The following is a 121,896-nucleotide window of genomic DNA, read 5'->3' as shown; positions in this document are numbered from 1 at the left end:
CTTTGAATTGATTTATATCAGTGAAAGATCATTAAGCTCTCAGGTTTACCGGTAGTGGAAGTGAAAGGTGCTTGCAATGCAGACAGATTTATTTTGTAATTTTTGGAACTGAATTTGCTGGTGTTTTGAAAGAAAAACATTTTAACACGCAGCTTTGAAAAAGGAGGGAGAGTTAGCAGGACCAGTGGGTGGAGTCACAAAACGACAGGATGTGCACACTAATTCCTTCCTCTCAACGATATATCTAAATTGTCCTATTTTAATAAGAATGTCCTTACATTACCCAATCAAGCTTATGGAAGACCAGCTATCACCAGCTATCTTCCACACTATACACTTCCTAGATGATGCCCATTGACCAGATTGTCCAAGTCTGTTATCACAAATAAAACTTTCCTGTGTGGTTCTCGGCTTGCTACAAAGGATCACAAATGCCCTGAGCCTGATTCTAAGTGTGCCCATTTTAAGTTGATCAACAGCATTTTATTTTGTTGTGACTATCATGCAGAGAAGCTGATGAATCTGAAGAATTAACATGGGGTGACTTTTAACGCAAAATTATTTAGTTTTGATGCAACTGGTCCACGTCCAGGCTTTCCCTTGGCATACAGATCCTGGTTCCTATCTTATCCTGTTGTCTTCATTCTCTAGGTCTATCAGCTGCCAAACTCCTAACAGAGAGGGGCCTGAAAGTGGTGGTTTTGGAGGCTAGAGATCGTGTTGGCGGAAGAACATACACTATTCAAGTAAGTCATGAAAATTACTCCAACTTCTATGTTTCAGGAGTTGCAGATATTCCAGAAATTAATTTAGGAGTTGGGTTACAGGAATCAAAAGGACCCAGGACATATTCTGTGGAGGAGTAATTCAGAATCTGGGCCATGTTCTGTGGAGGATTAGGTTATGCACTGGCTAATGTGAAGGATGTTTGGTTAGCAATGTGGCCCATGAGAAGTACTTGCAACACATGCTTCAGAAGGACTGATGCAAATTCTAATATTTTTTATGCAAAGTTGAGGTTGGAACTAGAGGGAAGTGAGTATTGGAACTGCTAAGAGTGCAGTCATTTGCATGTTTGAACAATAGCACAACCTATTTGCCCAGTTTGTCAGCCATGCAGGCAGTAATAGAGCAGTTCCTTGAAAACCATATTTCGGGAGACGAGATTGAAACCCTGGGAGGTGTGCCGTCATTGAGGCAGTTCGAGTTGGAGCAGCTTTGAAGGAATTCAGAGGCTTGATATTTTAAAGTGAAAAGTTTGAAGTTAAAGTTAAACATTGTATTTGTGTCACCTAGTGACTCAATTGGATAATAATGTGATTAGTGACTTCTGAAGTATTGTAGTGCTTTGAACAACAGAGCCTCAAATTATTGTACACAGAGGCTTATTCAGCACCCAATACCCTTGCTGCCCTATAATATGTGCTGACCATGAGCCTGTGAATGAAAGGACCATGAATGCATTGTAATTGAAGCCTGATCCCCATTCTGCAGCAAAAGCCACCTTTGCAAACACAAGGTGGGGCCACTCGCTAATTTGGAAAAAAAATTCTGGCTGTCCCAGTCATTCCATTATGTTACCCGGCTTAACTGAAGACCTTGTGTTCAAAAGGCCAGTGTATTGTTAGTGTCAATGTCTTTCCCCTCCCTCAGTAAAGGAATGATTTAGTCAATTGCTTGAAATCCCACCCTCATGAACTCAGGACTCTTCCTGAGGTGAGAATGACTGCCATTGATATCAAGGTACCATTTGACTGAGTGTGGCATAAGGGAGCCCTAACAAAACTGAAGTCAATGGGAATTGGGGGAAAACTCTCCACTGTTCAGAGTCATACCTTGCAAAAAGGAAGATGGTTGTGATTGTTGGAGGTCAATCATCATAGTCCCATGATATTGCTGCAGGAGTCCCTCAGCGTAGTGTCCTACTCAACCATCTTCAGCTGCTTCATCTATGACCTTCTCCCCATCATAAAGTCAGAAGTGGAGATGTTTGCTGATGATTGCACAATGTTCAGCACCATTCGTGACTTCTCAGACATTGAAGCAGTCCATGTTCATGTGCAGCACGGACAATATTCAGGCTTGGGTTGATAAGTGACAAGTAACATTTGCGCCACACAATTATTATGATCCTAGACCAGACCCCCAAGTTTTTGGGAAGATCTGGTTAGGGACCAATAACGTTTTGTTTAAAATCGACAAAGTTTGAAATTCAAGACACTTGCTTCGAGAATAAAGCCACAAGATTGCATGGGTTTTGGACAAACAAAATTAAGCTTTACCATATAAGGTCAAAAAGATAAAATAATTTACAATATCTATGTTATGCTCTAACATTCAGGGCTAATATGAGGTACATGTGATTTAACAGGCAAATTGTGGTTGAACATATGACACTGTACAATACATAGTAAATGCAACCAAGACAGATCCCACAGACTTCTCATCAACCCACCCAGAAATCAGCAAATACTGAGTCAAACAAGCTCGTTGAAACTCTGTGTCCCTCATGCAGGACTCCAAACTTTTCACTTTCAAATATCAAGCCTCTGAATTCCTTCAAAGCTGCTCCAACTCGTACTGCCTCAATAACTGCACACCTCCACGGTTTCAATCTCGTCTCCCAAAACTCCATCCCTTGGATTACCGAGGCTGCACGCCAGCCTCTATTTACTCGTGCAATTTCAGCTCTTTAATAGCCGGCTAGCTTCAACAGGCTGGCACTGCCCTGAATTTCACCAAGTTCCAATCTCCCCAGCTACACCATGCTATAAGTGGCTCCCAGGCTTCTTCTGAGCCCTAACCCTTTCTAGCAAGGAGGCAGTGACCTTCTGCCACCTTCTCAGCTCCCCTGAGCCCCAGCTGCACAAAGCCAGCCAACAGCAACACTTTTGCTGCCAGGAGCCTGCGAACAACAGCATATTTTTGGTGTGGCCTTTTCCCCTGCTGCAGAATACTCACTCCCCCAGCAAACACACAGATAAATTGAAACCATAGAACTTTCTTAAGCTCCACCGATCTCCATGAAGACATGGCCTTCCAGGGCTCACTGAATGCTTTTAAATTAATGGTAGCTTTAACTCCCTAAGCAACACAACTCTTTGGGCTGCATTTCTTTGCAAGCAGTGTCGACACCTTGTTTCCACTTCTCCAGCTAAGTAAGCCCACCTGCTGTTTCGTGCTCTTAACCTTTCCAGCTGTCAACATGGCCCCAACCTTTTTGATGTAACAGTCTTCAAGTTGCTTTAGTTGCATTTATCCCATTTTCTACAGTTAAACTTTAATCATCCAAGAACTAAAAATTACCTCTAAAATATTACTATGAACTATTAACTAGGTATTTATAACACAAGTGCCAGGCAATGACCATCTCCAACAAGACAGAATCTAACCATCGCACTTGACATCCAATGGCATTACCATCACTGATTCCCTCACTAGAACATTCCCGGGTTACCATTGATCAGAAACTGAACTGGACTAGCCATATAAATACTGTGGCTACGAGAGGCAAGTAACTCATCTCCTGACTCTGCAAATCTTGCCGACCTTCTACAAGCCATAAGTCAGGAGTGTGATGGGATATTCTCCACTTGTCTGGGTGAGTCCACTTCCAACAACACAAAAGAAGTTCTACACCATCCAGAACAAAGCAGCCTGCTTGATTGGCATCCCATCCACCACCTTAAGCATTCACTCCCTCCACCACCAAGGCACATTGGCAGCAGCAAATATTATCTACAAGATGCACTGCAGCAGCTCAACAAGGCTCCTTCAACAGCACCTTCCAAACCCGCTACCTCTACCACCTAGAAGGACAACAGCAGCAGATGTAGGGGAGCTCCGCCACTTGCAAGTTTGCCTCCAATTCACACACCATCCTGTCTCGGAACTACATCACTGTTCCTTCACTGTTGCTGGATCAAATTGTGGAACTCCCTTCCTAACAGCACTGTGGGAGTGCCTACACCACAGGGGCTGCAGCAGTTCAAGAAGGGAGCTCACCACCACCTTCTCGGGGACAATTAAGGATGGGCAAAATATGCTGGCCTAGTCAGTGATGCCCACATCCAATGAATGAATAAAAATTCTGTTCTCAGTGTGCTAGCACCATCACTGTGCTCTGGGCCTCCTTCCCTTGATTTCTTTCTTATCATCTCTCCCTGCTTTAACAAACCTTCCCAAGCATGCCTTTTCAGCCAAATTCTCTTTATTCTCCCTTACTCCCTCCTGCTAAGGCCTGCATCCTCAAGGTAAAGCTCCTTGTGGTATTTCCCTGCACCTTAGGAGAGAAATGGGAATGCAAATGATTATTGTTGCATTAGCTGATTTGCAGCTTTCGAAGCTGGTCTCAGTGTCATTGAACTGAAGAAGATTCCTGATTATGCTGGAAAGCATATATGTGCAAATATCATGCAACAGAATCTGTCCTGCCTGTGATGCCCACACTGTAAATAGCTTGTCAACAAATGTTGCCTAGACTTGCACTTGCAAAATAGCAATTCAATGTAGCAGAGGAATACTGACACCCAAATCAGCAGGAGTCTTTGCCATCAGGATAGCAGACAAGAAACTAAGAAGAAAAATGCTACAGATCATAATGTTATTGATATAATTATTCCTCATAGGGTCCAGAGTTCCAGTACGTTGACTTAGGAGGAGCATACGTTGGACCCACTCAAAATCGTATTTTGCGGTTAGCAAAGGAGCTGGGGATAAATACATACCAAGTAAATGAAAAAGAACAGCTGATTCATTTTGTGAAGGTAAAATATTCTACTTCATACTAATTTTTATAAATATGATGTTGAAAGGAAGAGATGTAGTTCTGGAGATTGAAGTTGTTTTGCACGTTTTTTTGTCACTGGTGCTGCAACACGTAGACATTAAGTATAGCATATGGTGGACATTTCAACCTTCCAGACTGTGTGCCTTCACAACTTCACAGCTTTGGGGAGTCAGGAGGTGAGTTACTGCAGAATTTCTAGCCTCTGACCTGCTCTTGTTTGCCTTCACCAAAGCCATAGAGGCAGTAATCGGATAGCCTTTGTATGCAGGTGGCTGTACCCTAGCTGTGCACATAAAGCTTAAGGCGCCCAGGCTATGGCAAACAAATTCCTGAGTGCTGCTAAAAACTTTTAGTGTTTTAGCAAATTAATATGTTCAAGACTGAGGTTATGTTTCAACCAGCACCAGATACATGTTATGAAGCACCAAACAACCATTGATGACATCTGCTTTAAGGCTGTAGAAAAATTCTCATTGGTAGTGTGCTGTCTAGGGATACCACTGTATATCTATGCATACATCCAGAAGGCATGTTCTGCCTATGGCTGACTCCATGATAGTGTCTGGAAGCAGCATGGCATTAAGCCGAAGACTAAATCAAACTCTACCAGAACATTGTCTTTGTCACCCTGTTGTATGGTGCAGAACCCTGGGTCTGCTAAAGGTGCCACATCAAAGCTCTGGAACCCTTCACCAAAGACACTTGAGGTCTACAATGACAATTCGTTATAGGTAATGTCCTCTTTTGGTGGACTCCTCGTTTGTTCGAATATGCCCAAGGAGTAAGTGACTTCATCGTCCTATAGCAGATTGTGAACATATTACCCATATCAGATTGCAGTTAAGGACAATGACTGGTAGAGTTCGATTTTAGTCTCCAGCTCAATGCTTCCAGATACAATCATGGAGTCAGTCATTGGCAGAACGTGCTTTCTTGCTGTGTGCATGGATATTTAGTGGCATTTGTAGACAGCACACCACCTAAAGCAAATTGTAGACTTTAGAGGTAGGATTTTCAGCTCGGCGTGCGTGTGCGCGCCCAACACGCATGAATGTGAAATAGCGCGCGATGACGTTGGGCGAGCATCCCGAGGTCATCACGCACTCGCGCGATATTTTGGCTGGCAAGCGCGTGCGGGAGTCGACAGCACATCCACCGACAATTAAGAGGGTTGTTAAGCCCATTAATCAATTAAAGTGAAATTTTCCCTGCCTGTCCAACCTTATGGCTGGCGGGCGAATAGGCCAAGCGGCCTTTGCATTTTTTGTGAAACCTCATCCAAGGGCAGGATGAGGTTTCGAACAGTGATTAAAAAAACAATAAAAAATTTTTAAACTCATTTTTAATATGTCCCTCATCATGTGACAGAGGGGACATGTTTTCCTTATTTTTGAAATCTCTATTTTTAATGTCAAAAACCTTCAGCTCCCTGAGGCAGCTCTGTGCCTTCAGGGAGCTTTCCCTAAGTGCACCCCCGCACATGCGCACACTTCCACGCTTACGCTCCCCCCACCCCTACCCAGGCAGCATTGAGGTTATCAGCACACGTTTCACGCTGGCTGGCCATTAATTGGCCAGTCAGTGTGAAATCACGGTCAGGTTCTGATCACAGGCGGTGGACCGTTGCGCAGCCGCTCCTGAGCCTGTCTGCCGTGCCCGCCCGACGAGGTAAAAATTCTGCCCTAGGTGTAGCGGATATGGACATTGCCAAGATCTTGGCCACATCCCAAAAATGAACATCTAGCCTGCTGCAGAGGAATAACTTAAACTGAACTAAGGTGACATTACCTTGTGTTCACATGGCAGAAGTCTTAAGCTTCTCAACAAAATTCTAAACTATACTTGAGAGTGCCCCCGATTGGCCTGAGTTGCCTTCAGTAATCTAGTAGCTAGTGTTACACTGCTGGAACACAAATTGTTGGCGGTCTTAAAAACCTTTCACCAAGATAAACCCTTCAGGGTAAAATTTTGACGGCAGGATCTTCCGATGTCCTACCGTAACTTCAGGGGAGATTGACAGGAATACCATAGAAATGGCATAAATGGCCCCTAAATATTGACAGCCTAGAACGTCCTTGTTCAACAGCACATGAATCCAGACTGGAGAGACTGAAGAAATTAAAAGATGGAATTAATTAAGAAGCAGTAAAAAAGGAAGTGGGAGAATTCTTTGTGTCTCTGAGGATTTTTTTACTACATTCCCTACCCCTCCTTGACACTGCCAAAGTATTTTTGTCAGACTTGTTTTTAAGTGTGCAATCTGCAAATTTCTAAAATGTAGTAGAACAGCAAAAGCCTAGTTTACAAATCAGTGCATTTTATTATTAATATCTCTAACTTATGATGTTGTGAAATTAATTCTAAAAGTTATTGATGAATTTTCAAAGGTAGAAAAAGCATTGGCATTCAAGCCAGGATCCACTCCCAGGCCTGGTACATCCTACACTGCTAGAGTTGGTAAAAGGTGCAAATCTTATTTTAAATTATAACACCTGGATTTTCACCATGATGGAGAGCATCTCCATTGTGGTGAAAATGGCAGAAGTGCCCACAAATTGTTAGTCCTGCTGCTGAACATGGCACTCCCCATTTTCGTGGGAATGGGGGTGGTTCACATTTCGTGCATGCATGATTCACAGAAGCAGCTGGCCATTTAAATCATCAACTGCCTCCACTGAAGTCAGAATTTGGTAGCCCAGGAGTGTGAAACTTGAAGTGTGCAGAGCTGTAAGAGTAGGTCTGAACTTTATGCATTTCTTTGGAGAGGCAAGGTAACCCTTTGGATCTGGCCCTGGGACACCTTTGGGGGAGGCCAGCTGCGCTTTGGAATTGTTAAAATTAGGCATGAATGTGCGTAAAAATTGCATAAGCTCATTAACTGTCAAGTTCACTGGAACTGTTAGCAGACTTCTCAAAATGAACTGTCAAGATTGTCAAAAGGACGTATTAAGGGGACTTGTCAAGAGGACCTATCAAGAGGACCTGACAAAAGTATCAAGAGGAACTGTCAAAAGCTCCTGTCAAAGGGGGCTGTCAAACTGTCAAGGCATGTAAAAGTCCAACCATTTAAATCTTTGAAAAGAATGTCTGGAGTGTTTTAAAAAAATCATTGCTTGGTATTTCACTCTGTCTGTTGACATAAACCCGTCGTTCATTGATAACTTGTTGCTTACTTTAAAAAACTCCCTTTTACTACAGCCCAATAAAAGTGTCAACCATCTAGACCCTTTAAAGCATCAATAGCAGAAACTACATGCTCTTGAAACTTCTTTATTGTGTGTAAGTGAACATTGTGAAATTGACAGCATAGACCAGAGAACCAGAGCTGTCAATCAAGTAATGTTTTCTCTGGGGCTCAGGAGTTTCAACAGGCTAATGGATTTCTGTACTCTCGGCCAAGCTTCATTAAGTATTCTTGGGAGTGGGCATAATTTGGCATGGGGAAATGAAGGGCTGTAGGGGTTGTTTGGGAGCATAGCCTGGCATGGAGACATGAGGGGTCATAGAGAATGTTTGGGATGGCATAGCTCGGCATGGGGGGACATGAGGAGGACCTTTTGAACTTCCCTTCCAAAAGGTCCCATCCTGCAGATTATGATTTACAACACCTCTGAGGTGCAATCAACCTCGACCCTTTGATAAGCTGGCCCAACTCCATGAAAATTGTGGAGCACTAGGACAGGATTATCTTCACAATGAAGCTGGCAAGGTCGGGAGTGCAGGTTGGGGGCTTATGACTTGAACCAGCTCGAACCCTTAAAAGACTTCCTGAAAATCAGAAACTGTGGGAATAGGGTCGGGAATTGGATCATGGTTGCTTTTTTTAAAGGGCTTACGACTCCTCCCAACTCGGTGAAAATTTAGCCCTTAAAACCAGGTTTGCGGAGCCGGGAATTCTCCCAACTCTGAGCACCCAACTCACAGACAAAAATCCAGGCCTAAAACTTTGCAGTATAGACAAAATATTAATCTTTATGTTAAACCATGGCAATGAGCTATTGTTAATGTGACAGCAGCTATCAGCCTATTAAACCCATCAGGAAATTTTCTTGTATTCTACTTTTGCCTGCTTTTAGTATTCTTCATTTTAATTATTGATAAAATGCTTAGTATTTTCATCTTCTTTTGATATAAATGGCAATGTGCTTCTATCACGGTTTTCCAAAGAGAGATTGCCCTTTCTGGCTTGTATTTTTCTTTTGTTGTCATGGATACACCGCAAAAGTAAAGCTCCTGAAGGTAGGCTGTCATCTTTAATACATCTGTTTGGGCGAACTGATATCAGGCTATAACCTTTAGAAGTTGCTGATTGCAAGAGTCATTGCATTTACTGGCTCTTACAGGATTATCTATTTGAGTAAAACCTGCCCCAAAATACATCTAGGTCTGAGTGTATATCAGTACACAAGAGATGATCATATAACACCAGCTGATCTCACATGTAATTTGACAATGCACTGACACAATTGCTACTTTCTTACATGTATTGCATGTTTTTATATGTTCTCCTCATAAATGATGCTTCTACCTGCCCTGTAATGAACACTTGGGGCAGGATTTTCGGGTTGTTGGGCAGGCGCAGTGGGCGGGCCCAGGAGTGGCTGGGAAATGGGCCAGTGGCCGCCATCATCCCCTGACTGCGATTTCACACTGGCTGGCCAATTAACGGCCGGCCAGCGTGAAACGTGCGCTGAAAGGCTCAGCGCTGCCGGGATGGGGGCGGGAGGAGTGCGAGCACTGAAGTCAGTACGGGCACAGAGGAGTGCGGAAGGAAAGCTCCCTGAAGGCAGAGAGCTGCCTCAGGGAGCTGTAGAATTTTAAACCATGAAATAAAGATTTGTTAGTGCAGGAAAAAATGTCCACTCATCAGACTTCTTCACATGAACATAGAGATTATAAAAATCCAGGCAAAACATTTTAAAAAATTATTATTGGAAACCTCATCTCGCCCATGGATGAGGTTTCCTCAAAGCTCCAAAGGCTGCTTGGCAGATTCGCCTGCCCGCCCACCATAACGTTGGACGGGCAATGAAAAATCGCACTTAATTAACACATTAATGGCCTTAATAGGCCTCTTAATTGTTGGCGGGTGTGCTGCTGACTCATGCATGTGCCCGCTGGCCGTAATATCGTGCGAGTGCACAATGACGTTGGGACGCTTGTCTGATGTCATCGCGTGCTATTTTATGCCTGATCGGGTCGGGCACACACCTGCCCGTGGGTCGTAAAATTCTACCTTTGGTGTATTGCACTATTTTATAAGCATGGAATTTAGGTTTTATACAGTATAGTTCTGATATACAATATGGTGACTGACCGGCTGTTCATGATAACAGTCTGTTGTGGCATGATTGATTGAACCCTACATTACTCAAGCTCCTTGCTGTGACTGAACCTTATGATAGTGTAGTTTCTTGTGTGAATGATTCAATGTATGCCTTGATAGTACTATCCTATTGCATACATGCCTACTGTCAATGTTTCGTGCAGCATTTTGAAGCATTATAGTCCATGCATCACTACTTGCTGACAAAAGTTAGTGCAGCTCTCCCCCTACCTCCTGTACCCAAGTCCCACAGCTGCGTAAATTCAGTGACAATGTGACAGTGAGAATGTGTTTCTGTCTCCTCTACATGCTGTGTTCAATGCTACTGGCCAGGATTGTGACCTCTGTGTATTGAATATAGACGTACAATATACAAAGACTCTAAACCTGGCTATCAGCACTGGCAGCAAAGAGGGGAGGTTACAAATGCCTATTATAGGGTATCAAACATGGCCTGTGTGATCTGCTAAAATCCAAATTATGCCTTTACTTATGTAAAACATATTAAGTGTGAATTATAAGTGCTTAAAATGTACCAGAAAGCGTTCATTAATCTAAAACATTGACATTTTCTGGGGTATTATGCTCCCAAACACCCCTAGAAAGCAGCATCAATTTCATGTCATCAGCATTTACAATTCCCTTCAATCTTTCAAGTACTAATGTTGTTTTTTCTCCCTGATACAAGTGAATATCTAACTCTTAAGTTTTAAACCTGTGTAACCTCTTGATTTCACAAGGCGTGTCAGGTTGTTCTTGACTTCTCAGCTTTTTTTGATGCTGTTGGTCAGCCCTTGCCTGTTGTTCTAATTTACACCACTGCTGTCAAACTAACCAAAATCTACAATAGTCTGTGACTGACCGTCTGACCCCTACAAAATGTCTGTCACTATGTGACTGGCTGGCCGAACCCCACCTTAGTGAAGTCCTGACACTGTGTCAACGACTGTGATAATGTGGCATCAGTGAAAACTTGTTTATATGTTTTCTATGCATGAACATGAATAAGAAACACAATAGAGAAGTAAAATTAGCGCAAGCGACATGATGGCCCCTCCGTGATGAATAGTTAGGATGTAAACCATGGACAGTAGCTAAATTGGGATGTGGAGTTATATACAGCAGTGAAAACAGGAGTTGATCTCCTTTCTGAGCTGCTGTTTCCCTGCTGTGTACTTATAGAGTCTCATGTTTCCAGACAGGCACATGGTGTGTTCGCCAAGGAGCTGGAAACTTCCTGCTCACTGTATCCACTGATAAGATGCTACAGCTGATGCCACGTCATGTACGGTGACATTTATGATGATAACATTGTTGAAATTTCTGATAGATTAGCGTCTGTATCCTGTTGCCTTTGGAATTGATCTTTGTTCCTGTTTGAGAGAGAGCACAAGCATAGATTTGTTTGACCAGTGTTCCAATGCTACCAAAGATTCATTTCACAAACAATAAATGTCATCCTTGCATTTTCTTACATTATTGTACAAATTACAAAACGATAACAGAAAAAATGTTTATGTTTCCAATGTTTCCATATTTTAGATGCAGGGATGAATTATAATCTCTCCGACCCAGTGAAAACCAGGCCAAACCTGTTAGGAAGTGAATTCTGGGTCAGAAGAGGCCCAGAAATGCAAGCTGCATAAAAAAAAACAATTGGTTTCTTTATGGGTCAGGAGGAATGTGAATGTTCTTCTGAGTTGCAGAAGGAAACCTGAAGCCTCCCCTGCCCCAGGCTTCCCTCCACTTTTAAACAACATCCCAAACATTTACTGCTGGGGACTGATCATTCAGATACCTGGAAATGGCCTTTTGACATGTGAAATCCCATTCCCAGCCACTGGCCACCCAGATCTTCCTGACAGCTTAGGTGGGAGACTTCCTCTGATTTTATAGATGAGATTTGAAAGTTGCAGAGGGACGGAGGGCTTCCTGTCTGCCTTCGTTCTCAATTGCACTGATCCCAGTCATCTTTAAAATCACCTTAACACTGATCGCTAGACTTGATTATCATTGTGAGAACTCAGGAGGTAGTTTGTTTTCAAATTATATTACTTAGGATCAGATAGGATACATGGCACAGAAACAGGCCATTCAGCTCAACCTCCCATCTTTCCTTATCTGAATTTATCATCATACCCCTTTATTCCCTTTTCCCTAATATGCTTGTCTAAATTCTCCTTAAATGCATTTATACTATTCATCTCAACCACTCCCTGTGGTAGCATGTTTCACATTCCCACCACCCTTTGAGTACAGAACTTTCTTCTGAATTTCCTGCACTTCTCCACAAGAGAAAACATTTCCTCTGTATTCACTCTATCAAAACCTTCATTAAATTTAAAGACCTCCTTATTTTCACCCCTTAACCCTTTTTCAAGAGAAAAGAGACCCAGCCTGTCGATTCTTTCTTGATGGTATACCCACACATTTCTGACATAATCCTTGTAAATCTTCTCTGCACCTTCTCCTGTGCCTCTATACGCCTTTAATAATATGGCAATCAGAACTGCATTCAGTCCTCTAAATGCGGTCTAACCAAGGTTTGATGCAGATTTAGCATAACTCCCCTACTATTCAATTCTATCTCTCTAGAAAGCTCAGTGCTTGGCTTGTCCTTTTATGCTCTTGCTGACCTGTGGTGCAACTGGTGTATTTGTACTTTGAGACCCCTTTGTTCCTCTACCCCATCTAGACTTGTACCTTCCAAGTATTAAGTGATCTCCCTATTCTTCCTACCAAAATGTGCTACCTCACATTTGTCTGTGTTGAACTTCATTTGCCAAATATTTGCTCATTTTGCAAGTTTATTAATGTCCTCCTGTAACTTGTTGCAGCCCTCCTCAATATTGCCTATCCTCCCACAACTTGGTGTCATCCGCAAATTTAGAAATTGTGTTTTTGATTCTGATGTACAAATCATTAAAATGCAAACTGTAAACAGCAGTGCTCTCAGCACTGATCCTTGTGGAGCACCACTCCCTATTTTCTGCAATTCTGAATAACTGCCCTTTACTCCAACTCTCTGTTTTCTGTCTTGTAGCCAGCTAGCAATCCATCCTGCCAGTTGTCCCCTGATTTCACACTCTCTGACCTTATTCATTCGTCTCTTATGGGGCACCTTATTGAAGGTGCTAATTGTTGGTGGGCGCACTGCCGACTCCCACATGCGCCCGCTGACCGAAATATCGTGTGTCATTTTACACTCGAACAGGTCGATGTGCATCTGCCCACTCGGCTAAAAATTCTGCCCCTGGTTTTCATCATACTTATGTCCTTCTCTTATACATCCCTTGTATTACCATTGTCTACTATCTCTGTCACCTCCTCAAAAAATTTAATAAGATTGGTCAAGCAAGTTTTTCACTTTTGAAACCTATGCTGACTTTTCATTTTTATATTTCTGATTTCTGGATGTTCTTCTATTCTCTCTTCTGGCAAGGACTCCATTATTTTTCCTACCACTGATTTTAAGCTGACCAGTCTGGGTATATTCTGTCCCAATTCTTAAATAAAGAAATTACTTTATCTATTCACTAATCCTCTGGCACTGCACCTTTATATAATGAATTATTAAACATGTTTAATAATGCCTCGGCTATCTCTTACCTAGATTCTTTTAAAATATATGGATGCATTCTTTTTATTTTAAACTCTTTGAGTTTATTTAGTTTATTCAATGCACCCCCTTTTTTATTTTAACTGCACTTATCTAATTTCTCAGGAAGGACATAATAGCTCTGGAGAGAGTGCAGAGGAGGTTTACAAGAATGTTGCCAGGGTTAGAAAAGTGTAGCTACGAGGAGAGATTGGATAGGTTGGGGTTGTTTTCCTTAGAACAAAGAAGGCTGAAAGGTGACTTGATTGAGTTGTACAAAATTATGAGGGGAATAGATAGAGTGGACAGGATAAAATTATTTCCCTTGGTGGAGAATTCTAGAACTAGGGGACATAGATTCAAGATAAGTGGCAGAATGTGTAGGGGGACATGAGGAAGAACTTTTTTACGCAGAGGGTAGTGGGTGTCTGGAATTCACTGCCCAAATTGGTTGTAGAGGCAGAAACTCTAAACTCTTTTAAAAAGTACCTGGATCTGCACCTTAAGTGCTGTAAGCTGTAGGGCTATGGGCCGGGTGCAGGAAGGTGGGATTAGAAAGGGCACCTGGGTGTCCTCGGGCTGGCATGGACAAGATGGGCCGAATGGCCTCCTTCTGTGCTGTAACTTTTCTATGGTTCTATGGTTCTCATCTCATTATTCTATGTTGTATCCACTTATTCTCTCTCCCTGGTAAATATCAAAGTGAAATAATTATTTAATATTTCTGCCATCTATAATTACCTGTGGCATTATGTTCCTATTCCCATCACAGCCTTCCTTTGTTTTATTGATGCGCCTGTAAAATATTTTACCATTTTGTTTTATGTCCCTTGATAATGTAATTTCATAGATTCTATTTTTTTTTTAAATTTTTCTCCTAATCTCTTCATATTCTCTTTTATTATGCACTCCTCTGCTATCTACGTACTCAACATATGCCTCTTTCCTTATCCTCTAATGTTCCTTTAGATCTTAATTCATCCATGGAGTCCCATGAGTGTTTAGTTCGTTTTCCTCCCTTTTAGTGGAATATATTTTTCCAGCGCTCTGTTGAACACTGTTTTAAACGTTTCCCATGTTGTTCTACATTGTTGTTTACCAATATTGTTGCCCATTTTATTTTCTCAAGTTCTATTCTCAGCTCCTCAAAATCATCTTTTCTCCAATCTAGTCATCTGGGGCAGGATTTTTACCTCATTGGCGGGTATGGGGGGCGGGCCCAGGAGCAGTCGCGAAGGTTGGACTGGCAGTGAAAACTCCCATTTAATTATTACTTTAATGGCCTTAATAGACCTGCTAATTGTCGGTGGGTGTGCTGCTGACTCCCACATGTGCTCGCCGACTGAAATATCGTGCGTCATTTTACGCTCGAACAGGTTGGGCACATACCCGCCTGCTCGGCTAAAAGTTCTGCCCCTGGTTTTCATCATACTTATTCCTTCTCTAGCAGCATCTTAAAGAATATTATATCATGGTCAGTATTGCCTAGATGTTCCCCTATTTTTTATTCTCTTATCTGATCTGGTTCATTTCCCATTACTAGATCAAATAGCAAATCTTCCCTTGTTGGACTCTTTATATATTGGGTTAGAAAAGAGTCCTATACAATTTGTGGGAACTCCATCCCCTTATCCTCTTTACCTACCTTTTCTATCCAATTAATATCAAGGTAGTTGAAAATCCCCATGAAAATGCTGTCATCCTGAGAGAGGTCCATGCTTCATGAAAACACTCGCACTCCCCTGGTGTGGTGCCTCAATAGTCCTAGTAATCTCTTGGAGGACAGATTGTTGGATTGCTGTGAGCACCTGAAAGCCCCTTTGAGCATTGAGATGCGCAGCCATAATGACAGAAATCTGAGCCTTCATGGCAGCACAGCCTGAGCTATCCCTGCAGCATTGAAATGTTGGGTGTCTTTTTCCTGTACTGGCACCCCGGCGCCCCTGAAGCCTGCAATGCAATAGGCGACCTTGGCGAGCTCTGCAGAACGTTGTTTGTGCTCACCCCGCCCCACCCCCCGTTCACCCAAAATGCAGGCCACCAAGTGCACATCGTCTGTGTGCTGTTGTGAAACATGTCGGTGTGCTTTCCCACCAATGTGGACAGATGATCCAGCGGGGGAGCAAGAGCCTGGCGGGATGGCCTGATAATGATATGCTGGTGTATTACAATGACTGATGGAGATCCCGATGACCGATGGTGGGAAACGTGGCCCGCCATTGGTGGGCTGAGCGGACAATCGCGACCTGCCTTCCCGCTGTCATGAAACCGATCGCGTCATGTTGTCAGCTCATGCCACCTATCAAGCCCACCGCTAGCGGGCAAGGAAAATTCTGCCCTGAATGTAGGATAATTGCACATCCTGACCCATGCACCCAAAAAGAGGAGCAATTCAATTTTTAGCCTGTTGACTCTTGCTGTAAGTGGAAATGTTGACTTCACTCCACCCCTCCCTAATCCAAGGGCACCAAAGTGCATTACAGTTCACCGTTGCCCTGAAGATATGGTACCTCAACTCAGACTGCAAATAAAACCTGGGGCTTTCTAGTCTTTGTGCCTTTGTAATATATCATGTGTTCAATTTACCCATTAAGCCTTTGGAGGAATGCAAGTTCCATTTTATGAGCATGTATTAGCATGGATCAGAAACAGTTAAAAGCTGATATGAATAGGACACTGAAAAATACTGTATCTCAGAGTAATGGATGCATTTCCAGAGCTGTAGTGAGATCCTCTGAGCAACAGGTACATATCCAGTGCAATACTCTGTATCCCTGAGTAATAGGTACATATCTGATGCTATATTTTGCATCTTTGAATAATAATTACATAGCCAGTGCTGTAATGAGAATCTCTGAATATAAATATATTCTGTACTGGGTCTCTCTGCATAACAAGTATATATCCAGCAGAGTACTGTGTATCTCTTGCATAATGGACACACATAGCGATGCTATATCTGAGGGTTGGGTACATAATCAGTGCTTCATGGTGTATTCTTGAATAACAAGTATCCATCCAACAAAGTAATGGGTAAATTGGTATGTAACCAGCACAGTACTTTATATCCCTGAGTATCATACACATATTCAATGCAATACTGGGTATGTCTAAGTAATCGATGCATATCCAGTACAATACAGGGTATATCTGAGTAATGGATATATATCCAACACATTGAATTGAAGTTTCTGTTGCATTTACTGTCATTTTTTGCAGGGAAGGTCTTACCCCTTTAATGGGCCATTTCCTCCTGTCTGGAACCCTATTGCTTACTTGGATTACAACAACCTCTGGAGAACTTTGGATGAAATGGGAAAGAAGGTGACAAGCTTGCTTCTTTCTGGAAGTATTCTGTGTTGGAAAGGTCACAAACATTTATTTTCCTGTCTGTCAGTGCCACATTTCCCCTTCTTGTCTCTCATGTGGATATGTAGTTAGTGACATCAGAAGACGTGCTTTTCTAACCTGTGCTGGTCATTAACCAGGTACTAGACTTACTAAGAGCTACCTGGTAGCTGATTGAAATTTTTCTGGTTGATATAAATCTGGGATTTACATCTGGGGAACACAGTGACATAAGGATGCAATCAACAGCCCTGACAATCCTGGGGAATCTGGCAATTCTGAAACGTTTGAGGGCCCACTGAATCATCTGTTTGGGGACAGTATCAAATTGAGTGGACTGAGACACCCTGGCATTGTTGTCATGTTTTACAGGGGAAGGCACGACAAATTCGCTGAACTGATGGAATTTAAGTCAAAAATCCTCTTGTGATTCCCTGGGATGAACCAGTGGCAAAAAATTCAACAGCTGTGGTCATGTTCTGTACCACAGTGAGAGCTGTCTGCACTGTGATTGAAATGCAGCCGCATGAGGCAGAGCTCCTGAGAAGTGTGTTGGAATGCACAGATTGATATATGTGTCCTACTGGATGGATAGTGTTAGGATGATCAGGCTCTTGTCTGGTGCTACCTGGTTTCCTTTATGGTCTCCTACTCCTCTTCCTCCTTCAGTGTATAGATTAGGGTTGCCAATCTTCTAGGGTTAGCCCAGAGTTTCCAGGAATTGGAATTCAATCTCCAGGACACTGCTGTATGCAACCCTGGAGAAAATCATAGCAACATTAAAATAGGTTGTCTTTTTTCATAATTTTCTTTGAACATTTCTTTTTACCGGATCGAAACATTGAAAATGGGGGGGAAAGATGCTGTTTGGCATCAAGCATCATCCAATTGGGTAATGCATCTTTTTGCTTTCCAACTGGTGTGGGAAGCCATTGGGCCATAAGTTAGATGTGTTGGGGGACTAATGGCTGAAGCATGGGGGAAAGACATGTGATGAAACCTTCAGGAATACATTTAATCACAGATGGCAACACTAGTACAGATCCTGTCAATTGTGATTCCCATTCAGAAGTCTATCATATAAGCCCTCAGATCCTAGCTCAGTGATTGTGAAATTGAATAATTTCCAAGAGTAATGAAGGCTTCCTTAGCATAAAGTGAGTAAAATTTTCCAAAGCTTGCTGCAGGCCCCAAGAGATGGTCATAAACAATCTCAGTTCCCTTTAATCAATTCCAATTGCCTTGATGAAATGGTCCCACCAAATTGTGCCTTTTAAACAGTTGCATACATTCTCAAAGGGAAATGGATAAGCAGAGGTTATACAATCTTCTCCTAGCTCCATCATTTGCCTGTGGCTGCTATTGTGAAGACAGGCACCTCAGTCTGTCTGAATCAGAACAGAGTTTAGACCAGTACACTTCTCCAGCGGAATCTTGACCCTGCCAGAAATTCCTGGCCCACAAAAGCTTTATTTCTGACTTTTGCCCCCCTGGACTGCTGCAGTTTTGGGGCCAGTTGCTTTCTGCCTTGGCAGGATTTATATCCCTGAGAAGAATGTTATAACATGGATAATATACCAAAGTTGGAGGCCTTTGTTCATTTCTCACTAAGCAAATCTTAGAAGTGAAGAGACAGTATCCTGACTCAGCCCCCTATTGTCTGCATATTGTAATGATTTTAAATTTAATACTTTTAGATTCCTGCAGATGCACCATGGAGTGCTGAACTTGCAATGGAGTGGGATAACATGACCATGAAAGAGTTAATTGACAAACTTTGCTGGACAAGGTAGGTTGCTCCTGATGGCCTAGGTGGCTAATAGTTAGTGACAATGATCCCCTCATCCCTCAAGGGTCTACAGTTTCAAGAAGTTAAATTCAGGATCATCCTGAAGATAGTCAAGCGTAACTGACCCGAATTGTAACTATCTTCTGTAAACAGCCTGTATCTTATTTTTTTTCATGAGCTTTGTGCCTGTTGAGATAAAAGATATCAGAATGCCAATCAGGATCATGGAATCACATTACCAGGAATAACATAGATTTTATAGGAACCTAAGAAATAGGAGCAGGAGTAGACTGTACAGCCCCTCGAGCCTGCCCCACTATTTAATATGATCATGGCTGACCCTCTGCTTCAACTCCACTTCCCTGCCTGCTCCCCCTATCCCTTGATATGCTGAGAGATTGAAAATCCATCTATCCCAGCCTGAAGTACATTCATCAATGGAGCATCCATAACCCTATGGGGCAGATAATTCCAAAGACTCACAATCCCTTTGAGTGAAGAAATTTCTCCTCATTTCAGTCCTAAATAATTGACCTCTTATCTTGAGATTGCCTCATGTTCTAGATTCCCCAGCCAGGGGAAACAACCTCTCAGTGTCTAACTTATTAAGCCCCTCCAGAAGAGATCACCTCTTATTCTTCTAAACTCCAGAGAGTAGAGGGCCAATTTACTCAATCCCTCATCATATAAATGACTAGGCTGAAGGGACCGAAGGAATGGTTGCTAAATTTGCTGACGACACAAAGATAGGTAGAAAAGTAAATTGTGAAGATGATGTAAGGAGGCTACAAAGTGACATAGATGGGTTAAGTGAGTAGGTAAAGATCTGGCAAATGGAGGATAATGTGGGCAAATGTGAAATCATTCATTTTGGCAGGAAGAATAAAAAAGAAACTTATTACTGAAATAGTGAGAGATTGCAGGGCTCTAAGATTCAGAGGGATCTGGGTGTCCTCGTGCATGAATCACAAAAGGTTAGTATGCAGGTACGGCAGGTAATTAGGAAAGCTAATAGGATATTATCATTTATTGTGAGGGGAATTGATTACCAAAGTAGGGAGGTTATGCTTCAGTTGTTCAGGGCATAGATGAGACCACATCTGGAGTATTGTATACAGTACCGGTCTCCTTATTTAAAGAAAGATGTAAACCCATAGGAAGCAGTTCAGAGAAGGTTTACTAGACTAATACCATGAATGGGCAGGTTGTCTTATGAGGAAAGGCTGGACAGGGTTAGGCTTGTATCCGCTGGAATTTAGAAGAGTTAGAGGTGACTTAATTGAAACCTTTAAGGTCCTGAGGGGTCCTGACAGGGTGGATATGGAGAAGGTGTTTCCTCTTGTGGGAGAATCTAGAACTAGGGGTCACTGTTTAAAAATAAGAGGTTGCTTATTTAAGACAGGGATGAGGAGAATTTTTTTTCTCTCAGCGGGTTGTGTCTTTGGAACACTCTCCCTCAAAAGGCGGTGGAAGCACAGTTCTTGAATATTTTTAAGGCAGGGCCTGGTTAACAAGGGAGTGAAAGGTTATTGGGGGTAGACAGGAATGTAGGGCTGAGGTCACATTCAGATCAGCCATGATCTTACTGAATGGCAGAACAGGCTCAAGGGGCTGAGTGGCCTACTCCTGCTCCTAATTCCTATGTTCGTATCATAGGACAACGCTCTCATCTCAGGAACCAATCTAGTGATGCTTCTTCAAAACTATTTTATTGAATTATTCCACATTAGGTATCCTGATCAATCTCCAGAAGAGAAAAAAAGCACCAATCCATATTCTTTTAAAACACATGTGGGACCTTCCACTTGAGATTGAACGCCAGGGCTCTTGGTGTGGAGTGATAATAATGGCCTTCTCTGAAGATGCAGGAGTTTGATAGGTGAAACTGTTGGTAATAAAAAATGGGGAGGGAATTAATTTTCTTAAAATTCCCTCTTTTATTTCTACCAAACATTTGGTCCTGTTTAAAATAGGATGGCGTAAACAGTAAAGTGCAGTGGAAGGTTATTGTATACTTTAACCAGGAGCCTTTACCCTATGTGTTTAACTGCAGGGCGGCGAGAGACTTTGCAACACTCTTTGTCAACGTCAATGTCACTTCGGAGCCTTATGAAGTCTCTGCTCTTTGGTTTCTGTGGTATGTGAGACAGTGTGGAGGGACAAGGAGGATATTTTCTACCACCAATGGAGGCCAGGTTTGAGATGTTCCTTAGAGTATCAGGGGCTGTCACTTAAGACAATTAATACCGCCCAGAAAATCCTGTCAGATTCACTTGATTAATTTTATGAATTGATATTTTCAATCCAATAAAGGTATTTGGTGGCCACTTTCAAAACGGAATTGTGACAATTCCTTAGCTTCGAACTTTAAATTCTTTACCGAGATTGAATAAAAATGTAATCACTTTATAATTCCACATCACTTTAAGGTTCATTCACCTGATTTATGCTCCACTTTTAGCATCATTTCAAAGCGGGTTTGACTTTACACTGACACTAACCTTCTCGTGTGTTACAGATTCAAACCAATGTGAAACATTAGCTTAATAATTATCATTGGTGATAATATCATACAAATAATTAACACAAAACATTCTAGTTTAAGATCATTAAATGTTTGACTATTAGATGTTTGACCACTAGTATTGCCGACAATAATTTCTAGACTATTGATAATTCCTGAAGTTGAGTGTGACAAATACTCACGTTAAAAGAACCATCTAAATTGAAATCCTTGCAATTTTGGTCAAGAAGGTCAGGAAACAATGTTTGAGTTGCTGAAATGTTGACTATTAGGTCGCTCACATTCACTTAGGGAGATAAGTGTTGATTTTGTGCAATAGTGTAACACAAATAAGAGTGAGTGCCAATTGGAGTGAATGGAAATAAAAATTGGGATGTAAAACAGGCTGCCAATCCATTATGACCTGTTTTACACCACACCACAAAGTCAAGGTGTACCCAGGGTCTTATGTTGCCACAATGCTTTGGGTATGACAGTGTATCACTGCATCTTGGCCCCCTTTTACATAGAATTTATAAAGGTTTACAACATGGAAATAGGTTTCTTGGCGCAATCAACCCATTGTGGTATTTATTGTCCAGGCAAGGAATAGTCCTAATCCCATCTATCTACCTTATTTCCATCCCTTTATCATCGTTCCACCAACATAAAATGTTGTTACATGTAGTGCATTCCATAGCCTCACAATCCTCTATGTGAAAAATGTTTCCTCTGTTCTCTGATGCTGAGTGTAGCAATATCTTAGCTGTTTTGTTTGCATTTAATGCTACTGCTTTTACCTTGATTTTTCTTTGAAGATGCAGCACATTGAACTTAGCCTTTCATTTCATCAGGAAAGGAAATTTATTGGTGGTTCGGGGCAAATCAGTGAGCGTTTGGCTGAGAGAATGAAGGATAATGTGAAGCTGAACAGACCAGTGGTGAGAGTGGAACAAACTGAGGGAACCATCCGTGTGGAGACATTGCAAGGAGAGGAATATGAGGTGTGTGAGCAAATGATTACATGTGAATGTTGTATTGAAGAACACCAGTTGTGTCAATCAAGTCCCTTGATTTATTGTAAAAAATATTAATGGCACACTCAATCTGCTAGCTTTAGTTGTTTTATTAAAGTCAGGATTTGTCCATTAATACCCTTTAACACAAATTAATCATTTAAATAGCGACATCCCATCTTTCCACTAAGCTCCAAAACCAATGCTTCTTCCAGTAGTTCAGATAGATGCTCCCAATCCCTTGGCACTATTCAAAAAGGAACAGGGAGGCTTCCCAGCTACCTGACCAACATTCTGCCCTTAACCTATACTGACAAATTCTGTTAACTGGTTATTCATGGCACTACTTTGTAGGATCTTGTTATAAGAAAAGTGGCTGCTGTATTTGGCTATGTAACAAATAACTTCTTGTAAAATATTTGGGATATTTTTGAGAAATGTGCTGATGAACCATTCATGAACACAATGCTTTTTTAAAGTAATAATTTAAAGGGATAGTAAATGACGTTTTTTTTCTCAACTTGGAGAACCAATATCAGCTTTGCACACTTCGGAAAAGCATTGCTTTACTTATGAGCTATCTTGTGACCTCTCTTAGTTTGATGATGTTGGTGCCAAATGAAGGGCAGTTTTCTGCTGTGTGTTTAGACTCATTCGGTAATAAATTGAGATTTTCCAACAATTCATTTCACAGCCAGCAGATATAGAAAGTTCCAACTGTTTATTGGAAACTCAGATTCTCGAGTTGGCAGTACATTGCACCAAGCTACAAAGCTACCCAGTCTCCTTAATGAAAAATTGTTGTGAACAACAATCACAATCATTAAACAATGGAGTATAAAGTGATTTTATTAATGTTATTAAAGTTCCTGACCATGAGAGCTTTTCTTTAAGAAGAACAGTGACGTTAAGTGAACGTTTGAGGCAGGGAATGGAAAGAGTCTAAGGCTTGAGCATTCTGAGCTGGAAATCACTGGTCTTCTAGAATTTTCCAGTTACTACAACATTTAGAAGACCAGTTATTGACTTCAGCACCCATCACAAGCTCTGCTCTATTCCCTTCCTGGTAACTCAGGTTGAACCAGATTGCTACAATCTCAACATCCCAATCGACCCTGAAGTTGAGCATCAGACCCCATATTCTCTCCACCACATAGACTGCTTCCTTCTGCCTCCACAACATTGCCCTCTCACTCTACTTCAGCCCCTCTGCTACTGAAAACCTTACCTATGCCTTAGTCACTTCTAGACCTGACTACTCTAACTCGCTCACGCCTAGTCTCTCATCCTTCCTCCATGAATTCCAATTGGTCCAATACTCTGCTATCTATTACTTAGTCTTGCAACGTCCTCCAATCCTATACCATGAATACTGAAGCAGTCCATGTCCAATTGCAGCAAGGCCTGGACAATATCCAGCTTGGGCTGACAAGTGACAAGCAACATTCGTGCCACACAAGTGCCAGGCAATGACCTTCTCCAACAAGAGAGAATCTAACATCGCCCCTTGACATTCAATGGCATTACTATCACTGAATCCCCCACTATCAACATCCTGGGGGCTAACCTTGACCAGAAACTGAATTGGACTAGCCATATAAATACTGTGGCTATGAGAGCAGGTCAGAGGCTAGGAATTGTGTGATGAGTAACTCATCTCCTGACTCCCCAAAGCTTGTCCATCATCTCCAAGGCACAAGGCAGGAGTGTGATGGAATACTCTCCACTTGCTTGGATGAGTGAAGCTCCAACAACACTCAAGAAACTTGACACCATTCAGGACATAGCAGTCGGCTTAACTGGCACCCCTTACACAAATATTCATTCTGACCACCACCGAGGAACAGTGGCAGCAGTGTGTACCATCTACAAAATACACTACAGGAACTCACCAAGGCTCCTTAGACAGCACCTTCCAAACCCAAAATTGCTACTATCCAGAAGGACAAGGGCAGAAGATACATGGGAACACCACCAGCTGGATGCTCCCCTCCAAGTCACTCACCATCCTGACTTGGGAATATATTGCTGTTCCTTCACTGTCGCTGGGTCAAAATCCTGGAACTCCCTTCCTAACAGCACTGTGGGCGTACCTACACCACAAGGACTGCGGCAGTTCAAGAAGACAGCTCACCATCCCCTTCTCAAGGGTAATTAGGGATGGGCAATAAATGCTGGCCCAGCCAGCAATGCCCACTTCCCGTAAATGAATAAAAAAAATATTTGTGAAGTGCTGCTCTATCAACATACTGTTGAGGCCCATTAGGGAAATGGCACCTTAGTATTCAAATACAATGATATTATTGGCAGTATCATTTTGGACACCCTGGCACGACCATGTCGTTTTTGGTATGGTGAAGCTGAATACAGCAAGAACACAATGAACTTTGCTCCTTTTTCATTCATCATTTGCAGATTCTTTCCTCGCTCCTGCAATACTTTATCAATTATTCTAGAGCATTCCCTACAGTCTTCTCTGTCGGTTGTTAATATGTTCTCATTAATTTCTTTTGTGCTGCTTCTAGGCTGATTATGTCATCAGTGCTATCCCACCTGCCCTGACTCAGCAAATTCACTACAGCCCTCCACTGCCTCCATTGCGAAACCAGTTGATCCAGCGCGTGCCAATGGGATCCATCATTAAGTGTATGGTTTACTACAGCCGAGCTTTCTGGAGGGAGAAAGGTCTGTATCTGTTGAGAGATGTCCAGTAATCAGAGGCAGAGAGAGTCCATACTCAAAGCATGTGCTGAGATTAGAAAAGATCTTGCATTTATTCACATCCATTGGATATCCCAAGGATGCATAGCCAATAGATTACTTCTGAAGTGTAATCGCGGATATTACAAATAGCAACTGAATAATTAACCAGACATTGTGTTTTTGGTGCTGCAGCCTGAGGGGGAATGTTGATCACTATACTGGGAAAGCTTGACTCTTCCTTGAAAACTGCTTTAGGATCTTTTAGATTCACCCGAGCAGTAGATGGGGTTTCAGTTTAATATGAAATAGATAGATTTCAGGACAGAAATTGGTCAGTGTTGACACATTGACTACACTTTGTTTCTTGTGCTATAAACCTACTTGAATATTCTAACATGTTTAGTGGCAATGCATCATCTTTATAACACCTGGGGCAGAATTTTCTGCCTGTCGGGCGGGCGGGTCCGACCCAATCTCCGGCAGGCAGGGAGCCGATCCCCGCTGGAGAAGTGGGCCCCGCTGCCATTTTAAGTGGGCGGGCCATTTAAGGCCCACCCAGCGTGACGTCCGGCGGGAAGCGCTATGCGCTTCCTGTGCGGGCGGGGGGGATTCCCCAAAAGCAAGAGTGTGCTCTTTCACGCATGCGCACGAAAGAGCGCACATCTCCCTGAGGCTAAGGGAGATGTGCTCAGGGAGATCACTGACAGTTTGAAAAAGATTGAAAATAGAAAACAAAAATCCTTAACATGTCCCCCTCATGTCACAATGTCACATGAGATGGGACATTTTCATAATTTACACAATAACTTTATTAAACTGTTTAAAACCCTGCATGAAACCTCATCCCGCTGCTGGATGAGGTTTCATCTTTTTTCTAGTTGCCGCCAGGGCTCCTGGCCGACCCGCCAACCTTAAGGTTGGACGGGCAGGTCCTTTAATTGTTTAAATGATCCAGTCAATGGCCTCAATTGGCCATTGACAGGTCGGCGGGCCCGCAGCTGATTTTGCTGAGCCCCCGCCTTCCTGAAAATTTAAATGGGGTGGGTTGACGTCGGGGGTTCCGCCTGATGTCATCCCGTGTCGGCGAGCGGGCCCCGCCCCCCTGCTCGCCAATGGCAAAATTCTGCCCCTGGTGTGTAAAGCTGGAGGGCAAGAGAAGGGCTGACAGCAACAGTAATGTAACTTCACAGGCACTTTTACTAAATGCAAGGCCCCCTCATACCTGACTGCCATGATCTCAGGTGACTAGAATTCCATCCTGTCGAGCAAGTTAATTCAGCTGTTTTGAAGAAGTTTTTTTTCTCTAAAACAAATGCACTGACCAATATGCTGTTAATGGCTTTTTAAAGCGCTTAACATTGCAACAATTTTTGCTATCAGAAATGAGTGACAACACATCCCTGTTTAGCATAATGTGGCCACCCATTGGCAAGCTCTTTCTGCTCAGGTGGGTTCTTGGCCAAAAAATGGCATACATGGACAGAGAGTGGGTAACACGATAGCCAAAGGCAATATTAACGCTCTAAAAGTTCCAATGTCATTCCGATCCTTGCAGAATAATAATTAAAATTCTGGGGTTTTCATCTTCACTAATCAGCCCTCTAACATCACTTGATGTCAGATTGGTTGACTAATGGTGCCACCCACTGGACACAGAGTAAAAGGGTCCACAATTGTATGATTGTGTTTGTACCAGTCTAACTGATGTGGCATTTTCCTGCTTTTGCTGGTGCTGTGGCCATTGATTGTTTGGCTGTGGCTGTGTAGAAGGGACAGGCTATAAGGAGTAGCATTCCAGAATGCGTGCATGGTTTGAGTATTTTAATATTTGTGGCAGGCTTATTGATTTGACCTTGTTCGTCACACTGAAGTGTTGAACCTATGGAAGCTAAGCACCAGCCATTGTAAAGTGGAGCGCATGGGTGAACTGCAACAATTGTTTATTCCTGTCTGGCGCAAAAGTAAAACAGGAAAGGTGGCCAAACCATGGCTTACAAGGGAAATTAGAGACAGTATTAGATCCAAGGAAGAGGCATACAAATTGGTCAGAAAAAACAACAGACCTGAGAATTGGGAGCAGTTTAGAATTCAGCAAAGGAGGACCAAGGGATTGATTAAGAAGGGGAAATTAGAGTATGAGAGTAAGCTTGCGGGGAACGTAAAAACTGACTGTAAAAGTTTCTATAGGTATGTGAAGAGAAAAAGATTGGTGAAGACAAATGTAGGTCCCTTACAGTCAGAAATTGGGAACAAAGAAATGGCTGACCAACTAAGTACATACTTTGATTCTGTCTTCACAAAGGAGGACACAAATAACACACCAGAAATGTTGGGGAACACAGGGTTTAGTGAGAGGGAGGAACTGAAAGAAATCAGTCTTAGTTGGGAAATGGTGTTGGGGAAATTGATGGGATTGAAGGCCGATAAATCCCCAGGGCCTGATAATCTACATCCCAGAGTACTTAAGGAAGTGGCCCTAGAAATAGTGGATGCATTGGTGGTCATCTTCCGAGATTCTATAGACTCTGGAACAGTTCCTACAGATTGAAGGGTAGCTAATGTAACCCCACTATTTAAAAAGGGAGGTAGAGAGAAAACAGGGAATTATAGACCAGTCAGCCTGACGTCGGTAGTGGGGAAAATTCTTGAGTCCATTATAAAAGACTTAATAGCTGAGCACGTGGAAAACAGTGGCAGAATCAGACAGAGTCAGCATGGATTTACAAAAGGGAAACCATGCTTGGCAAATCTACTGGAATTTTTTGAGAATGTAACTAGTAGAGTTGATGAGGGGGAGCCAGTGGATGTGGTTTATTTGGACTTTCAGAAGGCTTTCGACAAAGTCCCACATAAGAGATTAGCGTGTAAAACTAAAGCGCATGGGATTGGGGGTAGTGTATTGAGATGGATAGAAAACTGATTGGCAGACAGGAAACAAAGAGTAAGAATAAATGGGTCTTTTTCCGAATGGCAGGCAGTGACTAGTGGGGTACCGCAGGGATCGGTGCTGGGACCCCCAGCTATTCACAATATATATTAATGATTTAGATGAGGGAACTAAATGTAATATCTCCAAATTTGCAGATGACACAAAGCTGGGTGGGAGGGTGAGCTGTGAAGAGGATGCAGAGATGCTTCAGTGTGATTAGGACAAGCTGAATGAGTGGGCAAATGCATGGCAGATGCAAAATAATGTGGATAAATGTGAGGTTATTCACTTTGGTAGCAAAAACAGGAAGGTAGATTATTATCTGAATGGCTATAAATTGAGAGAGGGGAATGTGCATTGAGACCTGGGTGTCCTCGTACACCAGTCATTGAAGGTAAGCATGCAGGAGCAGCAGGCGGTAAAGAAGGCAAATGGTATGTTGGCCTTCATAGCCAGAGGATTCGAGTACAGGAACAGGGATGTCTTGCTGCAATTATACAGGGCCTTGGTGAGACCACACCTGGAATACTGTGTGCAGTTTTGGTCTCCTTATCTGAGGAAGGATGTTCTTGCTATAGAGGGAGTGCAACGAAGGTTTACCAGACTGATTCCTGGGATGGCGGGACTGACATATGAGGAGAAACTGAGTCGGTTAGGATTATATTCGCTGGAGTTCAGAAGAATGAGGGGGGATCCCAAAGAAACCTATAAAATTCTAACAGGACTAGACAGGGTGGATGCAGGAAGGGTGTTCCCGATGATGGGGGAGTCCAGAACCAGGGGTCTCAGTCTGAGGATATGGGGTAGACCATTTAGGACTGAGATGAGGAGAAATTTCTTCACCCAGAGTGTGGTGAGCCTGTGAAATTTGCTACCACAGAAAGTAGTTGAGGCCAGAACATTGTATGTTTTCAAGAAGGAATTAGATATAGCTCTTGGGGCGAAAGGGATCAAAGGATATGGGGAGAAAGCGGGAGAAGGCTATTGAGTTGGATGATCAGCCATGATCATAATGAATGGTGGAGCAAGCTCGAAGGGCCGAATGGCCTAATCCTGCTCCTAGTTTCTATGTTTCTATCAAGCCTCCTTAATTTCAATATCCCGCCCCTTTCTTTCATTTGATTTGACACACGCTGTGGTACCGCTGAATGGGTTTAGGCCACCCCTTTCCCCTTAACTCACCCAAGTGGCTATTTTTTCTTGTTTGTGCCCAGATAATGGAAGCAAGTTATTCAGCTGCAGGAGGAATTAGATTTGGGCTGATCATCTTCTCACTGACATCCAGGTAGACACCAGTTTGCAGAATGAGTTACTGGATTGCTATCAGGAACAGGATCTTGGCTGGTGTTTTTGCTCTTCCTTCATCCAGGGGAACTGTGAGCAATTATAGTAAAATAAAAGCAAAATACTGCGGATGCTGGAAATCTGAAATAAAATTGGAAAATGCTGGGAAAACTCACCAGGTCGGGTAGCATCTGTGGAGAGAGAAACAAAGTTCACATTTCGAATCCAATGACTCTTCTTCAGAATCTGAAGTTTGATTTGTGTTCTGAAGAGGAATCATTGGACTCGAAATATGAACTCTGTTTCTGTCTCCACAGATGCTGCCAGACCTGGTGAGCAATTGTAGCTTCACCATTGACACTCTGGCTAGAATCAGCTAACTCAGCTCAGACTTGGGATTGAATCTGAGGCCTTCCAGTCTGTTTGGCACAGCTCCACATTGTGCAATATTGATTTTAGATTGCACCTTCCACCTTCCAGGGTAGCAGGAAATGGCTCTGCTCTTAACCTCACATAACAAATATGAAATTACTAGCTAATAGGAGTGGTCCCAAACAAGGATATTGTCATATTAGATCACTCTCACATCAATCTGGCACCACGTCCACAAACATTCACTCCCTCCACCACCGACGCACAGTGGCAGCAGTGTGTACCATCTACAAGATGCACTGCAGGAATTCACCAAGTCTCCTTCGACAGCACCTTCCAAACCTACAACCACTACCATCTAGAAGGACAAGGGCAGCAGATAGATGGAAACACCACCACCTGGAAGTTCCCCTCAAAGTCACTCACCACCCTGACTTGGAAATATATCGCTGTTCCTTCACTATCGCTGGGTCAAAATCCTGGAACTCCCTTCCTAACAATACTATGGGTGTACCTGCACCACATGGACTGCAGCGGTTCAAGAAGGCAGCTCACCACCACCTTCTCAAGGGCAACTAGGGATGGGCAATAAATGCTGGCCCAGCCAGTGACACCCACATCCTGCAAATGAATGAAAAAAAATCTCTTTATGGTCAATAACTCCATTGTATCAGTAGATGCTTAGGATCAGACTACCTGTTTGTCCCTTTGGCTAAAGGAAAGAAAATAGATCATGGGAGTGAGGTACTCATTTTCAGGACAATCATTGCCACTCAATTATTGTCTTCGTGTTTAATTCATTTTTTTTCAGTATAACACTCTGAAATGATACATTCTATATCAGTGATACTTTCTATACTATTAATAGGAGGGCACAGAGTATGGTCAGAGGGCACAGAGTAAGGTCATTGACAAAAGAACCAGAGATGACCTGAGGAAAACCATTTTCATGGAATGAGTTATTAGGATTTGGAATAGGATGATGGATACAGATCTAATAGTGGCTTTCAAAAGGGAATTGATAAATACTCGAGGAAGAAATGATTTGCAGGGATATGGGGAAGGAGTGAAAGGGTAAGGCTAAGACCATCTTTCTGCTTACAGGTTATTGTGGTACGATGATGATTGAAGATGAGGAGTCGCCTATTTCCCTGACATTGGATGACACCAAGCCCGATGGTTCCCACCCTGCAATTATGGGGTATAGTTCGCAGAGCTAAAGAAATGCACACCGCCAATATCTTATGTGATGTTAAAAAGATCAAAATTAGCACAGGGAAACTTTGAAAGGTACCTGGAGGTGATCTTAGACTCTCCACTTTCATTGTCAAGATGATATGGAGAAGTAAGTAAAGAGCAGATAAAATGCTGGGATATGTTGCCAGAGCAGTGGAATTTAAGTTTACAAAGTTATGCCAAATATTTATAACACACGAGTCAGGTACCATTTGCAATGTGGAGTTCAATTCTGGTTGTCATAAAACGAACATACATACATTGGATAGGCTACAGTGAAGAGCAACGAGAGTGATTCTAAGTATACCAGGAATGAACTACATAGAAAGATTAGAGATGCTTTCCAGCCTAGCCAAAAAGCCAATGGGCAACTTCATTGTAGGTACAGTTTTATGCAGTCGTGCTTTTGTTATAGCCTTGTCTGCCAGCCTCATATACTAGGGAACCTACCCATAATTTCCCAATATTTTCTCATGGTGAGTGCAGTTCTGTGGCAGCAGCAAGCATGCTTAAATCCTTCATACAAAGTACTATATGGGACAAATAAGATATAAACAAAAACAACAACTACTTGCATTAATATAGCACCCTTAATGTAGGAAAATGTCCTAACACACTTCATAGGAGCATTATCAGACAAATTTTGACACTGAATCACACAAGGAGATATTAGAACATAGGGCCATAACCTTGGTCAAATAAGTAGGTTCTAAGGAATGTTTTTTAAAAAAAGAGGGAGGTGGAGAGGTTTAGGGAGGAAATTCCAGAGCTTAGGGCCTAGCCAGCTCAAGGACAATAAAATGTAAGGACATAAATGTAAATTGGTGAAAATAAAATTTTAAACAAATCTTAGAAAAAGAAAATCAATGTTCAACGTCTTGGTGCATGGTTGAAATGGACGACCACATAAAGTAGTTGAATCAATGGCATTAGGGCCTTCAAAATGCAATTACATTCTAGGCAAGGTGAGCTGACATACTGGAGGGATGAGATTGATGGGCAATTGACCTTTTCTCATTCTTGACTTTTCCTGATGTTTCTTTCCTTACAGCATTTTGATTTCAGTATTCTCTCAGCCTACTGTGCTCTAGAATCCCACGTAAACTGTGAACTGTGAATTAGTTAATCCCAGAACCAGCACAAGTCCAGTAGACTCTGAGCTCTGTCCTGGATCAATCTCAGAGTCAATGAGAATCTGGCTGCACATCACTCTCCCTGTCATTAAACAGCTGAAGAACGTTGAGTAGAAATTTTAAAATAATCTTTCATTCTGCCTGGAGCACCAAACTGTGTGCTATAGGAAATATAATCCAGCTACATTTATTATCTGGAGTGCCAGGATATCCTGTGATAAAGTATATAGCTCTTCAGATTTACTGCCATGCTGTCACATTACATTCTACAGATGAAGATTTCCCACCAACTTAATACAGGAAATGAGTTGTCCATTGATAGTGCAAGAAGCTGTGCTAGTGATGAGGGAGGCAGTGTTTTAGACCTTGGCCAAGCTTCACATGGAGGTAATGGTTATTCATCTATATCCCTGTTATTAATTCAGATGCTCCTGTAGTTGGACCCCATGCCCCTTATGTGCTAGAGTTGGCTCACACTGCCCAATATCTACTTGTACAATAGCATTTCAAGGGAAATAATCGAACTTTGGCATACAAGCTGGATGCTACATCTTTTACGTGTGCCCACACACACGCTTCTTTAATCTTTTCAAATGTTGACCGAGAAAATACATCATGGGCAGAATTTTCCTGTTGGTGGGCCCCGCACGCACGTGCATAAAATTACACGCGGCGACATCAGGCAAGTGTCCAGATGTCACCGCGCGCCATTGCGATATATCGTTGGGTGGGCACGCAATGATGTCCGATGCGCGCCTGCCATTAATTAAAGGGCCACTTAAGGCCCTTGACTCACTAATCGATGCTGATTTTTCGGTGTCCATGTGATCTTCACGTCGGCGCACGGGCACAACAGGCAGGCGGTTAGGAGATATTTGTATAAACCTCATTCACGGGTGGGATAAGAGGGCTTAATGGGGTTGTGAGTGTGCTCTGTCAAATATTTATTTTTCAAAATTATTGAAACTTGCCTGTGTGATCTGCAATACTTCAAAACACACACCAGCTGCTTTGTCTGGACTCTTAACCCTAAAGTCAGCCCTCTGCAGTGAGGAATCTTTTCTGGGCCTGCAGGTTTCAGGAAGCCTTCCCTTAGCCTGAGAATGGGAGCTGAACTCCACATTGGAGTTACCTCCTCTGATGAGGAAGGGAGGGCTAGAAGGGGGAGGAGGCTAGGAATGCACATTCAGCTTCCAGGGGAGCCACCTTTGGGAGGACAGGCGCAGGCATAAGGGGTGCAGGGCTAAGTGGTGGACCAAGGCGGAAGGGACCACAGAAGACGCCTCTATCCTGCTGCCAGGGTTTACAGGCAGCGAAGCAGCTACCTCAATAAGTCTGAGGTGCAGTGCCGAAGGGGGCTCCATCTCTCAGGGGAGACAGTCAACTATATCTGTCAGATGATTGGGCCTGACATCTCTGCTAACTGTATGGGTGGATACCCCATGCCAGTGGCTCTGAAGATCACAGCTGCCCTCAACTTCTATGCCTCTAGCTCCTTCCAGGGCTCAGTGGGTGATCTTTGCGGTGAGTCCCAATCAGCTGTCCACATTTGTGTCAAGCAGGTTACAGATACACTGTTCAGGCGTGCATTGACCTTCATCCACTTCCGTTGCGACCAGGCAAGTCAGGCACAGCGAGCCAGAGGCTTTGCGGCCATTGCTGGTTTCCCCCGCATCCACGGTGCAATAGACTGCACACATGTGGCCATCAAGGCGCCAGCAGGTGAACTCGGTGCCTTCGTCAACAGGAAGGGTTTCCACTCCATGAACGTGCAGATAGTGATCACAGGATGCTGATTCTACAAGTCTGTGCAAGGTACCCAGGCAGCTCCCACGACGCCTACATCCTCAGACACTCCCAGGTGCCGGGGCTGTTCAGTGCTCCAGCCCGGCTGGATGGATGGCTGCTGGGTGACAAGGGCTATCCCCTCAGAAGGTGACTCATGACGCCTCTCTGCCATCCAAGAACAGAGACTGAGCAGCGGTACAATAGGAGCCACGCCTCCACAAGGACTGTGGTGGAGAGAACCATCGGTCTCCTTAAGATGTGCTTCCGATGCCTGGACTGCTCAGGGGGCGCACTCCAGAACCCCCCAGATCGTGTCTCGGTGAAAGTGGTTGCATGCTGCGCTCTCCACAATCTTGTGCTGGAAAGGGGGGACGCTGTGGATGATGAAGATGTCGACGCAGTGGCTGCAGCTGCACATGATGAGTCCAGCAGTGAGTCCGAGGATGAGCATCCACAGGGAAATGCTGAGGGCGCTGACCCGGGCATACTGCAGGGAGGCAGGGACACCCGGGAGGCTTTCATCCAACGAACTTCAGCTAGCACACCACAGATGGACCCCCAGGACAAGCCTGAGCTGTAGGCTCCATACTCGTCACCTAAGTGCAAAATCTGCCAGGTTAGGAACAGTAACTAAGGGCCTTGTTAATAAAGCTGAATGTCCACCAAAGCACTCATTACAGTTTTGGAAACCTTACACATACAGAAGAAAAGCGGCAGCCTCAGTCATGGTCACAAATCTGAATTTAATCTGTCAAGCAAACCAACTTATTCCAAAAAAAATGAGCATCGTGTTACCAATCCAAACAATCATAAGGACCTCATCTCAGGCCAACACAAAAGCACCAGTGAGAAACCCGTGGTGTGCCTAAGGTGCCTTATGTTTTTGTTTCCGGGTGCTACGTCTTGGTGCTGCCCCATCGCTCGGAGTGGCATCTGATACAGCCTGCTGACTCTGCTGTCCTGTTGGCCTCGATGACCTTGGTGGTCGTCCTCTGGCCTGTGGAGCTTGTGCTGGCCCCGCCTGGGAGGGAGCTGCCATTTCAACAGCTGGCATCTTCCCAGTCGTCGCAGCCTCACCGGATTCTATGGTCACTGGGAGAGGGGCGGAGGAGCTGCCGCCCTCATCGGAGCATCCTGAGAGGTGCTCGCAGAGACGACAGGCAGCTGCTGCGCTGGCGTGAGGTCGTTTCGGACGCCCCTGCTCGCCGTGGATAGATGGGCACTGAGCTGGAAAACTTGATGTTCAGACCATCAAGGACTGCAGGGGACCAGGCACATGCTCAGCCAGTGCCTGATGATGTGCCTCTGGAGTCGTCTGCGACGCAGCAGGGGCCGGATATTTATGCCCAACAGTGAGGTCAGCATTGTTCTCCCAACAGCCATAGCACTGCTGAATGTTAGTTGATTTAATTTTGCAAGATGGTTTGACCATTGGTTATGGAAGGATAAGCGCATAATGATCTGGGAGACAGGGATAAGCTGGAAACCATGTACATGCAGAAGAAAAGAGGCAGCCGCAGTCATGGTCACAAATCTAAATTTAATCTGTCAAGCAAACCAATTTATTCCCAAAAAAAGAGAATCGTGTTACCAATCCAAACAATCATAAGGACCTCATCTCGTGACCAGCTGAGGTCAATGCCGATGTGAGAGATTGCTGGTCACAGAGCATCCCCAGGAAGCCCTGATGGGTCGCCTGGGGGAGCCTCTCTCCATGGAGGACGCTTGGCGCTCGGACATGAGGCTCATTGCTTCGGCGATCGTCCGCGTAGACTCTTCCACCATGGAGACCAAGCCCAGCATAGCCTCATGTATCTCCCCCAGATGCTCCCGCACACCCGGCCGCATTTCCTGCACCTGCTGCGTCGCAGAGACTCCAGAGACACATCATCAGGCACCGACTGAGCATGTGTCTGGTCCCCTGCAGTCCTCCGACTGCAGGCGCCATGGGCACACTCTGTCTCTGCCAGCTCCTCCAGTGACTGTGAAGTGCCCTCACCGCTGTGCCCCGGGACACTAGCCAATGTTCTAATTCCCACTGAGGTGCTAGTACCTGCGCTGGTGTCTGCCTGGCAGAGATGGTGTGACGCTGGTCAGGCCCCTCAGGTGTGGGATGGGGCCTCTGCTGCTCCTCCCCCCAGCCCTGCTCTGCTGATGCTGAAAGGAAGAACAAGGACAGTGAATCAGTTAACATGGAGACAATGACAAAGTTCATCCCTGTCCCCCAGATAATTATGCGCTTATCCTTCCATAACCAATGGTCAAACCATCTTGCAAAATTAAATCAACTAACATTCAGCAGTGCTATGGCTGTTGGGAGAACAATGCTGACCTCACTGTTGGGCATAAATACCTGGATGTGGCACCCCAGCCTCGCCGACACCATGGCACCTCTCCAGATCCAGGGCCTCCTGCTCAAACCGGCTAAGAATGGCGATCTGCGCCTGGCCACCTCCAGTCCTCACACGCTGTGCCGCATTATGAGCATTCTTCTCCTGAAAATAAGAGACAAACATTGATTTGTGCAAATTGCACATGGACTCTCTTCGCGCATGGCCCACCCCAACCAGACTGGGACATATCAGGGCTCCAGAGCCTCCTCACCCCGCTGCTGCCAAACACTCACACAAAGATGCGAGGCCTGTTCCCTACCACCCCATCCTCCTCCCTTGGACACATGCTGCCTATATCACATTAGGCACCACGCGGTCTGTCCTTCTATAGCAAGGAGGCGCAAGTGCAAGGAGTGCAGAGGACAGCAGATCGATCGGTGCCACGCCACCTTGAAGCTCCCCTCCCAGCATGTCATCACCCTGACTTGGACATGTCCTGGAGTTCCAGCACAGCGCCTAGGTGCAGCTCCTCCAGGCTGCCCCCAAAACAATCATGTGGGAATCAGTGTAACACATGCTCCGGGGGCAAAACACATCTCTTCATCGCTCTCTCAAGCTGACCTCAGCGTGGGAAGTATCTGCTTACCCACCCAGCTAAGGACAAATGCTGTCAATGATTCAACGCAGTCATTACACTCAGACTTGGGGTGAGGGGCGGGCAACAGAGGGGTAAGCTGACCTGTTGGGTTAAATGGCCAATGCCAACATTGTCCTCACCCCGCCGGAGCGCAACAAGTCATTGAAATGCTTGCGACACTAGATCCACGTGCTCCGTACCACGTCGCGGGAGCTCACCACCTCCTCGCAGGCACGTTTAGTCATGTGGGGGGGGCCTTCTCCTCCCATCCTGGGGAAGCAGCAGCTCCCACCATGTTGCCACCTCCTCGAGGAGAGCAGCAAGGCAGTCATCCGAAAAATGAGGGGCACACTGGCACCCCGCTCAACCCTGCGGCCTGGCATGTCCCACTGCCCTACCCTCTGGCCTGGCCTGCTCACCGGAAGCAAGTGGTCTTGCACTTGCCATTGTGAGTAGCCTTGCAAAGGCTGCCAGTGCTTCATTTAAACAGGCTGCCGGGCCTTAATTGGACCCAGCTGTCAGTGAACTCCTGCCACCGCCCGTCCACTCCCGCTATCCTCGGGAATTGCGCATTACACCGGGTGGGCCTTAATTGGCCCAACTGCATAAAATGGCGGCGCGGACCCGATCGCAGGCGGTGATCAGGTCTGCGCCCGCTCTCGGACCACCCTCCCGCCAACCAGAAAATCAGCCCCATGTGTTTTTGCAGCCGTATGCATATCATTAAGCTGTTTAATTTTGCAAACGGCAAATGAACAAATGAAACAGTTATGCTTGGCCTCCCATATTTATTTCAGTACAATTTGTCTTTGTGCAATAATACAAAGTAGTGAAGTCACTATACTTTCCCAAATTAGTGGGCTGCCTTGCTTCGCTTAAATAAAATAACTTCTACCATCCTGTATCCTAACCTTCTAGGCTTGTTGCGAGCTTACTTGGTTAGCCTTCTGTTCATAAGCCTTATTCACATTGTGTGTCTCAGTCTGTATAGTTTATTTTGTTGCATTCACAACCCTCGGAAAGGGTCTATACTAGAGAACCTCTGCCAACCCTTGTGAACTTCCCAATATTGATTACAGTCTTTAGTGAAGCAACTTCAAAACTTGCTCATTAACATTTAACTACCTTTGATCTGTATTTTTTTTAAAATGTGTGAATACACTTCGCTTTAAACAAACTGTTAAATGTAACTCTTTCTCCCCAAATCTTGAATAGGGACAGTCCCAGATGCCATACATGTCCTATGGATCAGTAACGAGATTATTAAATTACCAGTCATGAGATTATCTAAGGTATAATTGAGTACTATTATTTCTTTCTAGGTTTATATTGGCAAGGAAAGCTCGACTCTTACTTAGTCTCACCAAAGCAGAGAGGTGGGTATTGTGATGTTTGGCTGATACTCGGTGATCTTATCTATGATAAATTTTATAATTACCTGACATGTAAAAGTGGAAGTGTGTTTGCAATTTTCCTGCAGCTGTGTTTAATACGAGGAAACCTCAACATAAACCTGTCCCCTCAGCAACCCTTAGCACATTCGACAGGAGTCTGTAATTAAATAGAACTCAGAGTCAAATATGGGAAACAGTAAATGTCACTAATACACCATGCTATTTGCTTCCAACCCTTTTCCCTAAATGGCTGCGATTTAGAAATGGTCATGTTTTCACATTGTTTCAGAGTTAATTCTGTGAATGGTGAATTGAGTTGATCTACCAGATAATAGTGTGACTAGAGCTTCATCCACTGGGAGTGCAATGTTCAAGAGTTACCCCATAAAACTTGTATTCAATCATAGAATGGTTTCAACACAGAAGGAGGCCATTTGGCCCGTTGTGTCCATGCCTGCTCTCTGCAAGAGCAACTCAGCTAGTCCCACTCGCCTTTTCCCTGTAGCTTTGAAAATTTTCATTGTCAGATAATTATCCAATACCCTTTTTAAAGCCACAATTGAGTCTGCCTCCCCTAGTAGTCTTAATACCACCCCTTGGATACCCAACTATATACCGTCCTCCAGTCTGAAAAACAACTGTTCACCTCTATTCTCTGTTTACGGTCACTCAGCCAACTCAATGGAAATAAAAACTGGGAGAGATAGAAGCCAGGCTGCCGATCCACTCTTCCCCATTTTGCACTACATCCCAAACTGATGTGTAAAAGTCTCCATTCTTTATTGGCTCTAAAGGTCCAATGTTTAATGAAGTTAGGATTGTCTCACCTCAATTCACATTAATGTACATTTATACCACAGAATTGTCCAATGTAAATTGTCACTAAATTGTCAGTCTGCCCAAAGGGAAATTTAGAATTGTTAAGGTGGGAAATGGAAATGCTACAATGTTTTAATTTGAAACTTTTATTGAAATTAGAGGGAACTGTAGTGTGTTTTCAACTCAATGATATTCACCACATGGACTGCACTTGTGTTTCCTGTGACCTGCACGTTGGCCCTCCTACTCACTGCCTCTCTCCCACTCGTTGACCCTTCCACTCGCCACCTCTCTCCTGCTCATCGACCCTCCTGCTCGCCATCTTTCTTCCGCCTGCCAAACCCCCGCTTGCCAACGTCCCCGTTCGCCAACTCCCCCACTCGCTGACCCTCCCGCTCGCTGCCTCGCTCCCGCTTGTCAACCCTCCCGCTTGTTGACCTTTTCCTGTTTGGCAACCCTGAAGCAACAAACGGGAGGATCAGCGAGCAGAAGAAAGGTGGTAAGCAGGAGGATTGGGAGAAGTTATGAACAGGAGGGTCGTTGAGCAAGAGGTTCATGGAGAGAAGCAGCGAGTGGGAGAGGCAGTGAGTGGGAGGTAAGTGGAAAAAGTTAGTAGATTATTAAAAAGTTGGTAAGTTATTAAACACAGAAGTAACTTTACATGTGGTGTACTGTATACAGTTACTAACCTGTTATCTTTTATAATCATTTTTTCTGTTTGATGTACCAGCATACCTTTTTGGAGAAATAAATCATAATGAATCTAGAAATATTTTTAAAATCCTACTTGTGGCCTGATTAAAATTTTCCAATATCCCAATTGATCCTCACTACTTTTCTGGTGAATACCACTGACCAAACCAATACTGCACCTACACTGAATTCCATAGAATCTGCAGCACAGGCTTTTTGGGCGATGTTTATCCTCTCCATGAGCTTCCTCCTACTCTAATTGCCACTTCCTACCCTGCCCCATCCTTCTGTCCTTTCTTCCTCATATATGCATCAATCCTCCTTAACTGTTTCAACCACCCAATGTGACAAAGAGTTCCATACTCCCACCACTCTCTGCGTAAAGAAAGTGGTTGATGGAGCAATGTAAACAGAGCTTAATCTGCAACTAATACATAACACTTCTGTGTGATACAGCATGTGATGTCACAGTATAATACGCCATGAATTCTGTTGCCATGCAGGAGACTATACTAGCACATTATGTGTCTCAATATTAAACTAGCCACATTCCTGAGTGGAATGAAAAAAAAATATTGTTTTTCAGGAAGCAACGAATCTGCCAGATTTATGCACGGGTCTTGGAGACAGAAGAAGCCCTGTATGTAAGCACCTTTTAATACAAGACTCCATGACAATCAATTATCTTTCATTTGTAGTGAGGATGTGAGTTAATGGATTAAAAATATTTCTGGGCCTATGCCTCATTTCATTAACTTGGAAAAGCTGTAAGAGATTGTCACAGACAAGTGGAAAACAAATTTTGGACTGTTGGCTTCATTGGCAGTGATTCTCAGGTACACGCCAGGAATGGTGGCCAGAGAGGAGAAGAGAAAGGGGTCATCTGCAGCTGGCAGCAGCTTTCAGAAGTGTCACATAGCTGAGGGATGGACTCCTGCTCCTCCTGGTTCCACTTGAACGGCTTTTAAATACTTACTGTTTTGGTGACGGCTGCTGGTCAGGCTGCATCCAACCCTGGAAAACCTAAGCAGATCGGGTACACACCCACTGCTTCACACAAGACAGCCCAGTTTGGCGGAGTGATTTTTCTATTCATTCAAGGGACGTGGGCCTAGCTGGCTGGACCAGCATTTATTGCCCATCCCTAATTGCCCTTGAGAAGGTGGTGGTGAGCTGCCTTCCTGGAACGCTGCAGTCCATGTGATGCAGATACACCCACAGTGCTGTTAGGAAGGGAGTTCCAGGATTTTGACCTGGCGACAGTGAAGGAACGGTGATATATTTCCAAGTCAGGATGGTGAGTGGCTTGGAGGGGAACTTCCAGGTGGTGGTGTTCCCATTCACCTGCTGCCCTTGTCCTTCCGGATGGTACTGGTCGTGGGTTTGGAAGGTGCTGTCTAAGGAGCCTTGGTGAATTCCTGCAGTGCATCTTGTAGGTGGTACACACTGCTGCTACTGTGCGTCAGTGGTACAGGGAGTGAATGTTTGTGGATGGGGTCCCAATCAAGCGGGCTGCTTTGTCTTGGATGGTGTCAAGTCTCTTGAGTGTTGTTGGAGTTGCACTCATCCAGGCAAGTGGGGAGTATTCCATCACACTCCTGACTTGTGCCTTGTAGATGGTGGACAGGCTTTGGGGAGTCAGGAGGTGAGTCACTTGCCACAGGATTCCTAGCCTCTGACCTGCTCTTGTAGCCACAGTATTTATATGGCTGGTCCAGTTCAGTTTCTTGTCAATGGTAACCCCCAGGATGTTAAAAGTGGGGAATTCAGTAATGGTAATGCCATTGAATGTCTATACAGACATTAGGCCTTTAGTAATGGGAAGGGAGGAGGAAATGTGTCACTTTTCTGCATGCAATGTGCAATTATGAAGGGGAAGGATACAAGTTGTTGAAAGCGAGATATGCTTTTTTTCCCCAGTAATCTCTTCTTTTCTCCTGAATACACTGATTGTGTAGCCAACCTTCTGACAGTAAATGTTGACAGGTTATTAGATACAGAAATTTGATGTCTAAGCTTTACTCTGTTTGTGCCCAATATCTACAAACATCCATGTCACTATTCGAAGAATACTCTACTCTCTCACGTCAAATATCACCACAGGACAGATTAATTGGTCAAACATCTTAGTGCTGAATGTGGGATGTTGGCAATGCTGAATTACTGGGACATTTCTTCATATTACTTCAAGAGTGATTCACTGAGACCCTAGTGGGTTGATATTGTACCATGAAATGTCAAAGAGCTTCCAATGTGGAATGCCCCTGAAATCAAACTTACCCCATGCCTAATATTATAAGCCCTTGGGGTGTACCAATAGGCAGCAGCTAGGAGCCTGCATTCTGGTGTGCACAAAGGTCATTGAAGCCTCGCATTTCATGTAAATTAGGGCACACCAAACACCATTACTAAGGGACCCTTAAAGACAGTCATTCTAGAAATGTTAAATTTTAATCCTAGTTGACCTTCTTACTGAAAAAGAGCCATTCTTTCTTTCTGCTCCAGTTGTTCATTGACATTCAATAGGCAGCTCCATGAAGGAGACTGTGGCTACAACATTTAGCTCTGTAACTCCAGTGGTTTTGACATTATGGGTAGAAAAATGGTATCCATGCTGCTACTACTCACTTCCAGTGTGTCTAATGCTGAACACCATCTTGGTGATGTTCTTAGCGCCAGCATTACAAGCATGTGACAGAAGTATGCAGAGTAGGCAGATTGTGACATCAGTCAGTGTTTAGTGAGGATTTGATGTCAACGCTGCCATTTTGGACCTTGCCACTCTAGTTAATGCCCTTTCTTAAGCACACAGCTAAACAAGAGCTCAACTACACGATGGATGCCAGCAACACCATTTAAATGATCAGTTTAGTTGCTGATTACCTTCTACTTGTTTTGTTTGAGTTAGTGGCAGTGCTGGGTGTTTTGAGGAGTTGTTTACAGTTGGTAAAAACTGCAGGGAATGGTGCTGCACATGGGGAAGGCAATGCTTGTGGCTGGAAGGGCTCTGAGCATACCATTTGCTCCCAGTCATGAGGGCTACGGTAACAGTCCCCTTGAACTGCAGCGTGTGAGGACAGTGGTGCAGAGGCAATAAATAAGAGGACAAGTTGCTTGCAGAGGGAGGAAAAGAGCTGTTAGGAGGAGGCCTTACTCATTAAGGCTCTTTAGGGAGCACTTAACCTCCACCTTTTAAAAAATTTGTTCATGAGATGTCGGCGTCGCTGGCTAGGCCAGCATTTATTGCCCATCCCTAATTGCCCTTGAGAACTGAGTGGCCTGCTGGGCCATTTCAGAGTCAACCAGATTGCTTGTGGGTTCAGAGACACATGTAGGCCAGACCAGGTAAGGACAGCAGATTTCCTTGCCTAAAGGACATTAGTGAACCAGATAGGTTTTTACAACAATTGACAATAGTTTCATAGTCATCATTAGACTTTTAATTCCAGATTTCTAATGATTAAATTCAAATTTCACCATTTGCCTTGGTTGGATTCAAACCCAGGTCCCCAGAGCGTTACCCTGGGACTCTGCATTACTAGTCCAGTGACAATACCACTAAGCCACCATCTCCCCCCATGAGCAGAGTGATTGTCAGTGATTCACATGATTTTCACAGAACTCTTCCAGCTCTTGAAACCAGCCACAGAGCCGGCTGAAGATAGAGCTGCGAGTGGCTGTGTAGGTGACCATGGCCTTTAACTTCTTTGTATTGGGATCCCTTCAGGCTGGACAAAGCCACATGACTAACATCTGCCCTTTTGCTGCTCATTGCTGCATCAGAGAGATGACAGAGGCTCTGTACAGGGACTTCATTTCTTCTCCCTGAACAGAGAGAAACATTGAGTGCGCACATGGCTTTGCCAAAATAATGGGCTTCCTCATGGCACATTTCATGGGAACCAAAGGTAATATTTCCAAGTTAGCTGACAGGACAAAACTAGGTTAGAATGTAAGTAGAGAGGAGTTTGTTAAGAGGCTTCAAGGTGATTTAGACAAGTTGAGTGAGTGGACAAATACATGGCAGATGCAGTATAAAGTGGATAAGTGTGAAGTTATCCACTTCAGTAGAAAAAGCAGAATGGCAGAGTGTTATTTAAATGGTGATAGATTGGGAAATTTTGATATACAAAGGTACCTGGGTGTCCTTGAACACCAGTCACTTAAAGCAAGCATGCAGATATAGCAAGCAGTTAAGAAAGCAAATGGTGTGTTGGCCTTCATTGCAGTAGGATTTCAGTACAGGAGCAAAGATGTCTTACTGCAGCTGTACAGGGCCTTTGTGAGACCTCACCTGGAGTATTGTGTGCAAATTCCGTCTACTTACCCAAGAAAGGATATACTTGCCATAGAGGGAGTGCAGTGAAGGTTCACCAGGCAGATTTCTGGGATGGCAGAATCGCCAAATGAGGAGAGATTGGGCCAATGAGGCCTTTATTTACTGGAGTTTAGAAGGATGTGAGTGGATCTCATTGAAACATAAAATTCTGACGGATCTGGACAGACTGGAGGCAGGGATGATGTTTCCTCTGGCTGGGGTCCTAGAACAAGGGGTCACAATCTCAGGATATGGGTAGGCCATTTAGGAGTGAGATGAGAAGAAACTTCTTCACTCAGAGGGTGGCGAAACTGTGGAATTCCCAACCACAGAAGGCTGTTGAGGCCCAGTCACTGAATGTATTTAAGAAGGAAACAGATAGATTTCTGGACTCTAAAAGCATAAAGGGCTATGGGGAGAGAGCGGGAATATGGCATTGAAATAGAGCATCAGCCGTGATCATATTGAATGACGGAGGAGGCTCGAAGGGCCAAATGACCTACTCCTACTCCTATGTTTCTATATTTCTATGGGCTGTTTTGCTGCGCCTCAATGGTGAGATGTATCCAAACTGCATAGGTTACCACACAATGTGTAGTTGATGTCTGACCATGCTCAGCTCACGCTGAATTAGCTAGCCTCGCAGCAACCATGATGTGGGTAAATGTGAGGTTATCCATTTTGGTAGCAAAAACAGGAAGGCAGATTATTATCTGAATGGCTATAAATTGAGAGAGGGGAATGTGCAACGAGACCTGGGTGTCCTTGTACACCAGTCGTTGAAGGTAAGCATGCAGGTGCAGCAGGTGGTAAAGAAGGCACATGGTATGTTGGCCTTCATAGCCAGAGGATTTGAGTACAGGAACAGGGATGTCTTGCTGCAATTGTACAGGACCTTGGTGAGACCACACCTGGAATATTGTGTGCAGTTTTGGTCTCCTTATCTGAGGAAAGATGTTCTTGCTATGGAGGGAGTGCAGCAAAGATTTACCCGATTGATTCCCGGGATGGCGGGACTGACATATGAGGAGAGATTGGGTCGGTTAGGATTATATTCACTGGAGTTTAGAAGAATGAGTGGGGATCTCATTGAAACCTATAAAATTCTAACAGGACTAGACAGGGTAGATGCAGGAAGGATGTTCCTGATGGTGGGGGAGTCCAGAACCAGGGGTCACAGCCTGAGGATATGGGGTAGACCATTTAGGACTGAGTTGAGGAGAAATTTCTTCACCCAGAGAGTGGTGAGCCTGTGGAATTTGTTACCACAGAAAGTAGTTGAGACCAAAACATTGTATGTTTTCAAGAAGGAGTTAGATATAGCTCATGGGGTGAAAGGGATCAAAGGATATGGGGAGAAAGCGGGAGCAGGCTATTGAGTTGGATGATCCAGCCATGATCATAATGAATGGCGGAGCAGGCTCGAAGGGCCGAATGGCCTACTCGTGCTCCTATTTTCTATGTTTCTATGCTTCTATGATGCATTCATTCTTCACCAGTCCACTGATCCTGCACTTTTTCAGCCACCAAGTCAAATCAGATGGTAACTGCTGGGCAAAAAGGCTATCTGCCCTGTAACTGGCTAATGGCTCAGCACAACAACCTACTACACCGGCCAACATTAAAAGTGAGAGCCATGCTGCCACGATAAACATCTTCGAGCAGATCATTGGCAATTGTGCTGTTGCTTCAGCCACTGTGGAGGAGCCGTCCAGTGGTTGTCCATTGTATCCTCTGCCACCTGGCCATCATGAGGGCACAACCCATTCTACCAGGTTGAGGAAGAAGGGAGGAGACAGCCGGCACATCCACATCCCTGAGTTAGAGTTGGGGACTTTGAACAGTTCCAAATTACTTACCTGGATAGTTACTCATGAATGTCAGACAGAAAAATCCTAGTGTAACTCGGGGTAACTATACTACCAATCCTCCTGGACTCCCCCCTCAATTGACCTGACTAGCCCCCACCATCCAACTTCCTACCGCCCCCAACTCCCCTGACCCAAATGGACTAGCTCCTGACCTGAAAAGCCCTCCCATTGCATCCCAATTACTCCCTAACTCATCTACCCACCCACCTACCCACCTGCCACCCTACCACCTCACCCACCTCCCTCACCCACCCTACTCACTTACCCACTTACCTCACCCACCTCTACCCAGCCTACCACCCTACACATTCATTCACTCTTCCATTCATCCATTTACTACCATTCACACTGAACATTTAAACTTACTGTTTGGCAGCTAGAGCAACAAAGGCTATCCTTTACATATCCATACAGTAAAAGTGGGATGTTGTTTCTGTGCTGATTCTCTTCACTGCTATCTGTGTGGATTCCTGTGCTGAGAGATTTCTTCTGTATCGTGGGTTGGAAGTCAGAGCTTTTCAACATACGCAGGGAAGTGGGTAGTTTTCTGTCTGATCAGCATCGGACACAAGAGTTCCAACTTTGATCGGAAGTTTTGGGCCAATTAAAACATACAATCCGAGATGCCATGACACCTGTCTGAGTTCCCACTGTGGCATTTTGGAGTTGGGTGTTTCTGCTGCTGCAATGGAGGCTGAGAAATCGGAAATCAGATGCTGCACCATGGTCGGGTCTTCAAGTGCTCTCATGGAGTTGGCCACCACTTCCATGCTAGAAAGGATGGGCTCCACGCTCCACGCAAAACCCTGTGCTGAGTTGGAGCTGAACTCCAAGCTGAACTGCTTAACAGTGAAATCAGGATTTCTGGCAGGCCTGCCAATGGGTGAAATATTTCTGAGTGCATGCCATTAGCCATTGTCTATATGTCAAGTATCCCATCAAAGCCTTCATTTGAGCCCTCGGCAGCAGAACTCGTGGACGAACTAAGACTATGGAGCTGCCACCCACACTATCCTTGCCCTCTGACTTGGTTGTAGCCCATTAGTACCCGGTGACTCACCATGGCTGGGGTTCCTAGAATAAGGGGCTACTTCTAAGCTGCCCTCTAATGCTCACACAGAGTCTGTATCAGAGCTGGTGGCTGCATGTATGAGTTCAAGTGACGATACCTCTTCATCTGTCTCTTATTCTTTGAGGACTTCAACCGCCTGCCCTGCTGGGCCTGGTCAAGCCCTTGATTACCTGTAAGAATAAAGACAGAGGGTGAGTCACTGGGCACCAGCAGGCTACAACCAAGCCAGATGGAAAGGATAGCGTGGGTGCCAGCTCCATAGAGTCTGAGGTCTCACATGAGTTGGGTTGAGGGACATGAGGGGAAAGCACCCTTAAGAGTTGCAGTTTGGCTTAAAGTAGTGCAGGCTAGCTTTAAGTGGCGCTAGCCTTTTACGAGTTTGTGTCCTCTGCGGAGGCAGGGGGCCAGTCAAATGTGCATTTAGTGCTGAACTGCACTCCACAATCATTATCATTAGCAAGCAGCGCGAAGTTTGTGAGATGCCTGCGTTAATTTGAACGGGCACAGGTTAATTGCACTTCCTGATCCCTCAGCCTGATTTTGGAAGCTATCCACTTTTGCACCTTGTGTCCCATTACCTTGGAAAAGAAATTGATAATGCTTAAAGATTTATTCATGTATGGCTAATGATAAATTCTGTTACCATTATCACTTGTCATTAAAACACAAATGTTTCTTGTTGTCAGGCTGTTCATTATGAAGAGAAAGACTGGTGTGAGGAGCAGTACTCGGGTGGCTGCTATACTGCATACTTCCCACCTGGGATGTTTATTCAGTTTGGCAGGTATGTGCCTGTGAATATTTGCTATCTGCATCATAGCACATGGTGTCTCTTGCTGAATGGTGAGAGCTGTACTTTGTCTCTGCTCTCATATGTACTACAGTGCCAACTAATTGGGTTCAATACCCTGCTTCCACTTCACTGGACTTCAGTAGATGGTATAACCTGGGTATGCTTAATTATCAGCTACAACTGTGATGGAGCATAACACTCACACTGTCAGTCCTACAACTGCCAGGCTTAATCTTTGCACCATCATCCCTTTTGCCATTTAATCTCTCCTGCCTTCCATTTGTCATGTTCTTATAATGACATAATACCTTGGGCATATCTACATATTTAGTGTACAATGCACAAGGCAGCAATCACTCACAAGGGATTGGGTAAACACCTTCTGGGCTCATTTATTAAGGCTAGGCACACAAGAACGGTTATACATAGGCATAAAGCTTAAAGACACCCGTGATGTCATGCAGATATCCCTTATAGGCATCTTACAACACCATCCAATCATAAACCTTTCCTTTTGGCCTTTCCTCCCTTCCTTCTTTGCCTGCCTCTGTATTTGCTTAAAATCTATTGTATCTCTAAATATTTCCAGTTTTAATGAAAGTTCATCAATCTGAAATATTACATTTGTTAAAAGCAAAGTACGGCAGATGTTGGATATCTGAAATAAAAACAGAAAATGCTGGAAAAACTCAGCAGATCTGAAAGCATCTGTCAAAAGTTATTCTTTCACAGAGTGCTTACCCTTGTTCTGCTATTAACACATTCTGCTTTCTTACCTTTATGCCACTATCAGCACCTTCTTTAGCCCATAACAATACTATTAACACCCCCTTTGTCCTTTTGTTCATGACATCTTTGTCAACCTCTCCTTAGCCCCCACCTATCGCTGGTCTTCTATCCAGCTTCGCCTGCCCCACCCCCCTTAAACAGTATAAATGCCATAACATTTCTACTTCTCTTTAGTTCTGAAGGAGGGTCATACAGACTCGAAACGTTAACTCTGTTTCTCTCTGCACAGATGCTGTCAGACCTGCTAAGTTTTTCCAGCATTTTCTGTTTTTATTTCACATTACATTTGTTTCTCTCTCCACAGATGCTGCTTGGCCTGCTGAATATTTGCAGAATTTTCTGTTTTGTTTTATTTTAGATAAGGTGATTTTGTTTGAGGGGATTGACTCACACAAGTTGATTTTAATTTTTGTTCAGAGTTCTGCGAGAGCCCTTTGGGAGAGTGTATTTTGCTGGGACTGAGACAGCCACCAAGTGGAGTGGTTATATGGATGGAGCAGTACAGGCTGGGGAACGCGCTGCTAGAGAGGTACCACTGAAGCAAAATGTTAATTCAATCCCCCCTCCTCCCTCCCCACCCATCCACTGGTTCACTGCATTTCAGCTTCTGTACATTTCTCTGTTAGTGTTAAGTGTCTATTGCAACTTTATAGCCTGAGTGGAAGCAGGTAGTGTGTCTAGAGATGTTGGAGTAAAGTTCTAGCTGATTGTGCTGGTGAAAAGAAGCTGATTTGTTGGTGATGCTATAAAGTATATGTAGACATTATTGAACTGCCAAAAAATCACCATTGCAAAAGGCAAAATATTGCTGATGCTGAGAATTTGAAATATAAATAGAAATTGGTGGAAAAGGCCAGGCAGAGTCTGTGGAGAGAGAAAAAGAGGTAAGGTTTCAGGTTTGTGATGAAATGTCGCAGATCTGAAACATTAACTCTGTTTCTCTTTCTACAGATGCTGCCTTGCCTGCTGAGTATTTCTACAATTTTCTAATCACCGGTGTGTATATATAATCACCAATGTTGTGTTAAGTAAAAAGTGCAGCTGGTATTGAAGGGTACCAGTGGAGTTACAACATGAAGATTCAAATTTAAAAATCTTACTTTCTAAGTGCTGTGATGCACTGAAATTATAATCCAACATCTGTTGCCTGCTCCTGAAATAAGAAGTGTGCAGTATGTGTCATTGTTTACAGGCTGAGTGTGATTTAGACATCTGGTGATAGTATAATAAGAGCATTTTTTTAATATACATTCACGTGGGCATCACTGGCTGGGCCAGCATTTATTGCCCATTCCTAGTTGCCATTGAGAAGGTGGTGGTGAGCTGTTTAGTTGAACCGCTGCAGTCTATGTGGTGTAGGTGCACCCACAGGAAGGGAAGGAGGAAAGGGAGTTCCAGGATTTTGACCCACCGACAGTGAAGGAACAGTGGTACATTTCCAAGTCAGGGTGATGAGTGACTTGGAAGGGAACTTCCAGGTAGTGGTGCTCCCATCTATCTGCTGCCCTTGTCCTTCTGGATGGTAGTGGTCGTGGGTTTGGAAGGTGTTGTCTAAGGAGCCTTGGTGAATTCCTGTAGTGCATCTTGTAGATGGTACACACTGTTGCTACTGTGTGTCAGTGGTGGAGGGAGTGAATGTTTGTGGATGTGGTGCCAATCAAGTGGGCTGCTTTGTCCTGGACGGTGTCAAGCTTCTTGAGTGTTATTAAAACTGCACTCATCCAGGCAAGTGGGGGATATTCCATCAAACTCCTGACTTGTGCCTTGTAGATTGTGGACAGGCTTTGGGGAGTCGGGAGGTGAGTTATTCACTGTAGGATTCCTAGCCACCGACCTGCTCTTGTAGCCATTGCATTTAAATGGCTAATCTAGTTCATTTTCTGTTCAATGGTAACCCCCAGGATGTTGATAGTGGAGGATTCAGTGATGGTAATGCCATTGAATGTCAAGGGGTGATGGTTAGATTCTTTCTTGTTGGAGATGGTCATTGTCTGACACTTGTGTGGCGCGAATGTTACTAGCCACTTGTTAGCCCAAGCCTGGATATTGCCCAGGTCTTGCTGCATTTGGACATGGACTGCTCCAGTATCTGAGGAGTCACAAATGGGGCTGAACGTTGTGCAATCATCAGCGAACATCCCCACTTCTGACCTTATGATGGAAGGAAAGTAATTGATGAAGCAGCTGAAGATGGTTGGGCCGAGGACACTATCCTGAGGAACTCCTGCAGTGATGTCCTGGGGCTGAGATGACTGACCTCCAACAACCACAGCCATCTTCCTTTGTGCTAGGCATGACTCCAACCAGTGGAGAGTTTTCCCTTGATTCCCATTGACTCCAGTTTTACCAAGGCTCCTTGATGCCACACTCGGTCAAATGTGGCCTTGATGTCAAGGGCAGTCACTCTCACCTCGCCTCAGGAGTTCAGTTCTTATGTCCATGTTTGAACCAAGGCTGTAATGAGGTCAGGAGCTGAGTGGCCCTGGCGGAACTCAAACTGGGCATCAGTGAGCACATTGTTGCTAAGCAAGTGCAGCTTGATAACACTGTTGATGAACACTTCCATTACTTTACCGATGATCGAGAGCATGCTGATGGAGCGCTAACTGCCTGGGTTGGATTTGTCCTGCTTTTTGTGTACAGGACATATCTGGGCAATTTTCCACGTGGCCGGGTAGATGCCAGTGTAGTAGCTGTGCTGGAACAACTGAGCTAGGGGCACGGCAAATTCTGGAGCACAAGTCTTCAGTACTATTGCTAGAATATTGACAGGGCCCATGGCCTTTGCAGTATCCAGTGACTTCAGCCGTTTCTTGATATCACATGGAGTGAATTAAATTGGCTGAAGACTGGCATCTGTGATGCTGGGGACCTCCGGAGGAGGCCGAGATGGATCATCCACTTGGCACTCCTGGCTGAAGGTTGTAGCAAATGCTTCAGCCATATCTTTGCACTGATGTGCTGGGCTCCTCCATCATTGAGGATGGGGATATTTGTGGAGCCTCCTTCCTCAGTGAGTTGTTTAATTTTCCACCACCATTCACAACTGCAGAGCTTAGATCTGATCCGTTGGTTGTGGGATCGCTTAGCTCTGTCTATCACTTGCTGCTTATGTTGTTTGGCATGCAAGTAGTCCTGTGTTATAGCTTCACCAGGTTGACACCTCATTTTTAAGAATGCCTGGTGCTGCTCCTGGCATAATCTCTTGCACTCTTCATTGAGCCAAAGTTGATCCCCTGGCTTGATGGTAATGGTAGAGTGGGGAATATGCCAGACCATGAGGTTACAGATTGTGTTCGAGTACAATTCTGCAGCTGCTGATGGACCACAGCACCTTATGGATGCCCAATCTTGAGTTGCTAGATCTGTTCGAAATCTATCCCATTTAGCACTCTGGTCGTGCCACACAACACGATGGAGGGCATCCTCAATGTGAAGGCGGGACTTGGTCTCCACAACAACTGTGCTGTGGTCACTCCTGCCGATACTGTCATGGGCAGATGCGTCTGTGGCAGGGAGGTTGGTGAGGATGACGTCAAGTATGTTTTTCCCTCTTGTTGGTTCCCTCACCACTTGCTGCAGACCCAGTCTAGCAGCTATGCCCTTTAGGACTCAGCGAGCTCAGTCAGTAGTGGTGCTACCGAGCCACACTTGGTGATGGACAATGAAGTCCCCCACCCAGAGTATATTCTGTGCCCTTGCCACCCTCAGTGCTTCCTCCAAGTGATGTTCAATATGGAAGAGCACTGATTCATCAGTTGAGGGAGGGCGTTGCGTGGTAATCAACAGGAGATTTCCTTGCCCGTATTTGACCTGATGCCATGAGACTTCATGGGGTCCAGAGCCAGTGTTGAGGACTCCCATGGCACCTCCCTCCTGACTGTATACCACTGTGCCACCACCTCTGCTGGGATGGTGATCTGTAAGATATGGTTCCGTAAGGATGATTATGTTAGGCTTTTTCTTGACTAGCCTGTGAGTCAGCTCTCCCAATTTTGGCAGTAGCCTCCAGATGTTAGTGAGGAGGACTTTGCAGGGTCGACAGAACTGAGTTTGCCATTGTCATTTCTGGTACCTAGGTCCATGCCGGGTGGTCCGTCTGCCCGGTTTCATTCCTTTTTGAGACTTTGTAGCAGTTTGATACAACTGAGTGATTTGCTCAACTATTTGAGGGCTGTTAAGAGTCAATCACATTGCTGTGGGTCTGGAGTCACATGTAGGCCAGACCAGGTAAGGGTGGCAGATTTCCTTCCCTAAAGGGACATTAGTGACAATGGTTTTAATTTCAGATTTTTATTGAATTTTATTGATTTGAAACTGGGTCCCCAGAGTATTACCCTGGGTCTCTGGATTACTTGTCCAGCGACAATGCCACTGCACCATCGCCTCTCTTTATGAGTTGAGGAGTTTATGAATGATGTCAATGGAATTGAAAATTGGGAAAGATGTTTAACGAGTGTCTGAGTTGTTATCTCCCATTTTACATTCGCGTTTGGTGTAGCAGTCAAAACTCTCTTCATTTGTACTTTGAGTCTGTTTGATATATCTATCTGTGTATATGAGTAATTTGCTCAATGCTGCCCTTAACTAGCCTGTGTTCTTTCTGTAGGTAATGTGTGCCATAGGAATTATTCCGGAGACAGCAATCTGGACCCTCGAGCCCGAGGTTCAGGTAAGCGGTGAACAGATTAAATTAAAATCTTAAAGCTACCCATTTCAATGTCAGCTTGATGATTGAATAATAAGATGGTTTGGTGGTGAATGTTTAAACCCGGTGAGATCCATTAGTAAATCTGAAGTGACATTGGAGAATATGTTCACAAAAGCAAATATATATTGTGATCAGCAGTGTTGATAAATTGAATAAAGATCAGTCTGTTGTATTGATAGCTCTGCCTGGTTAATCACTCCCACAGGAATGATTTGAAATTGATGGTGTATTCAAACAGGAAACGAGCAATGTCTGAGTGACTAGCCTCTCCTGGCCCAGATTTATGTGATCAATGTACTAGAGTGCAGTATTTCATGTTTACATACTGTGTACATCAAGAACTTTGATCAAGATGAAATGAGCTAATCCATTGCAGTTATATATAATGGGAATGAAGGGATGTAGATCATTGTGTGGGAATTCAGTGCTCAAATCATGATCATTGATTTGGAGTTGATGCCAGATCTGCTTAGATCAGCTAAAGCACTATCAGGTCCTGCTCCCCTTTGTCAAACCTGTTCACTATTCAAGGATCATCCAGGAACGCAAAGATAACTTTGGCTCTCTTCTCGACTGCAAACCATCTTCTTAAGCCACCCTACCCTCAGATTTGACAGTAAGTGCATGGAGCTCAGGGACATTTTTGTCACAAAAATTGATGTTATCCCTTCAGCTGCCTCTGTTACTATCCTCTCTTCCATTAGTCCATCTGGCCAAAATTCTCCGAAGATTCATCTCTATCTTCCCTTATCTCACATCTTTTTCTAGATTCTCTTCTATCTGCCCTCATGCCCCCTCTATGCTCATCTTGTCCATTAGACCCTCCTCCTGCTCCCTTTGACCCCATTCCTCATCAAACTGCTGACTACTCAACTTCTCTTCCTAGCTCCTGCATTAGCGGATGTTGTTAGCTCTCTCTCACTTTGATACTGGTGCCTCCCTCTTCATCACCCATCTCCTCAATAAAAAATAGCCTTGAGCCCTCTCTCCTTGCAAACTATGATGCCATCCCCAATTTTTCTCCAAAGTCCTTGAACATGTTGTTGCCTTGCAAATCCAAATCCATTCCCACCCTGCCCACAATTCCGAGCTTGATTCCCCCTAATTAGATTTCTGCCCTGTCACAGAACTGAAACGACTCTTATCAAAGTCACAGATGACACTCTGACTGTGACAATGGTAAACTAATCCTCCCTCATCCTTCTCAATCAGCCTGCAGTATTCAACAGTGCTGAGAAGCTGCTCTATATGCTTGTTGGTATTGTCGTTACTCCTTTTGTTTCTCCAAGATGAACTGATATTGAAAATCTGGATTGGGAATGGATTCAAATCATCACAGCTATACCTCTGGAATCTGGATGATAAACAGCCCTTTGACTTGAGGAAGGTTTAGTGGCCCTGAGCCTCCCTAGAAGGGAGCATGGGTCAAAGAAGCATGGTAATAATGTTATAGTCCTATCTCGGACTCATACTCCAGCCTACTCCAACTTCAGTCTGGGAGTGCAGCCTTACTGAATTTGCTGCTTAGCACTGATCATGTGACTGCACAAATGAGTAAATAAAAACAGCGAGGGTGAGCTACCTAACAGAAAATGCTGCATCTAACAGCTTTTAATGTAAATTAGGTGTGTGTCAATTTGGTTCAATTAGCAGTGCTCTTCCATTTGTTCATAATTGTGGGTTCAAAGCCCAACTATAGATTTCAGTATTCCAACCACACTGATACTTTAAAGGGGTACTGAGAAAATTCTGTATTGTCGATGGTGCTATCTTTTGGATGCAAGATTAAACCTAATTCCCTTCTGCCTACTCAGCTGGCAAGGATCTCAAAGCACAATTCAAAGAGCAGGGAGACACCTTAGATATTTCTCACACAACTAACACTCCCAAAAACTAGATTATCTGGTTATTTATTACTGTGGGATGTGAATAGGAAACCTTCAGGCTTAAAGTAAATTCAGAAAGGGTGTGTTCACAGAGTGGACAGTAACTAGATGGAAGTGAGCATTGGAGAATTATGGCTCTATGGTTGCAGTTTTAGGACCTTGCTATCAAATTTACTGAAAAAAGAACAGCTACTGCACATTAAAAACAATCTATTGGTTGTAATGTGCCTTGGGAGGGCTAGTAAATGTGAAAAACACTACATAAATTCAAATTCTTTATGTTTGAGTGCTTTATAATGTTCTTAGGTGTCATTGGCATTTACTGAAAGAAATTTATCTCCACCTTTGTCATACCAGCTCTCAGCCACAACTGTGGAGTGGTGCTGGCCATGGTGGCAGTGGTAATGTTACTGGACTAGTAATCCAGAGGCCCAGGCTAATGCTCTGGGGTCATGGGTTCAAATCCCACCATGGCAGCTGGTTGAATTTAAATTCAATTAATAAATCTGGAATCAGTCATAGTGACCATGAAGCCATTGTCAATTGTTGTAAAAACCCACCTGGTTCACTAATGTCCTTTAGGGAAGGAAATATGCCATCTTTACCTGGACTGGAGACCCACAGCAATGTGGTTGATCGTTAAACGTCCTCTGAAATGGCCTAGCAAGCCACGCGGTTGTATCAAACTGCTACAGAAAAGTTGATAAGGGATGAAACCAGATGGGCCACCTGGCACTGGAAATGACAACGGTAAACCCATCCCTATCGACCATGCAAAGACCTCCTCACTAATGTCTGGGAACTTATGCCAAATTGGGACAGTTGTTCCAAAGACTAGTCAAGCAACAGCCTGAAATAGTCATACTCACAGAATCATACCTTACAGACAATGTCCCAGACATCAACATCACCACCCCTGGATAGATGTCCAGTTCTAGCAACAGGACAGACCCACCAGAAGTGGCAGCACAGTGGTATACATTTGGAAGGGAGTTTCCCTGAGAGTCCTCGTCATTGACTCTGGAACTCATGAAGTCTCATGGCATCAGGTCACACATGGGCAAGGAAACCTCCTGCTGATTGCCACGCACCGCGCCCCCATCCCCCACCCTACCATCCCCTCAGCTGACGAATCAGTTCTTCTCCATGTTGACCACCACTTGGAAGATGCACTGAGAATGTCAAGGGCATAGAATGTACTCTGGTTTGGGGACTTCATTGTCCATCACCAAGAGTGGCTCAGTAGCACCACTACTGACCGAACTGGCCAAGTCCTAAATGACATAGCTGCTAGCCTGGGTCTGTGGCAGGTGGTGAGGGAACCAACAAGACAGAAAAACATACTTGACCTCATTCTCACCAATCTGTTTGTTGCAGATCCACCGGTCCATGACAATATTTGTAGGAGTGACCACCACACAGTCCTTGTGGAGACAAAGTCCCATCTTCACATTGAGAATACCCCCCATCATGTTGTGTGGCACTACCACCATGCTAAATGGCTTAGATTTCGAGCAGAACTAGCAACTCAAAACTGGGCATCCATGAAGTGCTGTGGGCCATCAGCAGAGTAGGATTGTATTCAACCTCAACCTGTAACCTCATGGCCCGGCATATCCTTCACTTTTCCATTGCTATCAAGCCAGGGGATCAACCTGGTTCAATGAAGAGTGCAGGAAGGCACACCAGGATCAGCACCAGGCATACCTAAAAATGAGGTGACAACCTGGTGAAGCTATAACACAGGATTACCTGCATGCCAAACAGCAGAAGCAGCGTGCGATGGACAGAGCTAAGCGATCCCACAATCAATGGATCAGACCTAAACTCTGCAATCCTGCCACATCCAGTTGTGAATGGTTGTGGATGATTAAACAACTCACTGGAGGAGGAGGCTCCACAAATACCTCCATCCTCAATGAGGTGGGGCCAGCCCATCAGTGCAAAAGATATGTCTGAAGCATTTGTAGCCATCTTCAGCCAAAAGTGCCAAGTGGATGATCCATCTTAGCCTCCTCCTGGGGCTCCCAGTGTCATAGAAGTCAGCCTGCAGCCAGTTTGATTCTCTCAACACGATATCAAGAAATGGCTGAAGGCACTGGATACTGCAAAGGCTATGGGCCCTGACAATATTCCAGCAATAGTACTAAAGACTTGTGCTCTAGAACTTGCCGTGCCCCTAGCCAGCTGTCCCAGTACAGCTACAACACTGGCATCTACCCGGCTATGTGGAAAATTGCTCAGGTATGTCTTGTACACAAAATGCAGGACAAATCCAACCCAGCCAATTACTGCCCCATCAGTCTACTCTTGATCATCAGCAAAGTGATGGAATGGGTCATCAACAATGCTATCAAATGGCACTTGCTTAGCGATAACTTGTTCACTGACGCTCAATTCAGGTTCCGCAAGGGTCACTCAGCACCTGACCACAATACAGCCTTGGTCTAAACATGGACAAAAGAGCCGAACTCAAGAGGTGAGACAAGAGTCACTGCCCTTGGCATCAAGTTAGTGTTTGACTGAATGTGCCATCAAGGAGCACTAGCAAAACTGGAGTCAATGGGAATCCGGAGGAAAACTCTCCACTGGTTGGAGTCATACCTAGCACAAAGGAAGGTAGTTGTGGTTGTTAGAGGTCGGTCATCTCAGCTTCAGGGCATCACTGCAGAAGTTCTTCAGGGTAGTGCCCTATGTCCAACCATCTTCAGCTGCTTCATCAATGACCTTCCTTCCATCATTAGGTTAGAAATGGGGATGTTTGCTGATGATTGTACAATGTTTAGCACCATTTGCGACTCCTCAGATACTGAAACAATTCGTGTCCATATGCAGCAAGACCTGGATAACATTCAGGCTTGGGCTGATATGTGGCAAGTAACATTCATGCCAAATGAGTTCCAGGCAATGACTATCTCAAGCAAGAGATAATCTAGTCATCTCCCCTTGACATTCAATGGCATTACCATCGCTGAATCCTCCACTAGCAACATCCTGAGCGTGACCATTGGCCTGAAACTGAACTGGACTAGCCATATAAATACCGTGGCTAGAGGAACAGTTCAGACGCTGGGAATTCTATGGCAATGTAACTCACCTCCTGATTTCCCAAAATCTGTCTACCATCTACAAGGCTCAATTCAGGATTGTGATGGAATATTCTCTTGCCTGGATGAGGGCAGCTCCAACAACACTCAAGAAGCTTGACACCATCCAGGACAAAGCAGGCGGCTTGATTGACACCACATCCACAAACATTGACTCCCTCCACCACTGACACACAGTGGCAGTAGTGTGTACCATTTACAAGATGTACTGCAGCAACTCACCAAGGCTTCTTCAAAAGCACCTTCCAAAACTGTGACCTTTACCACCATCAGCAAGTTCCCCTCCAAGCCACACAGCATCCTGACTTGGAACTATTTTGCTGTTCCTTCATTGTCACTGGATCAAAATCCTGGAACTCCCTCCCTAACAGCACTGTGGGTGTACCCACACCACATGGATTGCTGCGGTTCAGGAAGGTGGCTCACCACCACCTTCTCAAGGGCAATAAATGCTGGCCTAGCTAGCGCCACCCACATCCCATGAAAGAATAAATTTAAAAATATGGTTAACGCTATATTTCTTAAAATAAAAGCATAGGACACTACCCTGAGGAGCTCCTGCATTGATGTCCTGAGACCTCCAACAACCACAACCACCTTCCTTTGTGCTAGGTATGAATCCAACCAGCGGAGAGTTTTCCCCACGATTCCCATTGACTCCAGTTTTGCTAGGGCTCCTTGATGCAGTCAAATGCTAACTTGATGTCAAGGGCAGTCATTCTTGTCTCACCTCGTGAGTTCAGCTCTTTTGTCCATATTTGAACCAAGAACACTACACCGTATTGCTGAAGAGGAAATACTCAAGCTCTTTTTTTTCCTTTATTCAGGAAGTTCCAGGTCGACCAATCATCACAACATTCTGGGAGCGACACCTGCCCTCTGTGCCGGTATTCTTGATGGTGCTCAGCTTTTCCACTTGTCTGGCAGTTGCTGGTGTTGTCATGTCCAGGAAAATCTATCTGCACAGGGCTTGAGGAGTAACTTTGTGGCTGTGCAGTGGATGGAAACTTTTTGTTGCAAAGATCATCTGTTAGAATTCATCAATGGTGCCATTTTGGAGCTGAGGTCAGAATTTGAACCAGGGCAGCTGAGGGCAGGGTCATTTGGGAGTATATTAGACAGATCACAACCAATCTTGTGGAGCCATCAGTTCTTTTATTAGCTGAGGGTTAGGGGAGGGTTGGAATTTATCACATTATATGAATTTCTCATGCATTTCTCAGGCATTCAAGAACATTGAAACTCAAAGAGTTTACTGAATCCCTTAATTTGTTTTCTTCTCAACACAGTCCCAAAGGCCTCAACTGTGATGAATCGCTGTAAAGATAAGAAAAAATATCAGGCAGTGAGATTCAGGAGCTACTTTACTGAGACTGAACAGCTTGTAAGTCAACTCCCTGCAATGACATCCATCACTGGCAAAAAGTAAAGGACAATAATTCTCCCAACCCTTGAGTCAGTGGCTTGAATAATGCAGCTTCAGGCTCACTTCTTTCTTCAAACCACAGTCTATATATAAGGGAGTATATAATGGGATCATGAAATTCTCTTTTACAAATTCACTACATGATTCTAATCCACTGAAATGCCACTATCCTAGTAAATGCACCATCTAAATTGGCCAATTAGATTTAGTGAGTAATCTGTGTATTGGACAGTTTGGGCCTCAGCATCCCTGCTTTAGAGGGGGACAATCAGTCAGGATTTACACTGTCCAGTAACCCTATCTTTGCTGGAAAGTGCATATGTCTGGACATCAGGTCAGAGCAAAGTCAAATAAAAGCAAAAGACTGGGGATGTTGGAAATCTGAAATAAAAACAGAAAATGCTGGAAAAACTGAGCAGGTCTGACAGCAACTATGAAGAGAGAATGTTAACGTTAACTCTGTTTCTCTCTCCATAGATGCTGTCAGACCTGCTGAGTTTTTCCAGCATTTTCTGTTTTTATTCAGGCTTGTCAATGTCTCTGCTCACATGTGCAAAATGCTAACATCTGTGGATTTGTAGCTCTGAATTGTCAGGAACAAAAGGAAGAAAACAGGAGCAAAGTAATCAGAAAAATATTCTGAAAAATAAATAAAAACTCCATACCTGTAAAATTAAGTGGTTGAAATGCTTTAATTTGAGATGCCAAATTTGCCTTGATTTACTGACAGAAAATTTCTCCATTGGACTCTTGTACCTTTGTGTCTTCACTAGTGGCCAATACCAAGGCTCTGCCCGATTAAGCACATCTGGTAATTGTGTGCAAGCTGAAGAAATTAAAGATGGTGATGTAACCTGCAAGCCAGCTCTCAGAATAGGGTTAAATCGTGTTTGTCTGAATAGTGAAGGTGTCTATCCATGTTCACCCGCTTCAACCTTTTATCGGTGGTTGTTGTTTTGGAAAATAAAAACATTTTGGTGTCTTACATTTTCCTGAAGTGATATCCATTTCCTAGCTGAAAACTATAGAGTCCTTGTTCATATTTTAAAGAAATCACTGACGTACTGTGTGTATTGTACCACTGCTGAGATCTTAAAATAAAAGTATCAGTGCAATCCACTTTGTGTCTTATTTCAATAATTCACCATACCTCTACTTTAATCTGTTCTTGGATTCATAGAAGCGCAGAATGGTTACAGCACAGAAGGAGGCCATTTGGCACATCATGTCTGTGCTGGCCCTCTGAAGAGGCAATTCACTCACTTGCCACTTGCTTTTTCCCATAGTCCTGCAATTTTTCCTTTTCAGATAATGATCCAATTACCATTTGAAAGCCTCAGTTGACCCAGCCTCCGCCACACTCTCAGGCATTCAAATCCTAACCACTCACTGCGTGATAAAGTTTTTCCTCATGTCACCATTGCTTCTTTTGCCAATTACCTTAAGGGCAAAATTTCTAGCTCAGCAGGCGGGCACACGCCCGACCTGCTTGAGCGCGAAATGACGTGCATTGACGTCGGGCGAGCGTCCCGACGTCAACACGCAGTTGCGCGATTGTTTGGCAATTAAAAGGCCTGTTAAGGCCATAAAGAAATCAATTAAGTTAAGTTTTTCACTGCCTGTCCAACCTTACAGTTGGCAGGCAGGCAAAAAGGCCAAGCAGCCTTTGCATTTTTTCAAAAGCATCATCCAAGGGTGGGATGAGGTTTCCAAAAGCAAATAAAAATAAAATAAAAGTTTTAAAATTTAATTAATAACATGTCCCTGCTCATGTGACAGAGTCACAGGAGGGGACATGTTTTATTGCATTTTTCAATTCTTTATTTATTTAAAAAAAAATTTCATCTCCCTGATGCAGCTCTGTGCCTTAGGGAGATTCTGAAGTGCGCACTTGCGTGCATGCGCGAAGTTTGTGATCGCCCCGCTTGCCCTCCCCCCCCACCCCCCCACCGCCCCCACAAGTAGCGCTCAGTGGTGCCGCTCACATTTCACGATGGGTGGGCCTTAATTGGCCCACCAGTGTGAAATCGCCTTCCGGCCTCGATCGCAGACGATGGTTGGCTCCCTGATTGCCCTCGCCCACCCTCCTCGAGCCCACCTGACAAGGGCAAGATTCAGCCCTAAATCTGTGCCCTCTGGTTATGGATCATTTCACCAATGGGAACAGTTTCTCTGTATCTACTCTGTCCGGAGCCCTCATGATTTTGAATACCTCTATCAAATCTCTTCTCAACCTTCTCTTCTCCAAGGAAGACAGTCCCAAATTCTCCAGTTTCTCTACTTAACTGAAGCTCCTCATCCATGGAATCATTCTTCTGAATCTTTGCTGCACCCTCTATAATACCGTTACATTCTTCCTACAGTGTGGTGCCCAGATCTGGATGCAATACTTCAGTTGAGTCTGAACCAGCCTTTTATACAGGGTTAATAGAGCTTCCTTGCTCTAGACTCTATGCCCCTATTGATAAAGCCCAGGATGCGATATGCTTTATTGACCATTCTCTCAACCTCTCCTACCACCTTCAATGTTTTATACACATATACACCCAGATCCCTCTACTCCTGCACTCCCTTTAGAATTGTACCCTTTATTTTATATTGTCTCTCTGCATTCTTTCTATCAAAATGAATCACTTCTCCACTTTTCTGCATTAAATTTAATCTGTTACTTGTCCACCCATTCCACTAACTCTTCCATATCCTTTTGAAGGTCTACATTATTCTCCTCTTAGTCCACAATATGTCCAAATTTCATTTCATCTGCAAATTTTGAAATTGTACCCTGTACACCAACGTATGGGTTGTTAATATATAATCAGGAAAAGCAGGGATCCTAACACTGATCCCCAGGGAACCCCACTATAAACCTTCCTCCCGTCCAAAAAACAACCATTCACCGGCATTTCTTTTAAACTCAGTCAATTTTGTATCAATGTAGCTATGTGACTTCTAACTTTGCTCAGAAGTCTGTTTTGCGGCACTTTATCAAATGCCTTTGGAATTCCATGTACACCCTCATCAACCCTCTCTGTTACTTGATCAAAAACCTCAAGCAGGTTAGTTCAACACAATTTGTCCAGAACCACTCCATATTTTCCTTCATTAACCTGTATTTGCCAAAGTCAATGTTAATTTTGCCCCGAATTATCACTTCTAAAAGCTTTCTCACCACTGAAGTTAAAGTGACTGGCCTGTGGTTCTTGGGCTTATCTTTACATGCTTTTTTGAACGAGGGTGTAACACTTGCAATTCTCCAGTCCTCTGCCACCACCCCTGAGTTTAAGGAAGATTGGGAAATTATGGCCAGTGCCTCTGCAATTTCCACTCTCATTTCCTTCAGTATCCTTGGATGCATCTCATTCGGTCCTGGTGTTTAATCAACTTTAAGTACAGACAGCCTATTCAATACCTTCTCCTTATCAATTTTAAACCCTTCAAGTATCTGAACTAAATCCTTTTTCACCATGGCCTAGGCAGCATTGGTAAAGACCTTGGTAACGACAAATGCAAATATTAATCTAATACCTCAATTATGCCCCCTGACTCCATGCATAAATCCCCTTTTTGTTTCCTAATCAGCCCTGCTCCTCCTCTTCCCACTCTTTTACTATTTATATGCTTAACGAGGACTATTGGATTCCCTTTTATGTGAGCTGCCAGTCTCTTCTTATACTCTTTCTTTGCTTCTTTTATCTGCTTTTTCAATTCCTCTGAACCTGCTATATTCAACTTGGTTTATTCACCTGACATCTGTCATGCTCACACTTTTTCTGTTTCATCTTAATCTCTATCTCTTTCATCATCCAGGGAGCTCTGGATTTGTTTGCACTACCTTTCCCCTTCATGAGAATATTCATTGACTGTACTCAAACTACCTCTTCTTTAAGGGCAGCTCATTGTTCAGTTACAGTTTTTCCTGCTAATTTTTGATTCCACTTTATCTGGGCCAGATCCATTCTTATCCTGCTGAAGTTGGTTTTCCCTTAGTTAATTATTCTTACTCTCGATTGCTTATTGTCCTTTTCTATAGCCAACCTAAGCCTTATGAGACAATAATCACTGTTGCCTAAATGTTCCCCTACTGACACTTGATCTACTTGGCCCATCTCATTCCCAAGAACCCAGTCTAGCAATGCCTCCTTTCTTATTGAACTGGAAGCATACAGCTGTAGAAAATTCTCCTGAACAGACTCTAGGGACTCTTGACCCTCACTGCCCTTTACGTTACTACTATCCCAGTCCATATTCGGATGATTAAAACTCCCCATGATAACTATTCTATAATTCTTGCACTTCTCTGTAATTCCCTTGAAAATTTGTTCCTCTACATCTTTCTCTCTAGGTGGTAGCCTATAGATGACACCGAAAAATGTCATTGCATCTTTTTTGTTCCTTAGCCCTAGCCAAATAGATTCTGTCCTTAACTCCTCTTGGACACCCTCTCTCTCCAGCACTGCAATGCTTTCTTTAATCATTACTGCCGCCCCTCCTCCTTTCCTTCCTTTCTTATCTTTCCTGAACACCTTGTATCCAGGAATGTTTAATATCTAGTCCTGCCCTTCTTTGAGCCAGGTCTCTGTTATAGCCACAGCATCAATTTCCACATGGCTGTCTGCACCTGCAACTCACCAATCTTGTTTACCACATTCCTTGCATATATGCATTCACATACATGTACTGTAACCCAAATTTGGACTTCTTACTTTTCCTCTTACGCTGAACCCCACCTAATACCTTACTAGTTCCTACTCCAGTACTGTCCCTCCCAGTATTCTTTACACCTTGGTATCCCTCTCTAGTATTACTTCCTGGTTCCCACACCCCTGCCAAGTTAGTTTAAACCCTCCCCAATAGCAATCGCTCCACAAGGAAATCGATCCCATCTCTCCCAGAACTGATTCCAATATCCCAAGAATCAAAAGCCCTGTCTCCTGCACCATCTCTCCCACTACAAATTCATCCACTCTATCCTCCTATTTCTATACTCACTTGCACATGGTATTGGGAATAATCTAGAGATTACTGCATTTGAGGTCTTGCTTGCTAATTTCCTACCTAGCTCTCTAAATTCTGTCTGCAGACCACATCCCTCTTTCTACCTATGTTGTTGGAATTGAGTGCTCTGCAGCCATTCAGTGACATCCTTGACCATGACAGCAGGGAGACAACATACCATCCTGGATTCACATCTGTGGCTGCAGAAATGTTTGTCTGTTTCTCTAACTATCAAGTCTCCTATCACTATGGCTCCTCCAGTCTTTTTCTTACTCACTTGAGTCAGTTGTGGTGCCAAGGACTTGGATCTGGCTGCACTCCCCATGTGTTCCATCAATTTCATCAGTATTCAGAACTGAAAGCTGATTGGAGAGTGAGATGTACCAGGGGCTCCTGCATTACCTGCCTACTTTTTTTGACTGCCTCATGGTCACCCCATTCCCTCTCCCCCTGCATAGTCATAAGCTGCAGGATGACCACGTCTGTAAACCTGCTATCCACAAAACTTTCAACCTCGTGGATGTGCCACAGTGACACCAGATGCTGTTTCAGGGTGTTCATCGAGTAGAATCCCTTCCCGTTGATGAAGGCACTCGGTTGACTCACTGGTGCCTTGATGGCCACATATGTGCAGTCGATGGTGCCCTGGATTCGAGGGAAGCCAGCAATTGCTGAAAGCCCTCTGGCTTGCTCAGCCTGGCTGGCCTTGTCCATACAGAAATGAATGAAAGTTAATTGCCGCCTGAACAGAGCTCCTGTCACCAGCTTGATGCAAGTGTGGACAGCTGTTTGGGTGGCTCCACACAGATCCCCCACTGAGCCCTGGAAAGAGCTGGAAGCACAGAAGTTGAGGGTCGTGACCTTCAGACCCACTGGCACGGGTGTCCACACATTTGGAGGTGATCTCAGGCCCAATGAGAAATGGAGGTCGCTGTCTCCCTGGTGAGGTGGAGCCTCCTTTGGCATTGTACCTCGGAAATATTGAGGTAGCTGCATCATCACCTGTAAACCCTTGCAGCAGGATAGTAGCATCCTCTGCGGCCCTTTACATCTTGGACTACCTGCTGGCCCTGCATCCCTTGTGCCTGCGCCTCTCCTCCCACGGGTTGCTCCCTTAAAAACTGCATAGAGGCAGCTGGCCTCCTCTCCCTTCTGCCCCTCTCTTCCTCCTTAGAGGAGGTACCTCCAGCAGAGAGCACAATCCCCATTACCAGTGTTACAGAAGGTTGTCTGATATCGGGAAGGATCCACACGGTCAAAATTCTCTGGGAGCCTTGGAGACACCAATGAGTCCTGAAATGAAGCCTAGAAATGCTAAGATTGAAGCTCAGACCAGAGATGAAGCTGTCAGGTTCAAATAAGCAACCAGCAGCAAACTATCTCCTAAACTCCTCACTACTCACACTGGCAATGCTGCTGACCCTTTTTATCCCAGCCTTGGATGAGGCTTTGCAAAAAGTAGCTGCCTGCCTGCCCATTTTGTCTGTGCAATGAGCGCAAAATTGCATGGGCAACATAAAATTGGGATCAATTGCCTTACTAATGGCTTTAAGTGGCCTTTTAATTGATGGCGGGCATGCCGCCTACACCTGCGCACGCCCGCTGAAGATTGCTCGCTTGCGAGATGACGTCAGGACGCTCACCCAACGTCATCTCGCTGAATTTCATGCCCGATCAGGTCGGGTGCATGCCTGCCCGTGAGGCATAAAATTCTGCCCTAGGTGTCTCTTAGAAAGTTCAATGGGAATGAGATATGAGGAATGATTGCAGTGGTATGCTGTAACAGCACAGCTAGGGTTCGGGGAGGGTGGGGGTGGCGAATGAGCTTCAATCAGCTAATGTCTTTTCAAGTCCTTGATTTTTTCTTACAGTTATGGGCTTTAGGACAAGCATTAACATTTGAATGCAGCAAAACACAAGCAAAATTGGTTTAGCAAACAAATCAGTGCTCACCATTAGCATTGATGATTGAAATTTGTGCTGACTGCCCATTGGAACCAGTGAGGATTCCCATGCTCAGTGGGAAATGTAGCTGTTGATGATAGTCTCCATTGCCATTCTTATGACGTGCTGCTGACAGGGTGGAAATCTGTAGCTGTAATAACATTTTCAGCCAGCCGAGGGAGCTGAATGATAGTTCAATTAATTATCCTATGGAGTGAAACATTAACTAACAGGAGAACCTGGTCTGAAAGTACAAGAAGGGTGGTTCTTGAAGTAGTGATGAAAGGACGATTAGCCTGGTCACAAAGCAATACAGAATCAGTCCCAAGGATCCTACCATCACAAATTTGCATATTTTTTGTGATGTTTCATCTATCCTTGCTGCTAGCAATAAAAACATAGGAAATAGGAACTGGAGTAAACCAAACAGCCCCTCGAGCCTGCTACAACATTCAATATGTTGATGACTGATCTTCTATCTCACCTCCACTTTTCCACCCTATCCCATATCCATTGCTTCCCTTAATATCCAAAAATCTATTGATCTGAATCTTTATGTTCACGGACGGAACATCCACAGTCCTCTGGGGTAGAGTGAAGAAATTTTACCCTATCTCAGTCTGAAATGGCTAACCCCTTACCCTGAGACAATAGATAGTAAGTAGACAGATGGAATAGCAATTTTTAAGTGATTTTCAAATCTTCTGCTTAGGGGACTTCCTGTAATTATGGCGCACATCCAGTGAATCCTCCTAATTTCTGTTACTGAAAGGGATATGGGGATCAAACGTAAAAGTTAAATTGAAGCCAAGAATCAACCTTGATCATATTGAGTGGCAGAGCAGGCTCGATGGGCCATCTGGCCAACTCCTGCTCCTATTTCTTAAATTCTTATGAAAGGAAAAGGCGTTATCATTGCAGAAAATACTTTTATTTACAGAGAAATAGAAAAAACGATTGTAACTCAATAAAGGCAGGAAAATACTTAAATTGAATTCCTTAGGGTCAATGGGAACCAGTTAAATAAAACAAACAGGCTGAGGAGGCAGTGCTTAATTTGCTAAGAATTAGTGGATAACTGGAATATCCTAGCCACTTGTGGGCACTGCACTTACAAAATTGCATGCAGGTATACAAGAAGATTCAAAGAATGGCTGTAAAATTTATGTGCTACAAAAGCTGTAAGGAGATTTCAACACTTTGTTTCCAATGCCCACCCCACCCTCATATTCACATGGTCCATCTCCAACTCTTCCCTTCCTCGTCTTCTGTATCTCCATTTCTGAGGATGGACTATCAACCAATAGCCATTCACTGACTCCCACAGCTACATTGATTACACTTGCTCCCACCCCCTGTAAGGACTGCATTCTATTCTTTCAGTTTCTCTGGCTTCGCCACATCTGTTTTGATGATGCCATCTTCCATACCCAAGCTTCCAAAGTGTCCAATATAAAATAAAAGCTAAAAATCCTGGAAATGCTCAGAAAGTCTGGCAGCATCTGTGGAGATAAAACAGAGTTGAAGCTTCAGGTCTGTAACCTATCATCAGCTTTCTGACTTTTCTGATTAAGGTCACAGATCTGAAACGTTATTAACTCTGTTTCTCTACAGATGCTGCCAGGCCTGCTGAGTATTTCCAGGATTTTCTGTTTTTATTTCAGATTTCTAGCATCAGCAATGTTTTGCTTGCAATCTGTCTTCCTTTATTCCTCAAACAAGAATTTCCTTCCATCATGATTGACAGGGCCATTGATTGTATCTATCCCATTTACCATATTTCTGCTCTCTCTCTCTCCTTCCTTTCCCTCCGAGAATCATGATAGGGTTCCAGGCCTGTCCTCACTTTCCACCCACCAATGGTTTGTCATTTTAATTCCTTGTCCCACTCCCACTCAGACCTCTCTGCCCTGGGCCTCCTGCACTGTTCCAATTCACACATAAACAATAAAATAAAAGCAAAATACTGTGGATGCTGGAGATCTGACACAAAAACAGAAAGCAGTGGAAAAACTCAACAGGTCTGGCAGCATCTGTGGAGAGGGAAACAGAGTTAACATTTCGACTCAGAGTATGACTCTTCTTCAGAACTGAAGAGAGATAGAATTACCTCAACATCAATCACACCAAGTGGGAAACTCTAGCTGATGATCAATACAAGGTGTGATGGGTTTTATGCTGTGGAAAACGGGGAAGGGTCAGGCAAAGCAAAACAGAAATGTGAGCAGGAGAGCAGGATGATGACCCATTTCCTGCACTTTTGCTCTTACTCCTTCCCTTCTCTCCCAGAACCACACTAGGGTTCCCCTTGTTATCACTTTCCACTCCACCAGCCTTCACATTCAAAGGATCAGCCTCCACGTTTCCGCCAACTCCAGTATGATGCCACCATCAAACACTTCCTCCCCTCCCCTCCTTTATCAGCATTCCGAAGGGACCGCCCCCTCCGCCATACCCTGATCCACTCCTCTATCACCAACCCCCCCCCACCCCCCACAACACCTCGTCCCCTACTTACCCATGCAATCCCATGCAATTCCCTGCAATTGCAGGAGGTGTAACACCTGCCCCTTTACCTTCTTTCTCCTCATTGTCAAAGTCCCAAACACTCCTCCCATTTGAAGCAGCAATTTACTTGTACTTCTTTCAATTTATTCTACTGTATTTACTACTCATGATGCAGTATCCTCTACACTGGGGAGAATAAACGCAGACTAGGTGACCACTTTGCGGAACACATTTGCTCTGTCCACAAGCCTAACCCTGATCTTCTGGCCACTTATTATTTCAATCCACCAACTTTCTCTCATGCTGATATTTCTGTTCTTGACCTGCTGCAAAGTTCCAGTGAAGCCCAATGCAAACTGGAGGAACAGCACCTCATCTTCCAATTAGGTACTTTAAAGCCTTCTGTGCTTAACATTGAGTTCAACAGCTTCAGATCATGAACTCTGTCCTCCATTTTGAATTTTTTTTCCAAGTGCCAGTCTTTATCGTGTTCTTATATTTTCACTTTCAGACAGAACTGACCTTTATTCTGTTACTAATAGCTACTCTGCACTAATGCTTTGTTTCTTTACTACTACCATTCACATTCGCTTTACCTTCTGTTCCATGACATCTTTATCAACTTCTCCCTCACCCTCTAAACTATTGCTGACCTTCTCTTTTGTTCCACCTGACCTTCCCCCCTTTCTCAACAGCATAAATCCTATCATATCTCTGTCGCGAAGAAGAGTCATATTGGACTCGAAACATTAACTCTGTTTCCCTTTCCATAGATGCTGCCAGACCTGCTGATTTTTTCCAGCCCTTTCTGCTTTATCACACATAAACAATGCTGTGTGATTGGTTCAGTTTCTATACAACGCATCTACCGCCCAAAGCATCTACCACCCAACCTTGGCATCACCTGGAAGGACAAAGTCACCAATGAATCAGCCATTTCTAGGGCAAACATGCCAAGCATGCTAGCGCTAATCAAGCAAAAAAGGTTTTGCTGGCTTGGGCATGTGCACAGGATGGAAGATAGCCATATCGCCAAGGATATAAAGGGAAGCAGCCTGTGCCAAGAGACCAGCAGCGTGCCCAAAGCTCCAATTCAAGGATGCTGTCAAAAGAGACATGAAAGCCCTCAACATCAATCACACCAAGTGGGAAACTCTACCTGACTATCGATGCAAATGGCAACACCAGCTGTGGGCAGGAATTCGCCAGCACGATGACATGTGGTTTCAGAAGCTCCAAAGCAGACTCCAGCCCTGAAAACAAGGTGTCAGCAGAGATTATCCTGCACCACCGGCAAGGGACAACTTCATGTGTGGCACTTATGGCAGACTTTGCCTTTCCAGAATTGGCTTGTTCAGCCATCAAAAGAAGTGCAGCAGATGATCTCATCTGACCTGACCAAAGTCCTGAGGGTGCATGCCCATCATCTCTCACAGATGGAAGGATGCCAACCAACAATACAATTAAAAAATATCAATGGTCAGATATTCAAAATCAGGAAGTCCCAGTAGCTCTATCCTGGAGTATTGTATTTAAAGTGAAAATTAAACCAGTGCCTTATTGAAATAAGGAACTAGTCAGTTTGAAACTCTCGAAAGAAAGAACAATCAGTTTGAAATTTCCAAAAGGCAGTTTGGTTTATTATAAACTCCCACTGTGAAAAGTTGAATCATTTTGTGGGCCAGAAAGTTAGTTGTAAACAGTTAGTTTCATTCTTAGACCTGTGATCTGAATATTATTTTGTTGAGAAATCCATTAATATACTCGCTTTTGTACATACACAATGATTGCTTTACAGTTTTAAATGTAAAACAAGCCTGAATGTGTGATATTGTACTTGCTCCTTAAAGGTGAGTGAGATCCTTTGAAGGCACAGAATTGAGTCCAGTAGCTAAACATGTCAACAGTTTGTGTTTTGTTATTACAGGCATGTTAGGGAAAGCCAGCTCTTAAAACAAAGATAGACATTTTCAAAGAAATGGGGAGTTGTGACTTGCCTGCGAGAGTGATCTTAGTATGAGTGCTGAATTAATTCAGGAAAAGAACATAAGAACATAAGAAATACGAGCAGGAGTAGCCATTAGGTTCCTCGAGCCTGCTCTGCCATTCAATAAGATTGAAGCTGATCTGATTGTGGCCTCAACTCCACTTTCCTACCTGCTCCCCCTCCCCACCCCCATTACACTTGACTCCATTGTCAACCAAAAATCTTTCTAACTCAGCCCCCCTGCTTGCTGGGAATGCAAGCTTTTGAAGTGCACTCAATGTTGGCAAACGTGGTAGCCAATTTGTGCACAACAAGGTCCCACAAACAGCATTACCATTAGAACATAAGTACAGAAGGTAGAAAAGACCCAAAATCAGAGTCAACCAGTCCAGCCCAAGCTGCAGACTGAGTAACACCCTTTCAATGAATTTCTGGTTGAGAAAGCTGCTATAAGGAGTGACTAGCCTTATCTGCAGTTGGAATAAATTGCCAATCAGAGCAATAAATGATCGTGAACTTGGTTTAAAAGTTCAAAAGGGAAATGGACATATTCCTGGTGGCACAAGGGAAAAGGAGATGTAGGGTTTGTCCCTGAGGCACCAGGAAGGTGCAGGCGATCTGGTCAAGCCCTAAACAAGGTTGGGCTGGGAGAGCTGAAAGTTCCTTTCATTAAGCCTGTGAGCCCCATCTGCAACACACTTGATGTTCCAATTTATTTCAAAGGCCTTGCAGGAACACACACTTCATGGCCCTCTGTGTCAGAGGGACGAAATTCTGTCTCTCAGCTGTGTCTGGAGGATGAAATTTTGTTTTTTTAAGTTTGAGATTTATCACAATGGTAACCATAAGTCATTCTTACCATAGGTTTTACATTGAGTTGCCATAATTTACACCCCTAGCTTTGGCCGGGATTTTCTGTGCCCGCCAGCGTTGGGCAGGTTCAGTGGTGTGAGCGGACAATACGGTGTGATTGGTTTCACACCGGCGTGAAACCAGTTTGCGATCATCCGCTCAGCCTGCTGATGGCAGGCCACGTTCCCCACCATCTGACATCTGGAATCTCATTGTAATACGTCAGCATATTATTATCAGGCCTTCCTGCCCGAATCGCACCCCCCTGCTGGATCATCCGCCCACGTTGGTGGGAAAGCACACCAGTGTAGAACACATCTTGACAAGTGTGATGTGCAGAAGTTGGGACTTACTGCCAGAGCCTTGTTCACATTGAGGGAAAAACATACTTGACCTCATCCTCACCAACCTGCCTGTCGCGGATGCATCTGTCCATGACAGTATTGGAAGGAGTGACCACCGCACAGTCATTGTGAAGACAAAGTCCCGCCTTCGCTTTGAGGATATCCTCCATCCTGTTGTGTGGCACTACCACCGTGCTAAATGGGATAGATTTTGAACAGATCTAGCAACTCAAGACTGGGCATCCATAAGGCGCTCTGGACCATCAGCAGCAGAAGAATTGTACTCAACCACAATCTGCAACCTCATGGCCCAGCATATCTCCCACTCTACCATTACCATCAAGCCAGGGGATCAACCCTGGTTCAATGAAGAGTGCAGGAGGGCATGTCAGGAGCAGCACCAAGCATATCTAAAAATGAGGTGTCAACCTGGTGAAGCTATAAAACAGGACTACTTACATGTCAAACAACATAAGCTGCAAGTGATAGACAGAGCTAAACGATCCCACAACCAACGGATCAGATCTAAGCTCTGCAGTCCTGCCACATCCAGTCATGAATGGTGGTGGACAATTAAACAACTCACTGGAGGAGGTGTCTCCATAAATATCCCCAACCTCAATGATGGAGGAGCTCAGCACATCAGTGCAAAAGATAACGCTGAAGCATTTGCAACCATCTTCAGCCAGCAGTGCAGAGTGGACGATCCATCTCGGCTTCCTCAAGAGGTCCCTGGCATCACAGATGCCAGTCTTCAGCCAATTCGATTCATTCCGTGTGATATCAAGAAACGGCTGAAGGCACTGGATACTGCAAAGCCTATGGGCCCTGACAACATTCCGGAAATAGTACTGAAGACTTGTGCTCCAGAACTTGCCGTGCCCCTAGCCAAGCTGGTCCAGTACAGCTACAACACTGGCATCTACCCAGCTATGTGGAAAATTGCTCAGGTATGTCCTGTACACAAAAAGCTGGACAAATCCAACTCAGCCAATTACCGCCCCATCAGTCTACTCTCGATCATCAGTAAAGTAATGGAGGGGGTCATCAACAGTGCTATCAAGTGGCACTTGCTTAGCAATAACCTGCTCACTGATGCCCAGTTTGGGGTCTGCCAGGGCCACTCAGCTCCTACCTCAATACAGCCGTGGTTCAAACATGGACAAAAGAGCTGAACTGCCGAGGTGAGGTAAGAGTAACTACCCTTGACATCAAGCCAGGATTTGACCTAGTGTGGCATCAAGGAGCCCTAGCAAAACTGAAGTCAATGGGAATCAGGGGAAAACTCTCCACTGGTTGGACTCATACCTAGCACAAAGGAAGATGCTTGTGGTTGTTGGAGGCAAGTCATCTCAGCTGAAGGACGTCACTGCAGGAGTTCCTTAGGGCAGGTGTCCTCAGCTCAACCATCTTCAGCTGCTTCATCAATTACCTTCCTTCCATCATAATGTCAGAAGTGGGGATGTTCGCTGATGATTGCACATTGTTCAGCACCATTCGCAACACCTCAGTTACTGAACAGTCCATGTCCAAATGCAGCAAGACCTGGACAATATCCAGGCTTGGGCTGACAATTGGCAAGTAACAGCCGCGCCACACATGTGTCAGGCAATGACCATCTCCAACAAGAGAGAATCCAACGATTGCCCCTTGATGTTCAATGGCATTACCATCACTGAATCCCCCACTATCAATATCGTGGGGGTTACCATTGACCAGAAACTGAAGGGGACTAGCCATATAAATACTGTGGTTGCAAGGGCAGGTCAGAGGCTAGGAATCGTGCAATGAGTAACTCACCTTCTGACTCCCCAAAGCCTGTCCACCATCTACAAGGCACAAGTCAGGAGTGTGATGGAATATTCCCCACTTGCCTGTATGAGTGCATCCCCTATAACACTGATGAAACTTGGACATCGTCCAGGACAAAGCAGCCCGCTTGATTGGCACCACATCCACAAACATTCACTCCCTCCACCACCGATGCACAGTAGCAGCAGTGTGTACCATCTACAAGATGCACTGCAGGAATTCACCGAGGCTCCATAGGCAGCACCTTCCAAACCCACGACCACTACCATCTTGAAGAACAGGGCAGCAGATATATGGGAACACCACCACCTGGAAGTTCCTTTCTAAGTCACTCACCATCCTGACTTGGAAATATACCGCTGTTCCTTCACTGTCGCTGGGTCAAAACCCTGGAACTCCCTTCCTAACAGCAGTGTGGGTGTACCTACACCACATGGACTGCAGTGGTTCAAGAAGGCAGCTCACCAGCACCTTCTCAAGGATAACTAGGGATGGGCAATAAATGTTGGCCTAGCCAGCGACACCCACATCCCATGAATGAATAAAAAAGAAACTGGGGAGAAGACCACAACTGGAGAGGGGTGGGGGGGGTTGGAAGGTGCAAGTGAAGGAGTGCGGAGAGGGGAAGGTGTCCCTGGAGAGGAAGAGGTGCAAAGAGAGGGGTATGTCCAGGGGGAGGAAGGGTTGTGGAGAGGGTAGGGTGTTCGGGGGGAGGAAGGGCTGCGGAGAGGGAAGGGTGTCCGTGGGGAGGAAGGAATGTGGAGAGGGGAGCGAGTAAAGGTTGAGGAAGAAGTAAGAGTGGAGGAAGGAGCCAGAAAGTGGGTAGGAGTAAGGCTGGAGGAAGAAGTGAGGCTGGAGGAAGAAGTGAGGCTGGAGGAAGAGGTAAGGGTGGAGGAAGGAGTCAGGAAGGGGGAGGGACTAAGCAGGGCGTGAGTCTGGGGGTGGGGGGGGAGTGGGGTGGGGAGGGGTTTCTAGGGGGGAAGGGATTCTTTGGGGGAAGGGGTGCAGAGGGGGGAAGAGCTGTGAAGTAGGGAAGAGGTATAAAGTGGGGAAGGGTTTCCAAGGGGGAAGGGGTGCAGAGGGGGGAAGGGGTCTCAGGCGGATGTGGTTCCATGGGAGACGGATTCCTGGGGGAGAGGGGTACGGAGGGCGGGAAGTGGTGCAGAGGGGGGAATGGGTTCTGGGGGAGAAGAAGTGTGGAGCAGGGAGGAGTCAGAAGGGGGGAAAAGGTGCAGAGTGGGGAACAAGTTCTGGGGCGGAAGTGGTGCGGAGGGGATAAGGGGTGTGGAGGGGGATGTGCAGGTGAACATGCAAGGGAGGAGTCTGATGGGTCCACGTCTGCCTCCTGGGGAGTTAACTGAGGGCGGGCGTGGTATGGAGGAAGGGTGAGAATGACCAAGGGCAGAGTGAGGTGGTAGGGTGGGAGGGTGAAGGTGCAACAGTTTAATAGGAGGTATGGCGAGGATGGTTGGTGGGGACCCTGAGGCAGATACAGACCCTGGAGGTAGGAAGGAGGAGGTCGGGGAAGTGAATGTGGATGGGGTTGGGATTTTCAGGAAGGAAGGGAACGTGCACGTTCACCTGGATTTCCCCGAAGGAAAAGGTTTGTGGCTGGTAGGTCACGGAGGGGAGGTGGAAGGTGATGCCAGGGGCATCAACTGTGATGAGGGAGAGGAAATGGGTGACTGGGGGAGGGTAAAGGATGGGGGAGCGAAAGTAAAACCAAATTAGCACCATGCTATCCAAAGTGAAAGTGAAATGAGAGTCGTAGTTGGAGAGATCAGGTGCTGAATGGAGGTGTGATCAGTGGGTGGGCGGAGATGCAGGTCAGCTTAGATGGACAACTGAAATCGAACCCCAGCAGACAGCATTGAAAATGCTCAGGACATTGAGATGAGTGTGAATCGTGAAGGATCCGTGTGCGTGGGAGAGGCTCTGAAAGGCCCTGCCACACACACACTTTTCCTTCCAGAATCACTCGTGGACCAGCTGCTCCCTCTGTGGTGACGTGTCTTCAGGGCTGCTTATTTCCGCCTCTTCACTGGAGGCGGAGTTCTCTTGGCTGCAGATGAGGACATGGATGGAGTTGAGGGACTGGCTGGCTGAGGGTGTCGGTCTCTTGGCAGAGTTCCCTGTGAACCAAAGTAGAGAAAAGTAGTGCATGGCAGCAGAGTCAAAAGCAGGAGAGTAAGCACTCACAGTTGCCTTGAGGGAGGGATGATGTGGTGCAGAATCCTCAGGTGGGTGTTTGCCATCAACTTCACCATCGCCACAGGCATGGTCCACATCCTCACCAGTCAGCTCAATGACACGCTCCTCAAAGTGAGTGAGGGTCCTACTGTGGGCCACCCCACCACCAGTCTGGGACCTCTCCCTGCTGATGTGAGCAGTCTTCTCCTACATGAAAGATGGAGAGAATGTGAGCAGGACACATGGCACTGTGTGGAATGTTTGTGCGCCATGGACAGGAATGAGGATGTGAGCTCGAGAGGATATGAGCCTGATGGAGATGTGAGGGTGTGTATGAAAGTTAGTGGTGTTGTCCCTTGAGGTGTGAGATCCCTGTGGATGTGTGATGGGTTTGAGTGTGTGAGTTGAGAGTGATGAGAAGAGTGAGTTATCCTGGCAGAACAGATGAGACCATTCATCTCGTAGCGACACTGGGTGGCTGTCCTCTTTTGCAGGGCATTGGCGCTGACCACCGCCTCCTAAGCTTGGTTGGTCATACTGCTGCCCATCCTGCGGTCAGAGTGGGAGTAGAGTACATCGCGATGGGCCTTCACAGCATCCAAAAGGCGTTCCAGTGACATGTCATTAAACCTGGAGGCTGGAGTCCTTTTGCCTTTCATGGACATCTTCCCTGCAGTAGTTGTGGCCTGGAAGCACTGAGATGTACATGTGTGGCTGGACTTTAAATATGGCACCTGGCATGATGAAATGGCGAGGTGATGGCGCGCGGGCAAATGAGAGCCCGCTCGCCATCAAAACGGCGTATTTCCTAGGAATGCATAAATAACTTGGTGGGATTGGGATGGTACGACGTGAAAGCCTGCCATCGCGGCCGGCAGGTAAAACGTCATTTTACCCACCCGCTACTGCACATGATGCAAATCTGGAACGATTCTGCCCTTTGTCTCTGAAATCCATCCATAAGAGCTAATTGCTGAGGAGATAAGGCACTAACTCCAGTCACCTAGGCCCTAAGGTATGGAATTTTCTCCCTAAGCTTCTTCGTCTCACTGTCTCCCCCCTCCTTTAAGATGTTCCTTAAAACCTACCTCTTTGACCAACTTTGATTACCTGCCCCAATACCTCCTTATGTGACTCAGTGTCAAATTTTGTTTAATAATCACTCCTGTGAAGTGCCTTGGGACATTTGAGGACAGTATATAAATGGCAATTGTTGTTGATGGTGATGAAGTAGGTGGGAGGATGTTCAATTATCATAAACACTGGCATAGACCAGTTGGCTTGAATGGCATCTGTGCTTTAAATTGGATATACTTAGAAGGAATTGTGGCTTTTATTTCGATGGTCACTTTGCTGACCTTTGATGTAGGCCATCAAAGTGACCATCTTCATAAAAGCCACAATCCCTTCCTCTAATATATATAATTTAAAGCACAGGTGCCATTCAGGCCATCTGATTTGTGCCAAGGTTTACGATAATTTCAAAATTTTGAGCCTGTAAGATGGATGAAATTAGCATCATATCCTAGAGTGTGGAGAGAAAATAACGCAAGGCAGGGACTGAGCAGTGCTTGTCACACTGTTTCAGGGTCTCCTGGTTCAGGAACTCTCAACCAGGGATCAGGGCATAACATGTAATTGGCAATTTATGTATAATGGAGATCTATCTTTCCAGTTAATTGCATTCTCTGCTGCACTGGTGAATGTGGAAAAAAGTTGCCTTATGTAGTGGCCACTGGACCAACACATTCATCTTGGAGGACGATGTGGAGAGCTCAATGTGTCACGAGCTGGGAGACGCTTGGAGGCAGTATTGAGGTGGGGAACTTGCAGGAATAGCTGTGTTGTGAGCTGGGAATTCCAATGGGGAACTAAGTAGTGTGCTGCGAACTGTATAGTGTGCTGGGACGTCCATAGCTGGCAGTATGCAGTAGGTTGGGAGCTCCACTGGGGTTATCTGTGCAGTGTTCTGGGAACTCCACAGCACACTGAGCAATGTACTGGAAACCATAGGGAACTCTGTATGGAAGGCTGTGTGGTGCGGCAATTGGTGCTGTAGTGAACTAATAGAACTTTATTACAAGAGCAAGTTTCTTTGTGGAAAATATTCAGTGTGTGTGCTGTGAAAACGTTTTAGTAAATTGTGCACAATCTCAGAGCTTCTTTTATATAAAAGTGCAAAACCAGAATTAGTAATAAAAATAATATATTTAATCCGTACAAAAAAGACCTTTTCCCCTAGATGCTAAAGTGCTGGTAAAACACAGTTCATATAATTCATGCTTTGTGATTTAAAGTTTCTATTTACATTTTACATCTAGTCACAGTCTAATAATCCAAATGTTTCACAGTTGACTGGGCCCATTTAAGGGACAATTATTTATAAAACATTTAAAATAACTTTCATGTCTAACATTCAGTGAGTTTTTACACCACAACAAGATATTGGGACCAATTCGTCCTTTATTCAGCACAATACATTGTGTCTTTATACAAATTATGTTGGCTTTACTCACTGAAAAATGAACTTGCTATAAATAGAAAAGTTTGGTCATCCTCAGAGTCAGATGTGACTGACAAAACCAAAGGTGGTGTTTTATTTTTGAACGTCCTATACAGGGAGATTGATTCTTTATAAAAAATACAAATTTGTTTCTTCGCAAAGTGTCCACTATGCTTTTAAAACTCTTGTGTGCCACGAGGAGTGAAAACATTGGAAAACTGACTTGCCTATCCTAGAGGATCAACACTTCCTGGTGTCCACACAAGTTGGCGAAAGAGAAATTACCAGGCTCGCACAGGTACTATTACTGTGGTTTTGAGCTTGTGCTGGAAGAAAATGTATCTTGCTGCATTTTAAAATGCTCTTGCCTGTAATGATCTGGTGGAATGTTCCCAGTGCTGTGATATTGGAGGTGTTAAGTTTAATTAGATTTTGCACCTTCTTTGCGAAATGTCAGTAAGTCCATGTTGGAAAGCATACACACTGGGACCAGCTGGAATTAACTCCATGATGGTATCAGAAGTTCTTGCTGTGATTCTATGTTACTGCAGCTTCTACGAGTTCCAACACTGCAGTAAGATGCATCAAACTCAACAAAACTGTAGCTTCACTCTCTTATTGCTGAGCTTTCCTTGTCACAACCAGAAACATATATTTGAAACAGGGCATATCATGAGTATTTGACATGCCCTCCTATATATATGAATGGCGATCTCTGCTGTCTCTAGGAAGGCTGCTCTTATTCATAGGAACATATTGATGCAAAACCTTGCCTAAAATACCGCAACTCCATGTATCGCCTTCGGCCAAGATGGCCATTGCAATTGTGCTCTCCTGATGGACATGCATTCTGCTTCTATTCCATTACCTCAATATTTGCAGCTCTGAACTTCAGATGTCTGTGATGGATTTGAAACTGTTCCTAGCCCCACTAGTTTTGGGGAAGGTTTTGCTGAATCTTCCTTTAATGGTGTAAATGATAGTCCTGCGAAAAGAGTTGGATAGGAAGAAATAGATGACCGGATCCAGACAGCTGTTTAGGGCAGACAGACACAGAACCAGTTCATTGGCTATGTGTAGAGACTGCTTTAATTGGCAACTGGAGATTATCTGTATCTGAGAGAGGACATAAGGGACTCGAACAATGTGATAAGGCATGAAGCACATAATGTAGATGGCAAGAACAATAAAAGTCTTTATGATGGCTCTGGTGCTCACTTTCCTGATCTGCTGCTTTTTTTTCCCTTTAGATATATTGTAGAGTTTGACTGCAATCTTGGCATAGGACACCAGAAATAGCAAGGAGAGGATAAAAATAAACATGACAGCTGTCAGGTTCATTGCACCCACTAACATACTCTGATTCTTGTAGTGGAAGCATTTTGTCTCATTTGACTTTAAGCTGCTCAACACAAAAAAGGGTAGCATGAATAGTACAGTGACCAGCCACACAGCCTTGGATATGCCTGAACTCCATTTCACACTGTGGATCCTGAACTTGCGGAGAGGCTTTGTGATCTTTAAATAGCGGTCCAGGCTGATCAACCCTAGGAATATAATGCTGGAATACATGTTGATGTAGAAAAATGTCCCAATGATCTTACAAAAGTAGCACTTAACCATCCACTTGTACTGTCCGATATGGTAGGCGATCCTGAATGGAAGGCAGAGTAATAACAGGAGGTCGGCCATAGCCAGGTGCTTCATGTAAATAGAAATAGATGTTGGCTTCCGCTGGTTGAAGAAAAACACCCATAAGGCCAATAAGTTACCTAAGAGCCCAATCACACATATAATGATATAGAAAATAGGCAGACCAATTTGGAGGAAACCATCTTCAATGGTACAGTTAATGTCTCTGGATGTTGCAATGTAGTCTCTTACTGGCTGGGAAACATTGGCATCAGGAGATGGCGAAGACAGCAAATTAGCCATGGTTACAACCTGAATCATGGAAAGAAAGGAGAAACATGAGTTCTGACTTGAAAATTAAACACTGTACCATAATTACACTTAAGTTCTTTAAGGCAAGCCTTTTCCGTGATGTCCCACTTCCAGGAGTGGGACGCTTTTGTGTGTTATTCCAGGGCAATAATGTACAACATTCACAAGACAGGTCTATTTGTCGCTCTGCTGTTGAACTTTTGTAGCAATGGCAGATCTTGGTTTTCCAGGTATTAAACTCTCCTTGACAAGAAACCTAACATCGTCTGGCCATCACTGTTAAGGATTTTTCAGATTAAAGTGAACCTAAATTTCAGCCACCAATGAATCAGATTATTAAGAAACTCAATAGCTTTGTTGGGATGTGTTTATGTTTGCGCACTTTCAATTAAATTGAAATATATTTCAAATCAATTAAGGTATCACATCTAGATTTTTGGTTGGGGGGTTAAGCCTTCACCCATCAATAAAAACCTTAAAATGCCCAAACAAAGTCTTCCTCCTATACAAGTTTTTCTTAAAAATAACAATTGGATCAGCTGTTTTCATACAGAAAAGTTTTGATTGTTGTTCCTGTTTCTTCACCTGACTGGCACAATGCCCCATGCTCAGGTGAACAACTGATTCTGGTGGCAAGCTTGTGACAACCTGTGAGTCCTTCAAAGTTGCCATTCAATCCTTTAAACTCTGCAATAGGTCAGGCATTTGCACTATAACAACATTATTACACTGCTGGGGTATATCTGTTAGGCTGTGGAAAGCACGAGGGGCTTGCTGCAAATAAAAAACAGGTAAAATAAATACTAAAATTAGGACAAGCAAACAACAAAATTTTAGAAAATCTGCATAGAATGCTAATGTGTAATTGCAACTGATTTCAACTGCTATTTAGTATTTTAAGAACAATTTGACTACTTCTGTTAATGGCACTTCTCAGAAAAGAACCAAACCTGCCTTCAAAAGGGAGATCCTGTATGACCAACTTACTTCATCGGCTTTAAGGAACTGAAGAATACAGCTCAGAAGTTACAGAATGAATTGGGCTGAACAGTTTAATGCAGATAAATGTAGGAGAAAAAATGTCAATAAGCAAACCACATGGATGACGTTGAGAAAGCTGAGGTTGAAAGCGATCTAGATGTCTTAGTTGACCATGCTCTGGTCAGATTGCACCTTGACTATTGTGTTCAGTTCTGGCCAGTGAGAAACAAAATGAAGATTCAAGAGCTGGAGGCAATACAGAGAAGAGTCATGAGGCTGATCTCTAATGTCAGGGGTCTGAGTGATATGACCAAAAAGAAAAGGCTTTGAAATTGGAGTGTGCACAAACATGGGTGTGCAATGGGCGCAGAGATCGATTCCCACACAGTCTGACTTATATGTTACATTGAACCTCGAGCCTCAGTATCATCAAACACTTGATGGGCCTTCACAGGCACTTTGTCTCTATCTTTTAGTACACTATTCAGTAACACCTCTACTTGCACAAGTGAAAATGACTGTAAAATTACTCCACAAAGAAATTGTCCTACAGTGTATGGAATCTGCAGAGACACAAATCATCCCTCATAAGCCAATTGTAAACTTTCCTGCCCGCTCCTAATTACTGATCAGTGATAATGACAGCAAGATCTGACTTCTGAGCATGTTTAAAATTTCAAAATCATCTCAAATGAGGGCCATGGTAAGCAGTAGAGTATGATTTTCATTAAATGTTACCTTCACATTATTGAACACCCTACCACTGCACAACAACTGATTGCAAAAAGCATTTAGCTGGGGCTTCACTGGCAATGAAGTATTGAGTCAGATGGAGCAATTAAGCATGGTGTAGATGCGCTTCATTAACACCGGCAACAAATTGCTCAGATTTTATAAATTAATATTTAAACACTGATATGACAGAGAAAAATAAGGTAAATCAGAAACCATAGCTCCCACAGCTTGTACACCCACTCTGCCTGTACCACCATATTGATCAGACCTTTGCTGTGCCCTTCGCATATTACACAATATTGTGGTCTGTACCAAACACAGTGGTGGTACTCTCTTACTGCTCATACACATGCTATTTTGTATTATCACTGATTATTGCTGCCTCCACCTAACACACCAACCACTTTTACTGCCTGCACCTCCACATCAATTGTGTTCTCTCACTTCCTGTACCACCATCCGTGCTTTGTACACTGTGTAAGGTCAGTGTCCACCAGCTTCAATGCATTTCATAAACTTTCAAAATATAAATAACTCATCACACATACACCCAAACATGATATGGGATCACCAAATTCTTCATATTCACCAAAATTCCCAGGGTTTAAGCTGTAAAAATTAAACACCAGAAACGCTAATGAAGGGGTATGCACTTCAGCTGCTGCAGTAACCCAATCATAGTTTTGCAAAGCAAATGGTTTGTGTTCTGACCTGTAATTGAAGACATGAGTTATATTGTTTTGGAGCCTCTTACCTCCTCTGTACTGTTTCGTGCTTCTGCTTCAATGAAAATGTGGCTAGCTCATTGCAGATTGTTTTTATTCCTCTGTCAGTGGAAATTCCATTGACAGGAATACGTAGGCTTTGCTTCCCAACTCAATGCATGGGTTTCTGCTTCCTGACGTAATCTGTCTCGGTGATTTTAAACAAACGCCTTCTTTCGTGACTCATTACTTCAGAGAAAACCAGCAGCAAAACCTATCAGAATCATTCTAGACAAGAGCAGACAGTCACTCGGGAGCCAGACAAGATTTGTGCTTTTAATACAGGCAATTTAAAATCTTTCATAGCCACAAAATCTTTGACAGAACAGTAGTTTAATGTGTTTTAAGTCTGATAAATTGGGTGGCAGTTAACACTGGTCACCATCATGTGACTTCTTATTTCCACTTTGAGGAACACTTTTACTCAGTAACACTTGGGCAGTCTCATGATGCTGGGCAGATTAGAAACCACATCTGTGACGTTCTGTGTGATGCTTTATAATCATTATTAAAAATGTTCCTAAAGGCATCATGTGCGCACAACCCTTTATCTGTGGCCATAATATTTAAAAGCCAAAATAAAAAGTACTTGAGAAAGAGTTTTATACATTTTTCACCAAGCAGTGCGATGCCAGACCTTAAGTCCCTATGTTTGGCTGATCAAGACAAATAGTGTGTTCATTTTATTGTTCCTATTAGGCAGAGTCCAGGGTGTGCTTGAACAGCCCACACTTGCAAAACCCAGAATAAACTGTTAGCTGTGATTCTGTGATTGGACAGCACTCGCTGGACAATCCTGAGTGTGCTAACACTACACTATCCACCAATTTAAGATAATCAGTGGAGCTCATAATGTGGTTCATTTATACTAGCTAGAAGTGGCATACGTTCACATGTAGGGAGCTGTTCTCTGCAAACAGAAGGAATATGTTCAAGCCTTGTGCCTTTTTGAGGAAGGTTGGGGAGCCTATAGTTTCATGTTGCTATCTCCATAGCAATGCCTCAGCCAATCAGAATTGACTTGCCAACCAATCAGCACCTTTTTTCTCCTGTAGTATAAATTGCTGTGATTGTTTGAAATTTGGCATTCTTGGATTTGTGATAGTGCAAGAAAAAAAGCTTCAGCAACATGTGTCTCTTTTCATCAATATTCATGTTCTGTACTACTAAGATTAATATTCAGGGACCTGCCTTTTAGTTAACACTACAGTTTTAAAAATTAATTGTGGTTGATTTCTGAGGAACGAAAGTTTAGCCTGTAACACCATTAAATTGATAGTTTTGTTATTTGTGCTCAAATCCTTTGTTTAAGAAATCTATTTGGCAACTTCCTGGCTTTTTAAAATTTGTTCAAGGGGTGTGGACATCGCTGGCAACTCCAGCATTTATTGCCCATTCCTAATTGCTCTTGAGAAGGTGGTGGTAATCCACTTTCTTGAACCACCACTGTCCTTGTGGATTTGTGGTTCACCCACGATGCAATTTTGGAGGGAGTTCCAGGAAATTGACCCAGTGATATTGTAGGAGTTACAATATATTTCCAAGACAGACTGGCGCCTGACTTGGAGGAGAACTTGCAGGTGGTGGTGTTCCCATGCACTTGCTGTCCTTGTCTTAGGTGGGGTAGAGGTCATGGGTTTGGAAGGTGCTGCCAAAGGAACCTTGATGAATTGCTTCAGTGCATCTTGTAGATGGTGCACACTTCTGCCACTGTGGCCGGGATTTTCCGGCCCTGTCGTGGGTGGGACCCGCCATGGGTGAGGCAGCACCCCAGCTAGAAGTCCATTGACTTGCGGCGGGACTGGAAGATCCCGGCGGCGGGCGGATGCAGAAAATCCCGTCCTGTGCGTCAGTTGTGGAAGGAGTTAAGGAAAGTTTATTTTACCACCACTCAATTTGAGGGAGTAATATGAGCAGCAAGATAAAAAACAATAAAAACATTTTTCTCTTTCATCTTCTGGGCTCCCCACCAATATAACCTGTAATTTTTTTTGGAGTGCACATGATTGATTTAAGTGTACAGCTCCTTTCAGTATTTTGCGCAGTCATGCACACGGTAATTTAAAGGGGCTGATTTCTGTGTGGCCTGCGCAGGGACTTTTGAATTGGGCAGCTTAGAGGGAACATTGCCGTCAACACATTGCCCAGTGATTGACATATGTGAAGTGTGGTATTATAGGAAAACCTAGGGCTGCGTTTTCATCCTAGAGGCGGGTATCGGGAGTCGACTAATTCCCCAGCTCAACCTGCCCACCTCGGAAGAAAGTAGCAAATGTGGGATTTCGTTCTAGTGTGGGAGGGTGGTGACAGGAGTCGGGCCCACTGCCCCCCGGAAAGAGTTTGGAAACAGCCACAGGTGCTTTGTCCCAGTTGTAATAATGACAGCAAAACAAAGCCCTCACCTTTCACACCCCCTAACCTCCCACACACTCCCCCATGCCAACTCATACCATCTCATGCCTTGCACCCAGTGCCTTGCTTTATAGAAAGCCACCTCCCGAGATAGTCCTCGAGTTGTTTGCAGGCAGTCATGGTAACTTATTTATGTTACAGTATTTGCTTTTGCAGGTTAGGCCACTGACAGCCATTTTAATATAAAAGAACCATTTTAATATTAAAGCAGTATTAGATACACAAATCCTGCACTTCATTATTTTACAGTTATTTTTTCACCTTATGAAGTTAAACTCTACTTTAGACTGTCAGCAAATTCTCATCAAGAATGATTCTAGATTGGAAGGAATTTGATTCTGTTTTTTTTATGCAGGGAATAGATGTGAATGCCTTCAAAAGCATAGTGAGAAATCCTAATTGTCAGCCTTACAGGCGCAAAACATGTTCGGTTATTGTATCAGTACATCAGTGTCTATGGCTAATTGTAATGGTCTAGATAAAATCTATGACTAAACCTTTAAAATGCTGTGCAATCTGAGTTGTCCTTTTTCTCAAACATCTAACAGTGTTCGGCATTTCATTGATGTATGTCAGAGATACATGGTGTTACCAGCATTTTTAGTCACACAATGCATTCCGGACTGTGCTTCTAGAATGATAATTCATTACTGTCTGCAACAACATTGGACGGCTGCATTTGTGTGAGTAACTTGATCACTGTCCTGCTATGTCAACTATCAAAGTTTTGTTCTCATTTACTTTGTTTCAGCTGTGCCTCTCTCTTTGTTCTGTATCCCACAGTCTTCAGCCCGCATACATGATTTTACATGTTTGTTGGAGGAATTTCTGAGAAAATGCATATTGCAAATCCTCATCAACACTGGTTCATTTTTACTACCACAGGCTGACCACATCAAGGTATTTTCAGTTCTACACAAGTTTTGTTCTGTGACGTCAGCCCAGGGAATTGAACAAGTTGCCAGAAAACTACAGATATATTTTAACTGCTAAAAAAGGGCATTTTCTCACATACTGTTTTTTATCTTTCATTTTGTGCAGCAACATATTTGCAAAAGTTTAACCCAAACTCTGTGCTTTTTATTGTGTAGCACTTTAAGGGTTACTCCTGCGCTAGCCCCTATTGTGAAGGCTGTATGCATTGCAAGAGTCTCGAATTGAGTGGAGTGCCATGTTGTGGGCCTCTCCTCCTGGACTGGCCTGATGTGTTTGAGGTTTGTTTGTGTGTTGGGAATGGGGATGAGAGATTGTTGGTGTTGTGTGTGTGCGTTTGTGTGTGTGTGGGGTTGGTGGAGGGTGGGGCTTTGTATTTGCGTGTGTAGGTGGGATGGTGCTGGTATGTGGTGTTTGTGTGTGATTGGGATAATTGTGTGTTCTTATGTGTCACAGGGGCTGTCTGTGTGGGGGTTGTTGTGTGTGTTTGGGGGTTTTTGTGTGCTTGTGTGTGGGGGTGTATATGGGAAGCTTGTGGAGTTGTGCATGTATGTTTGTATATATACATAGATGAGGAGCTCTCACTTAAAGGGTTTCTGTGTTTCTGAATTCGCACTTTGCATGGGCTGTCACATATTCAGATTCCCTGTTTCCTGCCTGTGTGGTGATGTCACTATTACAATATCATCCACCAAAAAACCTGAATAAACTCATGAAGGTTATGGCATTATCAGAGCCTCGAATTATGTTCTACTCTGTAACTCACTCCTGGGTACCTGCTGTTGAGCTGATTTGGTGTCCACAGCTAAAAAGCTAGCAAAGCCACTGTCCAAAGTTCAAATCATATGCCTGTAGAATGATGAGCTGACTTGCTGGATGCCATCAGGGCAGCACATATGTATCATTGTCATGTGTTCCCCTAAAGGGCTGCAGCACAAAATTATAGAGAAGTAACCTTGTAAGTGCAAATGGCCCTTTCAAAGGATGACAGAATTGTTGGAGTCATTTCAAAAGCTTGAAAATGATTTTGAGCAGTTGCTTGACTTTACACTGACCCCAGTTTGATGCCTGGCTAAGTGACCATGTTGCTACGGAAGATGGATGTGAAGAGGATTGTCCTGTGCATACTCCAGGACATCCTTTTCAGAGGAAAACAGTGTTCTTCTCTGGCAGAAGTTGATAGTTTTCAGATTCTGGGGAAATCCTTACATTGGGTTTACTTGCTAAGGCTGACTTATTGTAAATTAGAGTTTTCATTGGACTCATATACTCATAGACGTTTACAGCACAAAAGGAAGCCATTCAGCCCATCATATCCATGCTGGTCAACAAAGATCTAACCACCCTAATCCCATTTTCCAGCGCTTGGCCCATAGCCCTGGATGCTATGGCAACGCAAGTGAATATCTAAATACTTCTTAAAGGTTACAAGAGTTTCTGACTCAGCCACCCTTTCAGGCAGTGAGCTTCAGACTCCCACCACCCTCTGGGCGAAAAAATTTCTCAACTCCTCTCTTAGCCTTCTACCTCTTACGTTAAATCTATGCTCCCTGGTTATTGACCCCTCTACTAATGGAAAAAGTGCCTTCCTATCCACCTTATCTATGTCCCTCATAATCTTATATAGCTCTAACAGGTCCCCTCTCAAACCTTTGCTGTTCCAAAGAAAACAACCTCAGCCTATCCAATCATTCCTCATAGCTCAGACCCTCCAGCCAGGCAGCATCCCGTAAATCTCCTCTGCACCCTCTCCAGTGTAATCACATCCTTCCTATAATGTGGTGACCAGAACTGCATGCAGTACTCCAGTTGTGACCTAACCAGCATTTTATACAGTTCCAGCATAACCTCCTTGCTCTTGTATTCTATTGCTTGGCTAATAAAGGCAAGTGTCCCATATGCCTTCCTAACCACCTTATCTACCTGCCCTGCTACCTTCAGGAATCTGTGGATATGCACACTGCTCTTCTGTACTTTCCAGGGCCCTACCATTCATAATGTAATCCCTTGCCTTGTTAGCCCTCCCCAAGTGCATTACCTCGCACTTTTACGGGTTGAATTCCATTTGCCACTGCTCTGCCCACCTGACCAGTCCATTGATATCCTCCTGCGGTTTACAGCGATCCTCCTCCCTATTTACCACCCTACCAATTTTCATGTCATCCGTGAACTTCTTGTTCATACCCCCTACGTTTAAGTCCAAATCATTTATGTACACCACAAACAGCAAGGGCCCCAGCACCGAGCCCTGTGGAACCCCACTGGAAACAGGCTTCCAGTCACAGAGACATCCCTCTACCATCACCCTCTGCTTCCTGCCTCTCAACCAATTTTGGATCCAATGTGCCACTTTGCCTTGGATCCAATGGGCTCTTACTTTCTTGACCAGTCTGCTATGAGGGACCTTATCAAAAGCCTTCCTAAAGTCCATGTAGACCACATCAAATGCATTACCCTCATCAAAGAATTCTATCAAATTTGTCAAATACGACCTTCCCTTAACAAATCCATGCTGACTATCCCTGATTAATCTGTGTCTCTCCAAGTGCAGATATATTCTGTCCCTCAGAATTCTTTCTAGTAATTTCCCCAACACCGAGGTTAGACTGACTGGCCTGCAACTTCCTGGTCTATCCCTTCCTCCCTTTTTTAATAATGGGACAATTTTAGCAGTCCTCCAGGCCTCTAGCACCTCACCTGTAGCCAGAGAGGATTTGAAAATTACTGCCAGGGCCCCTGATATCTCTTCACTTGCCTCCCTCAACAGCCTGCGGTACATCTCATCTGGACCTGCTGATTCATCCACTTTTAAGGCCGTTAGACCCGCTAGTACTTCCTCTCCCTCTATGTTAAGCTCCTCTAATGTTTCACAGTCCTCCACTCTGATGTCTCTACCTGCGTCGTCATTTTCCATTGTGAAGACAGACACAAAGTGTTCATTGAGGACTGTACCCATGTTTTCCGGGTCCACACACAGGTTACCTCTATGACCCTTAATTGGTTCTACTCTTTCCCTAGTTCTACTCTTGCTCTTTATATATTTAAAAAACCCCTTTGGGTTTTCCTTTATACTGCCCACCAATGTTTTCTCATGCAGTTTCTTAGTTTTCCCAATTTCCTTTTTAAGTTCCCCCCTGTGCTTTTTATACTCCTCTAGGGGCTCTGTTATATTGAGCCCTCAGTATCTGCCAAAAGCTTCTCTTTTTTTCTTAATCCTAACCTTTATGTCCCTTGACATCCAGGGCTCTCCGAACTTGGTCCCCCAACTTTGTCTTTACGGGAACATATTTGTCCTGTACTCTCGCTATTTCCTCCTTGAATGCCTCCCACTGCTTTGACACAGATTTATCTGCAAGTAGCTGCTCCCAGCCCACTTGGGTCAAATTGCATCTCATCTTAATAAAATTAGCCTTTCCTTAATTTAAAACTTTTATTCCCAGCCCAACCTTATCCTTTTCCATAACTATCCTAAATCTAACTGAGTTATGGTCACTATTTCCAAAATTCTCCCCTACTGAAATGCCTTCCACCCGCCTGGGGTCATTTCCGAATATTAGGTCCAGAACTGCACCCTCCCTTGTTAGGCTTTCTACATACTGGCTAAAAAAGTTCTCCTGGATGCAACGTTTGCTCCCTCCCTATCTTGCACCTTAAAATTTTCCCAGTTAATATTTGAGTGATTAAAATCCCCTACTATTACTGCCTTATTATTCTTACACTTCTCTGAAATTTGATTACATATTTGATCCTCTATCTCTCCCTGACTGTTTGGGAGCCTATAGAACACACACAACAGCATGTCTGCCCCTTTTGTGTTTTTTACTTCTACCCATATGGCCTTATTTGATGATCCTTCCAGGATATCATCACTCCTCACTGCTATAATTGATTCCTTGGCCAATACTGCGACCCCCCCCACTCCTCTCCTATCCCCCTCTCTATCTCGTCTGAATTCCCTATAACCAGGAATGTTGAGCTGCCAATCCTGTCCTTTTAGCCAAATCTCGGTCATAGCTATGATATCATACTCCCATGTGCCTATCTGTGCTCTCAGCTCGTCTGTCTTATTCCTTGCATTGAAATATATTCCATTTAGCCTTGCTAAACTCACTTCTTTCTTATCTAGCCTATGTTTCCTCTGCCTTCCAGACTCATTTACTAGCGTTTTAACTTCTAATTCCATCTCAGCTTCTCTCCCCTCTGAACTACTTTTCAGGGTCCTATCGCCCTGCTAATTTAGTTTAAATCCTTCCCAACAGCATTAGCAAACCTCCCCGCGAGGGTGTTGGTCCTGTTCCTGTTCAGATGTAACCCGTCCAACTTGTATAGGTCCCACCTCCTTGAGAAATGGTCCCAATGCCCCAGTAACCTAAAGCCCTCCCTCCTACACCATCTCTCCAGCCACGCATTCATTTGCTCTATCCTTCTGTTCCTATACTCACTGCTGCGTGGCACCAGGAGTAATCCGGAGATTACTACCTTTGAAGTCCTGCTTTTCAATTTCCTATCTAACTCCCTAAAGTCTGCTTGCAGGGCTTCATTTCCCTTTCTTCCTATGTCATTGGTCCCAACATGGACCATGACCTCTGGCTGTTCAACCTCCCCCTTCAGAATGCCCTGGAGCCGTTCTGTAACATCCATGGCCCTGGCACCCGGGAGGCAACATACCAACCTGGAATTACATCTACGATGTACACAGAAACGCCTGTCTACTCCCCTCACTAATGAATCCCCGACCACTATTTCCCTTCCACACTCCTTCCTACCCCCCTGAGCAGCTGGACAACGCACAATGCCATGGAAGATGTGGGTACAGTCCTCACCAACCTGCCTGCCGCAGATGTATCTGTCCATGGCAGTATCAGTAGGAGTGACCACCGCACAGTCATTGTGGAGACAAAGTCCCGCCTTAACATTGAGGATACCCTCCATCCTGTTGTGTGGCACTACCACCGTGCTAAATGGGATAGATTTCGAACAGATCTAGCAACTCAAGACTGGGCATCCATAAGGTGCTCTGGACCATCAGCAGCAGCTGAATTGTACTCGAACACAATCTGTAACCTCATGGCCCAGCATATCCCCCACTCTACCATTACCATCAAGCCAGGGAGTCAACCCTGGTTCAATGAAGAGTGCAGGAGGGCATGCCAGGAGCAGCACCAGGCAGACCTAAAATTGAGGTGTCAACCTGGTGAAGCTATAAAACAGGATTACTTGCATGTCAAACAGCATAAAAAAACAAGTGATAGACAGAGCTAAGCGATCCCACAACCAATGGATCAGATCTAAGCTCTGTAGTCCTGCCACATCCAGTCGTGAATGGTAGTGGACAATTAAACAACTCACTGGAGGAGGAGGATCCACAAATATCCCCATCCTCAATGATGGAGGAGCCCAGCACAGCAGTGTAAAAGATAAGGCTGAAGCATTTGCAACAATCTTCAGCAGAAGTGCCGAGTGGATGATCCATCTCAGCCTCCTCCGGAGCTCCCCAGCATCACAGATGCCAGTCTTCAGCCAATTCGATTCATTCCATGTGATATCAAGAAACGGCTGAAGGCACTGGATACTGCAAAGCCTATGGGCCCTGACAATATTCTGGCAATAGTACTGAAGACTTGTGCTCCAGAACTTGCTGCGCCCCTAGCGAAGCTGTCCCAGTACAGCTACAACACTGGCATCTACCTATGTGGAAAATTGCCCAGGTACACATTCCTGTACACTAAAAGCAGGACAAATCCGACCTGGTCAATTACCACCCCATCAGTCTACTCTCGATCATCAGTAAAGTAATGGAGGGGGTCATCAACAGTGCTATCAAGCGGCACCTACTTAGCAATAACCTGCTCACTGACACCCAGTTTGGGTTCCGCCAGGGCCACTCAGCTCCTGACCTCATTACAGCCTTGGCTCAAACGTGGACAAAAGAGCTGAACTCCTGAGGTGAGGTGAGAGTGACTGCCCTTGATATCAAGCCAGCATTTGACTGAGTGTGGCATAAAGGGGCCCTAGGAAAACTGGAGTCAATGGGAATCAGGGGGAAAACTCTCCGCTGGTTGGGGTCATACCTAGCACAAAGGAAGATGGTTGTGGCTGTTGGAGGTCAGTCATCTCAGCTCCAGCACATCACTGCAGGAGTTCCTCAGGGTCGTGTCCTAGGCCCAACCATCTTCAGCTGATTCATCAATGACCTTCCTTCCATCATAAGGTCAGAAGTAGGGATGTTCGCTGATGATTGCACAATGTTCAGCACCATTCGCGACTCCTCGGATACTGAAGCAGTCCATGTCCAAATGCAGCAAGACCTGGACAATTTCCAGGCTTGGGCTGACAAGTGGCAAGTAACAAGTGTCAGGCAATGACCATCTCCAACAAGAGAAAAGCGAACCATCGCCCCTTGATGTTCAATGGCAATACCATCACTGAATCCCCCACTATCAACATCCTGGGGCTTACCATTGACCTGAAACTGAACTGGACTAGCCATATAAATACTGTGGCTACAAGAGCAGGTCAGAGGCTAGGAATTGTGCAACGAGAAACTTACCTCCTGATTTCTTATAGCCTGTCCACCATCTACAAGGCACAAGTCAGGAATGTGATGGGATACTCCCCACTTGAGTGCAGCTCCTACAACACTGAAGAAGCTGGACACCATCCAGGACAAAGCAGTCCGCTTGATTGGCATCACATCCACAAACATTCACTCCCTCCACCACCAAAGCACAGTAGCAGCAGTGTGTACCATCTACAAGATGCACTGCAGGAATTCACCAAGGCTCCTTAGACAGCACCTTCCAAACCCACGACCACTACCTCCTAGAAGGACAAAGACAGCAGATAAATGGGAACACTACTACCTGGAAGTTCCCCTCCAAGTCACTCACCATCCTGACTTGGAAATATATCGCTGTTCTTTCACTGTCACTGGGTCAAAATCCTGGAACTCCCTTCCTAACAGCACTGTGAGTGTACCTACTCTACATGGACTGCGGCGGCTCAAGCAGGCAGCTCACCACCACCTTCTCAAGGGCAACGAAAGATGGGCAATAAATGCTGGCCCAGCCAGTGAAGCCCATATCCCATGAATGAATTAAAAAAAACTCCCACCCTGCTATTTTTTCCCCATAGCCCAGAATTTATTTTTCCTTTTCAAGTACATATCCAATTCACTTTTGAAAACTATTTGGAATCTGCCTCCACCACCCTTTCAGGCATTTCAAATCATAACAACTCACAGCATAACATTTTCCCCACAGTTTAGTCATGCTATTCAGTGGAAAAAGAGATGAAGGTCCTGACCATAGTGACCACAGCATGTCTACTGCGTGGGCAGTATGTTAGCTGATATTGTACAGCTGGCCAGGACTGGGCCTTGGCTATCACAATTGAGGACGATGATGATCTCGCCAATCATTGCTTGTGCCCTTTAGCCTGAGACAGTTGGCTTTGATTGTTGGCCAAGGTCTGCATAGTCTGGTGTCTGCTGCTTTCCTTACATGTCTTCTTTCATTTTGGATTTTAAACAAACATAACTTGAGGTCTAAAAAATTTACAAATTTAAGAGCCCCTTCTTCCCAATCTGCTCCCATTCTAAATAGACACAAAAGTCTCAAAGGGAAAGTAAATCCAACTGAATTCTTCCATAATCCTAAATATCACAAATGAGATTTTTATATAGCTACCTGTGTTATTCAATTCCTCCTTGTTGCCATTCCCCCAGACCTCCAACAATGCCCTTCACATATTCTTCCTAAGTTCTATCTTGCAGAAACTCCAAGCGCCGATTGGCCTCCTTCTGTGTGATTCTGTGATTCATCCAAAATTCCACATCCTGCTCTGTAAAAGTCCTGCTCACCCATTAGCCCTCTCTTTGCATTGCAAGAAGTGAATTCTAAATCCCAGCATGGTCCCACCTCACTCTATTTGTCTGCATCCCTACCATGTCCTTTGTTCCTCTGGTTGGGGCCTCTTGTACATCCCTGCTCCTTTCAGCTGCAGAGCCTTTCAGCTATCTTGCCCCTACTTTTTGGAAATCTCGCTCAAACCCTCTTCACTTTGTTCCTTCTCTTCATGCTTTTAAAGTTCTCCTCAAAAATTATTTTTGAACAATTATATTGCTCAAATTAACCCAACTCTTCCAATACAGGCTGTTTGCTTCTTCTCTAAGAATTGCCTTGGAATATTATATATTAAAGCTGCTCCAAAAATAAATGCTGTTGTCTCATTTTATCTTTTATTCCTATTGGTCAAAAGTAGCCTAAAACCAAGCATAAAGCATGATAACATGGCACCACTAACAGTGTCATATATTTCCCTTTAACATTTACAACTGCTGATGCAGGGGAATGGGAATAGAGGGTGACGTGGGCAGGAGAAATAGGAGAGTATAATTTTCTCCTTCAACCCTATCTTAATATCAGTTAGAATTCTAGTCCTGTTCCTTTATCAGGTGATCTAAGATAAGTTGTATTGAGATGACAGCTCCCAGTTTTTCACTGCTGACAGATAACAGTTATGCACCCAACTTACATTCTGCCTGTTCGATCCACTCCCCCCACCCCACCCCCACTAGGGCCCTCTGTCACTTGCTCATCCTGCTTTCTACTCTTAATGTCACCATTAGCACATCCTTTAGCTAATATCACTACCGTCAACACTCCTTTGACCTTTTGTTTATGACATCTTTGGCAATCTCTTCTTTGCCTCCAACTATCACTGGCCCTCTATCCAGCTTCACCAGTCCAACCCCCCTTAAACAGCTTATATTTCATCACAGTTCTATTTCTCTTTAGTTCTGATGAAGAGTCATACGGACTCGAAACGTTAACTCTGTCTTCCTCTCCACAGATGCTGCCAGACCTGCTGAGTATTTCCAGCAATTTTTGTTTTTGTTACATTCTGCCTGCATTGCCAGTAACTGCCGTTTACTGTCACAGGTGAAACAATGCATATACGTGGGTCATGATCTCATGGCGCAGAATTTAGCTCTAAGTTCAACACGACCCTTCATTTAGGTTTGCATGGACTTAACATTTTTCTCCCCCCGAAGGTGGTAACTCTTGTTGGGATACAGTTTCATAAACAATGTTGTCCTTCCAATAAGACAGCAGAGTGGCCATTCTTCAACAAGTAGATATTACTGAATTCTGAACATTCAGTGTGAGAGTTGCAAGCTATCATTTGGGAAGGAGGGGAAAATCTCAGCCAATCCCAAGTTGTTTCCTCAGCTGAAGTCCAAAAGCATGCACTTTCCAGTGAGGGTCATTGGCTAGCTAGTAAGAACATTAGCTGACTTGTCCCTTCCTTCTCCAGGCAACACTCCAACTGAGACGTTAGCTGAGATTAACTCACCATAGACTAGGAATCAAATCCAGGTCCACTCTTCTCTTAGTTGGCCAATACCATGTTAGATGGTGCATTTACGAGCTGAGACAATTGGACAGTTTGTATAACTTTTAGTTTTGTTAATCACTTTTATTAAATGCTGGGGAAGTGGTGGCGTAGTGGTAATGTCACTGGACGAGTAACCCAGAGGCCCAGTCTAATGCTCTTGGGGCGCTGGGGACATGGGTTCAAATCCCACTATGGCAGCTAGTGGAATTTAAATTCAATTAGTATACCTGGAGTTAAAAGCTAGTCTAATGGTGACCTTGAAACCATTGTTAATTGTTGTGGAAACCCATCTGGTTCACTATGTCCTTTAGGGAAGAAAATCTGCTGTCCATATCTGGCCTGGCCTATATGTGACTCCAGACCCACAGCAATGTAGTTGATGCTGAGATGGCCGAGCAAGCCACTCAGTTGTATCAAACTGCTACAGAAAAGTCACAAAGGAATGAAACTGGATGGACCACCTGGCATCAACCTATGCACTGGAATGACAACAGCACACCCAGCCCTGTCGACCCTGCAAAGTCCTCCTTACTAACATCTGGGGGTTTGCACCAGAATTAATAGAGCTGTCCCACAGACCAGTCAAGCAACAGCCTGACACAGTCATACTAACAGAATGTTACCTTACAGACAATGTTCCAGATACAACCATCACCATCCCTCATAGAGTCATAGAAGTCTACAGCACAGAAAAAGGCCCTTCGGGCCATCGAGTCTGTGCCGGTCAAACAAGTACCTAACTATTCTAATCCCATTTTCCAGCACTAGGCCCATAGCCTTGTATGCCATGGCATCGCAAGTGCACATCCAAATACTTCCTAAATGCTATGAGGGTTTCTACCTTTACCACCCTTTCAGACAGTGAGTTCCAGATTCCCACCACCCTCTGGGTGAAAAAATTCTTCCTCACATCCCCTCTAAACCCCTCATCTTAAATTTATGCCCCCTGGTTATTGATCCCTCCACCAAGGGGAAATGTTCCTTCCTGTCTACCCTTTCTATGCCCCTCATAATTTTATACACCTCAATCATGTCCCCCTTCAATCTCCTCTGCTCCAGAGAAAATAACCCCAGTCTATCCAATCTCTCCTCATAACTAAAACTCTCCAGCCCAGGCAACATCTTGGTAAATCACCTCTGCACTCTCTCTCGTGCAATCACATCCTTCCTATAATGCAGATTCCAGCACTGCACGCAATACTCTAGCTGTGGCCTAACCAGCGTTTTATACAGTTCCAGCGTAACCTCCCTGCTCTTATATTCTATGCCTCGGCTAATAAAGGCAAGTATCCCATATGCCTTCTTAACCATCTTATCTACCTGTCCCGCTACCTTAAGAGACTAGCGGACGTGTACACCAAGGTCCCTCTGATCTTCGCTACTTCGAATGCAGATTCCAGCACTGCACGCAATACTCTAGCTGTGGCCTAACATTCATCATGTATTCCCATGCCTTGTTTGTCCTGCCCAAGTGCCCCACCTCACACTTATCTGGATTGAATTCCATTTGCCACTGATCAGCCCATCTGACCAGCCCATCTATATCCTCCTGTAATCTAAGGCTATCCTCCTCACTATTTACCACCCCACCAATTTTTGTGTCATCCATGAACTTACTGATCAACCCTCCTACATTCAAGTCTAAATCATTTATATATACCACAAACAGCAAGGGACCCAACACCGATCCCTGTGGAACCCCACTGAACACAGGTATCCAGTCATAAAAACACCCCTCGACCATCACCCTCTGCTTCCTGCCACTCAGCCAATTCTGGATCCAATTTGCCAAATTGCCTTGGATCCCATGGGCTCTTACCTTCGTTATCAGTCTCCCATGTGGGACCTTATCAAAAGCCTTGCTGAAGTCCAAGTAGACTATGTCAAATGCATTGCTCTCATCTACACACCTGATCACCCCTTCGAAAAATTCAATCAAATTGGTCAGACATGACCTCCTCTTAACAAAAACATGCTGAGTGTCCTTGATTAATCCCTGCCTCTCCAGGTGCAGATTAGTTCTGTCCCTCAGAATTGCTTCCAATAGTTTCCCCACCACTGAGGTTAGGCTGACTGGCCTGTAGTTCCCTGGTTTATCCCTTCCTCCCTTCTTGAATAACGGTACTACATTGGCTGTCCTCCAGTCCTCTGGCACCTCTCCTGTGGCCAGAGAGGTATTGAAAATTATTGTCTGCGCCCCTACTATCTCCTCCCTTGCCTCACTCAACAGCCTGGGATACATTTCATCCGGGCCTGGAGATTTATCTACTTTTAAGCCTGCCAGACCACTTAGAACCTCCTCCCTTTCTATGCTAATTTCTTTAATTATATCACAGTCCTTAGCCTGATTTCCATACCCACGTCATCCCTCTCACTTGTGAACACTGATACAAAGTATTCATCTAGAACTCTACCTACATCTTCTGGGTCCACACACAAATTACCACTACGGTCCTTAATGGGCCCTACTCTTTCCCTAGCTATCCTCTTACACTTAAGGTACTTGTAAAATAACTTTGTTTTTTCTTTTATTTTACCTGCCAATGTTTTCTCATGCCCCTTTTTGTTCTCCTAATTTCCATTTTAAGATCCCCCCTACACGTTCTATATTCCTCTAGGGCTTCTGCTGTTTTGAGCCCTCGGTATCTGCCATAAGCCTCCCTTTTTCTCTTTATGCAATCCTGTATATCCCTCGACACCCAGGGTTCCCTGGATTTGTTGGTCCCACCCTTTGTCTTTACTGGAATATGCTGGCCCTGTATTCTCCCTATTTCCTTCTTGAATGAGTCCCACTGCTCTGTTGCAGATTTACCTAAAAGTAGCTGCTCTTAGTCCACTCTGGCCAAATCATATCTCATCTTATTAACATCGGCCTTCCCCCAATCTAGAACTCTGATTTATGGCCCATCCTTGTCCTTTTCCATAACAGCCTTGAATCTAATGGAGTTATGATTCTGCTCATTTTCTGTCCCACTGACAGGACAGAAGCACCAGAGGTGGCAACACAGTGGTGTACAGTCAGGAGGGATTTGCCATGAGAGTCCTCAACATTGACTCTGGGCCCCATGAAGTCTCATGACATCAAAGAAACCTCCTGCTGGTTACCACCTACTGCACCCCCTCAGCTGATGAATCAGTACTCCTCTACGTTGAACACCGCTTGGAGGAAGCACTGATGGTTGCTAGTGCACAGAATGTACATTGAGTGTGGGACTTCAAGGTCCATCATGAAGAGTGGCTTGGTAGCACCACAACTGACTGAGCTGGCAAAGTTCTAAAGGACATAGCTGCTAGACTCGGCCTGCAGCAGATGGTAAGGGAACCAAAAAGAGGGAAAACCTGTTTGACCTTCTCTTCATCAATTTACCTGTCACAGAGCCATCTGTCAATGACAATATTGGTAGGAGTGACCACCACACAGTCCTAGTGGAGACAGGTCCCAAGTTCACATTGAGGATACCCCGCCACCATCGTGTGGTGTCGCACTACCACCATGCTAAGTGGGATAGATATTGATCAGGTCTAGCAACTCAAGGCTGGACATCCATGAGGCACTGTGGACCCTTAGCAGCAGAATTGTATTCAACCACAATCTGTAACCTCATCGTTCAGAATATTCCCCACTCTAACATTACCATCAAGCTGGGGGAATTAACCCTGGTTCAATGAAAAGTGCAAGAGGACATACCAAGAGCAGCACCAGGCATACCTAAAAATGAGGCGGCAACCTGGTGAAGCTACAACAAACAACTCTTGCTTGCCAAACAGCAGAAGCAGCAAGTGATAGACAGAGCTAACCAGCAACTAAAGGATTAGATCTAAGCTCCACAATCCTGCCACATCCAGTCGAGAATGATGGTGGACAATTAACAACTAATGGAAGGAGGAATATCCTCATCCTCAATGATGGGGGAGCCAAACATATCAGTGCAAAAGATAAGGCTGAAGCATTTGCAACCATCTTCAAACAGAAGTGCCAAATGGATCATTCATCTCGGCCTCTTCTGGAGGTCCCCAGCATCACAGATGTCAGTCTTCAGCCAATTCAATTCACTCATCATGATATCAAGAAACGGCTGAAGGCCCTGGATACTGCAAAGGCTAAGGACTGTGACAACATTCTAGCAATAGTGCTGAAGATTTGTGCTCCAGAACTAGCCAAGCTATTCCAGTACATCCACAACACTGACATCTATCTGGCAATGTGGAAGATTGCCCAGGTATGTCCTGTACACAAAAAGCAGGACAAATCAAACCCGGCCAATTACAACTCCATCAGCCTGCTCAACAAAGTGATGGGAGGGGTCATCGACAGTGCCATCAAGGGGCACTTGTTCAACAATAACCTGCTTGCTGATGCTCAGTTTGGGTTCCTCCAAGGCTACTCAGCTCCTGACTTTATTACAGCCTTGGTTGAAAGATATACCAAAGAGCTGAACTTCAGAGGTGAGGTGAGAGTGACTGCCATTGACATCAAGGCAGCATTTGACCGAGTGTGGCGTCAAGGAGCCCTAGCAAAACTAAAGTCAATGGGAATCAAGGAGAAAGCTCTCCACTGGTTGGAGTCATACATAGCACAAAGGAAGATGATTGTGGTCGTTGGAGATCAATCAACTCTGTCCCAGGACATCGCTGCAGGATTTCATAGGAACATGGGACTTAGGAGCAGGAGTAGGCCTTTTGGCCCTTTGAGCCTGCTTCGCCATTCGATAAGATCATGGCTGATCTGGTTGTAGTCTCAACTCAACTTCCTTGTTTGGCCCCCATAACCCTTGACCCCTTGTCTATCTAACGCAGCTTGACTAAAATCAATGACCCAGCCTCCACTGCTTTCTGGGGAAGACAATAACACAGGCAACCCTCAAAGAAAATATTTCTCCTCATCTCTATCTTAAATGAGAGGCCCCTTATTTTTGAATTATGTCCCTTAATTTTGATCTCCCCCACAGAGGAAACATCCTCCCAGTATCCACCCTATCAAGTCCCCCAGGATCTTATATGTTTCAATAAAATCACCTCTCATTCTTCTAAACCCCAGTGGGTATAGGCCCAACATGTTCAACCTTTATTGAGAGAATGGCAACTGATGGGGCTGCACTTGGAGGACGAGGGCACAGCAATGGGCATACGCCCTCACAACCAGGTAAATGGGGTTTGTGGGTGCTGGGGCCGATCAGAGAGGCCCCATCAAGGAAGGGGGAGAGAAGGCCCAATCATCTTCAGCTGCTTCAACAATGGCCTTCCCTGAATCATAAGATCAGAAGTGGGGATGTTCGCTGATGATTGCACAATGTTCAGCACCATTTACGACTCCTCAGATACTGAAGCAGTCCATGTCTAAATGCAGCAAGACCTGGACAATATTCAGGCTTGGGCTGCTAAGTGGCAAGTAGCATTCATGTCACCCAAGTGCCAGGCAATGACCCTCTCCACAAAAGAGATTCTAACCACCTCCCCTTGACATTCAATGGCATTAGCATCACTGAATCCCCACTATCGACATTCTGGGGCTTATCATTGACCAGAAACTGAACTGGACCAGCCATATAAATACTATGGTCACAAAAGCATGTCATAGACTGGGAATTCTATGGTGAGTAACTCACCTCCTGACTCCCCAAAGCCTGTCCACCATCTACAAGGCACAAGTCAGGAGTGTGATGGAATACTTGCCAGGATGAGTGCAGCTCCAACAACACTCAAGAAGCTTGACACCATTTAGGACAAAGCAACTCACTTGATTGTCACCCAATCCACCACCTTAAACATTCACTCCCTCTGCCACCGACGCACAGTGGCAGCAGTGTATACCATTTATAAGATGCACTGCTACAATATGCCAAAGCTCCCTCGACAGCACTTTTCAAACCTGTGACCTCTACCACCTAGAAGGACAAAGGCTGCAGATGCATGGGAACACCACCGTCTGCAAGTTCCCCTCCAAGCCACACACCATCCTGACTTGGAACTATATCGTTATTCCTTCACTGTCATTAGGTCAAAATCCTGGTAATCCCTTCCTAACAGCAGTGTGAGGGTTCCTATATGCCACATGAACAGTAGTTCAAGAAGGCTCACTAGCACCTTCTCAAGGGCAATTAGGGATGGGCACTAAATGTTTGGCTAGCCAGCAATGCCTACATCCCTTGAATGAATAAAAAGAAACATACACTGTGGAGGATTAAAGGGCTTCATGGTCAATATTGCATGAGCTAATTATAATGAATTACATTGAATAATATCAACTTTATGACATAGAACTAGACAATGTCAGCTCTACATGAGCCTCCTCCAATTTGATTTATTTTATTCCACCTATCAACATATCTTTCTAATCATTCTTTCTCATATATCTACCTACCTTGCTTCCCCCTATATTATTCATCTCACTCACTCCATGTGGTGTTGATTTCCACTCTCTAATCAAAGAAGTTTTCCGTAAATTCCCTTTTGGATTTGTTAGTAGCTATCTTGTTGTTATGACCCTCAGTTTTGGACTCTCCAGAATTGGAATTGAGATTCCAGTATCAGATATAAGATTACATTGTATTTTTGGGGAATTGGTAAGTGTGGTTTCTAATTCACTCTGATTCACTTGTTTACGTGGTCTGGATTTTTCTGTGTGTTGGTAGTAGGGGTACATAATTGTTGGACACACAGTAAAGGTCACTTTAGTAAAGGCCACAATGCTGGTATTCCCCATGATGTAGTAATTCCATTTTTGAAATGTTCCGTGCTCGCTTCTTTTGGAGGGGATTTTTTTCTGTTTATCAACCTAAGAGATGTCAGTGCTGGATTCCAACAAATGGAATTTCTTCCCCTTTTTGTTGTTGCACCCAGTTTTAGGCTCCAACATACATTGATTATGACTAGTGAGTGTGAGACTCAGAGAGATCACCCCTGTATGCCACCCTATTAAGCACCCACAGATCATGTATAGCACTCCTTGGCTTTTCTGTTCCTGTTCTGACATATTTAAATGCTTTCCAATTAGACCCACTTCCCTGTTGTCTCCCCATAGCCCCACATTTATTTTCAAATATTTATCCAGTTACTTGTTTGGAGGTGACGACTGAATTTGCTTCCACCACCCTTTCAGGCCAGGCGTTCCAGGAATACCCATAGGGCAGAATTTTCTGCCTGTCGAGCGGGTGGTGCGAGAGCAGGCGGGGGCAAGCGCGGACCCGATTGCCGCCTGTGAACGGGTTCGTGCACCATTTTAAGCTGGCGGGCCAATTAAGGCCTGCCCAGCGTGAAACACGGCACCCGAGGACAGCGGGAGTGGGCGGGCGGTGGAGGGACTACAATGACCACCGGGTCCAATGGTGACCCGGCAGCCTGTTTTAAAAAGCTGCTGCAGCCTTTCAAAGGCTTTGAATCATGACCAGTGGAAGGGCTTCCCAGAGCGCTGCTGGTGAACAGGCCATGCAGGAGGGTAGGGCAGGGGGGCACTGTGCCCCTCATTTTTCTGATGATTGCCTTGCTGCCCTCCTCGAGGAGGTGGCAGCACGGTGGGGGGTGCTTAAACCCCAGGATGGGAGGAGAAGGCCCCCCCCCACACATGACCAAATGTGTCTGGGAAGAGGTGGCGGAGATTGTGAGCTCCATAAGCAATGGTCAAGCCATGTTGCAAACTTCAATTACTGAACATTCAGCACTGCCATGGCTGTTGGGAGAACAATGGTGACCTCACTGCTGGGCAAACATACCTGCCCGTGGAACCCCAGCCTCACCGACACTGGTGGACCTGGGCACATGGCGTCTCTCCAAATCTAGAGCCTACTGCTCGAAGCGACTGAGAATCGCAAACTGGGCCGGCCCTCCACCAGTCCTCACCCGCTCGGCGGCATTATGTGCATTCTTCTCTTGAAAAGGAGAGAAGAACATTGATTAGTGCTACTTGTACCTGTAATCTCTTCGCACACGGCCCACCCCAACCAGAGTGGGACATATCAGGGCTCCAGTGCCTCCTCACCCCGCTGCTGCCAAACACTCACACAAAGATGCCAGGCCTGTCCACACCACCCCTTGGCCAAATCCTGGTGCGACACACCTAGATCCAGTATCGCAAGTGCTTCAATGACCTTTTGCACTCAGGAAGGGTGAGTACCATGTTGCCATTGGTCACTTAACCCAGCAGGTAGACTTTCCCCCTTGGAGCCCTGCAATGTCCCACTCTGGTTGGGGTGGGCCGTCCGCGAAGAGAGTCCAGGTACAAGTAGCACTAATCAATGCTCACGGACTTACCAGCATCACACCATCTCTGTCAGGCAGGCAACAGCGCAGGTACTAGCACCTCGGTAGGAATTAAAACATCGGCTAGTGTCCTGGGGCACAGCGGTGAGGCCACTTCACAGTCGCTAGAGGAGCATGGTAGAGACAGAGAGTGCCCATGGCGCCAGCAGTTGGAGGACTGCAGGGGACCAGGCATATGCTCAGTCAGCGCCTGATGATGTGCCTCTGGAGTCGTCCGCGATGTAGCAAATGCAGGAAATGCGGCCGGGTGTGTGGGAGCATCTGGGGGTGATACATGAGGCTATGCTGGGCTCGGTCTCCGTGGTGGAGGAGTCTACGCGGACTATCACCGAAGCAATGAGCCTCATGTCTGAGCGCCAAGCGTCCTCCATGGAGAGAGTGGCGACTTTCGTGGAGAGGCTCCTCCAGGAGACCAATCAGGACTTCCTGGGGATGTGCTCGGACCAGCAAGCCCTCACAATGGCATTGACCTCAGCTGGTCAGTGCCAGTGTGGGAGATAGTCTGGGCACCAAGTTTCCCAGCTTGGTGGCACGGTGAGCAGGGAGGTCCGAAGCAACTTCACGTCGGCGCAGCAGCTGCCTGTCTTTTGTGGGCAATTCTCAGGGTGCTCTGGATGAGGGCAGCAGCTCCTCCGCCCCTCTGTCAATGGCCGTTGCATTCGGTGAGGCTGTGACATCTGGGGAGATGCCAGCTGTGGAACTGGCAGTTCCCTCCCAGGCGGAGCCAGCACTGGCTCCATGAGCCAGAGGACGACCGCCAAGGTCATCGAGGCCAACAGGACAGCAGAGCCAGCAGGCTATCTCAGATGCCACTCCCAGCGAGGGGGCAGCACCAAGAGATAGCACCCGGAAACGTAAACATAAGGCACCTTAGGCACACCATGGGTTTATCACTGGTGCTTTTGTGTTGGCCCGCAATGAGGTCTTTATGAGTTGGTGTGATTTTTAACATCTTTGTCATTTTGTTTTCTTAAGTTCCTTTGATTGTAATATTAAATTCAGACATGTCACCATGGCTAAGGGTGTCTCTTTTCTTCTGCAGGTGGATGGTTTCCAATAATGTTAGGAGTGATTTGTGGGACACAAATTCAGCTTTATTAACAAGGCCCTTAGTTAATGTTCCTATCCATTCAGATTTTGCACTTAGGTATCGAGTATGGAGCCTGCAGCCCAGGCTTGTCCTGGGGGTCCATATGTGGTGTGCTAGCTGAAGGTTCATTGGATTAAAGCCTCCTGGGTGTCCCTGCCTCCCTGGAGTAGTCCCGGGTCAGCCTCTACCCCCTCAGCATTTCCCTGCGCATGCTCATCCTCAGACTCACTGCTGGACTCATCGTGTGCAGCCACAGCCACTGCGTCATCATCTTCATCGTCCACTGCATCCCCCCTTTCCAGCGCAAGATTGTTTAAAGTGCAGCATGCAACCAGTATCAGCGACACACGATCTGGGGGGTACTGGAGTGCGCCCCCTGAGCGGTCCAAGCATTGGAAGCGCATCTTGAGAAGACCGATGGCTCTCTCTCCACCACAGCCCTGTGGAGGTGTGGCTTCTACTGTACCACTGCTCAGCTTCTGTTCTTGGATGGCGGAGAGGCGTCATGAGCCACCTTCTGAGGGATAGCCCTTGTCTACCAGCAGCCATCCATCCAGCCAGGCTGGAGCACTGAAAAGCCCCGGCACCTGGCAGTGTCTGAGGATGTAGGCGTCGTGGGAGCTGCCTAGGTACCTTGCACAGACTTGCAGAATCAGCATCTTGTGATCACACACTATCTGCACGTTCATGGAGTGGAAGCCCTTCCTGTTGACGAAGGCACCGGGCTCACCTGCTGGCGCCTTGATGGCCACATGTGTGCAGTCTATTGCACCCTGGACACGGGGGAAACCAGCAATGGCCGCAAAGCCTCTGGCTCGCTGTGTCTGGCTTGCCTGATCCCAACGGTAGTGGATGAATGTCGATGCATGCCTAAACAGAGTGTCTGTAACCTGCTTGACACAAGTGTGGACAGCTAATTAGAAGACACCACAAAGATCACCCATCGACCCCTGGAAGGAGCCAGAGGCATAGAAGCTGAGGGCAGCTGTGATCTTTAGAGCCACTGGCATGGGGTGTCCACCCACACAGTTCGCGGAGATGTCAGGCACAATATAGTTGACTGTCTCCCTTGAGAGACGGAGCCTCCTTCGGCATTGCACCTCAGACCTATTGAGGTAGCTGCTTCACCGCCTGTATACCCTGGCAGCAGGATAATGGCATCTTCTGCGGCCCCTTCTGCCTTGGACTACCTCTTGGTCCTGCACCCCTTGTGCTTGCACCTGTCCTCCCAAAGGTGGCTCCCCTGGAGGCTGAATGTGCACTCCTGGCCTCCTTCCCCTTCTCGCCCTCCCTTCCTCCTCAGAGGAGGTGCCTCCAGTGGAGAGTTCAGCTCCCATTCCCAGGCTAAGGGAAGGCTTCCTGAAACCTGCAGGCCCAAAAAAGATTCCTCACTGCAGAGTGCTGACTTGAAGGTTGTGGGTCCAGTCCAAGCAGCTGGTATGTGTTTTGCAGATCACACAGGCAAGTATCAGTAAATTTAAAAAATCAATATTTAACAGAGCACACTCACACCCCCACTGAGCCCTCTTATCCCACCCGTGGATGAGGTTTATACAAAAGTGTCCTACCTGCCTGCCCGTTGCGCCTGGACGCCCAACCGTTGCACCTGGACGCCCACCCGAAGATCTCATGGGTGCCGAAAAATTGCCGTCGATTGGCGCCTCATGGGCCTTAAGTGCCCGGTTCGTTAATGGCTGGTGCGCATCGGAGATCATCGCGCGCCCGCCGAACAGAATATCGTGATGGCGTGTGGTGACATCAGGATGCTCGCCCAACGTCACCGTGCGTCATTTTATGCTTCGGCGTGCGGGTCCCACCCCCGCATGCCAACAGGAAAATTCTGCCCATAAATAATTGGAGGGGAAAAATATTGTAATGCTTTGAGAAAAGAGCAGGAGAATGGGACTAAATGGATAGCTGCTTCAAAGAGCTGACACAGACATGGAGGGTTGAATGGCCTCCACAACTGCTTTCTGATATTATGATCCTTTTTCTATTTGTGAAGCACCTTGGATATTTTATGACTTAAAGTCACAATATAAATGTAAGGTTTTCCTTTATGTTTCTCTTCTTTACTGGCAACTCTCTTATTTATAATTCCTCCCATCTTTTGCAGTTTTGAGTCCTCCTTTATTCCTTTGCTGTTTTCAGCCTTTGTCCTTCAGCTTCAGATAATGTTGTAAATCTCTTCTAGAGTTGCACAATCATAGAATCAACACACCATAGCAGGAGGCCACTCTGCCCATCGAGTCCATGCCAACTCTCCGTAGAGCATTCCAGTCAGTGCATTCCCCTGCTGTATCCCCACAGTCCTGAAAATTCACCTCCTTCAAATACCCACCCAATTTTCTTTTGAAATCATTGATCGTCTGCTTCTATCACTGTTGTAGGCCACAAATCCTAGGTCATTACCACTCTCTGCATTAAAAAGCTCTTTCTCATATCACCCTGCACCTCTTGCCTGAAACTTTAAATATGTGTCTCTTAGTCCTTGTGCCATCAGCTAATGGGAACAGCTTTTCCTTGACTACTTTATCTAAACCTGTCATAATCTTGTACACCTCTCAAAATTTTCAAATATCCTCTTTGAGAGTTGTCCATTTTAGCCTATAGTGAACATATATCTGAGTTTGAAAAGTACTCTACCTGTTCTGGTTTTCAAATAATTTCAGGAAAGCTCAAATTACAGACTTTAATTTCCATTGAAACACATTGTTTATTTTTTTCCTTTCCTCTCTACTGAGGTCATCTCAAAGGCAATTAGGAATGGGCAATAAATACTTGCCTAGCCAATAACCCTCACATCCCGTGAAAGAATACATTTTTAAAAAATCTCCCTCTGATCCTTCCTGATCCATATCTCCATTTAGGAAGACAGGAATTGCTGCTCAAAACCGTTCTTCCAATAAGATTGCCACTGATCCCTCCACCTCTTCTGCCTTATTGAAAATGGTCTATAACTTTTACAAAGTGAATATTTTTCTCTTGCTTGCGCTCTCTACCTCCCTGATGCCCAAACTCTGATTTGGAATGAGCAGCAACATGAGCCCAATCCTATCAAGCCACCATTAAGAAGTTGGAACCTCACATCTGTAGGTTGCTAATCAACATGAACAGCTGCTTTTGCGAAAATTACATATGCCTTGTCTACAGAAGTCCAGTGTTGCTTAAGGCCTGTGCTGCTTCACTGGTAAATGCTACTCCAGCATTTTCCTTGGCACGTTAAGAATTACTAACCTCACTATACAGGTCAGTCTGGGTCGACCCTATACACTTTCTCCTAGAACCTGGCTCACACACAGAACTGACACAGGCCTGCTGTCACTTCTGTGACATGAAGGAAAGGCAAAGTGAGAAAGAGTTGATAACATAACCACATTCAAATTCAGAATATATAAATTAATACTTAATATCAACCACCTCTCCCACACTGCTAACATTATGATCATTGTATACCCTGCTACTATTGGAATTAGGTTTAGTTGCAGCTGAGCAATGGACATTACAGACTATTCAAAACAAAACCCTTTTAGATTTCATTCTAGTTTGTGTACATTTTGGGCTGTACCTGTTATGAGATAAAGCTGTCTTGGGTGAAACATTGCATTCTACAGATTTAATCATTTAAGTACACAAACAGAATTACCTGGAAAAACTCAGCAGGTCTGGCAGCATCGGCGGAGAAGAAAAGAGTTGACGTTTCGAATCCTCATGACCCTTCAACAGAACTGAGTGAAGTTAGGAGAGGGGTGAAATATAAGCTGGTTTAAGGTGGTGGGGGTGGGGGGGGGGGGAAGAAGTTGGGTGGGGGGGTGGTTGTAGGGACAAACAAGCAGTAATAGGAGCAGATAATCAAAAGGTGTTACAGACAAAGGAACAGAGAGGTGTTAAAGGTGGTGATATTATCTAAGAGAATGTGCTAATTAAGAATGGATGGCAGGACACTCAAGGTACAGCTCTAGTGGGGGTGGGGTGGAAAGACTAACAGGGTATTACAGTTATAGATTTAAAAATAATGGAAATAGGTGGGAAAAGAAAAATCTATATAAATTATTGGAAAAAACAAAAGGGAGGGGGAAGAAACGGAAATGGGGGTGGGGATGGGGGAGGGAGTTTAAGATCTAAAGTTGTTGAATTCAATATTCAGCCCGGAAGGCTGTAAAGTGCCTAGTCGGAGGATGAGGTGCTGTTCCTCCAGTTTGCATTGGGCTTCACTGGAACAATGCAGCAAGCCAAGGACAGACATGTGGGCAAGAGAGCAGGGTGGAGTGTTGAAATGGCAAGCGACAGGGAGGTTTGGGTCTTTCTTGCGGACAGACCGCAGGTGTTCTGCAAAGCGGTAGCCCAGTTTGCGTTTGGTCTCTCCAATGTAAAGGAGACTGCATTGGGAGCAATGAATGCAGTAGACTAAGTTAAGGGAAATGCAAGTGAAATGCTGCTTCACTTGAAAGGAGTGTTTGGGCCTTTGGACGGTGAGGAGAGAGGAAGTGAAGGGGCAGGTGTAGTTGTTTATGTCTGAGACCAGTTTCTTTCTTCACTTTTAGGAGAGCTGCTTTAAATAGTTGTGGTACAGCCACAGTCTTCACAGTGATTTTTTAGGTTGTACTAATTGAAAAATCTTCAAAAATGTTCTGATTATAATTATGTGCTACAACATCACTCATAGGAATAGTGAAAAGAACTGGTGTGCGGGGCAGGGGTGGGGGTGGAATTGGGTACCTTGAATTAAGAAAATAAAAATAAAATCACTTGTTGCTTGGCAGCCCAAGTCCAATAAAATTTTCAGACAAGCCTAGGTGGTCAGTGATCCTGTTAGAAGCAGGCAGGAGCCTGCTTTATTATGAGAAAGTTTTGCACAAATACTTCCTGATCCCTCAAAATAATCTAGTAAAACAGCAGAGTCTTCATCTATCCTACTCAACGATACTATGCTGACTCTAAGACCCTGTCAACAATATTTCGTACCAACGAGGCAGACTGTGCTTGGGATCTTAAAGGGGCCTCTGGAGGCAGCGCATGAATCAGCCTCTAAATTTCAGTGTATTTTTATGAAGCATAACTGCTCCTCCTAGTCTCATAAGAGTACTGTGAGCTGGTGCCAGCGATCGAGCAGGCTCTCTGGAGTTCCTTTTCCAGTTGAGTTCTGCTGTGAAGCTGGAACCACTGGATTTTCTGCTCTTCGTAACAGCAAACTGTCCATCAACACTCCCAATTAATGTCCAGTAGCTCACCGGCCCAATACCAAAGAGGCCAGAATATTTGCCACTGGTATCAGGTGGGCAGTGTGCTTGCTCTGCTCACTGCTCACATTAACATTTGGTCACTGTTGAAGATTGGCCCTGGATGTTGGTGGATATGAGGTTCCCCAGTCCATCTTCTCTGCAGCTTGCTATTGCATAACTTGCCCCTTTTGCACAATACGCATTCTGCTTTTATCAGGCATGTAGACTCACTATTCTGCTGTTGCCCAGCATACTTTGTACTCTTGCTGATCCCCAGTGTGTACATAAGAACATGGGAAATAGAATAGGTCATTCAACCATAAAACCTACTCCTTCCACAGATCTCCTTGAAGCTGCATGATGGACTCAGTTCCATAATAGTTTAAATAATTAAATAATTTATTCTCCTGAGAAAGTTTTGCACAAATACTTCTTGATCCCCCAAAATAATCCAGTAAACAGCAGAGTCTTCATCTATCCTCACATCTGCACAAGTCAACTTGGCCTTTTACTGTTCACAAATAACCTTCCCCCGCCAGCAGCACAGGGAGCCTATCTGCTCCTATCATTATAAATCAAACTCATTTTTGAGGAGAGTTAAACATTTTATTTATTCACTCTAGGAATGAGGATATCATGAGCAAGGCAAGCATTTATTGCCCATTTCCTAGTTGCCCTTGAGAAGGTGGTAGTGAGCTACCTTCTTGAATTGCAGACCATGTGGTGTAGGTCCATTCATGCCACTGTTAAACACACAGTTCCAGGATTTTGACCCAGTAATGATGAAGGAAGGCAATGTGTGTTCAAGTTAGAGTCATGTGTGTATAAGAGGGAAACTTGGAGGTGATGGTATTCTCTTGGTATCTGCTGTTCTTGTATTTTAGGTGGTGGAGACAAGGGATTTTGGGAGTACTGTCGAGGAAACCTTGGTGAGTTACTGCTGTTATAGAGTTGATTTTGCAGGCAATTTTTCTTGGTGGAAACATTGAACTTAATTTACAAGACAGCAGCAGCAGCTACATGAGTGCATCAAACTCTATAACTAAAGAAGAATTCTCTCCTAGATGTTCCCCGTGCTGCAAACTGATTGGTTTACACAGATCATGTGATCTTACAACACAGGATTATTCTTAAAGTTATAGCCCTACGTTTATCTAAACTATAATTACTACATTCTTCCCCATTTAATTTCCCTGTACATTTTGTATTTACAAGGATATTTATCTCATTACATTACGATAGTTACACAGGTCATGAAATTATGAGTTCAGTCTTTCAGGTGACTTCCTGATCTGTGTGTAACGTCGTAGCTCTATGACTTCCAAATCTTTGGCAAGAACCACATTCTCTGGTACTGCAATAATGTCAGGTATCTCATTAGGCACAGGTCCGTTAGATGATGGTTGTATGGTGCAGTCTTCATGTGTTTGATACCATTGAGGCTGACAAATATCTGAAACTTAGCGCTCGTAAACACAGTACCATTATCTGAGACGATTACTTCTGGCAATCCATGGATAGAAAAACTTTGGTGTAGTTTTTCTACAGTTGCGCCTGACGTTGGTGATTTAACCTGATAAACGTCTAACCACTTGGAATGAGTATCCATAATCAGTAGAAACATGGTACTGAGGAAAGGACCGACGTAATCTATGTGCAATCTCACCCAGGGTCTACCAGGCCACGCCCATGGGTGTAACGGGGCTGCCACCAGCAACTTCTGTAGTTGTTGGCATTGCACACAGTGTTTAATCACCTTTTCAATATCGCCATCCATTCCCAGCCACCAAATATAACTTCGCATGATCATCTTCATTCTTAAGATTCCTGATGGGCACTGTGTAGCTCTACTAAGAGCGGTTCCCTTCCTTGTGAAGGAACTACTACTTGAGCACCCCATAATAGATTATCATCTTGACTGCTCATTTTGTGTCTTTGGTTGAAAAATGGATTCAATTCATCAGGGACTGGTTCCTGGGACCATCCATTTAACACTTGGTCTCTCACTCGAGACAAGACTGGATCATGATTCATCCAGTTTCTTATCTGTCTGGCACAGACCGGTGAGAAATCCAGGAAATTCATCACTAACACGATCTCTTGGGGAATTGGGACATAGTCATTGTTCTTTTGCAAAGGAAGGTGACTTAGGGCATCGGCATTGGCTATATGAATCCCTGGTCTATGCACGAAAGTGTATTCATATGCTGCTAAAATTAGGGCCCATCTTTGAATTTGTGCAGAAGCTATGGGAGGGATAGCCTTTTCCTCACTAAAAGGGTAATTTGTGATCTGATACTATCCTGAAGTGCCACCCATGCACGCATTGGTGGAATGTTTTTACACCTAAAATAATCGACAGTCCTTCCTTTTCTATTTGAGAATCTCTTTTTCAGCAAAGGTAAGTATCCTGGATACATAGCCTATCGGCCTCTCTGTACCGTCGTCCATCTTGTGAGACAGTAGCACTCCCACTCCATAGGGGGACACATCGCAGGTTAGCACCAATTCCTTTGTTGGGTTCACTAACAAATTTTAAGAGTGCAAGAGCTATTTGACTTTCATGAAGGCTTCTTCATGGGGTGACTTCCAAACCCAATACTGGTTTTTCTTTAGCAGCGAAGTATACAGGCTAGGACCATTGATAAGTTTGGTAGAAATCAGCCATAATAATTTACCATCCCTAAAAATGATTTAAGTTCAGAGATGTTCCTAGGTAGGGATGTCTTTCTGATTGCTTTAACCTTCTCTTCAACAGGGTGTTACCCCTGGGTATCTACCCGGTGGCCCAAATAAATGACTTTACTTGCCTGAGAAGTACATTTTTCCTTCTTAACGCGCACTCCTGCTTCTAAGAATCGTTTCAGGACTTCCTCTAGATTAGCCCAGTGTTCCGTTTCTGTGAATTCCGTTTTCAGTACATCATCTAGGTAGACCACAACTTGAAGCAGTCCTTGTAGTAAGCTCTCCATTGTCCTCTGAAAAATGACACAAGCCGAAGAAACACCAAAGAGCAGGCATGTGTATTGATATAACGTTTTGTGGGTGTTCATGATTACAAATTCTCTGGAGGCATCATCCAGTTCCAGTTGTTGATACACGTGACTCATATGAAGCTTTGTATACGTTGTCCCTCCTGCTAGTTTGGCATAGAGGTCTTCAATCTTGGGAATAGGATACCTGTTCACTTTGGTTGCTTTGTTGACTGTTAGCTTCCAGTCCCCACAGATCTGGACAGTCTGATCTGGTTTTAGGACAGGGACTATGAGTGCTGCCCACTCTGAGAACTGAACCACTTTTATGACCACCCAGCCTCTCTAGCCCATTCAACTCAGCTTCAACCTTCTCTCTCAGGGCGTATGGCACCGGTCTTGCTTTCAAGAAGTGAGGAGTTGCTTCTGGGTCCACCTAAATCTTGGCCTGTTGGCATTTGATTTTCCCCAGTTCATCCCGGAAAACAATGTCATATATTTTTAGCAGCTCTGGCAGTCCTCCTGCTCGCAACTGGAAGATTTTGGACCAGTTTAATTTAATCTCTTTCAACCAATCACAACATAGAAGGCTTGGTCCTTCACCTTATACCACCATCACCGGTAGCTGTGCTGTTTGGTGTCTATAATAAACAGGTACTCTGGTAATACCGTTTACTGGGATTTTTTCGCCTGTGTACGTTTTCAACCTGACTGAGGGCTTGGGTTGAAAATGTCCCTTAATGAGGTCTACTAATTCACTGAATCAGTGGCATTGGGGGCCATCAAGCTTCAAATTAAACTGTAGGTTTTGCTCCCACAAATGCTTAGGAGAATCATTCTCCTCTTTGCCTCTTCCGTGATTTTATTGGCTTGAAAGTAGAACTGAAGACATTCTATATATTGAGACCAGTCATCTGTGGCTGGCTCAAAGGGATTGATTCTGCCAAACTGAGGCACCTCGGATGAATATGTCTTCCTTTCTTTTTAAACATCTTAGATGCTCACAATCGCTGGGTGAAGGACAGCACTGGATCTGATTTATTCCCATCGCCAGTTTGTTATAGAGTTGATTTTCCAGGCAACTTTTCCTGGTGGAAACATTGAACTTTATTTACAAGACAGCAGCAGCAACTACATGAGTGCATCTAACTTTATAGCTAAAGAAGAACTCTCTTCTGGAGGTTCCCCGCACTGCAAACTGATTTGTTTATACAGATCATGTGATCTTACAACACAGGATTATTCTTAAAATTACAGTCCTATGTTTATCAAAACCATAATTACTACATTACAATGTCTCCTGTGGATAGTGCGCACTGCAGTCACAATATGCTAGTGACTGAGGGAGTGAATATTTAACGTGGTGGATGGGGTGTTGATCAAGTGGACTGCTTTGTTCTTGGGTGTTGAGCTTCTTGAGTGTTGTTGGAACTTCACTCTCCCAGGCAAGTGGAGAATATTCCGTCAGGCTCCTGACTTGTGCCTTGTGGATGGTGGACAAACTTTGAGGAGTCAGAAGGTGAGTCACTTGCCACAGAATTCCCAGCCTCTGACCTGCTCTTGTGGTGTATGTGGCTGGTCCAGTTGAATTTTTAATCAGTGACAATCCATTGGATTCCACACTGATAATGTGGCTGAATTTCATGGGGAGGTGGCTAGACATTTTCTTGATGGACTGCATCAACTTCTTCAGATAGGGAGTGATCTATGTTATTGTCTAATCTCTCCTGCCATCTTTTTCTTGTGTAAATTGCTTAATAACATACATCACTATATAAAGTGAAACCTGCAACATTCACTTTCTATTGCATAGAGCTAGCGTAGCCTTGACTGAAGAATACATGGAAGGGACCTGATTTAATGCTCATGCTGCCTTTGGAGCTGAGGAGGGTTGCAGGGAGAAGGGATCAGTGAACGCAGATCAGTAATTTATGTGTAAACCGCTGTGTGTTTATTCACTAATATGTCTATCTACAAAACAACAGTGACTACATTTCAACAGTGATTAATTGACTGTGAAGTACTTTGAGATCTTCTGATAAGTTATTCCCCTTTGCTTCTATCATCCTATTTATGAATAAAAGAGGACATAAGCAAGAAACTACACAGCACATTATTTGTGGAATTGTATTCAGTTCAAAAAGGGTGAATGATTTTTTTTTACAGAGCTAGAATAGAACAGCTTCTTTGAACTAATCAGTTGATTATGCCCTTCCTCTTTGGTACATTTATGAGACTCCATGTTAAATTTTGTTTGATAAAACTCCAGTGAAGGACTATGCAGCATTTTACTACATTAAAGGTGCTATATAAATGCAAATTATTGGTGTTGTTGATTCATATCCCACAATCTTGAAAGGTAACTTTGAGATTGAAATACTGCTGGAAGTATAAATAAGCCTCAAAACAGCCTCAGAACTGATGTGTTCTCACCAGAACTGTCAGCATTTTACATTTTAATGCTTCATTTTCCTTTGGAAGGCAGTACTGTTAATTATTTGCAATAAAAGGAAAAGCATGGTGATAATAATTATATGGAACGAGAGGTACAGATTATGGTCAATATTAGACTTTCAACATGAAGCTGGTGGAAGGCAGATGAGATTAAAGCAATCTGAAGAGTTCCAGTTCCTGGTTCATCCCTAATTTGCATGTGCTAGGTGAGCTGCCAGTGCAGGGTGTGGTCTCCATGGGCAGGTCACTCATTAGCAGACAGGACATAGCTTTTGCTGCAGCTTAGAGAGGGAAGTGTATTATTTTGTGGCTAAAGCAGAGAAACGTCGTGATGGTGTAGGAAGATGTCTGGTGTCAAGAACAGCTCCAGTGGGACCTGAAGATTTCGGATACAGCCATGGAGATTGTGGTACAGGAACTTGATGAGAAAAAGGAGGTCCTTTTTTCCCTTACGGGTACCTAGATAAGTTGGTGAATGGATTTGGTGATGCAGGCAGCATTTTCTCCAGGACCTGGCTGTCATGCACAAAGAAACATAAATGTCCCATGATGAGTACCAAGGCAAGGCTACCCTTCACATCTGTTACCAGGGCATTAGCTGCACTATGCCCAGAGGTTAGTGAAGGCATGACTGACAGTTATGCTGACAGCCCAGTTGTAACAGATCCTCCGTAGTGGAACAGGGCAAATTTGTAGTCTAGTAGGGGCTTTCAACTCTTTCCATGTATAAACCAGTTTACCACAGTGTACATGGTGGCAGGGAGAAGTAGTAAATTTGGCCAAAGGGCAAAGCAGTTGTCAAGGAAGTAACAACTTTTGCAAATTCCAGTGAAAGCAGAAAAGAGTTGTGGTGATATTTTCCCTGCTCACTATGTGGGATCTCACAAGCCGCCACCCACAAATGCACCCATGAGGTCACGGATGCCATCTTCTCCAATACACACCTTTGTGCATTTCGCCCGGGACAGGGACAGCCAGAATGCAAGGGCCATTGGATTCGCCTAGATCTCAGGATTCTCACAGGTGCCGGGTGCGATTGACTGCACCCATGTGGCGCTCAGGTCTCCATCGCTACACAAGGTAGACTACATCAACAGCAAAGGCTTCCACTCACTGAACGTGCAGCTGGTATGCAACCACCAGAAACACATCCTGCAGGTGTGTGCACGGTTTCCAGGGAGTGTGCACGACGTCTACATCCTCAGTCGCTCGCAGATCCCTGCAGTCTTCCAGGGTCCACAGAAGCTGCAGGGTTGGCCCCTCGGGGACAAGGGCTACCCGCAGAGGCCGTGGCTGATGACACCCGTGCGGCGGCCTCAGACTGTAGCAAAGCGACGCTATAATGAAGCTCATGCAGCAACTCGCAACTTGGTGGAGCAGACCATCGGGATGCTGAAGATTCTGATGCCTGGACCAGTCTGGCGGTGCCCTGCAATACAGTCCGCAGAGGGTGTCACGTATCATCATCATCTGCTGCGCCCGTTACACCCTGGTACTCCAACAGGGAGACGAGCTGGCGGAGGAGCAGATTGAGGAGCTGGAGGCCTCCTCGGATGAGGAGGACAGCAGCGGGAATGAGAGTGAGGGGGTCCTCGGTGGTGATGATGACGGGGATGAGGCTCTCGCACTGGTTAGACGAGGCAGGCATGCTTGGGAGGCCCTCATAGCAGGCAGATCTGTGGAGAATGATGACGTCATGCAGTGAGGTGTCCCCATAGATCCTCACATCGCAGTTGTGAACATTTGAATCCAGTCTGGCTTACAGCAGTGCCAAAAGCCTCTGTGAGAATGCTCCTGTCATGGAGACACAATGGAGGCCATAATAGTCACTTGATTGCAAGAGGATGATGACAGCATGTAGTGAGGACACTCCATGAATCTTCACATAGCCTCTGTGAACGTTTGACTCCTGCCTGGCTGAGGGCAGCTCGCTTGTTCTCCATGATTAGGGCCTTCTCATAGAGATAAAAGCAAAATACTGCGGATGCTGGAAATCTGAAACAAAAACAAAAATTGCTAGAAAAACTCAGCAGGTCTGACAGCATCTGTGGAGAGAAAGACAGAGTTAATGTCTCAAGTCTGTATGACTCTTCTTCTCCATCTTATAGAGACGCAGCCATGAAACTTTAGACGTCCGGTGTTGTGTCTGCCTTCACCACCTGAGGCCTTCAGGAGCTGGTGCACAGCATTAATGGTCACAGATGCTGGTGTGATGGTCACAGATGCTGGTGTGATGGGGGCCAGCCCCACCTTTAATGTCCTTGGAGCACACAGAGAGAATGAGAGAACTATGCGGCACCTGCCCACTACATTCTAGCAGCAATGACCAGCGCCACCTAGGAACAGGCATCAGTAATGTTTCTGGGGAGCGTGAGGCTAGACCATCACTGTGGCCTGAAGGCTGTACAAAACACAGGGAAGAGGCCCTGGACTGAGACACCTGCCTTTTATCTTGTGCAGAAAGGTTTCACATCTGAGTGACAAGAACACTGCTCATCAGAACAAGGACCACACACAGGGAGACATTCCGAGGAGTTTATTGACAATAGTGGACAGTATGTACAAGTGACCAACACCTGTGCCCAGGCTGTGCAACTAATTCTCCTTGACTGTCCTAACCCTGCAGCTACATCTTGGTGCTCTCCAGACATCCACAGCAGAGGTGGAGGCAGCCTGCTGACTGCCATGCCCTGTCTGTGATGACTTTAGCGGGCGTCCTCTGGAGGGCCCAGACTTGGAGGGCCCTGGCCTGCTTTCGGGGCCCTGTTGTGTGGCAGTGGGACCCTCCTCGGTCTGTGAAGCTGGAGCTGCGGAGATCACAGGAAGAGGGGATTTGGATGGGCCGACACTCCTGGAGTCACCTGGGTGGATAACCCTGGGGTGTGCCTATGATGATCTTCCTCCCTATGGGTGCCCAAGGGCCCCTGGCTGACTCCAACAGGGGTAGCTGGAGTGAGATTGAGCTGCCTAGCACTCCTCTCATGTACACACTGTTGGAGGACAACTATGGCATCAGTGATGGAGTTAAGCCAGTGCAGCAGTGCAGGAGTGACGTCCTGGGCTAAGGTCTCCATGGCGGCTGCCATCCTGCCAGTGTTGACCTTGGTGCGTTGCAATGCTGGCACTATCACCTCAGCCTGAAGACAGAAGGACCTTTCCATCGTGCTTCGCAACCTGAACAGTCCAGCGGACATCCCTTCCTGTTGTTCCCTAGCTTGCCTTTGCAATTCCAGCAACTGTGACATGACCAAGTCCAGAGGCTCGTTATCTGACTCGGACTCAACAGGTTCCTGGCCTCCAGCAATCCTCCGAATGCCGGAGACCTGGGAAGTTCCTGCCGCTGCCTGATGTGGATCAGATTGTGCAATGTGCTCACCAGATTGTGATCTCGTGCCTATTCTAGAGCTAGGTCCCACTGAGGTGTATGTCTCTACACTGGTGGAGGGTGTGGGTGAGCTCTGTGACGGGACTTCAGGGAGGGTGCCTTCAGATTCCCCTTCGGAGGTTTCTTCGGGGCTTGAGTGGAGGCGCTTGGGTCATGGACTCTGTCCGCTGTTTGGCAGAAGTGCCTGAGAAAGCAAGGGGAGAGTATTAGTGCATGGCAGTGGCCTGTGAATCAGGACACATCACTCAGATGGTTGTCTGATGGATGTTGCACTGCTGGATCCTCACTTAGTGGAGCACCACCGACCTCACCGTCAGCACAGGACCGGTCCTGGTCATTGCCGGCCAGCTGGATAGCTCTGTTTTCAAAGTCCGTGAGGACCTTGATTTTGGGCACTCTGCCACCTGTCTGCAACCTCACTCTCTCTCTTGTTGTGAGCCAGATTGTCCTGCATGAATAGAGATGAAGAAAATATAGGCAGGACTCCTATTATCTGGGCCAGATAATAGATGTGGGTGGTGAGTGGTTGCATGGACGGGCTGAGGACAATGAAGGTGTGTGTGAGAGAGTGAATAGTGATATCCTTTGAACTGGCAGTGAGTGAGATCCCTGTGGATGTGTGCTGGGTTTGTGAGTGTGTGAATTGGGAGTAATGAAAAGAGTGACTTACCCTGGCAGAACAGAGGAGATCATTCATCCTCTTGCGGCACTGGGTGGCTGTCCTCTCCTGAAGGGCATTGGCGCTGACCACCGCTGCCACTGCCTGCCAAGCTGGATTGGTCATGCTGCTGCCCATCCTGCAGCCAAAGCGTGAATACAGGACACCCCAGCAGGCCTCTATGGCAGCCGCTCGAGGGACCCGTCATGAAACCGGTGGGCTGTGGTCTTTTTTCCTTTGCTGGCCATATCTCCCAAGCAGCGGTCATGAGCTGGTAGCGATGAGCGGTGTGCTGGGGGCTACCTTTTGAACATGGCAGCCGGTGCGATGCATCGGTGGGGTAATGGCGGGAGGGCAAATGAGAGCCTGCCTGCCATGGAAACAGCATGTTTCCCAGGAATGCATAAATAATGAGGCGGGTTTGGGACAATACGGCGTGAAAACCTGCCATCGTGGCCGGCGGGTAAAACGTCGTTTTACCAACCCGCTACCGCACTTAGTGCAAATCTGGGAAAATTCGGCCAGCGCCTCAAAACTGCCAACCTAGGGACCGAGTCCTTGCCAGATTTCAGGTCTTGCCAGTTTTTGGCGAAAAAAAATTGGAACCTTAATTCAATTAATGGGAGGCATATGAAATCAAGCGAATACATTTCTTTTTGTGAAAGTTTGAAAAAACATATGTAATAGTGAAGAAATAGTACTTGAAAAAAATTAAATAATACGGCAAGTAAGGCTGATTTACAAGCTAGGCTGGATTCGGACCAAGTCAGGTCAGGTGGGGGCAAGGGCCTCTTGGACCACTCGGAGAGTGGGACTGATGCTGAAACCGATAACTAGTCTGGTGCGTCACCGTATCAATGCAGCACCTAGCTAAATTGTCTGGGTAAGTTATTTTACTCATTTAATAACAATTAAAATTGATGGATGGCAGCTTATGAAAACGTCTGGGTTTCAGACAACTCCAGTTTTCAGATAGCTGGATTTGAGACACTGTATCTACATACCCTTCCTTGATTGTGCAGAGGTGATGTCACCTTGCAGGGCTGTATTATAAGGTTCTCCCACTAATCTTTTCCCAAGTCGATCAATGGTCACGCTATTCAACAATGAGTATTCTGACAGGTGTCAGCCCAGTACTTAGAGACCACATTCTAGTTTTCACTTACTGGGGCTGTCTGGAGTTGGGCTCAGAACTTGCGCTCTCTGACTCAGATTTGGAAATGCTAGCGTTAAACTAATGGCACTTTCCTCATATAGACCTTTCTGTATGCAAATCAATCACAATGCTCTCGTGTGCAGAATGTTCCTGTAATAGCTAGTGATCTTATATATGATGTGATGAATATCAATTTTGATATTTGAGGAGATGCTTTGATCGCAGGCCTAAAAGATTGGAAAATATATTGGACATGACCGAGGGAGCGTGGATTTTTCAACTGAAATTTTCCTCAATGGGCTGCTGGCGAACAGTTCCAGTTGCAGTTGGGCCTTTTTGCTGTACTCACCATTCTCTATGTCATTTGAATTCTCTCCCTCATAATGCTGATGGACTCCTTCAATGTTGGCAACACGTGTTGTGTTTGTTTCAGAGCAAAGTTATGCATCATTTGATGCAGCACATCGCAATCATACATGAAACACCTTATGGGCTGTACTGCTCGAGGCTACCAGACTTGGTCATGTGTCTCAATCATTGTTTGAGTGATTTTATTACTCTGTTCGATGAGCAGATATCCCACGAATCTGATTGTAGTGCAGTTCTGTTGCTCATCTTAATGTCTTAAGAGGTAGTATATACCGGGTACGCAGGGACTTTCCTCCAAGCAGCTAAGATGCTTTGCAAGTTCAATGAGGGACCAATGCAATTTAAAAGCATAATTGCAGCTGCCAGAA

The 121,896-nt window shown here is 44.8% G+C and overlaps 2 protein-coding genes across 3 annotated transcripts; one reads left to right on the top strand and one right to left on the bottom strand.

Moving 5' to 3' along the window:
- The first annotated feature begins 509 nt into the window (after positions 1 to 509).
- On the top strand, positions 510 to 60,778 carry LOC144683776 (amine oxidase [flavin-containing]-like). The gene is made up of 15 exons (XM_078547156.1): positions 510 to 540; positions 652 to 746; positions 4,629 to 4,766; positions 16,933 to 17,037; positions 18,759 to 18,850; positions 20,904 to 21,045; positions 22,208 to 22,357; positions 24,895 to 25,054; positions 30,762 to 30,858; positions 38,107 to 38,160; positions 40,277 to 40,334; positions 47,638 to 47,735; positions 48,951 to 49,062; positions 53,143 to 53,205; positions 59,065 to 60,778. The coding sequence occupies exons 4-15, from the start codon at positions 17,026 to 17,028 to the stop codon at positions 59,209 to 59,211; spliced, it is 1,185 nt and encodes a 394-aa protein (XP_078403282.1). The 5' UTR covers positions 510 to 540; positions 652 to 746; positions 4,629 to 4,766; positions 16,933 to 17,025; the 3' UTR covers positions 59,212 to 60,778.
- Positions 60,779 to 78,484: 17,706 nt separating this feature from the next.
- gpr34l (G protein-coupled receptor 34 like) lies at positions 78,485 to 83,449 on the bottom strand. Of its 2 annotated transcripts, none has more exons than XM_078547154.1 (2): positions 83,170 to 83,449; positions 78,485 to 80,742 (listed from the first exon to the last, which is right to left on the bottom strand). In XM_078547154.1, exon 2 carries the CDS (start codon positions 80,731 to 80,733, stop codon positions 79,690 to 79,692), a length of 1,044 nt encoding a protein of 347 aa, XP_078403280.1. In that variant the 5' UTR covers positions 80,734 to 80,742; positions 83,170 to 83,449; the 3' UTR covers positions 78,485 to 79,689. The 2 variants fall into 2 exon arrangements, with proteins under 2 accessions (XP_078403280.1, XP_078403279.1); XM_078547153.1 differs by having other exon boundaries at positions 83,213 to 83,448.
- Positions 83,450 to 121,896: the final 38,447 nt, after the last annotated feature.

This window comes from Cetorhinus maximus, chromosome 8 (assembly GCF_964194155.1).
Source record: "Cetorhinus maximus chromosome 8, sCetMax3.hap1.1, whole genome shotgun sequence".
Taxonomy (NCBI): Eukaryota; Metazoa; Chordata; class Chondrichthyes; order Lamniformes; family Cetorhinidae; genus Cetorhinus; species Cetorhinus maximus.
The sequence above is the reverse complement of the archived record's forward strand: the minus strand, read 5'-3'. Positions and strand labels throughout refer to the sequence as shown.

Excerpts from the sequence above, each read along its gene's own strand:
- LOC144683776 (XM_078547156.1), top strand. Across the intron at positions 40,335-47,637 it reads AGACAGAAGAAGCCCTGTAT|GCTGTTCATTATGAAGAGAA; the intron begins GTAAGCACCTTT and ends TCTTGTTGTCAG. Across the intron at positions 53,206-59,064 it reads CCCTCGAGCCCGAGGTTCAG|GAAGTTCCAGGTCGACCAAT; the intron begins GTAAGCGGTGAA and ends TCCTTTATTCAG.
- gpr34l (XM_078547154.1), bottom strand. The coding sequence starts at position 80,733 with ATGGCTAATTTGCTGTCTTCGCCATCTCCTGATGCCAATGTTTCCCAG.